Source organism: Coturnix japonica, chromosome 10 (assembly GCF_001577835.2).
Source record: "Coturnix japonica isolate 7356 chromosome 10, Coturnix japonica 2.1, whole genome shotgun sequence".
Taxonomy (NCBI): Eukaryota; Metazoa; Chordata; class Aves; order Galliformes; family Phasianidae; genus Coturnix; species Coturnix japonica.
Genome location: NC_029525.1, coordinates 4,369,758 through 4,508,715, shown reverse-complemented (window position 1 = coordinate 4,508,715; position 138,958 = coordinate 4,369,758). Strand labels below are relative to the sequence as shown.

The 138,958-nt window shown below is 39.3% G+C and overlaps 3 protein-coding genes and 2 long non-coding RNA genes across 12 annotated transcripts; 1 reads left to right on the top strand and 4 right to left on the bottom strand.

The window, feature by feature from the left end:
- Nucleotides 1-19,639: 19,639 nt before the first annotated feature.
- GCNT3 (glucosaminyl (N-acetyl) transferase 3, mucin type) lies at nucleotides 19,640-21,155 on the top strand. Its single transcript, XM_015872353.2, has one exon. It carries the CDS (start codon nucleotides 19,866-19,868, stop codon nucleotides 21,153-21,155), a length of 1,290 nt encoding a protein of 429 aa, XP_015727839.1. The 5' UTR covers nucleotides 19,640-19,865.
- A 5,114-nt stretch (nucleotides 21,156-26,269) lies between these two features.
- Nucleotides 26,270-31,053, bottom strand: GTF2A2 (general transcription factor IIA subunit 2). Of its 2 annotated transcripts, none has more exons than XM_015872655.2 (5): nucleotides 30,970-31,053; nucleotides 30,600-30,764; nucleotides 29,559-29,663; nucleotides 28,204-28,330; nucleotides 26,270-26,597 (listed from the first exon to the last, which is right to left on the bottom strand). In XM_015872655.2, exons 2-5 carry the CDS (start codon nucleotides 30,669-30,671, stop codon nucleotides 26,572-26,574), a joined length of 330 nt encoding a protein of 109 aa, XP_015728141.1. In that variant the 5' UTR covers nucleotides 30,672-30,764; nucleotides 30,970-31,053; the 3' UTR covers nucleotides 26,270-26,571. The 2 variants fall into 2 exon arrangements, with proteins under 2 accessions (XP_015728141.1, XP_015728142.1); XM_015872656.2 differs by having other exon boundaries at nucleotides 30,939-30,989.
- A 3,841-nt stretch (nucleotides 31,054-34,894) lies between these two features.
- Nucleotides 34,895-50,224, bottom strand: BNIP2 (BCL2 interacting protein 2). 5 transcript variants are annotated; one of them, XM_015872650.2, is made up of 12 exons: nucleotides 50,101-50,224; nucleotides 46,328-46,465; nucleotides 45,721-45,851; nucleotides 44,985-45,052; nucleotides 43,966-44,130; nucleotides 41,995-42,171; nucleotides 41,156-41,258; nucleotides 40,768-40,899; nucleotides 40,147-40,233; nucleotides 39,934-40,032; nucleotides 38,314-38,349; nucleotides 34,895-35,946 (listed from the first exon to the last, which is right to left on the bottom strand). In XM_015872650.2, the coding sequence occupies exons 3-12, from the start codon at nucleotides 45,768-45,770 to the stop codon at nucleotides 35,898-35,900; spliced, it is 966 nt and encodes a 321-aa protein (XP_015728136.1). In that variant the 5' UTR covers nucleotides 45,771-45,851; nucleotides 46,328-46,465; nucleotides 50,101-50,224; the 3' UTR covers nucleotides 34,895-35,897. The 5 variants fall into 5 exon arrangements, with proteins under 5 accessions (XP_015728136.1, XP_015728135.1, XP_015728138.1 ...); XM_015872649.2 differs by having other exon boundaries at nucleotides 50,087-50,218; XM_015872652.2 differs by lacking the exon at nucleotides 38,314-38,349 and having other exon boundaries at nucleotides 50,087-50,218.
- An 833-nt stretch (nucleotides 50,225-51,057) lies between these two features.
- On the bottom strand, nucleotides 51,058-56,305 carry LOC116653894. Its single transcript, XR_004308491.1, has 3 exons — nucleotides 55,552-56,305; nucleotides 51,748-51,909; nucleotides 51,058-51,623 (listed from the first exon to the last, which is right to left on the bottom strand). It is a non-coding gene; the product is annotated as an uncharacterized LOC116653894 (long non-coding RNA).
- A 4,266-nt stretch (nucleotides 56,306-60,571) lies between these two features.
- On the bottom strand, nucleotides 60,572-97,646 carry LOC107318450. 3 transcript variants are annotated; one of them, XR_001557362.2, is made up of 7 exons: nucleotides 97,442-97,646; nucleotides 77,102-77,365; nucleotides 75,987-76,043; nucleotides 68,786-68,920; nucleotides 65,704-65,776; nucleotides 62,612-62,698; nucleotides 60,572-60,729 (listed from the first exon to the last, which is right to left on the bottom strand). It is a non-coding gene; the product is annotated as an uncharacterized LOC107318450 (long non-coding RNA). The 3 variants fall into 3 exon arrangements; XR_004308589.1 differs by lacking the exon at nucleotides 60,572-60,729 and adding an exon at nucleotides 61,035-61,128; XR_001557361.2 differs by lacking the exon at nucleotides 77,102-77,365.
- Nucleotides 97,647-138,958: the final 41,312 nt, after the last annotated feature.

Below are 138,958 nucleotides of genomic sequence, written 5' to 3'. Positions count from 1 at the left end.
TATTAAGTGAAAGGCACAGAAACATGCCACAAAATGTAAAGCAGTATTAGAAGGCGGCTGGTGAGCAGCTGCTTTGCTCTACAGTTTGTAAGTTCAAAATGGGAATCCAAGCAGAGAAGGACTGATTCCTACAATAGCTGCTAATGAATATACAAACAGGTTGCAGTTAATTAAATAGACACGTTGCTTTTTTAATCTTCCCTTCTATATTGCAGTCTTCCTTTTTATTGCATTTTACTCAGCACAATTTTTCTGGCAGACGCTGGACAGCAGTAGCTAAAAACACCACAGGTTTGCCTGCAGAAAACCATCCCAATACTGCAAACCAGTCTCATCACTTATGCCTCACAATTCATTTTATTTTCCTTGCTTCCCTGACAGCCCACTCCTTCATCTCTCTCACACAACTAAGGCTACACAGGACAAGTGGGAGAAGCCCCCACCACCTGCAGAACTGGTGCTGCTGTGGTAGCACACATTCAAAATCGGCCATTCCCCTACAGCTGAAGAAAAGGATCACAGAGACCGGAGCAACTCTCTATAGCACCATTCTACTTGCAACACAGTGGTAAAGTCTAAAGGGGATATAATTTCTTTCCTATCCCATCTTTCTCTAAATTGTTGAAGCCTGTACACAACGAAGAGAACAGCCACATTCTCCATTTTGAGCTGTACATAAAACAGAAATGAATATTGAAACATAAGACCTGAGTAGCAGACAGTGAGGTTTTTGAGTTTCCCGCTCAAACAAAATGTTTTTTTATTACTGTGTTTAAATCAAGTTATTTCATGTTCAGATCTGTTTATCTTGCTATGTATTATGGGAGAAAATAAATGGAACTTAATGTGGACAGAGAAAAGACTTTTTTATAAACATCTGCCTCTGATTTAAGACTGGTTTGGGGTACTGGACCAGTAACATGAACTCTGTTCTCATTCATTCAAATAAATATGAGAGGGGAAATCTGAGTATAAGGTAAACCAGTGTTTTTCAAAAGCAAAGGAGAGCTTGTTGCTGCAGGCACTTTGACATTTATGAGTGTAGTACCCTTCCTGCTGTAAGTCCCTAACTCAATGCTCTGTGTCATAAAGCCATCTACAGTAACCAGGTCATTGGTGAACGAAGGTAAGAGCAGCACTTCACAGACTTGTTTTGTTTTGTAAAAGACTGTGTACAATATGGTTAGCTTCTGACAGTGAAATTAATTCCAGCCCTATTTTTTACTACGTTGTAATGAAAACAACTTAAATATGGAAAATGTCAGGTAACTGTCAAGCTCCATTTAACCACCACATTTCACCTGTGAGGTAACATCATTTGGATAAGCAGATGGTATTGCCTGCCACAAGGTTGCCATCATTAATAGAAGCAGACATTTGACTCTGAAAATGGCAGCTATAAGAATACTAGATTTAATATTTAACATTTCTGGAAGCAACACCATCCTCAAGCTAAATCTTAGTTTGCTTAATTCCTCCATTCAATAACACAGTTTTGCTGTTAGGGTTGCCTATATTAAGCAATAACTTAATCCTGCTACCCAATTCTTCGTAATTTTCACAAGTATTTGTACTCCTACTTCCTTTGCCTAGACAGTCTACTAAAATAAACTGCCATGCTGTTTCAGGCACAGGAATACCACTAGCCGGCTAAATTAAATAGTCAATGTTATTGTAAAAGCCAGAATGGAGTAAAAAACAGAGTTTTTTACCTGAGAATTTGTTATTGCACCCATTGTATCTGTTGTAATTTGCTTATAAATAAATACGATGCATTAGTTTCAGAGCAGCCTACACATACTAGAATGAAGTAAATATGCTTTCTTTTAACAAGAAACGTATACTTAAAGGAATCACAGAATCACAGAGTCACAGAATTATCAAGGTTGGAAAAGACCTAGAAGATCATCTAGTCCAACCATTACCGATACTTCTCAGCTAAATCATATTCATCAACACCACATCCAAACGTTTCTTGAACACTCCCATGGTCGGTGACTCCACCACCTCCCCGGGCAGTGCATTCCAGTGCCTGACTACCCTTTCCGAGAAGTAATACTTCCTAATGTCCAGCCTGAATCTCCCCTGACGCAGCTTGAAACCATTCCCTCTAGTTCTGTCACTGTATAGTATACATACGTAGTATGTATACCATACTATGTATGTATGTACTATGTATGTATACTATACAGTGACATTATACATAAGTATCCTGGAAGTATACTTACAGGAAGTACTTCCTTCACTGAAGTCATCACACAAACCACTCTTCAAAGAGTTAAATTCTGATACAAATAGAAAGAAATAAAGGTATATACGTACATAATATGCATGCCCTCCTTCCCTTAGAGGGACATTTTATTTGCATTACACCTGGCAGTGATCATTAAGTTGTTATATTTCAATAAGACACGTGGAAGTACACATAGCTGCATTTACATAGAACCTCCTTGCAAGATACCAAGCCAATCTTCTGTGCTCACAAGTTCTTACTATTACAGCAGAGACAAAGCAGCACAATCCATAGTTGCAATCATACCAATGAGCCTTGCAAGCAGGTATCTTTCCAGCTTGCTTCAGATTATCACTCCGGACAGACTAGTATTTGTAGCACTTTGTGCAGCAAATAGAGATAGATAAATCAAGGAAACAGCTTCAGACTACTAACACAAAGTCACCCTGAAAAATTTAATAATCTTAATTACATATTAAATCTGCAACAAGAAACTGTAAATAGAAAATAATGTTACACTTCCAAACCACCTCGCAGCATTCCTCCAGGAGATGGTTTGTGAATAGTTCATATAATTCTGCCAGCAATAAAAGAAGAAGCACCCTAAAAGAAGAAGCCAAACTACAAAAGCCAAGTTAATGAATGCATACACATTGAGATTCCTCTCCACTCCTCTCAGAAGCAACATTTCCTGCTCTCACAATTTTATCATGAGTCTCACTACTTCTAGTGCTTTCCTTAGAGCCCTGCTGCTGGAATCATGCCTAAGAGTCCTAGCATTAATATTAAAAGATTTCCACCCCTTTGCATCCTCAGAACAGCTAGAAAGTGTGAAACAAGCACACCCTACAGGCTGAAAACCTACAAGGACTGCAATAAATTCAGGGCAGACTGTCCTTGTGTTTAACTCAAAAACAAAAACAAAATAAAATAGGAACTGCTGATCCCTTGAGTGGCAGGAGCCAAACAGCACAGCTACTGCTCGTAACTGGCTGCCCTCCGGCACCTTGCCTGAGCAGATGGAGGCACATCAGCAGTTTCACGTGGAAAAATATGCACTGTCACTTTCACTGCTCCATCGATGCAGTAACTATTCTTGTATTTCAAAATGTTAATCCAGCTTCTCTTAAAAGTCATACTTGAAAGTGAATGCTTCACCTTCTGACCTATGGAAGAACATAATTTCATGGGCAAACTGTTTTTCAGGAACAAAAAATCATTATTTTTTTTCCCTGAAAAGCTAGATCCTCTACAACTGGAAGCACCCTGAGTAAGAGGATGTAACCAAGAATTATGTTACCTACAAGAGAGGTGTACATGCACATTAAGGAGAAGCATAACATCAGTCTTCCTTAGGAGGAAGATGACGCTTTTACATTTGTATCCCTTAGAGCAGCTCCTTACTGTTAAATACACGTGCAGTTGGAATTTGAAAGAGAAAATTTAAGACTCTGCGTCTGTACAGTCAGAGGTTTGGGCCGCTTTCTTAAACGCTACCACTAGATGGTCCCACAACTTCAGAAACCGCAAATCTGCAGCCTCCCCTTCGCGCTTCTCCTGCCTGTAGGAACGGGCTCTCATAGGGAGGCAACACCAACCTAGGAAACAAGCTTATCTTCAGTAATTCGGGTTTGCTGAAAGCTAGCGCTGTCAAAGCAAGCTGTCTTTTAGAAATAAAAATCTCATCTTTTTTTTTTTTTTTTTTTTTTTCTTTTTTTGGCACCTTTTTCAAAAAGAAGGGAATGATATTTGCTCAACCGTGGGAAAATCGTAAATGAAATTGCTGTGACTTGTTATAGTTCTCTATGACTGAGACCTATGGGAGAAAGAAAGTGACTGAGCACCACAGATAAGGGTGTCTAGAACACTCTTCTTGGACTTCAGAAACTCAAATTCAGCTCCCTCTACTGTTAGACCAACTCAGCAATCCCAAATGCAAGTCTCAACCTCACTGCACATCATTTCTCATCTGGAAGTAAAATCAGGGAGTTGATAGCGCTCATAACCTCATATGAATGCCAGAAAGGCAAGTACATTTAAAAGTTATGTCATATTCCAGAACTGAAAAGTATTTTAGTATACTGCATATTGCTCTAAGAGGCAATTACCAGCTTCAGCATTCACCTTCCCTTGGCCTATTGTACCTTAAACAAACACACACTGGTTAGTTCTAAAACAAAGCCATGATGACTTTCAGAAGTCTCTTACCTACTGCTGCAGGAGATTATACTCATGAGATGCTTCTACTGTGCACCTGCCTCTTCTTTTAGGGTCCTGTTAGGATCATCTCCTGATTTTGATGAAAGCCTGGTAAGTCAGACGTATAACTGTTCTAGTTTTGGCTGAGATAATCTTCTTCGGAGGCTGGTATGGTGCTTTACTTTGCATCTAGGAGGAAAATAATGTTGATAATGCACAGATAATTTTTATTGTTTGTTTGTTCTGGTTGGATTTTTGTTGGTTTGGGGTTTTGGTTTTTTGTTTTGTTTTTTTTTTTTTTGCACTGATCAGAGCCAAGGACATTTCAGCTCCTCACACTGCCCTGCCACCAAGAGCCTGGAGGAAAAAAAAAGGCTGTGAGGGTGAACAGCCAGCACAGCTGACCCAAACTGGCCAAAGGAATATCTCATACCATAGGAGTTGGCCGAGGGGCTGCTCTGCTTGAGGACTAGCTGAGTATCACTTGGCTGGTGACAAGAAATTCCACAGTGCATCACTTGCTCTGCATATTCTTTTTCTTTTTCTTTTTTTTTTTTTTCTTTCCCTTCTCCCCTTTCTTTCCTACTAAACTGCCTTTATCTCAACCAGTAAGTCTTACTTTCTTTTTGCCCCAGTTCTCTCCTCCATCCCACAGGGAGCAGGGAGTGAACCAATAGCTGTGTGATACTTTGCTGCCCTCAGGGTTAAACCACAGCTGCTACTCTGCTGCTACAATGTTTAGCCATTAGCTGTGCCCAGGCTGATGGTCAAGTGTGGCAGGATTTTTATTTTAGCAGTTTTGTTCAAATATTTATCAAGAGTTCCAGGAACAATTTCTTACAAATTAACTTTAAGTGAACTGATAATAAAACAAAGTGTCTTCCTCATTTCTAAATGGACTGCTGAGGAAGTTCTGGGCTCACCTTGTTCAAAACCAGCAGAGCTGGAAACCTGAAGTGTATCTTATTGCAAAAGAATTTTATTTTATTTTTTTCAGTAATCACCAGTAAACAGTTTGTAACCAAAGTTCATGAGTAATATGGATTTAAGCCCGTAAGAAAAAGGGAAGTGTTGGGTAGGTTGTACTGGAACTAAGTCATGTAGACAGGGTAAATTTTCTATCAGCCAGTAAGACGTCAAGTGAACTATTTAATTAATCAAGTATGTGAGATAACACACAGAAAGCACACACCTTCATTTCACAAGAAAGAAACCTCCGCCCAGCCATAGCTACCTGCCACATGAACATTAGAAGAAAGCTTTAGAGTAATATGCAACTATGAAACATACCAGGAACTGCTACAGAAACTGTGAGGTATCCCATACTGTACCTTCGAGTGGAAGGAAGAATTACAGGTTAGAAAACAAGTTGCAAAGCAAAGGAGACCATGCTTATTGCATAGACCCAAGCCCAGAAAAACAAGGTAACTGAGAAGGATCTTCCCATGCATCACAGGATCAAATACCTCCAGGAGGTGACAGAGCCTCCCCTAAGCTAAGCTAAAACTCTTCTGGAAGCATCATCAAGGTGCTCCCTGGGATGCAAGAGGCTCAGGCTTGTGACAGAAAACAATGTGTTTTGGATATACAAAGTATAAGCTTTCTTCTCTGAACACATTTACTCTGTAAAAATATATAACTGTATATATTACTCTGCCCCAAAGGAGTAGGAAGTGTGCCCTTTGCCCTTGCTAAACATGTATGTAATAAAAATGTCAACAGCAGACATGAGTACAACTGCAAAGATACAGAATGAAAGATCAACAGTAATCCAGTAGCTTTATTATTCATTGAGAAAAGTGTACCCCAGAGACTTAAGGCTGAATTTCTGCATTCCAAACTAACACCATAATGGTATTACCATTAAAATCTTGGTTTCAATATAGCCTGACAAAAAGAATATTTAACACAAACAGTGTTAACAAACCGGTTATCACTCCCTCACAAAATCTAGGGTGGCTCCTTTGGAACTGGTTTGAACTAGCTGTTAATCTGCTTATTTCTCAGCTAAAGGGAAATTCATCTTTATCATCTTGTAAGGAATAATTCAGTTGCAGCCAATTCCCTTCTCACATACAACATAAATTCTTTATACAATGGAGTAATGCAGCTATATGGTCACTAAATAATTTGACCGTATAAAGCTGAGAAATAGCAGCAGCCTCTTTTAATTGCTACTGCTCATTGGAAGCAGAAAATAATCTAATTTTTAGTTAAGAATGATCAGAAAATAACACAAATATTAATTGATGGCACATCTACACTGCAAGGCCTTTTTCTAGCATAGTGAGTGATCTTATGCTACTGCTATTATATAGAGAATGGCCTAAATTACTAAATCCAATAGCTACTGGCCAACCCCTGTACCAAGTAGCAGTTTATCCTGAAAGAAACAATTATGCCACCGTCTGTAAGTAGCATAAACCAGGGCTGATCTAATCACACACATTTTATACCGGCAAAACAATGTTTACATTGGAGGGTTTGCTAAAAGGCAAACCTCGTCAGACCAAGCCTAAGCTTAAGCTGACTTAAACACAGCCATTCTGCTTATGTTGTTGACTCTCAACAACCAAACAACATTAGTTTATGAAGTGCCTCCTTGAATATCGTTATCCCAAAGTACGGGTAGGGGACCTCCCTCATTCAGCACACTTCATTTACTCTGAGATGGAGGTGAAGCCATTTCAGTAAGATCAGTCCTTGTAAGATGTTAAGATACTATGAACCAGACAAGAATCCTTTACTACTTTGTCTTTTTTTTCTAACAAAGCTATTGCCCCTTGGTTGCAACACTGCCCTTCATTCTTTCTCCATTCAAATACTGCTGGAAAAAAAACCAATAGATTCTTAATGCAGACAGGGTCACCAAAGTGTAGAGGACTTAAGAAAAAAAGAAAAAAAAAAGAACAGAGGACTCCAGACCACAGTGAAACCTAGACTCTGCTGACCCTTGCACTTGCCATAGGAAGATATACCATGAGTATGATCAAAGGCAGTTCTCTTCTGATGCTTGGCTCTTTCAGTCAAGGTGAGCCTCCAGATGGAACATTCTTAGCTAAAAGCACCCCACAGGCAGGACAACACTTGTGGCCATCCTGAGCAGCAGTGTGGATCCAGCTGTGACCCAATCTGATCTAACCTAGCAGAAGCTGTATCAGAAGAAATTTAATTATTTCCCACTATGGGTCAACCTACAAACTACTACATGCAGCACATCAGATCAAGTGGCAGTCACAAACCGTAGCACTCGTGTTTCTGCCTAACCCACTCATCCCCACAGAACACACAGGTCAACAGGAAACTTCATTTCTTTTATAATACTCCTGATATGTTTGCTTGTTGACAAGAAGCTGTCAAAAAAAGTAAAGAAGGAAACCCTAGAAGGACTTTCTATGGAGGTTTGTGCATTCAGGAAAACTGCAAAGAATGAAGAGAGGTGATAACAGAGACCACAAGTGATTGTGAGGAGGCTAGATAATTTGAAAGCCTACATACCTACTGTTCTGATTAAGACCATAGGCCCCAGTCAGAGAATATACGACTGCAGATTTTTCAGCATATTTCTTAACACTTATAAACTTGATCTCTCCAGATGCCCAAGACTATTAACAAGCCAAAATGTTGATCTCAATGAGGATCAATAAAAAAAAACCCAAAAAACCAAAACAAAACAAACAAAAAAAAACCCTGCAAGACAAGGAAGATCAGTTCCACAAAAGGAATATAAAAATGAAGTATCAAAAAATAAGGAGTAACTCCTTTTTGTCATGGCAAAGTCCATTACGAAACATGAAAATGAATGTCCTGGTCTTCTCTGAGTCTGAAATAGTCTATTTTCTCTTTGCGTCCATTATTTCTTTGTTATTATCGAGTAATAGTACTGGAAGAATACTGGAATGTATGTGCACATCATACCCAAGTTGCACCTGTTTTTGAGAGAAAAGCAGCTCTATTTTCCCCCAAAAGTTAGCTTTCAAATTAGTATTCCATGAGATTTCTACCATCAAAGGTTTGCATGATCAAAACTTATGTCACTATATTTATACTAACTGCTAGAAGATTCAAGCTTAACCCGGTTTATCTGCATACTTGTGTTTTACTGGCCATAAATGTGTTATTGTAAATGTTATTTAAACAGACTTCAAAGGAGGCAAGTGAAAAATTTACCCTATCTGCCCTTCCCATCAACACCCAGGCCTGGGGCCCTCAGCATAGGAAGTACATGGAGCTCTTAGAGCAGTTACAGAGAAGGGCCACTAAGATGATCAGAGGGCTGGAGCACCTCTCCAATGAGCAGAGGTTGAGGGAACTGCGCTTGTTAAGCTTGAACAAGAGAAGGCTCCATGGAGACCTCATTGTGGACTTCCACTACTTGAAGGGAACATACAAACAGGAGCGGAAATGGCTGTTTACAAAGGTGGATAGTGTTAGGACAAGGGGGAATGGTTTTAAACTGAGACAGGGGAGCTTTAGGTTGGCTATTAGGAGGAAGTTTTTCACCCAGAGGGTGGTGACGCACTGGAACAGGTTGCACAAGGAAGCTGTGGATGCCCCATTCCTGGAAGCATTCAAGGCCAGGCTGGATGTGGCTCTGGGCAGCCTGGTCTGCTGGTTGGCAACCCTGCACATAGCAGGGGGGTTGAAACAAGATGATCATTGTGATCCTTTTCAACCCAGGCCATTCTATGACTCTGTGATTCATTTTTATTTTTTTCATTTAAAAAAAAAAAAAAAAAAGATGGAAAGAATTAAAGGGAAGTGTGGTCTTAAGGATAACATCATTTTAGTTATTCTAATAACCTGAAGAAAGCATATCCAGATTATTCCTTTCTAAAGTTCATTTAAGTACTTACGTGGGAAAGTTGAGAAAAACAGTCCATCAAACCCATTAAAAAAAAAAAAAAGAAAAAGAGGCGCATGCAGGTCTTTAACTTCTAGGTCACTGAAGTAATCTGTTACAGATCAGTGAACATTTGAAATATATATGTTTCATAGCTGCTGATTGACTTACTCATCAAACAGAAGTCTTGACTCTTTTTCTGGTGTATCATCACAGTTGTCTTTCCACTGCTTACATAAAAAAATCAAAAAACAAGTGAGTCTACCCACTTACCTGACAAACAAAAAGGTGAGTGGGCCTACTTCATCCAGGTAAGTGTTATGCTAAAAGCCATGCTGTTCTTAAGGACAAAAAAAAAAGGATAGTTTTAAGTTATTATAGCATTTGCCAAGCAGGCATTTGCCCAAGAACATTGTATTCACATACTTAAAGAGAAAAAAAACACAAAACTTGTTCAGCAGCAATTTCTGAGTTGACAAAAGGTGACAAAAACTAGCAGAGCCTACTCAGCCATTTCACAGAGCAAATTAGAAATGCACCCAGTTCTACCCGAACCCGATACATACGGCCACCGGCACCTTTTAACTTAAAAAAAATAAGAATAAAAAACTGAAGTCAGATTAATTTGTAATCTGTCCAAAAATAGTGCTTCACAAAGCAAATGAATCAACCCCGAACATGCAGCATTTCAGAAGAGCTTGGATGCAAAGTTCTTCCTCTCTAGCCAACAGCACTGGTCTCAGTGATTATTTTAGTTAGGGATGAATCTTCATTTTTTTCCCCTTGAAGAGAAGAACTTCCTTTTCGTTTTGTTTCCAGTAGAAGCAACTCCTAAGCTCAGAAATTACTTAATAGTAACAGCTACCTGGGGTCCTGTCTCTCAGCAAGACAGAGATTTGGACAGATGGGAGTGCATTTATAGAGGAAAAGCAATAGTTAGGTGCAGGAAAAAAATCAAGGATGCGCACTGAGAATGCCAAAAGATGGCAGACAATATGCCATACTTGTCTTCAGAAGTAGAGGTGGTGTCTAAGTTCATATAATCCTTGAGAGACAGGATATAATTTGCTGATTATAGTTGAAAGTTCTGTCGCATCACACTTTTGTTCTCCTGCTACTCAACAACACACTGGAAAACCTTTACAGGTTTCACAGCAGTGTAGAGTGTAAGCTGTTCAGACATACAGCTTTTTCACCATGACAGAGTGTAATATTATTGACTATTACATCTGACACTGCTCCGAATAGACCTATTATCTTTATGTTAAGTATATTTATATGTACACAATATAAATTATTTAACTGAAGTTCAGAATTAGCAATTGGCAAAACGTCCCACACTCATTTGTTTGAATCATCTACTGGAAACAATAGAAGAATTTCAGCTACAATTGAACTCTTCACCTACAGCTGAAGAACAGGGCTAGTTAAGGGAAGGCAGCCAGTTCCCTCAGTTACAAATCACCTTCAGTTTCACTAGAAATACCAGTTGACAGTGGAAATGTATCAGTACATCCTGCAAAGCACAGATCTTGCAAAACATAAATCTATTAGCAATAGATCCTTTAAAGGGCTCCTTGTATAAGTTGCAGTATTTAGCCCAGCCATTTGGTGTTGAGGGTTGCGGAGGAATTCACCCACACTGCCAATGTTTTGGATCTTGATGTTGAAAAGAAAATCAAGCAATGCTGCAAAGACTCAAAGATATATAAAAACTGTTTCCTAACAAGCATGATATACTTCAGGAATATCATCTTGGGAGATCTGAAAACAAGAAAACTTTTTCAAGGGGTGAGGAGATTTGTACCCTTCCATCAGCTTTATTTCTTGAACTAAAGAGTGGGACAAACACACCTGGCAGGTATTCTTTGCAAATCTATTTGTAACTTGGCACTCTACCTACAAGTCTTGCGACCACATCTGCCATTTTAAAACAGGAACAAACAGTTCGCTGATGATGTACCAACAATCCCAAATTAACAGAAGAACAACTCAAAATTCTCAAAAACAGAATTGCTAATGTATGTCTGTGCAATTCTTTCTCACTGCGGAACACATTTGCTACTTATCTCCTGAAAAAGGTGCTTCATAGCTAAGAAAGCTTTATGGACCAGAAGAACTGCAGGAAGGGGATTGTCTACACTGATCAATCAGTAGACGTTATTCTTGATTGGTGAATTCATATGATGTAAATGCTTGAGCATAATTCCATCTTCCCACTTTTCTGGGACAGCAGAACACTGTAATTGAACAAAAGCCATAGAAGAACAGCCTCTTCTGTTTCCAAGATCTGCTGCATCCTAAGGCTTCATTTACTCATAAATATGATATACTGACATGTAAGAAAATAATAATGCTTGACTGCGTCACATCAGTGGCCCTTTAAGACAGCATTCCAACTAGGGCATTATCAGGAAGAAATGCTATTTTGGGACAGCAAAGAAACCTTGTCACTTTCTTTGGTCCCTTACCCTCATACAACCCACATCTACAACTCTTAAAAGGCGTAAATATGGCAATCACATCTCCAGTATTTACAAAAGGATAATGGATAATGTGCATCACTGTCATCTGTGGCCACACTGCTAGTTTGAGGGAAGAACAAATTTGACAAAACATATTTATTTAACTCTATACTCTAGCTAAAATGCTGTCACTCAGGCACACAAAACCTTCCCCAACCCCTGTGGTTTCACTGCACATAGCTCAGACATTGACAAGCATTTTCTTTAACATTACTCTTCGTCACTTTAAGTGCTTCAAAACAAAACGAGCCCACATTGGCACCAGTCTCTGATAAAAGTTGTGTCATTATTGTTCCAGTTATATACAATTATTTTCAGTAAGCTCCAGGCAAAAAAAAAAAATGAAATAAAGGGAAAACTACCAGATACATGGACTGTAGTTCACACCCTCCTACGAAGGACAATTCTTTCCTCTTCTTGGGGGAGAGAGTTTAGACTGTAAAGTGTTTTGTGTCGTTGGTGGGTTTTTTTACCTTTAATTCAAAGAACAAAACCACAAACACAACATCCACCAATTACCTTTCCTGTTATATTATAAATATTCATACTAATAATTAGAAATATGCCTGTCAAGCCTCAGTAGTAAAACCATAAGATTTCTGCTAGTCAACATGATTTCAATTACACTAGCATGTAATGAAAGAAATGAAACAAATGTGTATTAAAAAAATCTGAAAGTACTAGCAAAAAGCCCCATCTTCTCTCTTCAGTAGCTTTTTGCAACGGCTAATATTGTGCATATGCAGCAGATGGGCAAGCTATCAAAATTTTACCAATTCTGTTCTGCTGCGCCATTCACATGGCAAAGGCCATGAAGCCACAGTATCAGCCTGTATTTATCCACCAGTGCTGGGGTCTCACCATTTAAAATGCACACTATTACTCTTACAGAACGTGTTGTTTCTGGATGTATCTATTCTTTGCAAAAATATACCCTTGCAACTGGTGAGGTTCCCTATGTTGTCCTTTTCATAATGGTAACCATAAAAAAAATAGAGATCAGTTCAAAGCAGCTCTTTTCTGAAACAACTTGCTGAATTTCATCTTAGTTGTGACTGAAGCATTAATCAGCTGGTTGAATTAACTTGTGTATCAATTTTTAACCTAAAACTCATTTTCTACTATTTTTCTTACTTTCCAGTAAGCTGCTTGGTAACCAGAAGGGCAAATATTTATCAGAACATACATTTTCACTTCATTATCTTAAAGACTTTGGTTCTATGATAGGATTTTCAGCTGCCAGGAAACAGTCCAGGGTGAAAGTGATTAACTGTTACTCACAATTGTTCAGAACAGATGAGTGAAATGACCCGGGAAATAGCATTCATTACTTGTACTAAACAATATTAAAGTGATCTAAAAATGAGCAGAAACAGCTCATCACTGAAGCCCTCTCTCATTCATGTATATGAACTATATCAAAAAAGCGGAGTCGAGATACCATATGCTTTTTTATGTTCATTAATGATTGAGGAAGCTAGAACTATGAGATCAGGCATAAGCAACTGAATTTATCCCTGTTTAAAGTAAAACACAAACCAGCATCTCTGTTTCTCCTTTGCCTTCCACCACCTCTCTTCATTTAAAAGGAATTCTTAGGTTCACAGACCTTAGTTCAGATTATCGGTAGTGCTTTGTGTATTGATCTCTAGCACCATCCCTGCTGAGCACAAAAGCAGCAGAAAAAAGCACATAGAATTTAAATTTGAAAACAATGCAAAGATTGGGACATGCTAGTGTCCTGTCTTTGAAAGAATGAACTACTACTCTGCTACTCACATTTGCATTTGCAGTTAAGTTTGCTGCCCATAGGCCTACAGTTTGGTACTCCTACAGTATCGGCAATTGACATAAACAAGTGGCAAAATCTCTTGCCATAAAGAAAGGCCTTTTCTTGTAAGAAAAGAAACGTAAGAAGAAGAAAAAAAGAAAAAAGAAAAAAGAAAAAACTAACTAACTCAATAAAAACACTTATTTCACTAATTTTTTTCTCTATTGTGGTAAGTGTACAAAACGAATTCTGTTGTTTTTGTTTCTTTATTCCTACAGCTCTGAATGCCTCTGTGGTCTACATAAGAGAGTTTTGTTTGCTGTTTTGTTTATATTTCCCACACTGTATGAAGCAATCGTTTTCCAGAAACAATGGGGCATGAGCTAATGTATTTATTATCCCCAGTATCACTGTGTTTTCCCTGTGCTATATCCTTCATAAAAACTCAAGTTATTCTTTTCCAGCAGGATCAGCTTCCAGTATTGGACACCACAGACAGAAAGCTGTCAGTTTTAAAAGTGGTTTAAAGGACTTATTTTTCAAACACCTTTACCAACATCTTTCCTCTATTTGAACGCCTCTACACTGATCTACATAAGGTGAGTAAACCCTTACCCCCATAGTTTGATAGTGATTTTGCATTATACCTTATCAGAACAGTTCCATTTCAGCCACTAAAAAACATTCTGCTGATCCAATGTTGATTACGACTACCTGCTAAATCTTTCTTCAAAGCATACTCACTGTCACTCCATATAGTCCAGATATTTTGTCGATGAAAGCTGAAACTCCTCCATTTCAGTAATATTTCTACAGAGGTCCAAAAACAGGAGCATTGATCCTGTAATTATAAGGTGATTAACATTAGTCACAAAATAGGAACTGCTAATTATGATACAATAAATTCTGCATTATGACTTTCATTTATGAGCTTTTCATGTTCAGATGTATCCATGTGGTGGCTGTCTCAGGTATTGCACTTGCTCTTACACCGTTTGTGACAAACCGCAGGGAAGCAAAACTCTAAAGAACCAATACCTATCAGTTTCTTCAAATATTTACTTAAGCTCTAATTAGTCATAAGAACAGCTAAAAAGATACATGTAGGCCTGTTGGAATATAGGACTGAGCCATCTAACTTTCAAAATTAAACAGTGAGAAAACCCAAGCTAAGGTATGAAACAACAGGCTGGAATTTCAAGAAGCAAAACCTGGGTGAGACCACCCAGAGCTCATCACACTGACATTTCCTATGAGGTGTACACCTGCAAATCTATTTACATAAGCTTCACTAAATTTGTTTTTATACCAGAATGTTTCCTTGTTCCCTTTTATCCCCCTTGCAGAAGAATAAGACTTGTCAGAATCCATATAGAAAGAACAATAAATCTTTGCTGTCTAAGGACAAACACTGTAAAGATTATAATAAAGTTCTCCAAAAACTTGTCAGTAATTCAAATCTTAAAACTATAATCCAAGTATGATTCTATGATTTTATAAATAAAAATACCACAAGAGCACAGCAAGTAAAAGAAGGAAGTCTGAGCAGACAAGAAAACATAAATCTGATTACTTAACAACACAGTTCAAAGGAAGAATTGATAAATAATAATATCAATTTCTAGTAGACATAAATAAGAAAATTCACTTAGGCCAAAACACAAAGAAAGTGGAATGCAGCACTTCACAACACAATGACTACTATATTTTAACACAAAGCATGTACTTAACAGCAAATCATGCATAGAGTACATTTAGGAACAATTCTACTTAAGAAACAGTCAGTGGGAATATCACTAATTTTGTCTAACTTCCCTTTACTGCTCAACCAAAGCTACTACAATATCAGAACCAGCCTTGAGTATTTTTAGGTGGGTCAGCAAAATCATCTTTTAGGCTTTGGGCAGGCAAGCAGACACTTGTCGGGTGACCAATCCATATAACCTTGGGGAGAACCAGCAGGCTGATTCTCTATACTTTAAGGGTATGTTATCTGTAAATCAGGATGATCATACACATGTCTTTGACAAGTTGGCTATATCATACATCATCTTGAGCTGTAAATACACTGAGTGGACACCAGGACAAATAGATGTATCAGCCTCCTTATGCAAATAGGAAGTTGAGTATGGGAGAAGTAACAGAGGAAGACAAGAGCAAGAAAAGTTAAATACAACCTTTTCCTTACATAAGTCATACCCTTATCACATATCCGTCCTCTCCCTAGCTCCCTCCCAGCCAGTAGCAAAAGAGGATCCATTTACAAACAGTCGTTAATCTATTGGGTTTACGTGGCACTGTTTTGGAAGGGAGGCAGAGGGGACCTAGGAGATTACTGTGCAGGGGCTGCCCCAAGCCAGGCACAAAGAGCTGAGCCAGACAGTGAAGCTGGTGGTGCCTCTGTAAAGAAAAGGGGGAAAAGGGGGAAAAAGTGAAAAGAAAGAAGTAGCCTGGTAGAGAGAGAAAGAGAGAAGGGGGGCATGAAGGAAAGTGTGAGAAACCATCCTACAGACACCAAGGATAGCGAGGGAGGGTGGGAGCTGCTGCAGGCAGCAGAGCAGTTATTTCCCTTGCCAAGCAGATGGGCATGCCCCGAGCAAAGCCACAGCCCATAGAGCTGCCCATAGGGAGCAGGCTTCGCGGCATAAATCACAGCCAGTGAAGGACTCACACTGGAGCAGGTTTACCCTGAATAACTGAAGGCTGTGCAGAAAACCCACGCTAGAGCAGTTCAGGAAGGACTGCAGCCCATTCCCAGAACGCTGTGGAAACAATCCAGACACTCTATTCAGGCTAGAAGCTTGGCCCTGCAAAGAAAGGGCACCTGGGATGAAGGATCACTCTGCAGACAGCCTCCGTCCTTGCTTGACAAATTCAGGGGAAAAAAACCAAACAAACTGTAAGAGACACATATCCCCCACTTCTTTGTCAGAAGAACAGAACACACACAGTTACTCAATACTGCTTTGGAATGACATTTTACACACTTTAAACTCTCACCTTGTAAAGCATGCTCCCTTCTGCTTACCATATTTGTACCTCATTCAGGTACTTCCTTGTATCCTTTACTAGCTAGCTGACATACAAAAACATGAACAACTATCAGACACAATGAGTAAAGGCGAGTCATGGTGCTGTGAGCATCAAAACTCTTCTACTGACACAAAAATGCAAAAGGCATATTACCACAGTCTTAGACATATTATGTAAGTTCTTGCAGACAATAGCATTTCACAGCAAAACCAAATGCAATGCAATCATCTCTATCCCACATTGTTATCTACTCTCCTACCTCCAGCTTATTGCTCTGTGCAAATATTCGTGTGGCTATGGATTACCTTGTAGACATTGCTTGTACTGTAGGATGGTTCCTTATTACCTATAGTACCATACCACCCTTGTGTGTATCGTTATCATCAGGACAGAATAGAACAAATGTTCCCCTGTGCTGACGACATGCATGACTACTTGCTTTTCAGAGAACACAAAAGGAAATAATACCAAGAAAAATTGATGCTAAATAACAAAGAAGTCATTCACAGAGAGTTGGTCAGTACACGCAGAGTGACACATTGACAAACCACCCTAGGACTTGTTCAGATTTTCAGCTAAGCGTGTAGCTCATAATTCCCACATAGGACAGTACAAAAACCCACCCTGAATTTAGGCAAGGAGGACATTTCTGAGTCTCTTGTAGAGATGTAACTCCTTCGGGTTATTGCAATCTGCTGTTAAAAAAAAAACAACAGAAAACCTTGGGGAGAATCTATGTATGAACAGCTACATACCACAGGAAGCCCCAGAGTTCAATTCATCAGCCTGAGGTTAAACTTATAGAATGATGGCAACTGAAATCAAATCTTGTTCTTTACTTGGTATTGAACTTTCCTAATAAAATATACATTTTACTATCTGATAGAGATACCAGCAAATATAATCTGTCCAGAGGCTTATATCCACGTGACTACTATTATCAGCGTATATAGCAGCAATTTCCAGAAGTACATTATTTCACAATTTATTACCTATGGATCTGTTCACGCCATTCCCATAATTCACCGACATGCAAAGAAACAGCACCAATCTGCTCTCACCTCACACTGGGTTGGGGTCATTTATTTACTTGTTTATTAATCTTTCAGCACTAATGGCCTGAAGGTCACAGCTCAGAACACTGAAAAGACATTTTGCAGGTCCCAGGTCAGCCTCACCACTCAGCAGTTTTTAACTAAGAACTGTGGCTGTTTATTCATTTAATTGCATGACAGGACAGTTAGTTTCTTTTCAAGCTCCTGAAAAACACTCTCATGAAAAACACCACTGCAATTCTGAATCACGAGACCGTAAGTTTCAAAAAGTTATACCAGAATGGATGTTCCTGGCATTAACTATGAAAACCCACTACAGAGCTCTCAAGTGGAGTCATTGCTTTTTCAGCATTGCCTGTGGGACTAAGAATTGGAAGATTTCATGCAGACACCACGACATGAGAAGGTGTAACACACAGAGATCAGCTCGAACCTTACAGCAGGAAAAACTGTTTGCAGTGCTATTCAGTATCTACTGTATCTACAACATGTATTTCTGGCCCTCAAGATGTATCAAACAAAGTTTGCACAATGAAATCAGAATACAGATTGAATGTAAAGACATCACCTTAGATAAACCAAGTCCACAATGATTATCTTTTCCCCATTGGGACGTACTTTGCCCAGGTGAACCAACTCTCTGCTGCAAGCTGAAGAAAACTCAGCAACTTGCTGAAGTAAGTTACACATATAAACACCCAACCAGCAACCTCACTATTGAAATTCTAGAAGTAATAAGTACTGTTTTCAAAAACCAATGTACAACTTCTCCTGGTTCTCAGCTCTGCTGCATGTTCTGTGTGCTTGACATATCTAGAGCCAGATAAATAGTGAAACACACCTTTGTTTGCATTGCAGAAAACCAATGTCTTCCTCCTAGCAGTTACGAATATCAAAATCTTACCACTTTCTCCCTTTTTAAGGCAGCCTTACACAAATGAATCAATTCTTCTGCAATTTCTTTTTTTTTTCTTTTATCAGAAACCTTGGTTTGTTTTAACCAACACTTCTTCACAAACATGCTATCAAAGTCCTTGCTCGGTTCAAACCACCAGCTCAGGCAGGTGCACATGAAGATGCACCAGTATTCATTCTTTCACTCTTTTATTTAAGTAGACGCTCTAGCTATTCATCTATAACCCATGGCCTCTTTTCACCTCTGCTCCTCCTGTAAAAACAACTACTTTAAGCAGTAACCAAACACCGCCTGCAATGATTCCCCCTCGGTGACCTCCCCCTGCTCTGCCATCATAAGACCACATCAGAAGTACCGTGTCCAGGCCTGGGCAGCCCCAGTACGAGAGGGATGGAGAGCTGTTGGAGCAGGTCCAAAGGAGGGTCACAAAGATGCTCAGAGGGCTGGAGCACCGCCCCTGTGAAGAAAGGTTGAAGAATTTGGGCTTGTTTAGCTTGGAGAATAAAGAAAACTCAGGTGACCTCATTGGAGCCTTCAAGTACTAGAAGGAAGCTTTTTGCATGTTCTGATGCTGATGGGATAAGAGGGAAATGGTTTTAAACTAAACAAGGGGGGTTTTAAGTTAGATATTAGGAAGAATTTTTTTTTTTTTTTTTACTCAGAGGGTGGTGAGGTCCCAGCACAGGATGCCCAGAGAAATGGTGAATGAGGTCCTGGGCAGCCTGATGTGGGGGCTGGCAACCCAACCCATGGCAGGGAGGTAGGAACTGACAGGGCTTTAAGGTCTCCTCTAACACAAGAAGTTCTATGATTCTATGTCCCTTCACTAAAGCTCCAAATGTTCCTGGCTCGCAGACACACTGCAGCAGAGGGGCTTCCCCCTGTAACACTGCTGCTCTCGCTCCCTGACACGATGTGGACACTGGAAGCAGCACAGATCCCGCAGTCATCCAATCACACTTTTCTTTAAATTACAAGGTTGCATTCTAGAAGAACTCCGCTTGACCTGCAGACTGGAAAGCGGTAAGATAAACGAAACGTTTTCTTTCACACAGACACACGGGATATCAAAGTACTAATAAAACGAAGCAGTCACGCAGCAAGAAGGGAGGGGACTTCCTTTAATTCACCTGCCCCGCCGCTGTGCCACCCAGGAACGCGGCACCGTCACCTTATTCATCGCGTGGCAACGACAGCTTCACCGCTCCCTCAAAGCAAAGCGGGGCGCCCCGAGGTGAGGCGGCCACGGGGCCGGGCGAGCAGCGCTTCGCTCCCGGTGCCGAGCCGGGTATGAGGCTGTGCGATAGGAAACCCCCGGCGGTTCGGCGGCGCTGCGCGGCTGTGCTGGGCTCGCTGCTGCTGGCGGCCGCCGTGCTGCTGAGCGGCAACAGCCGGACCTGCCGCGACGGCCACCCGCGCTGCAGGAGCCGCCTGTACGGGGCGCTGCGGCTGGAGCCCCGCTGGAAGATCGACTGCGCGGGGGTGGTGCGAGGGGACGAGGAGGCGGTGAGGGCCGCCCTGCTGAGCAACCTGGAGGTGAGGAACAAGAGGGAACCCCTGACCCCCGAGGAGTACCTGAACATGACGAAGGACTGCGGCAGCTTCAAGGAGAGCCGGCGCTACATCGAGTTCCCGCTGAGCGAGGAGGAGGCCGACTTCCCCATCGCTTACTCCATGGTCATCCACCACAAGATCGAGATGTTCGAGCGGCTCCTGCGCTCTCTCTACGCCCCGCAGAACGTCTACTGCGTCCACGTGGACGGCAAGGCTCCCGCCGCCTTCCAGCGAGCCGTGCGGGCCATCGCCGCCTGCTTCCCCAACGTCTTCGTGGCCAGCCGCCTGGAGAGCGTGGTGTACGCCTCGTGGTCCCGGCTGCAGGCCGACCTCAACTGCATGCGGGACCTGCTGCAGAGCCCCGTGCCCTGGCGCTACGTCCTCAACACCTGCGGCACCGACTTCCCCATCAAGACCAACGCGGAGACGGTCCGCGCGCTGCGGGTGCTGCAGGGGCAGAACAGCATGGAGTCGGAGAAGCCCACGGCTTACAAGCAGGAGCGCTGGAAGTACCGGCACCGAGTGGAGCGGTTCATCTACCGCACGGCCACGGAGAAGCCGCCGCCGCCGCTGCGCTCGCCCATGTTCACGGGCAGCGCGTACATCGCGGCCACGCGGGGCTTCGTGCGGCACGTGCTGGAGGACCCCGAGGCGCAGCGGTTCCTCGAGTGGGCCAAGGACACGTACAGCCCCGACGAGCACGTGTGGGCCACCCTGAACCGCGCGCCCGGCGTGCCCGGCGCCGTGCCCCACAACGACAAGTTCCACATGTCCGACATGAACGCGCTGCCCCGCCTGGTCAAGTGGCAGTACCTGAGCGGCGACACGAGCCGCGGAGCGCCCTACCCGCCCTGCACCGGCCGCTTCCAGCGCGGCGTCTGCATCTACGGGGCCGGGGACGTGGCGTGGATGCTGGAGCAGCACCATCTCTTGGCCAACAAGTTCGACTCCGAAGTGGACGATGCCGCCATCCAGTGTCTCGAGAGCCACCTGCGCCACAAGGCGCTGCTCGGCCGGGGGCTCTGAGGGGACGGGCGGGGGGCGGGAGCCGTCGGGCCCCGCGGGCGGGGGATCCCTCGGCGGCTGTGAGGCGAAGGGTGGGGGCGCGGAGCGAGGGGCCGGGTCTCCTACCGCTGCTGCCGGCCCCGCTCAGAGGCGGCTCGGGAGCAACGCAGCGCCGTCGTAAGCGCGTGGGTACGGCGTGCTGCCGCTCCGTTCTGCCGCTCCGTGCGGTCTGCTGGCAGAAGTGCCGCCGAAGGTTCGCTGTTAGACGGGCTGGAGCCGGACCTCCAAGTCCCGGGACAAGCTGAGGTGAGGAGATACAATTATTCAGCCTGTCAGGCGGCCGCCCCGCTGAACATTGGCTGCTGCTCCCGTTTCAGGCACTCGGGAGTCCTCTAACTGCTACCCACAGCCGCACAAAAAACCTTTCAATGAAAGCAAACGTACCAAAAGAGGCTCCTCGGTGCTCTGTGTCCTGTAGTCACCCGAGGGAAGCTGGCCGTGCCCTCCTGCACCTGCAGCACTGTACGGGATGTCTATGCAGAGAGCAGTGCACGGACCCACCTTGTCTGACTCCTTCCTCTGCTTCTTTCCCTCCACATAGAGATGACTTATAAAGAGTGCCCTCCGTGGTGTAACTGCCACATCCCGGGCTGTGCTGGGCCTTAAGGAGAACAAAACATCCAATGTGTTCTTTCTTTTTACCTAAAGTTACTATGAGCTGTAGGAAAAGTTTGTCAACGTTTGTATCCCCCCATACGTACTTCACCCAGCTCACCTTCAGGCCAGCTCCTTCCGCACACCCAGCAGTTCCTCCAGGAGATGCTGAGGGTTTAATTCGATCGTCTCTGTGCTGTTAAAGTTTTCCTAATAATTTTCTAATCAGTAAACACTGTCACCTTTGTAAATTCCAAGTCTCACGTGGGGAACGACCATCATCCGAAGAACATCTGAAATCAGTAGCTCACTACATTTAGATGCAGTGAAATTATGACTGAAGCCACACAGTTCTTCGAAACACTGATTTTCAACAAGCAGTGATTAAATGATTGCCTTCTTCCCCAGGTGCACCGCTGTCATTTTGTCGGACATTTTAAAATAAAATGATAAATGCTGATTTTTAAAGTGGCACAGTAATTGCTGTAGGCAAAAAAAAGGTAAGAAGCTGTCCAATAAACACAGCCTATCAATGGACATTTATTTACACCCCACTTTCCCACACCCCCACCATAAAAAAGCGAGTACAGCAATAGGATTGATGAATCCATTAGGAAACAGTTTCCAAGTACTGTAAATAGAAATTTGCTGCTATGGAGATTAAAGCTTCTGTTAGTAACATGTAAAACTTAAAATGGTTTCAGCAGCCAGTTCATTAAGTGACAAATATCTCCGTGTAGTTTGTTCACTTAGAACATCTGGGAGCTCGTGTCCCAGGTCATCACATTTCCCAGCATAGAAAACTGCATCCAAACTGTAGCTGCCTACTCTGATTTTGCGTGTTGCAGCTCATCCATTCACTGTAGGTTAATAAACATTAGCCCAAAGTGGTGAACTGCTGTTAGCGGTTCACTGGCAGGACTGGGATACATTCAATTTGGTTGACGTTTGAGCACCCACAAAGAGCAAAAATGTGGTGGTGGGGAAACCTCAGCCTAAAACAGTGACAGATTCCCAAAGGAGAGACCTCTCTGTTTAGTAAGTGCATCTCTAAAGAAAGATTTGTGCTTACAGGTTACTTACAGATTTATCACAGTAGTTTCTGTCTCTGTCATGCTGTATGTACAACTTCTGAAGTTGTTTCTTCTCTCAGAAATACGGAGTGTTGCTTATGCAGAATAAATATCAGCAAATGTTTTATCTGTGACTGACAGAGACTGCCCCGAACAAACAAACAAACACAATCAAATGGAGCCAGAGCAACAAGAACATAGATCTGAAAACTGTTTAAAACACTTAAATCAGTTTCATGTAAGTCTCTTAGCAGTCAAACTAACTTCTTTTAATATTAGATGTTGCACTCTATGCTCTTCTTGTTTAAAATACAACAAACATATGCCTGTTATATCACAAAAGCAATATCTTACAGAGTGACAAATATGAACATAATGTAATTACATCAAGATTTTTAAAGTATGTTTAGTCCTTAAACAGAGTCCATCTGCCCAATTCACCAAATGTTATTTTAAGCCTGTCTACCATGAACAGTTGGTTCATGACCATTTCTAACTCTTTATTATTCTGGCTGAGAATCTCTGCTCCCAAATCTCTGCTGTAGGATTATGCCGTAATATTTTGAGGCAGTTGAGTATCTTCAGCGTGTTTTGGACACAGCCTTTGACCAGTGCATGGTCAGAGAGAAACAAGGGTGGAAACAGTCAACGAGTAGTCAGACTCATTGCCTGACACCTCATGGGTTGTATGCACTCTATTACAAAATATTTACTTTTTCCAACAAGATTATACTATTTTTACCATCACCAACAGCATTCGACAGTTTTGATTACTCACAATTTATCTCGGATAATTTGGTTCTTAAAACAAAGGTATATCTTGTACAAATTTATTTTAAACTCACCCTCTAATTTATTCTGGAGGAACACGAGGCTACTCCCGAATCCAGAAAGTGAACTAAGACAAAAAGACTCTGGCACAGGAATATTCAAAACACTTCCTCTTCCACAGACATTAGAAATCAGACATTAGAAAGCAGTGATACAAATTAAAAAGTGATGTATATTACTATCATTTGTAATAAGAGCTGCATAAGGAAGAAGCATGTTGCCATTGAAGAAATGCACAGAAAGAAAGTGAAACCATAGTTGTGAAAATCTAACAACAGACTCTTTTTAAACTCACCTGTTTTTAATCCAAATGTTTTGCACTTTTGCAAGAACAACACAGTATGAGCTGAAGCCATTGTAATGTACTTCAATAGAGTTTGTGAACAGCTCTTCTGAACTCTAGTCAAGAGCATCTATTTCGTTCTTGCTTTGCATTTCTTTCATATTTCATATGATCTCCGAGATGTCTTATAATAAGGAAATAGGTCAATGGAAATAAATTTGAAGGAAACATTTATAGGTAATAAATTTACAGGTAAACAGGTATAAATTGTGAACAAACTGTAAGGAAGTACAACATTCAGAAACAAAATACCAGTAAAATATTTGCCATTGTAACACAATTGATTTGGTCATTGGTTACATCACCATAATCCAACTAACTTTTACAATAACATTTATGTTTGGCTAAAACTGATTTCCTAATGAAGTTCACCCTCTAATGACAAGTGAAAATTAAGTCTAGATCTCCCGCTACAGACTCACTAGAGTTCAAATGCTCTTTACTATGCTCCTCCTTTACATTGCTTATTATTCAATTTTCTCCCCATTTTCACCTAGGAACTGTTAGAGCACCGAGAAGCAAAATAAAGTCACTAGTACTTTAACTGCAATACTACTTCCTATGTTGCTAGAGATACAGCAAAGCAAACATCCATGTTGCCATTAAATCTTACCTACCTCATTGTACCACATTACAAAATGACACTTAACAAAACCAGTCTTCTGGAAATTGATAATTATTTCTGCACCACACTTACTGTTCGTTTATTCTGTCTCTCTGATAACATCTGAAGAGATATTCACATCCCTGGCTGAGCAAACAGCTTGCTTTATTTAAGACCTAGTCTTGTGCAATATAGCAATTCACAAAATCCTTTCCTCTCCTGGAATCGAATCCATGTTTACACAGGCAGTCACCACAGCCATTTTTGTATTGGGATTTGGTCTTTCACTATTTTTTCTCCCCTCCCCCAGATTATTTTTATTTATTGCAAAGTTTCTTTCAAAATATAAACATCCATTGCAGCTCAAGGTCAAAATGCAAAAGTATCTTTTGCTTTTTCTCCACTACAAACAGCTGGAAACCACTGAGACTTCTCTGAAATAAACTGGAAAAAACAAACCCCAACAAACAAGTGAACCAATCCACTGCAGCTGGAAGAACCAACAGGTAGCAGAGAGGATGCTGATGCTCTGCCCACTGAGACAGTTTTGCATTAGATATGAAAAAATCTTAGTAAAACACGCACTGCACTCTTCATCTATTCTACTCTTCTTTGTACTTAGTTAACTTGGGCCAATCAAAAGGCTAACCAAGATCTTTGGTGGTACTTAAGCACTTGCACATGTTTCCACAACGGAAATGACTGAGAGCTTTAAGTTTCACTCAATTAAATTCATTTCAGAATGTCCATCTCCTATTCAAATACTTCCATATAAAGCAAGGCAACGTGAATCACCAAATAAATTACAAACTGCCATTTGTGATCGCACTCACGTGGATGGGAATTTTACCACTGAATAAGCAGCAGACATCTTCAGCATCAAAATTATTTGTCCTGCATTTGGAAATTTTCTTTGCACATATATTTATTACACATTCAAAGAAGCAAATCAGTGCTTCTTAAGTTACATATTTTCTTTCAATTAACAACTGAAGTAACTCTAAGGATGCAAGTGCTAATGTAGCAACATACAAATGCTGAAAGACAAGATAAGTCTGATAGAGGAGAATGAAGGAAATGCTAACAAAGTCATTCCACACAAAAACCTTACATCACTGTAACGCTGCTGCGTTGTTGTTTTTCTTAATGGAAAAATCCTGTAGTAAATATGCTAATGCACACTTAATTGGAACTGAAACTAGTATATACTTACTTGTTTTAGAAAGGAGTCCAAGGGTTACAAAGAGCTGGAGATTGAGATGCTTCAGTCCAGAGACAGAAAGACTGCAGAGCTGGAGGTAGGAACAACCAACAGATTTCTTAGGGCTTCAATTTAGTATGGCCCACAATTAGCAGAGAACATTCCAGCCTAGAAGGTTGAGTCAGACAGAAAGAAGAAAAAACCACAGGACAGATACACATTTACATCCTTCAAGGTAATGACCTCAGTATTACCACGCTGTTCAGATAAGAGCAATAATCTTGTTCTTTTGGTTTCAGAATTATTTCTTATCAAATTGCAGCACATGGAAGACATTTTAACAGAGATACAGGACAAAAAAAATATTTGTAATAATCACAATATTAACGTCTGCCTTTAAAGCAAAGCTTTCCAATGATCACTCATTCATTCAGAAGTTTTTAAATAAAAGTTTATTAGAGAAATTATTTTGAACAAAAAAGGCAACAGTATCATTGCAACTTTTTAAAAAAGAAGTAACGTTGTGTTCTTCATGCCCCATATGGTGAACCGAAGAAATGCTACAGGTATTTCTTCCACTGTTTCCCTGTGATGCTTTCTTAGTACGGATTAACTTACATCTGCATCACAAGATGCAAGTAATGCAAGTACAAACACAGTCCCTTTCCATGCTTCTCTCCAGAAAGTGCTGCGTATTAACAGAAAATATTGCAGGAAAACCACAGTTCTATTCATTCTGCAGCATTGGAACCAGTGTCTAGGAAAGAAAAAAGGCAACATAATACATATCACCCCACAGACTTCAGTTAAAGAGAACAAGTACCATTCTTTAATACCTTCCTCAAACTCAAAAACACACCTCCCAAGCATTTTAATACAGCACATGCTCTGTACCTACCCAGTTCCCTTCACTGTTATCAATGTGAGGCATGAACTGCTTGTGCTGTTTCACTTCACTTAGTGATACTGAGAAAAACTGCTGCAAAACTTCAAAGTTGTGCATACATATCCTTTTCTAATAAAGTACCAAAAATAGAAGAGGCTCAGCGTTATGCACTTGACTGCACTCAGGCACAAGCATGTCTTGCTAAATCACATGATCTGCCAAAGAGAAAAGTTAGCACAACCCATAGCCAAAGCTCCTGTGGAATCTGTGCTACTGTAGTACATGTATCATGCATTTTTAAACACCTGCAAGAACAAGCATGACCTTCATAAAATAACTGAGAGCAATACTCTGTTATGATCTTTTGTCAGAAGTACCAGTGCAATTTCTGCTATTATTGTTGTCACTGCTGTTTTGTTCTTAATGCTGTGGAAAAAACACTTCACTCTGGATAAAATAGAAGAGCTGAAATTTTACTAACAACTTTAAAATCACCCAGTTCTTTAAATCTTATTTGCATACATGTGAGTGAACATGTTTAACAAGCTGAAAGTAAGGTTTCCTCTCTTGGCTCTAAAGAGCAAACAAAAATAAACAGAGTAAGGTTATATGCTTAGCTAACAGCAGAGGCTGAACAAACAATAAATTCTGACAGCTACTTAGAACTACAAGTTGACATGACCCTTATAATCATGCCAGAATCCAAGAAGCCATGAAGAACTTGTTTCATGTGTCAAGGTTATATATAACTAAAGCCTTCTGCATTCTCAGTTCTTCCTTTTAGCATCACCTCTAAGAATAAAACAACCGGCAACTTTTCACACATCAGTGACATTCTGTCACATCAGTGGTTTGAAAAGTTGTAAAGCAGCTTGTCACAATAGTCACTAGATGGTTTTTTTTCTAGCAAAGAACTTCAAGCAACACTGACAAAAGTAATCCAGTCAAGCAGATGGGGGAGAAATGCCTATAAGCAGTGTACATACAGTGGGCCCATTGAGCAAGACATTAATTGTATCATACGATCTGCCGTGCCAGCAAAAACTTTTCACATGCACGAGTCCCACGCTATCAAATCTAGCAACCAATCGCTCTGACAGTTATGAGATAATTGCTTGCTCAGACTGATGAAACAGTATTTGATTTCAATAAAATATGGTGCTGTTCTAACAAACCAGTTAATACTGCAAAAACCGCTATGCAGGAACTCAAAGCAGATTCATTCTGATTTTGGAATCACTGCAGTGGTAGCACTTCCACGACAGGTGTCCACAGTCTCTCCCACATTCCTACCTCAGTGCTTATGAGTTCCAGAAGCATTCAGCTGCCTTTTGTTTCATTTCTCATATGTAAAACAGAGTTCAGAGCCCTATTTTCATCTGAAAATACGATCAATCTAGCTTTAGAGGCTCAGTCAAAGCTTTCTCAATGAAAAAGTCTAGTGACTATGCTTATTTTTATCATATTTCATACTTACTTTTTCCATCACAGCCTGCAATTTTCCTTTTATCCACTTTCATAAGGTCACTGACTTCCCTAAATTCAACATCATTCAGTACAAATGTCCATACGTTGTCACAGAACCTGTACGTATTCAGAGATCCCTTAAAAAAAACAAAAACAAAAGATATTTTCTATAGGCAGCATCCCCAAAATACCAGAAAATATGACAATTACTCTTTACAGAACTGTGTACCCTCTAGAACTACATGAGTTTGCCATAAAGCCAACTACAAACCTGAATGCAGGCAAACATAGCAAGCAAGCAACCAGGGAAAACTGTTGTTTAAATGCCCTCCAGTGGCTGAAGTTACCAAGACCTTTCAATGCACCTTTTCAATGCAGGGATGTTACAGTCTACGCAAAGCAAAGTTTCATGGGTGTGCTAAAAGTGTTTGTACCTTTTCTCATGTGCATTAAGGAACTATATAACTTATAGTAGCATCAGAAAAGAGGAATAGGAGCAGTGATCATAAGATGTGAATTGTGCAATTGTTTAAATAAAAAAACCTAAGCAATGTGACATGACAGGGTATTCCTACATTTGGTGTATTCTATTTTGGCCTTTATCTTCCCATATTTTCAACTGATTCTTTTGGAACTTAAGCTCTAAGTAAAATTTTTTTGTTCTCTAACTTCTGGATGGTTTTCTATGCCACACTACACATTAGAAAAAATTATGTGATGGAAAAAAAAACACTCAGCATGTCTTCATGGTTAAAAACAATCTGAAATCCTATAAGCACGCTTCATTTCTGCATTCTGCACAGACTCACAGACAGCAGAGAAATATTTAAGACAACTTTTCTCTCAATACTACAATCAGATTGACATTTAATAATTTGCCGGCTATCTGCCATTAACTGAGGTGAGTGGCTGTGAAAAAAACAAGTTTTCCTTTAAGACCTACAGCAAACTGACACAATACGAAAATAAACCTGCGTCTCTGTAGCTTCTCTTCCTATCAGAGTTGTGGCTTTATCTCACTTCTGCATAATACAGTTCAGAGGAGCAGAAGTCTTCCCATCTGCAGGACACTAACAACAGCAACACATTTAACTAACAACATTTAAGCTTTTTCCCCCTTCCTCTGCTTTCATCCCACCAAACTCCTATTTTTGACTTCTGCATTCCTTCAAAAACTCCCAGACAGAACAGGGAGATGAGAAGCTTCAACAATTAAACACAGAACATACAAGTAGGCAGTCATTATTTCAGAATCATAAAGCACCATTTGAAATCTCTGCTCACAACACACAGTTATTAATGACATTCTGCATCAACACTCAAACACCATCGCTTACCAACAACTTTGACAGGTAGTTCTCTTACCCTGAAATTGACTCTGTTCCTGACTCGTTGTGCCAGTGCTGAATTTATAGCTTTATCAAACTGAAGGAGCACCTGAAGGGCCAGCTGAGGAGTGATCTGCTGTGACTGAAGCGGTGTAAAAACAAGGTTTGAGTTACTTCCACTTTTACTCGAAAAAGAAAAAAAAGAAAAAAAAAAGCACTAAAAGAATATAATGAGAAAGTTTATGTGAAGAGAACAGCCTATAGAAGCACTGTAATAAAACCGTAGAATGGTTTGGACTGGAAAGGACCTTTAAGATCCCCTGGTTCCAACCTCTGCCATAGGCAGGGACACATCCCACTATCCCATGTTGCTCACAGCCCCATCCAGCCTGGCACTGAATGCTTCCAGGGAGGGGACATCCACAACCTCACTAGGCAACCTGTTCCAGCATCTCACCACCCTCACAGTAAAGAATTTCTTCCTGATATCTCACCTAAATCTACCTTCTTCCAGTATACAACTATTCCCCCTCCAGTCACTACCTGCCCTTATAAAAAGTCCCTCCCCAGCTTTCCTATAGACCCTCCTTCAGGTAGTGGAAGGCCACCGTAAATTCTCCTTGGAGCTTTCTCTTCTCCAGGCTGAAGATTCCCAGCTCTCTCAGCCTGTCCTCACAGGGAGATGCTCCAGCCCTGTGATAGACTTTGTGACCCTCCTCTGGGCCTGCTCCAACAGCTCCATGTATTTACCTTTGTTTCCCCACCTTAACCCTGGGAGAAGAAATAAGGTGCTAAAAGTTTTGGGTTTTTTTGTGAGATACCAAGATTTCTGCTGATAAATATCAATTGGAAACCAGCAGAAGAGGAAATTGTCCGCAGCATTCCAGAATATTCTGGCTATAGCTTTACTAGACCATGCAACAAGGGAGAACGCTACATCAGACAACACTGTGGTCTACAACGTTCACCTGAATTATTCCATGTGAGCACAACGCTAATTGCTTTCGATCACAACCGGTGAACGTCGAAAGCTGCGATACATCCCAATAACCGCCCGTGTGTGCAATATGGCACGCACCTGGATGAGCTCGTCCAGGCTCTCCTGCAGGCTGTTGCCCAGCGTGGTGTTCCGGTACAGCTGATAGGCCATGGTTCCTGCGGGGCTCTGGCCGCCTTACTGACCATCCACGGCTCGGGACGCCTGCTGTATCCTTGCTCTCATTAATAAGCTAGAAAAACAAGTCTACACAACACAACACGGCCTTTAGCCGCCCGGTACGTAACAAAGCGCAGAGCCGGCCCGAAAGCGACAAGCGACCCGCAGCCTTTGTCCGCCGCCCGTTCGGCTTTCAGGCCGGCCTCGAGCCCCCGCCGCGGCCCCAGCCCCGCGTTCCCCCATGCCGCCCTCCAGGCCCACCCGGTTCTCCCCCCTCCTGCCGCCGCCTCACCCGCTCCGAGCGGCCGGAAGAAGCTGCGCTGACCCCCAGCACGGAAGAGGAAATGCGAACCAGACCCCGCCCTACAGCAGCCATAGGCCGAGCGATGTGCCAACACAAAGAACAGCCGGTTCGGTTCCACCTGCAGCGCTTCCTCCGCACACTTCACGTTTCGTGCTTACCGGGAGGAGGCAGAACAAGATTCTTAAAGTAAGAATACAGTCCTGAGTAGGAAAAGAAAACATGGCCCGTCTCTTTAAAAAACGTTTATTGCCTTTAGCATTTACTGTTTCCTACTTAGGAAGTTTGCAGTCAGTGCTCACAGCACGTTTAGATGGGTTTATCACATCACGCCGTGACATCCCGGAAAGCAAACAAAAGAACTTCAAAAGGAGGAATAAGGACACAGAGGTAGGTGAAGAGCCTCGAACTTGCACAGCTTTAACAAAAGGACAAAGGAAAACAGCCACACCTGCAGTGATGACTGAGTAATCAGTTATTTGAGCTGGTATATCAGCTCTGTCAGGATTCATAGCCCATGATTCGACATGACTGCTACAGCTCCATTGAGTTCAAAACTGCAGTTTGCCACATTGTACAGACCAATATCGCATCCATACACAACGTTCCAGCCCTTTGAAGGGCCCATTTCATTTCTCCTTACAGACCTTGTTCAGATGCTGAGTAAGAAGCAACGCAGATCTGCAGAGCCACAGGGAAATGGAGCATTTCTCTTCCATGAACAAACATCCACTGTTCACTCTGAACTCCAAGTACAAGCAGTACCAGCCCTGAGTACAGCAGAGGAAGGACCATGGGGAGGTACACATTTCATTTCGTTTTTTATAATTGAAAAAGCCAGGGAAAAAAAAAAAAAAAAAAAAAGTTTGAACAAATAATCTGGGCGATCTGAATCACAAAAAACAAAAGTGATGGGAAATAGTTTAGCAAAATTAAAGCTTTTTAATTCATCTCAGTCATGTTTGAATAGAATGATGAAAACAAACAGAACTGCGCTCTCTTTTACTTCGCAACTGCCCTCATTCCTGTTAGCTCAATGCAGAAAACAAGAGGTGACAGGAGAAAGTGTAGTTCGACTTACAATTCTGATGTTAAGAAAGCTGCAAAACATCTTTCAAAATATATTTAAATATTCCTTATATATCAAAGTGCTACTCGGAATAAAATCAGGTATCCTTGACAAGTATCATTAAAGCACACCTAACAAACAGAATGAAAAAATCCTCTCGAGAATGACCTGCATCCACAAGGATTCACTTATTTCCACCAAAATCCTTCTAAGATTTCTGTGGTTACAGGAAGCACACAAGCCATTATCCCTTCCCTCTCCTTCCTCACATGAAGCTTCTGAGGGAGACTGGAATGACTTGAGACTTAGCGTCACCTTCAGGAGACAACAGCTTGTGTAAGAGATGCACTTAAGCCATCTTTCTACATAATAAATATAATATAAATCTGCAAGATACACAAATAAAGTCTGACAGTGAAATACACCTTTCACCAAGAATCTTACCGCTCATGACAGATTTAATTTAAAACCATCTATCCAATTCAATTATTTTTTTCCCCACAGTTAATTAGACTTTCCAGTATATGACACTGGTGAGGCTGTAGCTCGGCACTGACGCCCTCCTCCTTCTTTTGACACACTGTGAGGTCGTTTCATAAGATCCCATTACCACCAACATTTCACCTAACTTTGAAGTCTGACGCAAATTTACTGTTGAAACATCCTGATCTGCCATTAGAGCATTAAAGTGTTTTGGCAAGTTCATTGCTTCACACACGTTAACCCAGCTATAGACTAATTGTGTGCAATCAGGAATACAACTACTGTATTCAATGCACAGTTCCTAACATGAAGTAAGTATTCTTTGTCACTTGCCCTCTGAAAATGAAGAAGAAATACACTAAGCTACACGAATCTACAAAGAAGGTTACATATGGCTTTAACTAGTTCTAAGCTTTATGGAACTGAACATTCTAAACTGAACTGAGAATGTGTATTTTTAAATTCCTAAACTTCCAAAGATTTTGCTATGAGTCAGCACTCAATTTCTCTGCATCCCTCTCTGTTACCTTCCAGTAGAACACAGCTTTGCCATACTACACAAAACCATCAAGAGTATTTATACAATCCACAGTCCGTCCACATGTTTTTAATGACACTTTCTCCAAAATACCTTTGTCACTTCTGAATGTTTCTCCCACCGTATAACTTGTTTCATAAAACCTCACGTCCACACATACAGAGATCACCATCAAACAACTCCATTTCAGCGTCGCACAGTAGTAACAAGTTACCCATTGGCACATAAATATACGTACACACAAACTCATGAAACCTCCAAACCGAAGGTGGATCAGTGACTCCAACTTCTAGCAACAAAGCTCAACTCATATTCTAGCAACACTAATTTTACCTCTAGGATGAACTGCATAAGGTGAACCCCCTGTAATACTGTTTGTTACTTTTCACAAAGCAATTCAGAAAGAAAGAACTTTATTAAAATATGAAATTCTAACTCTAGCATTTTTTAAATATTAAAATATATTAAATTATTCTATATATTTAAAAAAAATATATGGTCAACAAGTTTATTCGAATTTAATATAACTTTGGGACCTCTGCTTTTTGTAAACATACCCCTCACCATTAAATGATGAGCTGGAAAATGTCAGAGGAGAATCGTTCTTCAGTACACAAGATTCTCACGCTGTGTATGTTTTCAGGACAGAACAACTGTTTTAGAGTGTACTCATTCACAGAAACTAATAGTAAAGAAATAAACTTTTAGGTAAGTATTTCCAAAAGAAACAGTACTACTGCAACATGAAACCACTCAGCCACCAGAAAAAAAACCCAAACCAATCATCTCATTTGAGAACTCACCCTACACAGAGGAATGTCTATTCTAAAGGACATTATATACATAGGAAGGAACAGGACAGATACTCACAGAAATCCAATCGTTCCATTATAAATGGAGTTTACTGAGAAGACTTTTTTGAACTAGGAAGAATTTGCAACAAGATGATTGGATTGGAATGCTTGGCATCTACCCCAGGACTCACACAGAATCAGTAAAGATCGGGACGGTTTCCAGGTCTACATGTTTATATGCGTTGCACTGTGGAAGCATTAAACATGTTGTAAAAATATCTACTTCACTAACTTTTACCCAGCTCAACATCAAAACTGAAATAGGAAAAAAGCCTTAAAATGAAGTATTCACATTTGCGTTCTGCTTTCAAAACAAGATCCAAACATGATCTAATAGATTCAAGGCAATCTGAAATCAATATTACCTCCTGAAAGAAAACATCCTGCATATTAATCAATTTGAAACCGGGATACTGAAGGTAACGTAAGTACCTAGGTACCTAGTACCAAATGTAAGTACCTAGGCCTTGAGATGAAAGTCTATGAATTGCAGACAAACTCCCAGAGCCATGGGCAGATCATCCTTATCTGACATGAATATCTGTTCCCAGACTGTTATGAGCATCATCAGAGATTCTGCATGAAGCGGCCATTAATAAATGCTGGCCATGGAACTAGCTAGACTGCTACTAATCCATGCCAGGTATTAATCTAGTTGAATGCATTCTGTAAGTACAAGAGAACTGTGTAACACTAAATGAAATTGACATTTTAAAGATAAAACTGTGAGCATATAAAAAAAACCGATCAAATCAAAACATGATCAAATATTTACTAAAACATTAAATTGCTCAGCTCCTGAATGGCTTCATTTGTGTGCATCTGTCCTTACAGGGAAATAGCAATGCTTGACACTTCACAAAGTTTTACAGGCTATCAATCAATCAGTGCCTAATTGTTACCCTGGAATCCAAGAACACCTTTTATATAGGCAAATTCACTACTGTTATGGGGTGAGGAGGAAATCTCTTCTTTTTTTGGTTAACACTACTATCAGGTGCCAAGCCAAGAGCTTTAGAAATGGATGCTGCATCTACAAGGATGACACAGTCATAGTAAGATTATCCTGATCTCTGCAAACAATGCTAAGATATCTATGCCGCTCCAAAGCTCTACTGAAAATAAGCAGAACTTCTATTGGTGATAACTGATATTTATCCACAAAAACAAACAAACAAACCAGAACAAACTCACTTCATCCTGGTAGCTGAAGTCGCCTCCATTTACTGAAGCAGAATCTGAAATTTGCAGCTTAACTTTATGCAGGTCTGATATCAGTCACTTACACAGTTTAGTTTCCACTGTAGCTTAGGCTTATACCCTTTGGCCAACAGACAGAAATTCAGAGAACTCCAGATCAGCGTTCTGAGAAGTGGACTAAAAGACAAAGCTCAAGCTCACTCTAGTGAGGTAAATGAGTACTGCTTGTATTAGATGTGAACAGAAATCAGCATCTCCACACAAATAGTAGACTACAGTATGTGATTGTTAATATCCAAACAAATTAAGGTTTCTATGACAACCAAGAAATGCACTTGACCATTTACAGCAAAAACAGATCATGCACTTTATACAATAACGAGTAGTTTATGGCCTTGCCTACCTGCAAATGAATTCCTTCAGTAGGTACACAATGTATTGCTCGAAGTCATAAAAATATATATTATCTTTCCTTTAGCATTATAGATATATAAATATTTTACTGAAGAACATGCATCATTTGGATAAACAAATGTAAGAACATCCTCTAAACATGGGGTTCTTTGACATTTGGCTGTATAAAAAGATTACACGAAGGCAGCTACTCAAATCAGGACAAACCAATACAGGAGTGAAGAGTCCATTGTGTGCCAGTCTAAAGTTAAGCACCTCTTGCAACAGGTTATGTAATATATACACGCATGAATGCATCATAAGTGGAGAAAATAGCATAAATCCATCTGTACATTCTTCAGTCTTGTATTGGACTCCCAACTTACTGTTCACTCTTCTGCTCTTGTTTTCCATTCAGTTCTTGGTCAACTCTGCTTAGTAAAGAAAACAATAATGTTAAAACTATATTAAAAGCAAATTTAGTTTCTAAGCTTATATATTAAGCAAAACTATTAATCTTAACAGGAAAAAGGTGAAAGCACTTGCATGGAACAATTATTTAGCATGTAAATATTGAATAGTTAAGATTTTTATTAAATGCAGTCACAATAAGATGTTTTAAAAGTCTGTTTTATTACTTTTCCCCCAGAAACTGATTTAAATTGTTAAGAAGCCATTAAAGTAAGTATAGCATCTGAAAAGCAAAGTGCATTTTGACTGCACAGCAAGAAAAAACAGCAGGTTCTGCACTCTTACTAATAAATACAAGCGGGAATACAGGTTCTCAGTTAACAGTATTATCAGGTGCTACTACTTGATGAATTAATACACTGCAATATTAGCACAAAATTATCTTCAATTTTACAGTAATTAAGCCAAGAAGGTAACAGCATAAACTTAATTAACAAGAGTTCGGTGGCTCCTTAACTGCAGGACTTTCTATTAAGTTATAATATAGTCTCCTTTGACTACCCAGGAACAATTCATTTCTGAAGGGTTTCTGTATCTACCTTGGGACCACTGAATGAAGTGTTGCTTTGCAGAAACTAGGGGATGGTTCACAGTCCTGCGTATGTACTTTTCATCTTTACAGTAAGATTAAACCAGTCTTAACTATATCTTCTGGATAATAAGGGAGATCGCTTACTTTTAGAACCAATCTTAGTTCCAAAGCAACAGAGGCTCAGGGTGAGTTTGTCTTCTAACAACTGAACTGACAAACCCATCTGTTCAGTCTCTCCAATGATAGCCAGCCAGTTAAAAACAGGAAAAAAACACAAAAACAAGAGGCAGATGTTCTTTTTTACAGTTCTATGAACTGCACCTAATACAAATGGATTCGTAAATCTGAAGCAGTGGTATTTAGAAACAACATTCCTGATTAAGGGATGGTTTACCTGCACAGCATGCTGCTGCAACTCATCCCTGTCCACACTGCTGTAACTTAAAGCGTACTTTGACATGACTTGTAGAACTAATTATAGGAAGCACAAGAAGGTAAGGTAAGCTAACACAAGTTGGCTATGCGCTGACCTATAGCTGGCAATATAAACCCACAGAAATGTATCAAAGTCCAGCTTCTAAAATGACTCAAATATACAGAGCCAAAGAATTCCTATTGCCATCTTCAACACTCTTCGTAAACAAACATCAACACGTCTCCTTTCCCATATGACAACAATGCCTACAGCTGCTTTCAACATGATTAATATCTCACAACCATTTAGTGCCTGCGATCTTACTTGTCTAATTCAGTAGTATGTTTTGAAGTAAAACTTCTGTGAAAAGTAATGGTAGTAAGTGTTGACATTGACAGGTACACTAAGGAGTGCTACTTTTCCTCCAGATTACCAAGTTTATATGTTACTGCTTGAATGCCTCAGGTTCATAGTCTGAATACAATGGGCCTTGCAATGCAAATCACGCGTGCTGGACAAAAGCAGGTAATACTGCTGTTCAATGTATACTGAATGGGGTTCTTAAGTTTGGCTTTCTCAGAACTTAAGGCTATAACACCGCAAGATCCTCTTAATTGGAGTAATTCCTAGTGGAGTGGCTTCACATGCAAGCTTTCAGAAAGAATTTTTTTTTAGCTTTCATTTCACTGTTTCTTTGTTCATTACCCAAGTTAGACAAGAAGCTTCCCTCAACAGTTACACACACAGAATGGTAGCCAAATCAGGTGAAGCTAATAGCAGAACATTCTAGTACATCTGTTAGATATACAGGAAAAAGTAAAAGCAAAAAGAGAAAAAAAATTATCACAGCTACTAAGAGAGCCTGAATGGTTAGCAAGAGACTGAAAGCTTGCAAAGTGAAAATCCAGTGACTGTTACTAAGGAATATATGCACTGCAAATACAAACAGCACTAAAAACATTAAATTGCATCTAAGCAAGTTAAAAAAGGTAGTTAATATGAAACTAAATACAGGATTAGAACTTGTTCCACAGTTGTGCCTCTGCTGCGTACTACAGCTTAGCACCTAAAAACAACTCTTCAGACATCACTTGTTAGAACAGTGAAACAATTCAATCAGTTCATACAGAAGCATGCTTTTGCCTCTTGAAGATGTGAAGAATCCACACACACCCCTTAAAGCTCAGAATCACATTTAAAAGTAGAGACTATTTACAAATACGTGGGTTTTCTGATGTTACTCCATGCATAAGAACAAGGTCACTAGTGCTCGTTTATATTTACAAATGCTTATTCCTTTACACAAGCCAATCATCTGGGAGTTAGTTGCAGTGCAAATAGTCTTATCTAGATGCAACCTTCATCAAAACATGAATATACCTTGTTTGTTTCTTTCTAAACTTTTCTTCTTCATACCTTAGTGGGGAAAAGTTTGATTTCAGTAAATATACAAAGGCCAAATTCAATAGAAGCTACAAACTGGTATCAGTGTAAATATAATTTGTGGAAACATACCAAGTTTTAAAATGGAAAAAGAAAAAAAAAAAAAAAAAAAAAAAAAAAAAAAAAAAAAAAAAAAAAAAAAAAAGTTTTGCACCTTCAACATCATCAATTGTTATCACAATTTAATTACTGCAGCATATTGACCCAGAACAACTTCCTGTATGTTATTTAGCCATCACTAAAGTTTAAAATTTGTATTTTTAAATAGTTTAAAACCAGATATCAAACACAGAAGTCTGAGAATTAACTACTATAAAGAATAAGCTTGGCTGACCTCTGATGACTGAATCAGGTTGCCCAGAAAAGCTGCGGACACTCCATCCCTGGAGACAAGGCTGAATGGGGCCCTAGGCAACCCAATGCAGTGTGTGGCAACCAGCCCACAGCAGGGTGTTGTAGCTCGATGGGCTTTAATGTCCCTTCCAACCCAAGCAATTCTTTAGTACAGAAAGTAGCTGTGTAAGTCTAGGAATGACAGCCTGGACTTCCCTAACATACCCTTCAAAAAGTCCCATGAAAATATTCCCAAAATAGCACAAAGCTGCTCCAACTGTCACATCTTTCGCCCTCAACAAAAAAACTGCATTTGCTCTATGCTATATAGAGCAATAAATAAATAAATAAATAAATAAATTTCACAACTAACACCAGCTCAATGTATATTGCAGCACCCAGCAGTCAGTTCATCCAACTGCCCAAAGCAATACTACACCATCTTCCTTCATAGAGTTCTCCATTAGCCATCACATCTGTGATCACCTACTGCGGCACATACCCCATGGACTCTGCATGTTACACCTTCCAATTAATTTACTAACAGAATTATTAATATTATTAATATTCCCATCTAGCTTTTCAAAACAGAAGTTTATGATTTCTCTTTATCACTGCATCCACAGATTCAAGTGTCATTACCACATCTGACAGCAGAGTTGTGCTGACATTAGATGGATATTATATGGCAAGGACCTGAAAGGAAGGAAGAGCAGAAGGAAAAAAGAAAATCAAGGACACTGGATACTGCCTTCCCCACTCTGCCAAAGCAGTTTCAGAAGTACTGTGGGTACAGATTCAAGCACTTTTATCCACAGCTTTTTTCAAATGAAATTCCTACCCAAGTGGTATTTCACTTCTTAATTTGTAGTGCAGTTTAGCATCAACGGTGAAGATATCACAAATAAGCCCAACAGAAATGCACAGAATTTCTTACTCAAGCCCATTTAGCATACAGCGAGTAGAAGAACTGCAGCAAGGCCTAATCTGCAGAAGAGTAGATACATCATAAACTGCTGATTATGTGAGACACTATACACGAAAGTCCTTGTGCATTAGCATTCCTTCTGTTCGATTAGATATTAAAACTGTAGTTCAGCAATTCCTCCTAGAAATGGCAGTTACTTAACATATCAAGTATTACATTCAAACCAATCACTAAATATATTAAACAGCGCTTCCTAAACATGTCAACATAGAACACATTTGAATGTTAAGACGTACTGTTTTATGCATTCTGGGATGCCAACGTATTCCATGGGGATGAGTTCAGCTAGTTCTGCCAGGGTAAAGACATACCTAATTTTCTGACTGAATTTTGAGCTGTGAAGAAGAAATGCAGGGTACGGTTACAACTTAAAAGGTATTCATTAGGTCAATATTTAAACAGTTAAAGACTTAAACTTTTATAAAGAAAAACAGCATCCATATCATTACCTAATAAAAGGTTTTGTGATGGCCAGAAGCGTTCTGATGAACCAAGAAGGATGAACTATGATTAATGACTTCAGATTCTTCCTTAACCTGAAAGACTCAAACATTGAACATAGTTCTTAGAACAAAAAGGTAACGTGCCAGAAGGCTTTTTAAAATATACATATACAAAACATATGTTTTACAATCACAGCTTTGTTATTTAGATCTAGCACTCTGATATTCCCTTGCTTGAAATCCCTGTCTGCCAGAAGAAAGCACTAGAAAAATACACAGTCAGAATTAAAAGTCCAGCATCATTTTAGCAGCAGAAGTTTGTCTTTTTTTACACATTTGAAATGAAGTTGTCAGTGGACCCACCCTATGATATTAGTATGTGAATGTTTAACAAAATACTACACTGTAACAGTACTCACTATTCTAACACTACAATTTCACTTATAAAAATGGGTATTAAAAAAATTCAAATATATCCATACCATTATTCTACAATGACAAGATGTCAGAAAAGATTTTCAATACAACAAACTATCTGCTTAACAATTACATCTTCATGATTAAGAAACACCTAATTGAACAGCACTGAACACAAACATTGGGAGAAAAAACTACAGAACTTCTTACCTTCTGTCAATTTGCTGGTAACACTTCCTAAGCCAGCCTATGCTTGGCATTTTTCGCCGTGTTGTTGCACCATTCAGGTACACTATCATATAATTCTCTGCTACTAGTAGCTCTAAAGTGCCAATTACATACCTGCAAACAGAGGGAAAGAAAACGCTCAAGTGAAGATTTGTGGATGTTGAAGTAGTTCTTAATACTGCCCAAACACCAAAAAAAGAGAGGCTGACAACAGTGTTAAGCCACATCCAATCACTTTTTCCCCCCTGGAATTAGACATAGTTCTTTATTAGATTTACCCTTCCCTCACCTAAAAGAAAAAGCTTCACAAGAATTACTAAGTTTTACAACATGAAACCAAGGTAGTGTTCAGAGGCAGGTGATGACTTACTTAAATAGATTGTCCATTAGGTATCTGTAGTTAGGCTGGCTGCTTTCAGGCATAAAGCAAACAGCAAACACAACGATGGCATTTAGCCCATCACCATAATAACCTACAAAGAAAAAGGCAGCAGTAGTGACTACAGTGATTGTATCTTTTACTCAAAGAAAAGTCACAAATATACAGCAAGTTTTTCCATTATTTCCCTTAAAGAACTTTACACACACCAAGGTATATGAGTGGATATGAACACACATGCACTGTAAATCACCTATCACCAGACTGATCCTCTGGAACCACTTGGATGGATGGCAGAGGTACGAACAGGTGTCAGTCTGTTTCCAACAAGATTTTGCTTATAACTATTAAAAAAAAAACACTTTTTTTTTTTTTTTTAAAGTTCATCTACTTTTAAAGAAATAACAGAAACAGATGCAATCAAAGTGCTGTACCTGTACTGTACATCTCAGCATATTAAATGTTTTTGATGGCCAACTTCTTTTCCTACCTAAGCTTCACAGACTGTTCAGCTGGAGTCAGTAAATGGATTTCTGCCTGAGCAAACCTAGAGCTACTTCCTTCAACACTCTTAAAACCAAATAAACCCTTTGATTGTAACATTAAGACTGCAGAACACCTGAGCGCATTATGAATACTCATGTTAGGAGCTGAACACAAATACATTGTGGAACTTCAGTTTAATATACAAAAAGATTCAAACTAAGCATATGGCTCAGCACTACAACAAAGCGCGCAATCACCAAGTCTTTCCACTTTTTCTGTACCACTGCAACTCAGCTTCTAGTAGCAGTTTCAACAGTCCCCCTCAGCGTATCACTAATTCTTACCACCATGACTGATAACTTTTTTATACGGTTCGATTGCCTTCATGTCCACCCTATGGTCCTGTTCGCCAATCCTATACATACGCCAGCGTCGACCATCCTCTTTCTCCTCTGCTGCTGTATATTCAGTAAGTGATCCTTTTCTAATTACATCAGTAGTTTTTGGCTTTGGAAGATCATCTGCCAAAGTTAAAACATGTTCAATATCCATTATGAATACTGCATACAGCGACTGCCAATTACAACACAGGTTAACCATTTTGCTCTCCAATTTAAGTCAGTCGATACGGTTTGGCTAAAGAATATCAGTTCCTCCAGTCATTACAAAACACCATCTCATCAACATCAAGCATTTATCAAAATACTGTTAGCTTTGTTTTCCATGAACTGCAGTTTTATATTTGAAAGCGCATGCAAGGTTCCAATTATGTAAGAAGCCTACTTAACTAGAAGCATTCAGTACACTGACCTGAATGAATGTCACCAATGTAGACAAAGTGGTTAACTCTGTGATAATCGTAAAGGTTACTTGATCACAGATTTACAAGGAAGCATAATTTAAAACATTACCACTATCTTGCAAGCAGACATGCAGGCATTCTATTAGAAAATAAATCTAATTTGTGTGTGCGCACAATCACTATATGAAATTTACGCTGACAGCAATCTGTCAAAAATTTGCTCCAATTAAACAATGATTCTTGACTTTGTTGCACAGACCTTACCCAAAACGAGAAAAACCTACTGCAAGTTAGTTGTCTGTTCCCAAGACAAAGCTGTTAACTGAAACTATCCTTCCAGGAAAATGAAGGCAGCAGCATTAAAGGAAGAAAAGACAGAAACCCTTTTCAGCCACTTCTGAAAAATAAGGCACAATTATCTGGAACATTTCCTTAGCAGCACTGCAAAGCTAACCCTAATCACCAACTCTCTGTCTCTGAAGTTTCTTTTCTACAGACAAGCCCACAGCCTCTGTTACAAAAACCTGACCTGCAACATGTTGGTATTAAAAATGCTTGCTTTAAAGAATGCTTTTCTTCCATTTATAAGCAATCCGGGAATGAATGACAGATTTCTTTTCATACGTAACAATAAGAACTTCCTGTTTTCTCAGGATTTTTTATTTGCAGCATAAAACAAGTAATAGTCAAGGTCACACGTTTATCTGTAACTCTAGAGACATTCTTAATTAGCACGCTTATAGAAGTTCAAGTGTCTCAACAAAGTAAAAGTTCACAGCTTACATTAAAGGAGCCCTATTCAGAATTAAACTGCCAGTTTGAAACTTGTGCTTCAACTTCTACACAGAACTTGGTTACTTCAAACAAAATGTATTAAGTTCAACAGATTTTGCCCGTAAAAATATAATTAACAATTGACTCATTTCTTAAGGATCATCTATGTAGCGCTTCTTGCGTCGCTTCTGGGAAGTTAACTTGAAAGAGGTTTCGAATGGACAGAAAATAGAGGTTTTTCTGCTATTCCAAGCCAATACAGAAAGTTTGCAAAGTCTGAAGGGTTCTGACCTTTTCTCAGTTTCATTACAGTAATAAATGAGCTCAGGTATTACTCATTTTTAAGAACATCATTCAGGCCTCTTTAATTACAAAGGCTTACAATTCACAAAATCTTGATGAGCTCATCTACAACCTATAGGCCTACACAATGCTTACCTCTATATAGAATGCAACTGTAACACATGTAGAGCAACGTTTGTACCAAGGATTTGCCATAACTGAGTCTAAGTAGCATTCACTCACATTCATTTAGGTTTATTTGGAGTTATAGCTATTATGTTTGTATTTTATTAGTCAGTCAACATATGATTTGCTTTTTTAAAATTGTCTCCATTTCTATCTGATCACTCCCATTAAAAAGAAATTACAAGTCACAGTTCTTTCCCACCTGAAGAACTGCTCACTTACATGTAGGACAACACCCTATGGCATCAGACAAGAGCTACAAAACACTTACCTTCCCATTCAAACTCATTGCTATTCTCTGAAGGAGTATCTAAGTCATCCAAATCAATGTCTCCACTCTCATCCAAGTCAGACAAAACAGACTCCTCGCTGCGATCTAAATTTAAGCTGATATCAGGAGCTGGAAGTTTCTTCCTCACTTTGGTTCCATTAACTGCTGCATTTGAAAAAAGCAAATTTGTTTTCAAAGCTCAAGTGAGTTTAGCCGAGCACAGTAACTAGACAGAACAGCACAGCACTTCCTCAGAGTACACAGTAAGTTAACGCCCACAACTGCAACAATGCATCCTTAGATCAGGAATTAAAATACACGGGTAAAAAGAACAGAACCTGGGAGACTAAAAGCTCAAGTCCTTAAAACGTATGTACCATGGTCAGAGGGGGACCACCACACCATTAACAAAAGTGCAATGCATCTGTATTCCAGCACTAGTTTTTTCAGGAATCTGTAACACCACAGCTGTCATTCAAAGAAGTAATATATTGAGGCACAGAAACAAACAAACAAAGCTAAAGGACAACACTTCAGGCAGAAGATTAAGGAAAACGTTAGGCAAATACACAATGTGCTTTTACACAAGGCAAACATTTGTGCGATGTAAACAGTAACTGAAAGCAGCAAGGAAAAGAAACATACTGATCCAGCACTGGAATTGCCCATGATAAAGCAGACAGACAAGATCCAAAATGTTTTTTTTTTGATCTTTTGGGCTGCCACAAATCTTAAAAGACCACACAGGCCTGGAACTTGAAGCTAGACTAAGGCCCTAACTGATGGCACTGAAGGCAAATAATGAACCAAGATTTTAAGACCAGTTATGAAATGAGTGTAATCATTCATTTATTTTCATTATTACCCAGATACCTCTGTTGACATATGAGCATGTCATTCAGAATGCTGATCCCTCAAGCCTCATCAAAAACAACAACCACCACCCAACACAAAACAGAGCTTTAAAACAGCCATTTATGTAGGGAACCATCAGCCTGACTGCACTGAAATGTTCTTACCAGTTTCACCTTCTGTTCCAGCTGCAGCCAATACATCTGAGTCAACAGGATCATCCTCTGGCAGGGGCCTGATACACAAAATAGTTTTTAATAGTAGTTTCTGCTAAAAACCACATTGTGAGTTGTATTGATCCAAATACACATGCAATCTAAATTCAAGCTGGCAGTAAAGCAACAACGCAGCACAATTTCCCTTATAGCATTCAAATTATGAAATATCAAAGTACTGGTTGCTACTGGTATGACCTTTAGGAAAACTTACTGTATTCTTGCTTAATAAAGTATAACATGAAATACATCACAGAAGCAGTATTCATTTTGTTATAGAACACCTCTCAAGTCAGCTTTTTTTAATTTCTTTGTAGGTCTGAGCATCACAGAACTCTTAAATGCTAAAACTTGTCAGAAACATTGCTTATTGAAGTATTCAGGCCCTCAGTCATTGGTGATAATAAGCAAACAGTCTCAAAAAGTTCCTTTAACACCTGAAGAAAACAAGGCTGAACTTACACTTTCATTTTGGTAACATCAGTAATTTCAGTACGGGCAATCTTCTATTACAAATCAACATAAAGCTATCGCCTTCCAGGACACAAAGAAACAAGGCACAAAAGCCTCTCAAGGTCACTATGTCAGTGGAAATCACTGCAAGATCAAGTACTAGCTTATCAGGAAAATAGGGACAGCTTATTTTGGATGTTCTGTATTTGATTTTTATTTACAAAAAGTTTAAAACCTTGGAAAATCTTCATCTTGCCATTCTTCCTTAAACTCAACACCTTCCATTCTCCAGCCAACTTGAACTGTTAATAGTTACTCCTGATCAGCCAGAACCTCTCGTCTTCTGGACAGCAGGCTAATGAGCAGCTAGAGGAACATAAAAAGATACAGTTCAGTATTACAACACTGCATCCCATCACTTACCACCAAGCTGAGATATTGTGTGGAAAAAACAGGGAACAGTTGCCAATTCATCCCCTCCAACCCCACCCCATCCCCACTTTTTTTTTTTTTTTCCAAATGCAAAACTATTTATAATAAGCTGCTTATAATAACAAAACTGGCATAATAATTTAGGTTCAAAGGGGTTTCTTCAAATCATCTAATCCAACACTCTGCTCAATCTTTAGGTTATAACCAAAGCTCAGAGTAACCTGACCTTTCATTTGGGATTACACCAGTTCACTCCACGGTGTATGAAAAAACAAAACCTTTAAATTATATGAGAGATACTGAATAAAGGTATATTCTGGGGAAAACACCAAACCAGATGGTCAGGTCTAAAATACAACTCAGTTCTTAAACAAACAATAAAGACTCCAATAAAAAGAAAGAAAACTTACCCTGAGATGTGCAAGCAGAGCTGCGTTTTTTCAGGCTCACCCATCACCAGCAACAGGGAATTGCCAACAACAGAACATAATAAACCATTCTGCTAACATCCAAATCCAATCCAGTTGAAAATCCTGGCTGTGTTGGCTCTTAAGATTGACAGAAACAGGTAAACTTATCAACGATAGGAAAAGCAGTACTAATCAAAACAGGAAATTGAATCGTATTTTTAAATGCAAAGAAGCAATTAAGGTAAAACCCAGTAAGTACAATGTTGGAATACAATCACACTACTAATTAAGCTAGAGAGATAGTTTACTCTTACATGGATAAAAAGAAACAAGCCATGCTTACTGTTCAGTAGAAGCAACTACTGTGGAAAATGTCACTTTCTCTTCTCCAGATCCAATAATAACCACAGACAGATTCTCAAAAGACCTGCAGTGCTAAGGCTATGCTAAACAAGCTGCATAATGTAAAAATTTAAAAGTTTTTCATTGTTAAAACTGCATTACCAGAAACAATTAGGCTTGAATTTGTCATTACTGCTTTATTTTACTGACCTTTCCTTCCTCCCACACCCAGGAAACAAAACTAAAACTTCCAGAAGGTAGCAATCTGATCCCCCTTAGCAGAAGCCTTTCCTTCTTTGAGTTGTTCAGCCCCCACCAGCTCAGCCGTGGGCAATACGTGCCCATACAACCTCCAAGAAGGTGTCCCCAGTCAGGGTCCTCCCAATGCTCCCTCTTCCTATCTGTCCATTTTGACTAATGCGTTGTCTGGAATGTTTTCTTGCTGCTTGAATCATACCACCTTCCTCACAAAACACGCCCTCTCTCATTACGATGTTGACACCCTTGGTATGAAGCTCTTCCTGCGTTCTGACCTGCTGAGTGTTTGCAATAATGAATTGAAAGAATTTGCTTGGGGATGAAGTCCTATTTTGATCAGCAGGAACAATTAATTTGTACATAGCACTCTGTTACATTTGTTTTGGGACACTGAGATGAAGCACAAGATATCCCACGTGGTCAAATGAAGAAAACATGGCATTTACAGTCAGTATGGAATGAACCATCTGATGCAAAGACACAGCTCCCTAAAAACAGAATAAACCTAAAAGGAAATCTCAACTGGTTATTCCACTCTTAAGGGCAGATTATAAAAGGAAGAAAGATGACAGCAGAAGGAAAGACAAAAACCAACACAGTCATGGCATGGCTGGCTTTAAGGCACCACTTTTATGTATGCCCGCACTGTGTTCACATTCCTGTTCCCCCAAGACTCCGAGGCTGAATTCTGCCCTAACAGCTTTATCACCACACACGATGAATGCTGAGCAAAGTAATCTTCAATTTCAGGGAAGTCAGAGAAGTGCAGAGTTCCTGGATAGTTAACGAATGACCCTGTATCATAATACCTGTGCTTACAAAGTACGAATGAAGTTCATCTGTTCATACAAGCTAAAGCAGAGTTTAGAACTGTTTTCCTATGGCTGCTGTGGCAGCAGTGGCTTTTCTTTTTTACTTCACCCAAGTCTTTTAAAATCAACTGTAAATGAAACATGTAAATGTTAAACTTGAAAGTATAACACTAATAATGCAAGTCTTTACTAGTCACATAGAAGAGAAGCAATTAATTTCTGACTGGCACTCGCACTCCTCGCAGACAACTCACAGCTTCTCAGAACAGCAGATCTGCTTGCTGTTTCTCTCCATGTAATGTACAGAAATGGAATGAGAAGACTGGGAGATACATCAGGTCACACGGAGAACACCCAGCTGCAGGACTGCCACGTGGTTCTGCTCTCTTCATGCAAACCCTGGGCTTCACTGCTGTTACACTCCTAAGGAAGTCAGAGCACTACAAACAGCACAGAACTAACACAAGGCACCACATCACTGCAATCACTTCGCTGCTACAGCTAATGAAAGGACCTCAGTGCAGACCCGCAGGTTAAACCCATGTAAATACTTAGCTGAGGTGTGTTACTGCTTGCACCACAAGCTTAACATGGGTGTTCTCATCCTTTTCCTGGAAAGAGCAGGTGCTCAGTTCTCACCAACACAGAGCGGGCTTGGTCTGGGTACATGTATGGTACACATACAGCATGGTTGAGAAGACCATGAACTGCCATTGTTTGGTGTGGTTTACAGTTATGTGTGTACTCTAAAGTGTTCTGACACTTAAAGAAAAAAAGACAACAGAATGCATAAAATTTACCTTTGAAAAAGGCCTGTTGCACATTTGAGTGGCCTTATTATTATTATTTTTTACACGTTTCCTTTCACCTTTGAATTCTCCACAGAACACCAACAGGAGATAAGAATTTGCCTGACCACATCTATATATCCATTACAAAGGCCCGTCATATTGGGTCCCCGATAAGGACATGAGGGTTACAGCATTTGTAGTAGAACGAATAGAGTTTATGCTGCAAGACACCTGTAGTGAGGAGCACAGTGCTGAGCTGCGCCCCGACACACACAGCAGCACACACAATGCTGCAGTCCCAGAGAGCTAAAAAATGTTATGCTGCTGTTTTCCTATGTTTCCCCTTCACCATTTCATGAGAAAGATCAAATGGAATCCCACATGCCGGGCATTAAAGAGGTGCCTCCAAGAGCAGTTTTTAATTTCAAAGCACGCCAGAAGAATACATATATATAATTTCCTTGCACACGGATTCATATTGCAAAGCTCCCTGTAATTTCTAACTATTTCCATAACCCCACTGGCTTTGAGAACAAAGCCACGCTCACTGCAAGCCTGAAAAACATTTCCCAAGATACACAAGGACAGACATCCCAGTCACGTCACCTGCAAGTCAGCACAAGGAGGCAGGCACAGGGCTCTGCTAATAGCACGGCTCGTCTGCCTTTCCGCAGCAAGCACACAGAAATCACTCGGTAAAGCAGGAGAGCTGCAGGCTCATGCCCCGAGCACTCAGAGCAGTGTAGGAACGCAGGATTCTGGCCTCGCAGGGCAATGAGCTGAACTGTCAGACACACCAACAGCACTTACACCCGATCGAACAGCAAGCAGCATTACTTGCTGAGAACCGACTTCACAGAATCACAGAATGACCCGGGTTGGAAGGGACCTCAAGGATCATGTAGTTCCAACCCCCCTGCCTGGCAGGGCCACCAAACATACACCTTTACTAGATCAGGTTACCCAGGGCCCCGTCCAACCTGGCCTTGAACACCTCCAAGGACGGGGCATCCACAACCTCCCTGGGCAGCCTGTTCCAGGGCCTAACCACTCTCCTAGTGAAGAACTTCCCCCTAACATCCAACCTAAATCTTCCCTCTTTTAACTTAAAACCATTTCCCCTAGTCCTGCTATTGTCAGCCCTTACGAAGAGTTTACTCCCCTCCTGGGTGTAACTTCCCTTCAGGTATTGAAAGGCTGCAAACTTAACCAAACCGATCGGACACTGCGCAGTACGGCGCACTGACAGCCGAATGTAAGGAACAAGCCAACTCAGAGGCCCGACTCCAACAGCTCCGCACCGTGTCACTGTTACAATGCTCAGCACAGCCCTATTCCTGCCCAGGCACCACAGCAGCCGCCCCCCAATACAGGAAACACGCGCCCATCACCATCCCGCTCCTCAGCTGGAGGAGCCGCGCCCCACAACGCAGCGCTCCCGGCGAGGCCCACGGTGCTGACCTGACCCCGCCTGTGCTCAGCCGCGGCCCCACGCCGCCTCCCACAGCTCAACATCCCGACTCGCCACCCCCTCCCCGACCCCCCCCGTGCGGTACCTGGCCGCACTCACACTGCGGGTCAGTTCGGAGCTGACGGCGGCCGAACCGCTGCGCTGTGCCGCCCTGCCCGACCCGCCACTCCGCGCAGTCCCGGAAGCGCGCACACCGCCCACCTCATGTGACCGCCGCGCCCCGCAAGGATTGGAGCGCTCGTGCGCATGCGTCAAAGCAGCTCCGCGCAACTCCCTCCTGTGGCTGCGCATGCGCACTTGATGCTCGCGCGTGAAAGAGCGTTGGAGGTGCGAAGCTCTCCACAGAGTGACGGAATGAGGCGGGTCGGAACGGACCAAGAGGGGCACGAAGCTCCGGCAAATGCCTGGCAGCGCCACCGAACTTACATGTACAGGTGGAGTGCACACAAAGCCGAGTTCACCATCCTTTGGCAGCGGTAAAGACAGCAGTTGAGGAGATGGAGATGTCACCAGAAGGAGATGGAGATGTCACCATGAGGAGATGGAGATGCCTGAGGTGCAGAGTGCCGCCTGAGAACAGCCCTGTGATCCACCCCGCTGGGACACAGTGCTTTGGAACAGCAGGAACACAGTGTTTGAATGCACAAAATTCATGAAGCTAAGGGGCAAACTTCATATTTTCATCACAAGCTGATCTCTGCAACAGTGGTTCTGCTGGAACATGAACACACATATCTGTGTGTGTGCCAGCAAACTCCACTGCACACAACTGCTGCCACTCACATGACTGCAGTCAGGCAGAGACCAACCTGAATTGCTGCTCCTCACAGCACAAAGGTTGTCCACAAGGCAACGATGCACCAATGTTTGAGCCCAGGTACAGCTGGAACGTGAGACACGTGCAGAAGAAGGGTGGGAAGAATAAATAAGTGATTTAATGAATGGAGAAAAATACTGTATGAGAATATATTGCTAAAGAAGAATAGATGGTAGAGACATTCACCCCCTACCTTCCCCCCCCCCCCCCCCCCAACAAAGATGATATCTAAGGATAACGGGAAATAAAGCAATTAAGGTAAATTTATTAGAATATTTATAAGGAATTAGTATAATTCACAGCAAACAGCCTGTAGGCGTTACTGCAAAATCGGCTTATCAGGTAATAAACACAAAGCAGGAGCCAGCTTAAATATAAAGAAGTATGAGGCTGCTGGCATGAGAAACACAATAAAACAGGAAGTGGGAACAGCAAAAGGAAAACAGTATTTTATTCTCCCACCTCCATTGTCACCATTTATTTGTTTGTGGAGGTAACAGCCACAGAAGGTGATGAAACAGCACTATTCAGTGCTTCAGGACATGGCATTTTCCTGGCTGCACACCAAACTTACCATTACTGCTGTACGCACCTTGGAACAGACACCTCATGCCCGTAGGATCCCGGTTTTTAATAGTGCAGATCTGATTACAGGAGTTCTGTACAATCTGTGTACAGGTATTTGATATGCTGAGCTATTTAGGATTGAGTGGATAGGGATCTCCGTCTGCTGGTGCAGTGTTTGTGAACAGCTGGACTTATGATGGAGGGGGTGTGTGGCAACCTTCCTTATCCTCCATCAGACCTGCAAGATAAAAAGGGCTACTATTACGTGTTACATCAAAAGGTTTAAAGTTCACATTTTAAGAAATATATATATTTATATATATATGTTTCATTAAAAATAGTGTTTTAGCTTTTCTAAATACCATTTGGTTGCTGATAAACTCAGAACTGCCTTCACGTTGCACCCATTGCCATCTGCAGGACCACTACCCAGGTCACCATGGTGAGCAGAGCTGTGCAATTTCCCATTTCTTACACGGGGTGGCACAAGGTGGCTGGAAATCTTTCTGGTGCTCCTGGGTAACCTAGAAAACAAGCAAACAAGGGGTCAGAGAGAACTACTTGGAGGTGTTGAATAATTCTGTTTCCAAACATCAGACAACTGCAAATATAAGCAGATTCTCACATGAAAGCTTTACCAAAGAGAGCAGGCTTCTAAGAATAACACTCTGTCATGTTAATTTTGTCCTGTATGTGGGAAAAATCAACTGCTGCATAACTTCAGGTCTGAAATAATTCACAATTAACCCATCAAAAGAAAATAATAATAATCTAAAACTACACAATGCAGAAACATTCACATTTTCATGGTTCTTTCCTATTTTGCTTATTAAGCAAAACATCATCTATTAATTCCAAAATAAACAACAACCCCTAGGTGACAAATACCATCTTTCAACGGGTTCAAGCAATCAGGAATGTTGGGATTTGAAACTATTTGTTTGAAATTCTGTGTCTGTGAGTTTGGACACAGCACCTGCATCTGCTCGTCGCTCCTCCCAGCCATTTCCCTGTAAAGCATACAAGCATTTTTTCTCCAGCCTTTTTCACTTTTGTCTTAGGCTCCTGTGCTACACAATTACAAGAGCAACATATTATTTAGTGATGATTCCCAAGTTTGTGGACAGGAACAAAATAGCATACAGTATTCTGATATTCTTTTGGTATTCCTGTAGGGTGCATCATCATCGTGTTTAAAGCCACGTATACAACTGTAATCTGTTATCACAGCCAGCTAGTTGTGGTAGTTTAATCCTCTCGGTATATCATGGGGTAAAATACTGAGCAGAAAGTGATCCTGTCCTCTTCATGGTCCTTCTATACCCCAATACAGTGTATCCCAAACCTCTTTCAGCTACTTCAGGTAGAACCCACTGTGCTGTACAGGACTCATTCTTCATAGTCAGAATTGCACCTCCCACGTCGGCTGATTTGCCCTTTCCTATATCTGAGCAAGTTCCTTGTTGATTAGCAGCCAGGACAGAAACTGGGTCTAGGTGAACATTCTGTGTTTGTAATTTAGCAAGGGAAGCACAGCAATATAAAGAATGTGCAACTTTCATAACAGCCAAGACAAACCCCAGACCATTTTGAAGATGCAACTATTATCTTTACTTAAATTGAGTCTGTCCATTTGTTTGTGATTCAGGTTTTTGTAACGTATTATTCATATCGAAGAGCATCTCAGTTTGTAGGATACAAACATTAATACCACAGTGGGAGGGGATAATGGTTATGCTATTCACAGAAGGTTCTGATATTCTTCGTTAGTATTTAAATGAGCTTTCTGTATCTGCAGGTGGCCCATACCACGTACATTGCTATCCACATGGTGTTTGCTAACTACTGCATCCTCAGACAACAGTAATTCCAGGCTTCACTTCAGTTGAAAATGGAAGGACTTACAAATAATGTGGAAGAATAAAAGCAGCGCATCTCTGGCACCTGTCTTTTTCATAAAAATACTGTTAAGCAGTTCTAGTGCCCCCTACAGCTTATACTTCAATATACACTTCAGTGTAAGCAGAGGAAAACGTGGCCATCTCCTGTTAACTTACATCTCACTGTCTGTCCTAGAACATCCCCCTGTCTTAGGGGAAAAAAAGAAAGAAAGAGCTACAAAAGATCCAGATAACTTCTGTTTTCTGAGCTTATTTTATTTTCTGCACGTGTATTTTTGGCTTGGTACCCGTTTTTATCTTATTGTGCCTTATTAAAATGTACTCTGCCATATGCAGTTCCAGCCTAATGTCTACCATCATACTGTGTTAACAACACATCTTCTGTCATGCTGTCATACCCAGCATCAAATGTGGATGAGCCATACTAGGAAAACATTTCTGTATAAGCAGAAATGTGCAGCTCCCTTCATTTAAAACTGTTGAGTTTTTCCTTTGCTTTTCTGATGGTCAGGCTGCAGTTCACACTTGCGTGCAGTGTGAATTCAGTGACATTTGGTTAAGATTGCTTTCTGTTTCTGAAAGAAATGTGAGGTACCCAGTTACATGGACAGAAGATATCTTTGCTGGTTGAGCTTGAGGGGAAAACTGGGTACAATTATATATTCTTTCAATTATTCATGACTTGGGTCTGAAGTGAATGTGTATACATTTTTCACTTATTCACTTTATAAAATTCAAAACTAAGCCCAGAAGCAGTTTTATTCTTGGCAGCATGACAAGTTTCCTTTCCTCAGCAAACCAGTCAAAGGAATTGTTCCTCAGAGAGTTTGTCATCCCCACATATCCCAGAGAGTCGAGAGGGTAGCTGGCATTCATTACACCCCCATCACACACAGGCTTGTGCGCTCTCTCTCCCTCATCCCCCCGCCTCCCTCTCTGACTTGTGACAACAAGCGCATCTCAGAGGACTGGGTTTATATCTAGCATGTGGTTTCATTTGTGTATCTGATTTGCAGTTCATTAATCTAGAAAGCACTGCACAATTTTGGTAAGGACAGCGTATCCGTGCATGTTCTGCTTCCTATCCCCAGTGCAACACACAGCTTTAAGAGAGGGAATTGGCTCTGTTTTGGAGACCAACTAGAACAAGAGCGGCTCAGGAGCCAAAACTGATGTAAACATACATTAGGAAATTGTTTTGATCTGGCCTATCAGGCTGCTGGCAATGCACCGTGCTTCCTTGGGAGATATGCAAATCTGTGGGACACAACTTGACATGATTAAGGCAATGCATACAGAGGAGGTTATTGCCCTTCAGCAAAAGAATGATGTCAAGAAGCAATGATTCTTTCTGTTCTTGGCAGCACAAGTAGGATCGTGAAATCAGGGTCCTCTTGCAGATTCATTATAATGTAGGTGTGGTGGGTTTTAGTTTTTTTAGTTTTCTGTCTTGCTTTTTTATTTTTTTTTCTCCCCTTCAGATTGTTTTTTGCAGCTTTTATGATTGTAGTACTACCTGCTGTTTGTCTTGCAGGGGCACCAAAGGACACCAGTTACTTTGTAGTTTTAAAGTCAGTCTGTATCTGGTGATACTATATTAGTGTGCTGAGTCTCAAGACAAAAAAAAAAAAAAAAGAAAGAAAAGGAAGGTAATTGTGCAGGAAGGCATCAATTTCTGTTTACTCACAGCGCTGGAGTTCTTCACTTTGAAATTTAGTTGACAGAGGTGGTGATACTCCTTGTTGACAGACATGCTCCAAAGTCATCTGCATGTCTGAGTGGAGTCAGATTCATTTTGTTCCAGGGTTAATGAGGAATTACTGATCACTGCCTGGGAATTTGTGGGTAAGAACTGCTGAACTTAAGGTGAAAGACTCCATATCCTATTACTACTCCCCTGAGCCAGCCTAGCAAATAGCTAACTGTAATATCTTAATTAACCATGTGTTAGCATCGCCCTTATTCTCCCTTGCAAGCTGTACATATTGCTAATTGCATTAAGTTGGTACACAAGAGCACAGACATTAGTGCTGCAGTGGGGCAGTTAGGAGTCAAGTTAGGATCCCAGATAGCACCCTTTAATTTAATACAAATGTAACAGGGAAAACGGTAGTGTCATCTGATGGAGTACAGAGCCCTTCTAACCTCTTGGACAAAACAGACGTAACAGACAAAGGAAACCATTTTCTTTTTGTCTGTTGTGTAAAGACTAGAAGGAAGAGCACAGTGTGCGGCTCTGGAAGCTGTCATCTTTCATATACCTACTATGGACAACTACATAGAGAGCCTCCGACACATGTTCTGTGGCTCTGAGTGCTGTGCTGGCTGCACAGTGAAAGAGGCCGCGTAGTTGGAGCGTGTTGCATTCTGGCTGCAGCTGGCATATGATTCATCAGGGACTTGTACCATCTGGTGCAGATGAAAGTCTATTACATTACAACGCCTTTACCAGAAACAGACCTGGAAGAATATCACAAAGCTATGATTAGTTTGCTAGTGCAAAGGGTGGCAGGTTCCAGTCAAAATATCTAACTTCTTAGGTTGTTTTTGGTTTTTTGGTTTTTTTTTGTGCTCTGTTGTTGTGCTGTTTTATTTGCTTTTGTGCTGTTGGTCATTTTTAGAGCCAAAGGACTCCAAATGTGTTTTCTGTCCACTCATCTTCATCAGTAATTTCTCTGAAATTTACTCCACAAGCACCAGTCATGTTTTCTTTACATTCCCTTTTGGTTCTCTGTTGTTTTCTGTATTAGATGCAATTTTTGATATAATCCACATCCAAGCTTTCTGTGTCAGCCCATGGCCCATTCTCTCTAAGCTTTTATTCAGTGAGAATACTTAAGATTTTATCCTATCCATTAATTTTAACGCTCATATAGTTTTTGAAGATTATATCATTTTTGCAATTAGTGTCAACCTATAATGGAAGATAGATAATGGCAGAGATGGAGGACCTTAGATTTTGACAGATATCCTCACTGCATTTAATGTGTTGTATAATATCTCCTTAAATGAGCAAAACCTTTGCTTGTGAACAGCTTCCTTCTCCTTCCCGAACTCAGGTTTCTGCTCATGTAGAAATAATATACCTGATCACAGGAAAAACTCTGAGAAGAAATTCAGAGAGAAAATGTGTTGTTAGCCCTGATCACATTATAAACCCTTATTGCCAATTTCAGGCCTTAGCTCTGAGAGTTGCCGGAATGTTGTTGGTGAGGCTCTTTGGTTCATAACACAGAAAGTCTACCACAAATACATACATATATGCATACATATATTTATAAATCTTTGGTTTTATAGAGAGAAGAAAAAGCAGCCAAGTTAGGTTAGGCAGTATGAATGAAGGAACAATAATATCCAGCAGGCAGGCTAGTGGAAAGGAGGCTGAGAGGGGGAAAGAGCAGGATCTCAGGATCACTTCCAGATCAACAACATCTGGGTTTAAGCATACCTCATTATCTTAGGACTTTGTCATTTAGACTGACGAAACGCAAAAGAGACAGAGACAATGCGACTTACATTATTCTCATATTATATTATGTTTGGCTATAAATACATCTGTGTCCCAAATACTTCAAGGTACAAAATGCATACATGTATGTATGTATTCTTTTTTAAGTAAGGATGGGCAGGGCTGTAATCAATCCTGTATTCTGGCATTACATGGCATCACTAACATTAAGTGATTGGTCATACAACACTTCTTAGTGTGCATGATCTGGCCCTCCTGACTTCAGTGACAATTTTAAGTATCAGTTCTAATGTTTTTTGCCGAGATAAAGTTATTTGCATATATACATAGGTAAAATGAAAGAATAGAAGGCATTACAGTGGGATTAACACAGGTTAAGAGGATTTTGCCTTTTTGCATGTATAAGGTTTTATTTATGGTGCATTGTGGCTGTTGCTCCACTGACTGCTGAAGCTCTCATGCCTAGCTGCACTTTGGTACAGCATGCCATGCTCTGATGCAGGCTACAGAACAAGCTGCCTGTTTGTTTTCTACTGCAATTTACAGCCTGTTTTACCTGCACAGTTTGAAAGCTGTAGCAATTCAAATTAAATGATTACACTATAAGTTAATGAGTAAAAGCTCCTTTTGTTGGCTCCGCTATGGAAGCCCTAACAGAACAAGTGGGCCTGATGACCTCTCCTGAATAGGAGACAATGAATCAACTCCTTCTGCTTGTTTTTAAAATTAAGGTTGAAATACAGAAAATGTGTGCAAGTTCTAGTTCTGCTCTTTGCATGACCTTGGCCAAGGAAAATCACCGTGGAAGATGTGATTTCTTATTATCCCTATTCATTTAGTAAGCCTCTAAGTTCTTATGTGTAAGGATGGTGTTAAGCTGTTGTTCTGTAGAGTGAGACTTTGGCTTTACCTGGAGCTGCTTAATTTTACTCTACCTGAAATTAACGATACCAAATGACTGATTCAGGGCTCATGTAAATTCAGTGTTCATACGTGGTCAGCTGTAGTCTGCATATAAACCTCACAAAAGAGAAATACTCTCAAGTCACTGAAACTTCTAAGAATTTGCTCTATAACATTTTAAGCCTTGACTTTTTATTTAGTGAGTGGAATGCATGAGCTCTTCAGAGATTAGCAAGATCTTTGAGAATGGAGGTGTCTCCCTCAAACAGTACTCTCTTTTAATATTTACACCTAGATGCTACCAGAAACTTGACATATGTGGTTATCAGCCTCATTCTCTGTCACACTGTGGATCTCAAGTTCAATAGAATTAGGAGATTAAAGAAATGGAAATGCATGACCAGCCTTTTGCAGCTAAGTGGTCACATATGAAATTAAATCAGTTCCATTTATTGGCTAGAACGTGGGGAAATAGATCCACCTGGAAACTGAAAATTAAAATCACTTCCATCGCTGTTATATACCCGAGGTAAGCAAAAATCAGCACAGCTTGGGCTGGAGTTGGCATTTGTTAGATACACACTCAAATAAAATGCAAAATGCACTTCAAGCATGACAAAGTTGGGGTAAACCAAAGGCAATGAGATATTTCTTTTGTGTCCCACAGTTAAATAACACCCCGCACATACAAGAGAATTGATTAAATGAGAGTCTTCTGCAATGAAGCAATCTACCACACTGCCCTCTATTTCCAGATTAACAAATCGTTGAACTATTACTAAAAATGACTCATCAAGATTAAAAAAAGATAATTTATACAAAGCTGTTGTCAAGTCCCTATTTAATGTTACTTTTTGTATTTGCTGTGATAAGCATTAAAATTTGCACACTCCTTGATAAATGGTTGCTCTGCAGTTCTCTGAGGGTCCAGTAAATGGTCTGAAATTGCCACGGTGTAATAAATGGTTATTTGATAATGAATGAAATTGTTTGAAAATACTGTTAAAATGTCGAGTTTTAACACACAGAACATTACTCAAAAGGAGTGCAAACATGGAAACCACAGTGACACTATAAATATACTGCAACAAATGCATTTATTTGTATAGGGCAAATAGTAGGTGCTGTATGCAAAGCAGTGTAAATTGATATATGAAGTTAATTTCAGTCTGTAAAAGTAATTGCATTGGTTTAACTTATTTAACTCTCCTTACAATACTATTTATAGCAGAGCAAGAAAGTAAAGAAATAAATGATGATAAATAGATAAAATACATAGGAAATGGGAATTGTTTTCCTGTTTAATTATGCTGTCACATAAAATTATCACAGAAATGCACTATGCCGACAGGAAGAATACATTAAAACTCCATTATGCGGTGCTAGAGTTGGCTAGCTTTTATTGCTATTTATTCCATGAATAGCTTTTCATCTTTTCAACTATCAGGAAAAGTTAAACTGTGTTAAAAAAATGTAGTGGTGCAAAAAGGACAGCGTGTGCTGTGCCTGTGATGGTTCGCCTGTAGCACAGAGCCAGGAAGCAAGAGGATGGTACCTTGCTTTTCAAGCACAAATCTGACTAGAAATGGAAGGGAGGGAAAAAAATAGCCACTCAGAATACATCATTTACATTCCTATTTTTTTTTCTCAAACATCTCTAATTGGAGATTTTTTGCATGGAATTAGTTTCTATATAACACTTAAATATTGTGGTGTTGGGACACTATTACAATGGCAGAACATAATAAGAGAATGTGTTGTTGTTTTTTCAAGCTAGACTGTTTGTTTCAATCTGAAGTTCACCTGATTACTGATTTTCATGATGAACAGCATTAATGTGTGTGGCATTTTTTATCCTGCTTCCTATGTCTTGAGCTGAATGACAACTTCATCTGAAGCAGAAAGGTGCAGGTATTTATCTGAGGGGGGACCTGATTTTTATCTATTTTTTTTAAAGACAGTTTTTCTTGCTTCAGAACGGGTATCTGCTCAGATCACAGGTAAAGCACATTATAATGCTAAAATTAGTGCTCATAATGTGGCTGCATTATGTTGGTCTCTCAGCTATATCACAGATCTTGTTATCTTTTTAAATTTGCAATTTCCAGAGCTGTGTGGCTAAGTAGGAGTTGGTGCTTTCATTAATGTAAAAATCTTTAAATACTACTCTTGAGGGTTCCAATAAAATCTGGAAAATACAATTCTTCAGAGACTCCTAAATCAGAGGCATCTGGACTTCATTCATTTTTCAAATATTATTTTTAAACATACTTAAATCTTTCTCATTGGGTTGATGGGATTTGATAAGTGAGGACAAGCAATAGCCTGAGTAGAAAGGAAATACCTTGAATGCTGGCTACCTGCAAACAGAAACCCCAAAAGATAAGGCAAGCTTTCTGTGTAAGATGAGAGGTTGTAAATACTTTCCTTGTCTTGGCCATACAGAATAAATGAACTGACTCACTCCATAACTGTATTTCTCCTATTATGCATATAAGAATGATTATTTTTAAGCCATCTGTTGCTAGAAGAAGTGCTATGACTAAACTAAACTATCGTTAGACTTTGCTAGAGATCATTTATTTTACTCCAAGCTTGTCTGTTCTTTACAGTTCTTAGTTTAAAAAATTGAACATTGAAGTTTCATCAAAGTTTTAATACTGTTAAGGTGCTTTCTAACAGTGAAAGCAGATGATATTTTGGCTTCCAAGAATTGATTTATAACCTGTATACGACATGAACATTTCAAAAGGACAAAAACTGAACGCATTACCTGAATGTCCATGCAAATCAGAAACAAGCACCTTAGTTATTCTTGGTATTTGCTGATCGTAAGCCATATTACCTTCGGTGACATATCTACAGATGTGTGATTAAAACTAAGCTCTAATTTTACACATGTACTGTGCCTAAATAATACTGAAAGTTAGCTCTCTTACCCGCCAGTCCCAGAAATGCATTTCAAAGTATCTGGAGAACAAAGGAGAACTGGAGACAAAACACAGCAGGCAGATCTCCTTAAAGTTACTGGTAATCAGCTGCTACGACGTATAATTATTGGAGTTCAGACACTGTCATTAAGAAGATAAAAAAACATATGTAATGCAGATATAGATACTCCTAATGAACATTTATTTTAATTCTCACACTTTATAAACTCTATTGTTATAATTTTTGCCTGGAGAGTTATCAGTGGCTTCAAACAAATCCCAAATGAAGCTTTAGAAGAATCAAATCTCATCTATTTTCAGCCAGAACAATGAATGCGGAACTTGGTTCTTTTAGCTTTAAATTGGAAGTTCTCTCTTGAATATTTCCATTGTAAGCACCTTAGGCTACAGTAAGGGTAGTGACAAAAATATAAAATAAAGCAGTGTTGAGTGATGAAAGGACAATCACAACCCAGAACTGAGCAGCATGTCTTCATGCTATCTGCTGAAGTCATTTAAGACCTTTGAAGTTGTATTTTCCTGTGAAAGATGGGAGAAAATCCAGAATATTTGCATCAGTGTTTTCAGACTTCAGACCATGTACACCCTTCCATTGCTTTTCAGAGTTAATTACTTTTCAAGCTAGTAATTACTTTTCTTTTTTTCTCATTTTCTATAAAATTAAAACATATATGAACAGACTCAAATATTCCTTAAAAGTAAGAATAGACGCTATGAGGTTTGGTTTGTTGCAGTGGGGTTCATGGGGGCGTGTGGGTGGGTTAAATTGGGGCATTTTAAAGGACAAGCAGCACCGTAACAAGAGAAAAGGGTTATCTTCAGAACTTAGATAAGGAAGCATCTAAAACTGAGAAATGTTGGTGTTCCCAAAACAATCCCCCCACACTCTCATTGAGGCAGAACACAGAATTCCTCTACAATTCTTGAAACACATACAAGGAATTGGCCTCAGATCTCCAGGATTGTCTCTTCTGGACTTCAGATTTTTACCAAACCTGATAGAGAGCAAAAACACATCCACATGCTGCTGCAAAGCCTGTACAGGTTACATCAGTTGTGCTGTGCTTGAGCATTGCCTCTGAAGGCTGTGGCTTCCCTCTGCCAAAGGCTGGCAAGGCATACAATGCCTATAATATTGTCCTCTGCCTTGTCAGTTGTGCATTGATGAAGATACAGATGAGACACACACTAGAGAACTAAGCTGTGAAATGGGATTTTGGGCAAGTTCATCTGCAAACAATTTTACAAACTCCAGCTCAGATTTCCCTTTGAACTGCATTGGCCATAAATATGGATTATTTCTGTAGGTCCTGTATATGGAGAATTCAATCTGCTCTAAAGTTTCAGCAGCAAAATATAAACATAATTACTTCCCAGCCAGATAAGTCACTTTAGAGACATCCTGATCACATGACTTGTGAAAGAAGAGAAAAAAATATTTCCATCCTTGTCTGCATTAAACTTTTACCATTATATAAATATGTACATAGACATACATTTACATAATATACACCTACAAAACCTTGCCAATTTTGACAGCAGCAGATTCCTAAATGAAACAATAATCCAGTTTTATCACTAAAATCAAGTGTGAATTTACTGTTTCCTGCTATTTGTCAGTACTTGCTATCTGAAAAGTCATTAATTTATGACTTTCATCGAGCAGGTGAACTCAGTGCTTAGTAGAAACTAGCAACTGGAACTAGCAATTAGTGTATGTAAATCAACCAAGATGGAAGTATCTCAATTGCTCTTCTGTACAGAGGAATAGTTTGTTTGTAGGAATATATGTTTCCAGCCCATCCGATTTGAGAAAGTCACGTTTTCCACTACTGGAAATCCCACACCTCCAATATTTGTTGTGAATTATATTATTATTCTTAACTTCACTGTAGACACATCTAATAAAATGCTAACAAATCAGCCATTACTTAATTATGTTTGTCTGGACAGATAAAGTTGGGGCGGGGAGAGCACGTGGTAATAAAATATCATTTCTTACCTGGCAAACAAAGATGAAATTTACAGCTTAATTATTCCTTGTAGCGCTGCAGACAGATTTTCCTGTTAGTCACACTCAGGTCCAGAGCTGATTTATAAAAAAAATAATAAAAAAGAATTGCGGATTATTATTTTCTTTTTAACTGAGGCTTAATATTGTCTTGACTCCCAATTAAATCAACTTCCCCTACAGTAGGGGAGCTACTAATGGGATTTAAATGTTTGTGAGGCTTCATTGGGAAGTACATAGGGAGCTTTTCTGACAGTGATGAAACACCTTCTATACAGCAAGACAAATACCTCACAAAATAATGTTTCAGTTGCCTTCAGAAACTGTCTGTGGAAAATAACAGAATAATTCATCTTAATTAATAAAAGTACCTCTGTGTTTCATCAGGAAAGTGCAAGAAAAACACAGATCAGTTCCAGAAACATTTATTCATGAGAATATCCCACTGAACTCCAACAAATCAGCTACACACACAGTGATGCCCGTTTGATTAAACACTGTAGTTTATTCCTTGATGCGTTTTTCAATACTCCATGAGATCTTCTTAGTTTGAAAGGTTTAAATAGTGTTTTTGCAGAGCCAAATGTGCCAATAGCCACAGGATCCCCTAAAATAAGGGCACTGGACATCACGAGGAAAATCATACATTGCATTGTGAAACACAATTCACTTGCAGTCTCGTGTTGCAAGGATAGCCTAGGAAGCGCACACTGAGAATCATCAGTTATCAGATGGTATTCTTCAGCAGCAACTGAGCAAGAGGATTCACTGCAATTAATATTTGGTCTACCTGATACATTCCACTTGCATAGCAACGTACCTCCTTTTAATGCCAGAGCTTACCATCTCCTCAGTCATAGGATAGCTCTGTACATCAATTAGTTGCATTTGGAATGGACAGATGTAAAAAAAAAAAAGTTCAGCACATCTGTCCTCCCTTCAGCCCGTTCTGATTTGCTTAACTTCTGTGATAATTAGCTGATAAATTGGTTTCTGCTATGTACAAATAGATACTGTGAAGAGTTACAAAGTTCAATTTCTCATGGTTTGCCTTCTAAGCCTTTCATGTCTGAATTCTAGGCATGCATTCATGGACATTTTTTTTCCTGACTTTTTTTCCTGGTATTTTCACTTCTTTTTCCTGATATGGGAATAAGTTATAAAGAGCAGGTTTTCAAGTGGCAGTAAGAAAAACTAGAAGTAGATACTTTGATTTACCAGAGTTGAAAATTTGTTCAGTGAAGATACGATGCGAATATAAAACACTTAATCCAGAAAACCCACACACAGATATTGCTAGGACCTTGTTTTGCATCGACTTGAACCTGTGCTCTCAGATCACTTAGTTCTACTCAATTACTTGCCTTGCATTTTGTGAACACCAGTGTAGTTTTCCTACAGCCTATAGCAACACAGAACAACCAATACCGAACAGTCACACCACTGTAATTACTGAATTACACTGACTAGCTCCAGAAAAGAAAAGGTATTGTGCCTGGCACACATGAAGGTACAGCACTTTAAAAGGTGCTTATGAATTCTTTAAACACTTGGAGTTTAGTTAAGGGAATAAGCTTTATCAGTAAAAAAGAAATCATCAGATCCAGAGCCACAGTATGGGTTTTGCTTTTGTTTGGTTTTTGCTTTAAATTAACACGTTTTATTAAATCATTATAGAGTAGCAAAAACTGGTTGCTTTTTTTTTATTTGTTCTTTAAGCTACAGACGTAGCCTAAATGAGGACTTTTTTTTAAAGCAATGCCATTATTTTAATCAGATTTAATTTCACTTTTTTTTTTTAATTATTATTTTCAAAGTGAGTTTTGACAGGAAGGTTTATAATACTGGATGATAACATACAGGTAACTATGAACTGGTAATAAAATAGGTAATAAAATAAAGATAAGGAAATACTGACTTAACACTTTTAAGAGACAGCACAACATACACTAGTATGAAATGGAAGCAGTTTTGTAGCTTTAAGAGCAATGCAAGATGACGACCAAATTTCAGCAAGACAAAAAGAAAATCAAAGTCATTACAGTTCAGATGCTATGTCCAAACTAAAGCCTTTCCACACACTGATCAAATATTAAACAGGAGAGCAGTCCGAACTGGCAAGCTGTATAATCTGTATGCTTGAAAGAGAAAATACAGACATCTACAACCTAATAGATTTTGAACCTGACCAGGATGGAAAGAGGAGGAAAGGGCCAGCAGACCCTGATGAACTTCAGCAATAGTTTAAAATGTTTCTCACTCTCTGATGGAAGGAATTTAATATATTACATGAGGAAAATACAAACCTTTAATAAGTTTATTTTAAAACTGAATCTTTGCTCCCCAAATTGAGTAGGTGTGCAGGCACAGCCGAGCTTATTTAAATCATAAGAATGATAATCAGGGCACTCTTCTCAAAAGCCCTTAATCAAATACTTACACAAGTCCATAGCTTGAAGTACCTGGCATACCATACATTTGCTCCCCATACTGATCTGATAACTACAGATTACGGTAACACCATAAGGAAAATCCATCGTGAGAGTTCACAAGGAAGAAGTGATTATGCATTTATAAACTAATGTTTTATAAAATTATTGTAATCACTGGTAAATGAAAAACTAAAGCAAACAAAGGATTTTCCTTTCATAGAAATCACAGCCTATAGTTACAGAATTATTTTTGAGGTTTGCAAACTGCCCAGCGATACCTTGACTTCTGTTCTACTGAAGTCAATATGATCCAACAATTCAGTTCATTCTTAATGGAGATTTAAAAGAAGGACATCAAACAGAAGTAATAAATCCATTAAGATCTCCAACGCTTTCTGCAGCCACCTGATTATCTCTGTTCTGACCCATAGGTCAAGACTGGGATCAAGCTTCTGTTCAGATCAGCACACTCATCAGAATCCAAGCTGCTAAACGAGGTAAACGTTTGATCTTTTAGATCTGATAGTAGGGTGCTTTTTATTTTATTTTAGGGTCTAGGATAAAGGCATCCACATCAACCCTGAGGTTCATCAAGTCTTCTATGTATCATTAGGTTTATCAGGTGTTTGGAAATTCACAGAATCACAGTACCTTAGGGGTTGTCATCAAGTACTCCAACAGGGTGATCCTGCTGTACCCCAGGATTGCATTCCTCTAAGAAACTCTGGGGAAAATATAAACAAACTACATCAACAAAAGCCTAAATCACACACACAATGCCATTGTGGTGTTAGGAATGGTGACTTATTAACACAGCAGCATAGACTGCTGCTTATACTTTCTCCCACCAGCATACAAGTCAAACTCAACATGTATTTAATGTATTTTATGTTAGAGAAACAGCAACAAATCCAACTCCAACTACCACAAGAAACAAAATCAAAAGAACATTATTTTTACTGACCACTATTGCTATGGGAATTCCTCTGAGAAAAGGGCGCATTAAAGTCCTCCCTGAGCCGAGAACCATGGGGCCAAAAAACCAACGATTCCTGGAAGCAATTAATAAACGCCCTTCCATCTCAAGACCACAAATAGATAACACAGATTTAGAACGAGGAAGCAGAAAGCAAATTGAGCACTGGATGTAAGAGCTTCCAGATTTTGTCCTTAGTGAGATGAAATTAGGAATGAATGGATGATACACAGGTATCAAAGATTAGGAACTACAGTGTGTGTTTCATGGAGTAGCAGGAGTCAGACTAACTGGAATTATTTAGCCTGTTCTATTTGTATGCTAATTCCAATTAGGACTAATTTGTAAATAACAAACATGAAATCCAAATATTATACACCAACTTGAAACATGTTTTTAATAAAAATTCCATTAGGGCAGAAATATATCTTGTCGTGCTGTTCTGAATTAGTTCTCTCCTATCTCCCCCCCTCACCCCAAAGGTCAGAACTTCCAATGGAAAAAAAAAGTGCAAAGCTGTTAAGTGGCACTAATATGAAAGCTTTGGTCATCTCTCCTTTACCAGCTGTGTGAACAATGACAGGGTATATCAAAGCCCAATCTATCTTTTTTCTATCAAAAAAGAAAATTAAGCAAAAAAAATTATGTTTGGATTGTTATTGTTGTAACTGTTTATTAAAAATAATACATTTGAAACATAATGAATAAAATGGGAAACCTGTTTCTCAAAGATATAGGGAATGAATGACCTTTTCTCATTTTTCAGTTGTGCTGCATGTGATGGAATACAAGAATGTTTCATGGGTCACTGGAAAACTATTTCTGCCTAAAATCTAGATATATTTCTTTTAAAATGACACAAAAATAATTAATGTGGTCCAGAATCTTTTGTAAATAGTATTATTTGTCATTTGAACCTGGTTATTAGGTGTATAAGAAAAACTTGTTCTTATAACTGACCATATGCATTTTAAAACGTTAGCTGGATAGTTCTGACTTCTAATTAATGGCTATTATCAAAAGAGTGATAAAGTAGTAAGATGTAATTTGAGTAGCAGCAAATACACCAAATATTCATAAGCAGCAGATGTTCATTGATACATGAGTTGTTCAATGTCTACTACTAAACCAGTGATAATTCCCTTTAAATTTTTGGTTCACTTTTTTTTTCCTCAATAGAAATCAAGTGGACATGGGTCTTCACAACACACAATCTTCCTCCTTATGCTGCATATTTTATAATGAAAGAATAGCATATTTTCATTTAATTTAAATTATGAGAAAATAGTGGACATTGGGGATCAGGTACTGGCATTCATTTCAAGTGTAATGGCATTTCCTTATAGCAATGCAGCTGATTTATCATGTAGCTAGATTTCTTAGTCCATTTAATGCAGGCCGAAGCTATTACAACTAAACACTTCTATTAGAATAAAACACTTCTATTTCAACTTATATGACATAAAAGGAAAACAACAAAGAAAAGGCAAGGTTATTACTCTTCATGAAATCCTCTAGCCTGCTCTCATTTTACATAACCATTTTAGTGGAATTATAGCTATGCTTGAAGACACACTTAACCATGTACATATAAACTGATGCATCTTTCTACCAGGTCAGGAGCACTATCAGTCACTGGAGAACTTCACAGTTATTGTCATCATTATTTCATCCTTTGCCAGCTGCAAAAAATTATTAAGATCTGAGGTATTTACGGTAGGAAATATGGATAGATTATTAGCAGAGTTGTTTGATGCAACTATAAGGAATTCTGATTGTGTTTATTAGGTAAATAATCTTAGAGATTTTTGTTCATGAAAAATCTGAAGGTCTTAGTTAATGGAGTTTTAGGTCAAATTCCAGTGTTCTTAATGGAATTTTAGGCTAAATTCAAATAGACTCCACTGGAAATCCCCACTGAAGAAGAGGAGGCTCAGGGGAGACATTATTGCTGTATGCAGCTACCTGGAGGGATGCTGTAGTGAACTGGAGGTCGGCCTCTTCTCCCATGTAAGTAGCAATAGGACTGGAGGGAATGGCCTCAAGTTGCAGTAGGAGAGATTCAGGTTGGATGTCAGGAAAAAATTCTTTTCTGAAAGAGTGGTCAAGTGCTGGAATGAGCTGCCCAGGGAGGAGGGTAGTCACTGTCCCTGGGGGTGTTCAAGAAATGTTGAAATGTTGTACTGAGGGATGTGGTTTAGTGGAAACTATTCCTGATAGATGGACAGTTGGACTGGATGATCATAGAGGTCTTTCCCAGTCTTGGTGATTCTGTGACTACGAAATGCCTGTAAAAGGACATGATAAAACTCAGAGTGCAATACCCTCTGTAGCACCTGTACATCTGCCTGGGGGCTTAGCAGGCAGCTTTAAGGTCTTAGAACACAAGTGACAGAATGCATGTTGAAGAGCAACGCTATTAAAGCTAAACAGCTTTAATCTTCGTTTGGAAGATAATATCAGATTAACTTTTCATCCCTTACTGTATTAAGTCCTCCAGTGAAATCAGCTGGACCACAGACTGCAAGACAGAGCTCTCAAAGAAGTAATCAAAATTTTAGGTCAGAAAAACAAATTTTTTTTGCTTATTTAATTAAACATTGTGACCAGTATATGTATGCTTATCATCAGACAAGCAGAAGAATTACAGTCTTAATTACAAGCCAGCTTTATAAACTGAATTCACATCCACTTCCTAAAATTAAGTCACTCTTAAATATAAAAAGAACATTTCAGTGGCAGTGAAGCTGGGCTTACCTGGATCTGTGGTGTAGTTTTGGTTTTTCATTGTTAGAGGACGGTTCATCTGGGACACTCATACAACTCTATGCACGGCAGATTGAGAAGATGGAGACAGCTGTTTCCAGGGCCTCTGCTCAGCCACCTGTATCCCTTTGTCAGCAATAAAAGCAGTAACATCAAGTATTAGGTGATGCCTGGCACTAGGCTTCACAAACAACGTGAGGAAGTGTGTTATGGTAGATCAGTTTTTAGCAGCTGAAGTAATAGTTTCACTTGTAGAATAAGACAAGATAGCCCTCCAGTTCAAGTAGGTCTACACAGGAAGCAATTTATTAAAATACAAACAAATCTTGCTCTTTGCCGCAGTCACCATTTCTTTTCCTCAGAGCTGTACACTAAGTCTTAGCTGAGCAGGCAGCTCCTTCATCCTTAGTCCCAATGCCTCCCTCCCTTTCTGTATCAGCTCTGTGTTTTCTAGTATAGATAGTCTATTAACTAGCCTTACTTGTTTAAAGGATAAACTTTGTGCTTTCAGTAGAGTTCAGCTGAGGATGGACTTTGTAATTATTTTTGTACTTCAGTTTATTTTTGATCAAGTAAGTAGAAAAATATTTTGTTATAATAGGAATTCTTTGTTTGTTTGTTTTTCAAATTAGTACAAATCCTGAGGACTTTGAGTGACGTTACTGAGCTATTGTGCTGTTTTTCCTTTTTTCTTTAAAGCTTAACATTTGAAGCATCATATATAATCAGCTCCTCCTGGCGTAATGGGATCTTCTGCTTTTTATAACAATGAAATGTACACTGTTAAACTAAAGTTGCGTCACAGCTCAACCCTCAATGTGAGACAGTGGAATTTAGTAGCTAATGTAAATCTACAGCAATAGAAGGCATAATCCTGTACTTGCAAGTAGACATGAATTCTTTAGCAGTGATCTTAAGCGGAATGTCTAGAAGCTTGCACTGGTATTGTCTTGTCTCAATCATTAACTCTTGGAAAAGAGTTCAGATGATCACTCTACATGTGAAAGAGATGACATTTTTGTGTTTTCCAGTACTTGGACAACACTGAAATTCTCTGGTCTCGTTACCTTTGAATGTGACTCATAGATTCCTGTAAAGAGGATAAGTGAGCAGAATAGAGCTCATCAGTGCTGTTATAAGCTGGAATTGGGAATTCTGAACTTGTCAAGGCCCTACATTAAAAACTGAATGTAACTGGTTACTTCGAGTAGTGATAAATTTAGAATCAAGGCAGGGGAAAAAGATCATCTTAACTTAGTTTAGCATAAAGGAGAAAAAATGCCCCATCACTGTTGATGGAATGCATATTCTATCAAAACTGCAGTCACATTCTGTTCTATTGAGATTAACTTTACCTGCTGAATGTTGTGAAATTTATGTCAGTGGCCTATGACCATCATATATCAGCATCCGACCCCCATCTATATAAAACAATAAGCATGAGCTTAAGGCTGTCTTAAAGGCTGTCTGAGAGATGTATATTTACTGACATATAACCTGACTAAAGCCAAACATCATTACCCCTGTGACTGATTGGAGGGCAGCCATAACTTAACAGTTTTATTTCCCTTCTACAGCTGAGCTCCTTGACCATGCTAGCTGAGCTGACACGGCATTTCAAGTCTTGTTACCAGCTCAATGGTTCTCTTATTAAAAAAAAAAAAAAGAGAGAGAGCAGAGAAGAAGAAAAGGCACCTCTTCATTTAGACTCTCCATCTTGATCACTGCTGATGGGCTATCAATAATTTCAACTTGATTAGGCAGCTGGCTGAAGGTTAAATAAATTCTGCCTGGCTATTTGCATGATCATACCTGGATTTAATAATTTTAATTGGAAAGAGATTTCTTTTTGGTTACTCCCTGGGAAGTACTTATAGAGTCACGAAACAAGATTAAAGTTGATGGAGTAAAGCGATTGCACTTCAAAAATAGTGAAACTGAATCTAAAAGATACTGAACTCCTCATTCTTCTATTTAGAACATAATATACACACACACATATATATATGTGTGTGTATATACATGCATACACCAATTTCAATGAGAAACAGAAATCATCAGTCCTGCAGCTAAGAAGGATTTTACCCAATTGCTTTAACAGATTGTTTTAATCCAAGAAAAGCTCTCCTGCTGATTCATGAACACATCATGAATGAAAAAGAAAATAAAATGGGCCATGCCCATTGACACCGAATTATTTACCTGATACAAACTGACCTAAGCATCTGAACCAGTGTTGATGCTAACCTGTTAATAATGCATTCTGTGAACGCAGCACTCCTCAAACTCACACCAGTTTTATGCTGAACTATTTACTTCTAGGGAATATTCCTGTTGTGTTTTTTGTTTTTTTTTTTCCCCTGCACAAGAAACTCCAAGTTCAATACGAATCAAATACAAATGTTTTCTCATTCACCTGTATTAAGGTAGTTTTGGAACAAACTCACACTTGGCTACTCAAATTCAAGGAAGAAAAAGCATTGAAATTAGTCTTAATAATTAGAATATATTTTGACTTAAATTGCAAGTGGTGCCCTCTTTTAAAAAAAAAGAGAAAATCATGGTTATATTTTGCAAGCTTAAACGTAGATGCTCTACTCCATTCACTTTAAGCATGTAGTCTATTTCTACATGGTAGTTGATTTTTCATAATCAGATTCCTGCACTTTCAATAGTTTGCTACTAAAAGGTAATGAGCTAAGTTAGAAAGAAGTAGTCAGATTCAGGTCACAAATCTCAGTTGCTACAGCACGCACATGTATAGTTACCCCACTCAGCAAGTGTCCTGACAGGTTTCATTCACCTTGCTTGATACGCAGCATCCTCAGTACTTACAGATAAAACATCCAAGGTTTCAAAAGAACTTGAGAAATAGCACAAGCACAACATGCACATGTACAGGAAAGGGTGTGAAAAGCAGACCTGGGAAAGTCTTTATGTATTTTCAAGACACAACTGGAAAAAGCTCTGAGTAACATGGTCTGACCTCACAAATGAACCTACTTTGATCAGATGACTACACCACAGAGGTCCAGAGGGTCATTCCAACAGCAGCCTGAACTATCCTATGGTTGTACAGTTCTCAATGGGATCTTGCTATTCCATCCTACATTATGTGCATCTGTCAGACTGATGACAGAATTTGGATCCTAAGGCAACAAATTCCAGGACTAGAATTTAGCCACTGGCAGGTCTGAAGGATAAATTAAGGTTGGTTTTAACATCTTTTTTTTTTTTTTTTTTGATCCAAAAAATTAAATATATTGAAAGAATCTGAAAGTCAATTTCTTTTAAGAGAAGACCATTATATGAACAGCAGCAGATCTCATGCAGAATGTCACATAAATACCGCACTATCAAACAAGAAATGTAAATTATCATACACACTCTATAATTGAAAAGTGTATTATGCATTAGTGAAGTCACCCATTTATCTAATCATAATCAGTTCCAATAAAATCTCATTTAGTAAAGTTGAGAGTAGTTCAGGCTGGATGGTTATAAGGATATCAGTCATGTGAGTATGTACTGAAACAGTTTGGAAAGCCAGTTCTCATATGCAGAAATGCAGTTATTGCATACCTCATATGAAAGAAACTTCACATTCAGAACTAGGAAAAGAAAAATGAAGCAAGTGAACCAAATAGCTATTTTAATAATGTCTTCAGGAAACTTGTATTCAAGATTCTACATTTACAACAAGTCATTAGAAGAACAGCAGTGTTTAACGCTTATTGGAGGTGGTTCAAGATGGGGAAAAATGCCACAAAAAAAATAATTAGAAGATTCTGATGAAGCAGAACTTGGATCCAAACCTCCCATACTTGGTTTTATAAATCTGATCTCTCAGAAGGAAAACTCTGACAGATCACACACATACGGGTCTGTTACATAATGGAGGTAAAGAGCAACCATTTTCTATCACTGCAGCCCCTCTACCGTAGAGAGTCTCTAAATAAAATTGCCTCCAGATATGAATTTCTAAGCATGTCTGATTTTGCTTGTTGATGTAAAAAGACACAAAACAGCCTAATTGTGCTCACTTTCCACACAGTGCATCATCCCACCTGAACCGCAGGAAGATTTGCTCTCCTGGTTTCAACAAAAATATCAGTGACGTAACCTGACAGTGAGATAATAGGGATAGAACATGCATCATGACTACAGACGCATTTCTGATGAATACTAAATATTGTGCCATTAGCCTTGTTTGAAATTAACATTAATATTTTCTTTTATGTTTATCTACTTATTGTACACAGATGCTTCCCTAATCACTCACACAAACTTATCTTAACCTATGGATTATTTATTATACATCCATTGCTCTTCACGCAATTGTAATGTAAAGCTATGTTCTCTCTTCCCCTCATTTTCCAAAATTTAAACTTCTTATATGGCTACTCCCCATTCCATTGTGAATACTCACATACATGCATTATCTAAAATGAGGTAAAATAAGAAAACACAAGCTTGATACACCCTCGTCACATTTTCTGGTATTTATGTACTAAGCTCCCTCAAATACTGCATTTACCTCAGATTTCTTATATTGGGGTATACTTTCCTACACAAAATCCAATGGATTCTGAATACGGGGATTTATTGAAAAAGTCTCGTGAAAAAAAACCAAACATTTGGACTATCCTGTTCTCACAGGTGTATCTATCCCTAATTTGCTCTGCTTTGGTTGGGTACGTACATTGCCATACAGTACATCCAATTCATTCAACTTTAATAACATGTGAGTAGGCTGGGTCACTCAGAGACCTGAAATATTCAATCTGACAAAGGGTGTGAAAGACCTCACATAAATCTGTGAGCACTGCTCACAATGAGAACTTCAGCACCTTCACAGTCCCTAGAGAACATTTATTCGTGATTTCAGCAGCAGGTAAACTTGATCTCATTCAAGAAAAATAATTCTATAGTAGAAAAACTTTCAGTGAAATTACACTGGAAACTAAAACCTGCTTACTGTCCTCCCTCCCCAGTTCAATGCCATCTGCTTTAAACCAGCAGTGAAAAATTGTGAAACACACTGGACTTTTGCCAGCTTTTTAAATGAGTGAATGTGATTTAGTTCATATTTTCAGACCTCCTTATTAAATACCTCCCAGTTCCATCTTGCCTAATATTTGATCCAGCAAGTTTAATGACCATTCCTTCATTAAACATTACAAGATTTTTAAGACCTTGGCAGTGCTGCATTTCATTCAATAACCTAGTGCAGCTACAAAGTCAACACTGAGTGCCAGCTTAATCCCTCGTGTCCACTAATTATGTCCAGTGCTGCAGCTTCTTGGGTGAGCTGGAATCACTGGGGAAGTGCAGGATTTCCAGGCCAATGGATTCTGCACTCCAGCTATATCTCACGCCTTGACACTAGATGTCAGCGAAGGGTAATTGTTATCTCAATTTAGAGGCCAGCCAGGTAACTACTAGCAACCTCTGTTAATGTTTTATAGCAAAGGTGAAGTATAGCTTAATACAAGCATCTGACATATATTACAATAAAAAAGAATATAGTTGTCTAGTGTTTTTAAAGTCAGCCATAAAAGATGAATAATGACACAGTTTAAAGCTAAAAGACAGCTGCCAAGCTGAATGGCCATGATGGATGTCTAAACACCCAGTGTGGAGAAAACCTGTTCCCTAGAGACCACCATCCAAAAAATTAATTACTGCGATTCAGCATCTTTAAATGTGCCACTTAATATACTGCCACCATAATTAAATTTCCAGCCCTGTGACCTTGAGACCATTTCCTGAGATAATAAATGAGATCAAGGTTTAATCGATGCAGATGCAAGTAGAAGCTGTCCAAGGAAGCACAAAACCATCACGATATAGTCAAGGTCAGGAAAGAAAAACCAAGCAAAGCTGCGAATCAACACTAATTGCTTTCTTATGATAAAAGATGTTTATTTTAATTTGCTTTATTTGCAAACAATAGTTCCATCGTGCTACTCTGACAGCAGCTTTTTAAATTCTAGCCACAGATGAAGTCAGCAGAGGGCACATTTTCTTTCTTGTAGATAGCACTTTCTGTGGCTAATGAAGCCATATTCAGTAAAGTAACACAATGAGATCAGATAGCCAAGCTCATCACGCATCAAACAATATGAAAAGAAGAAAAAACTGACTGTTTCAGGTACATTCCTTCCCTTCTAATGCAAGAAACCAAAAGGTAGGAGAGATTTTAGTAGGGAGGTGGAGATGTAAAACCTATTTCATGTTCTTTTGAAGTGAGAGTGGCACAAAGGATGTGGTCTGAGTTCTGCTGTTGAACTTTACTGACTACGAAATCAGACACTAAAGGTGAACAGAAAGTAACAAAGCAAATGAGTCCCTGACTAAAGAACACAGAGTTTTTAGAAAGGCTGTATGCTGGCCAGTGTTTTTCATGGTATCATTTAACCTCGTCTAAGACAGTTTCTGAAGTTCAACCTTAAATAACGAAAGGATATCTACAGAAGTAACATTTCTGTTGTGCTGCAATGATTACACAGTTAAGTTAAATACAAGTCCGAGCATGAATTCTCTTTACAGAGCAGCAGCTCAGTAGGGCTGCCAGCCAGTTCACTATCACAGTTGCATTTTTAAGCGTTATTTACATTTAAAACCACTGGAAAAACAGCAATTTGGACCCACCTACACTGCCTTCTACTTCTCCAACACAGAACAAGTTCAATGATGTCACTGCTGCATTTAAACAGGAGATCCCTGAATAAAATTGAATTTGCATGTGTCTTTTTATTTTTCTTTATAGAAAACTCCAGGCCACATAAGCTGCATTTGTTAAATTTACAAGACTTTCATTTGTTCTTTCTTCATTCATCTATTATTTTTAGTAGTGGAATATAGAGAAGGAAGTGGGAGTCATCAAACCCAAACTGAGTATTTACAGATCAAATTACAAAAGTCTGACACCAAGTACATGCCTGTAGGACTGTTTATGCAGTTCTGACCATTGCAAGGACAGAACACGTCTCCTTTCAAGTCCACTCGTAGATATGACCTGTACCTGCAACGTCTCAGTTTTCATTTAAAACAGAAACACATTTTTGCAGTGAAACAGTGCAGTGCCACCATTTTGAATTTTCAGTCAAATCAGTACTCTGATCTGATACAAGAAAATCACTTTAAGAGAGAAGCAATAAATTTCACTTTAAGATGCATCAGTGCTCACCTGCATCATTTTCCAGGTCACATCCGAAAAGCCAGGTTCCACACTGTTCAGTGACAACTGCAACAAATAGCATATCTAGTCAACAATCAACAATCACAACTTCACAATGCTGAAAAACAAGGGAAGTAAACCATACTTATTATTTAACATCACTAATACAAGGAAAAAATATCTGATTTCAATTGCATGAATTTTTTCAGCGTATGTCAAAACTTCAGCGTATCACAGAATTACACCATTGACTGATTAACATATTCAGCTATCATGAGATGAGTGTTTCCCTGACAAATCATCTGCTTTTTTAAACAAAATATATATATATAAATACAGCATCTAGAAAAGAACTTGTTATTTTAACTGAAATAAGCATTGCTGCAATTGTCATACACTTAAGGAATTGAAGTTGAAGGAAAAGGCTCGTTGCAGCTGGATCAAGTTAAAAAAAAAATCAATTAAATCATTTCAAAAATTAGAACTAGGCGATAGCAGAATGAACATACTTCATAAAATAAGATTTTTTACCTTTCCGAAATCAACCTCATACAGAGGCAAGGCTACCTTTCAAGACATAGGACAAAATAACACATGTGGAAGAGATTTATATTCTTGCACATAGTACCTCAGAGCTGCAAAATGCATAGAAGCAATATAAGAGAAGAGAGAGATGGAAATGGGAAACAAAGTAGATAGTGCATCTTTAAGTAAGGGTACTTGGACATAATTTGTTGTTGCATAATTACCTATTTTACAGTCCCCATCAATCCAGTCAACATAGGATACGTTCAATTACGAAGCACTGTAAATTCCAAGGTTAAAACACAACTGATAGACTTCTGAAAATAACATCCCAAGCAAATCAGTGGGGTTGGGATCATAGACCAAAGTGGTGACCAAGACTGTAGAGATCTCAAAAATCACTCCTCAAAAGCAAGACTAACGTAAAAAGAGAATTAAAAAAAGAGCAGTCAATGGACTGCCAGAGACTCAAGTCTTCAAGGCTGAAAAGAGCTCACAGGACATAATAAAAACAATCTAAGAATACTCTCTGCTCCCCCATCCCACCTCACTAAAAAAAACAACAACAACAAAAAAAAAACTAAAAACAGACAACCCACCAGGTGCTGGGTGCTGCTGTGATGTAACATGAACTTCACTGAGAGGCTCCTAAGATAGCTGGATGATCAGGACATGTTTTCAGAACACATCACAGGATTGTGCCATATGGAGACTCGGCATTCACATAAATCCCGTGCATGTGGATACACGATTGTGAAACATGAAGAGGAGACTTCGGGTATGATTAAGACAATTATTTGCTGGTCCAAAACTATCAGCTTTCCCTTGGGAATAGGAAAGTGTCACTAGAGCAGTAATCACATCTGCAAAAGAACGCAAACAAAATCACCTTGAGGGCAAAATGTTGAAGTCATAGCTCTGAAAGATAGGTAATAGTATTCTGGTGAGACAAACAAGAACACAGCAAAAAAGAAGATACATGGTCTCAAACTCTTCCTGGACATGGAGATAAACAGTAGTTTGTTTGATTTAGGCTGAAACAACAACACGCTGAAAGTTAAAAACATTTGTTGAAACTCGTAGTCGATCTGCCTTGCTTGATCTGCAATTAAAGATGAAATAAAAAGAATTTTAAAAGCCTACTTAAAGCTTCTAAAATCTACATGGACTTTTGGCTATATTCTTCTGTCTGCAGGTTAGATGGGAAATCCACCCTACCCAACATGGAATGTTTCCCTCTTATCATTCTGTACTTAACAATAAGACATTTAGAGAATGAAAGTAGAGGAAACTAATGTCTTTACTCTTATCTGACAGGCTTGTGTTTGTAAACAATGCACTGTTCTAACATTATTCTCACTACGAGGTCACTGCAAGCCAGATTCACTTGCATAACAACTGCCACAGAGGGCCACTACCAGCAGTTCTCAACTTTTGTCATTAAAAGACCCATTCAAATGCATCAAGACAACATGAGGGCTGATGCTGCTAAGAACAACGGGCGGTTTCAAAGAAGAACAGACAACACTTCAATTACAAATTTTTATTTTACGTTTTCTTACTTAATTTGGTCTCTTTGTGATAAACAAGATGTTTTACATGTGCCTAGTAGGAATAATTGATAGTTCATGCTTCTATGTGTTATACTTGTTAAAATATTTGCATTTAAAAGCAAAGTTGGACTTGTAGCTCTAGGCAGTGTATATATTTTTCCTAAGGAGTCTCAACTAGAAAAAGCATTCTGAATTATAATCGTCTTCCAAATCTTAAATTAAGAGAGACAGAGCACTGTTAACCCTTCACTTAAATCACTTACCCATGTGAAAACAAACTGTGATTTAGAAAAGTGAGTACAGAAGCCGCTACTCAACTCCCCCTGTATATGCAATCCGTAAGATTAGGCAGATAAGTAAAGATTACTTATGCCATCAAGGGTTGGGAGATCACACCATACGTAATTATGATATTAGAACACAACATGTACTTTATGGAGAGATCAATTTTATAGTTAAAAGCTTTATAGCTTGAATCAGAAAAGCAAATTACTTGAAGCTTTGCACAAAATTGTAATAGATCATGAAAGCCGTAGTCCTATGCTCAGAACACTTGCTGAACTTCTCACACATCTATTTCTTACCTTAAAAAAAGACTGGATATATAACATACCCAATACAGTGATACGCAGATGCTTTGTTTTACAGTTTGTAAGACCATAACATTTGATGGCCAAGATTTTTGACTTTGACAAGACTTGTTAGCGTTCCATGTCTCCCTTCTGCAACATGCATGTTGAAGCTTCAGGAACGCAGCTTTTCAAGAGGCTGAAGTGACAAAATCTATCAGTTTTCCATCTTGCAGACTCTTCTAAACTACCTGAAGCTTAACGCCACAAAACTGCAGGGTAAAATCATTAGTTGCTTATCAACACACAGCTGATTTTATATTTATTTTTTTTCACTTTAATACACTGATAGCAATGAATAAATGCACAAAGTATCAGAGTAAACCCACAGCTTAACTCATACTTGATTAAAATCTGAGCATCATAATGGCTATTCTCATTTTACGTAAGGTCACAGCTTTCTGTAACAGCCTTCAATCGAAGCACGCGTGTGTGTATGTAGGCAGGCAATGACTTCCTTCATGCACAGCACAAAACTGTTGAGACAGTTGTACACAACATTCTGTGCCCAGTTCTGTGGCAGCCAGCTGCATCCCAGTGCAGCAGCATTTACTAATCCTTACAGAAATTTTCAGCAGCAGGACAATTTTCCTGTTCCTTGCCACATTTGCATGTTCTTGCAGCAGGTTTTGCACCAAATCCCAGCTCTTTTCATCTTTCTTTATTATCGCCTCTTGCTCTAGTAAGAAATAACACTGGGGAAAAGCAGAGAAACTGGCTGGGCTTTTTTCTTCTTCCTAAGGGAGCCACTTTCTGGAGCAGAGGTAAGCAGTCGTCACATCCATGACAGTTCTGGACTACTGGATGCCTCTATTTGTGCTTCACTATCATCTGCATTACAAGCCTTTATGTCAGTCTTGGCAGAGTCTACCTTCAGTGTTACAAAATAGTTCAACCAAAGTCTAGGTAGGACAGATTGTGTTAATGCACTGATGCCATCCTATCCTATCATTTATTCTGCAAAGCAGTGAGATATGCCATACAAGTACCAGAAATTGGTGATATTAAACATTTTGGATAGCAAATGAAGCCTGTAGTATTAAAAATAACGTAAACTGCATACAGTTAGCAAACATCAGCTAGGAAAAAAAAAGAGAGATAGCATGAAGTACAGCTTGACAGTTGCAAGGTGTCAGTTCCTTACTTCTGCAGCCACAGTGAGATATTATTTTGTAAGATTATTTAGGAAAAAAAATAAGGAGTCAAAGATACAGCTTGTAATATCATTCCTTTGTCAACTAAAGACATGGAAATGCATCCATCAGGTACTACCTCCAGCTGAGGGACTTAGCAGCAGCATCCCAATTTAAAAAAAAAAGGAAGAAGCTTTCGTTAGCTTTAAAACACTTCACTGTCCTTGACAAAGATGGGCACCGACACGTTTCGCTGGAATTACAGACTTCTTATTAATAGGTTCCTGCTCCACACACAGCACCGAAGATGAGAGAACTAAGTGCTTATACTGAAACAGTAGGGAAGCTTATTAAATCAATACACATCTGTTAGATAATGGGCTCTAAGTCAAGAATGTTATTCCGAAAAACCTCTCAGCAAATCTTTGCTTGTTTGGCAGTGTTTTCCTTGAGCTATTCCCTCACTGAAGGATTCCCTCCAGAGCTGACCATCTATTTAGTACTTTTCAGTTCCAAACAAGCATATCCAAACACCTCTGCCAAACAGGAAGGATTCTCCAAAAATCTCAGACAAGTTTATCAAGTGTATGCCAGCAAATGATAACAAGATGCTATAAAGTTTAAATCTGTTAATCATGGTTAAGGCATTAGGAACACAACGTGAGATAACAGGAACCAATCAATAAAAGCCCAATAACAGTTGCAACATAGTACTAACAATTTATAATGACGTCTTGAAACATCTATGCAGTTATACACATAAACCTATAAACATATTTAATGTATTAAATATATTTAAAACATATCTCATGGCACATATATATGAGCGTAGATACACGCAGATCATTCTGTTTTGAGATAGTATGATCACAAAACTCAGGCAGCAGACATGCTGCTATTCTGCATTCTAACTCTCATAAGAAGAGGTTCTTTAAAAGTCCCTTTCCAGTCTATGTCTACTCTTATTTTTTGCTGTAAGCTGCATGGGGCAGAAGTTGCCCCTTGTAGCATCTGTGAAATATTCAGCAATTTCATTCACAGCCTCTGGGCAGTACTGTGATAACAATGAGTAATATTTACCTAGTTCAATCCGTGGTATTTTACCTCTAACTCCATAAAGTAAATGCACAGACTAATTCCTATCTAGCGTGTCTTCATCCACTCAGAATGGAACAGTAAAGAAACTTCAAAATGAATGTATATTTCGTAAGTGTAACTGCAGTGAGTAGGAGCCTGTGCAAAAAAGGTAAAATGCTCTGCAAAAATGGTACGGAGTGCAGAAAGATCAGCTTGTACTTATGGCACTTCACTTACCTGTATTATTTCCATGATATGCTTACATTTGGCTACTTCTGTATCATCTGAATTGAGATTTCATACACGTGTAAATATTTCTTCAAGAACAGAAAACATAAAAGAGAAATACCCACATAATGTTATCGTCTGTTGACTCACCATGCTAATTCCTAATACGGTGGTTTCAGAGGCAGCACTGAGCATGTGCAGAAAAATAAAAAGATGGATGATGTTTGCACACTAAACAGTGTGAATAACACGATATCAATATTAATCTATCCCTTATAAAATCTTAAGACCTTTTTATTTAATAAGATTCTGCACAACAATATAATCTGTACTTTTCCAAATTAGCCACAAACCATCTGGTCTCTCTCCAATTACTTGATTTTTTTCTACATCTCTAAATGTTACTGACCTAAAAAGGATTTGATCAAAGGCTGTTGGAATCCTAACCCCTCCAGCAGCTATTAAATTGGTCCACTCTGTCCTGCGCTGACAAATCATTATACTCCAGAGTCTTACAATCCATGGTAGTATCTCAATTAGAGATAAGGACGAAGCAACAGTGTCCCAGATTCATCCATCCATCTAAAAATGACTTTATTCTTAAATAAATAAATAAATAATAGAAAACCAATATGCAAGGGTTGCTCAGAAAGTAATGCCTGCTACTTTGTTATGTTGGCCCATGATACCAGAGGCAGATGTTGGTGGTAACACAGTGCAGGTTGAACCTCCCCACCAATAGTCCATTCAATTTAGTTACCATGCGACTGATGGCAGCAGAGGGGCAGTCAGACACAGTGACCTCTGACATAAAAGTATCGAAGCAAAAATTCTGGAACTAAATTCCTCTACGTGGAACAAATTGAACTCACTGACAAAGCCCAATGCCTGCTGAACATTTCTGGAGGCCACACACTGGATGACAGTGGGCGTTGCATTTCAGCAGGGGTAACAGTGCATCACCTCCACTGGCACATGTTTACAAGCGCAGCACGCGGGCTCTTGTACTTTGCTAGCAAAAATGTGTAGGTAATGGTAGTGGCCATACTGAAAAAGAGAAAGTTCTCAGATACAAAACACTCTACCAAACAGCGTTATCTCGCTCTTTGTGCCTGTTGCAATTCTTGCAGAAATAAATAGAAGACATTACTTTTGAAGCAACCTACATACAGGGATTTCTAGTCAGTCATTGCTACATTTAGTAGAAACGGTATACTGTTTCTGCAGTAAATTTATCAAATGGTTCCACATAACAGTTTAAAGTCAAGTAGTGTCCCACATAAGCTAAATTACATTGAAAATAACACATTCTTCCTCTTTCCCTATGTTTTCTTCCAATTTGCACTAAAACTGGATTTGCACTTAACTTTTAAGTCTGTATTTGTCTTGATGTGTCCTCTGTTTAGTCAGTGAAGACTGTCTTACAAGAGAGAACATGTACTGAGATTCAGAGTTTCCAGGAAAAAATAAACTAACAGACCTGCTGAATCCTATTAATTTCTTCAGTTTTATGAACCAATAATTGTAATACAGATTGCAGCCTTCCCATCTTCAGTGCTAACGCCATTCACAAACATGCCATAAGAACCACAGAACTGATTCCCTTTGGCACCAAGATATAATAAGCCATCACCTACATTAGTTCAAGAGAAGGTTTCAAGTGCACATGGAAGTGAAATGAAATGATTTCTCTTTTAAAAGACAAACTGCCTAAAGCCGAACAGGAATGACCAAACCAGTAGTAACCATTCTCTTTTTGGTCTAACTTAAAAATCCTAAATCTCAGAATGCCTAAAGTAGGCAGTGTTGTCAGAAGAAGTCATACTAAAGGAATGGAGCAGCTCATGCCCTATTACACCACTTTTCTAATTCTCCCATGTTTTAAATCCAGTCTAGTAGAGGCAGCAGTCACTAAGTGTCAAGAATTACATTTGTCTCAAGTAAGAAAAATAAGCACATCCATATATTTTCATAACAGCACTTGAACTGAATGTTTAATTTGTGTGTGTGTGAGGGGGGGGGGAGGGTGCGGAGGGAGGAGGGGAAGAAGCACTTTCTTGCAGTGGGACCCCTGCTATTTGCCCAAGCAATCTCTGAAGTTTTAACGATCTTTAATGATCCCTTATGACCTCCCGGAGATTTTCTGTCATGTTTTGTCACTGGTAGAATAACTTCTTTTCTTGTGGGCCAATCTGCAGCTTGTTAAATAAAGATATATTTCAGTACAAAGTCATCTGGCATCTGCTGGAAGAAACAAGTATTTGTTCATCCTTTTGAATGTTAGCATTTATGCTCTGGGGAGCAAATGTTCTGATTGTGTTCTCCATTTGGGATACTGTGAGCTAATGAATGGAAAGCTGTCTTGCATTGGAAGCCCTTCCACATTGCTTAGGCGTTAACATCCCCCACTTCAATGGTCTGAATCACTGTGATTTTAAACACAACATGGCTCACCAGTTGGATTCTATATGCATCTAAATCCAACTTACTTCCTCTGTTATAGACACCTGAAACTGCTTATTCTCTAAGGTTACTATGAACTTGACATTGTTTTAGTGAGTCATGAAATAACGCTGGAAGCATCGTTAAGATTTTGCATATTCCTGAGATCAGTGCTTGATAAAGTCTTTAATTCATTTAGTTCTTATAAAAGCATCTCTAATACAAATTAAAATTGAAACAGTCCATCCTGAATCATCTCCTAGTGACAATATACTATGTATATTCAGCAGTATCTTCAACTTGGTAATCAGTTTTTTTTGTTTCAAAGTTAGTGGACACAACATTTACCAAGTGACTACCTGATGAAGCACTAATCTAATTAGTAACTAATCTGATCTCATTATTAACTAATGAGCTGTTGATTTAGGAAGGCTACTTAACTATAGTCTTAGTTAATTCCACTGTATTCCTTTTGAAATACCACAGAAGTTGATGGAAATGTTTTTTATCTTCAGATCAGATTCTACACATAACATCAGAATGTAGCTAGTTGCCAAGATAAGCTATCCAGTGGGCCATTTTATGCATCTCAACCCATGATTACTTTTATCTATAGTACATAATGGCATGTCACAGCTAAAAGGGAACCAATTTATCTCCTGTTGTTTGCAAGGAGGGACAATTTCTAACTGCGGCAAACCAGTACTTTAAGAGTCAGAGAAATATTAATTAATTGTTTCAAAGTAAAGCATAAACTATTTATGTACAACAGTGCTGAAAACTTAGCCAGCTTTGGACAAAACTGCTTTAGTGCTACCTCTCTCCTTATACAGATCCTAAGATGAGGTTGCCATCTTTACTGGGATTTTTACCCGTGTAACCTTTTCCAAGACTACTTCATGTCTTATATACTGCTGGGTCAAATTCCACACTGAATTTTAGGTGATTGTTGTTTTGTTTTGTGGGTTTTTTTTTTTGGCTGGTACATACAATGAAATATTCCACTGTTTTGCAGTGCTATACAACAAGAGGTCTCAGAAGACATTGGTTATCTTTTTCTCACTGTAGGACTCTTAAGCTATTATCTTTCCCCCTCTGAAGTTCAGAACTAGCAGTACTAAGAATAATATAATGTTCTGCTGCTATCAGTATGGGAGCAGTGAACATTTACACTGAAGGCACAAAGTTTTACCACTTGTCTGGCAAGACAACTCTCGAGCCTTTGGAACAGGCCTTGATTCTGACTACAAAATTCACTTGAATTACATCACTGTCTGTAAGGAACAGCATGATATCAACTATGAAATGAATAATCCTACAGTATCAATCTTTTTTATATTTAGTATCTTAATATGATCCATGACTTAAGTCACCTTTTGTACTGCTTTCTGTTTGATTATAATTTTATCTATTAATCATGTTAATCCAATAGAATCTGCCTTAATCAAATGCAAGTCAATTACCCAGTTCGTCAAATTATATTTTTAATGAAAGACATTCTTTAAGATTGAATACCAATTAGGGACTTGTCCAAGGAATTGTGGCCAGCTTCAGTGCACAGGAACACTTGCCTCTCCACTGAGAAGGTAGTTTTAATATCAGCTTCCAGACTGAGTAGTTTGAAGAGCACTTCTGAATAGACATGAAACACACAGGAGACAGTTGTTTCCTAGTCAGAGTCACTGTTCCACAAAAAAAAATAAAAAAATAAAAAAATCTGCATGTTATCTAACCTGTTATCTAACTACAGAGAGAGAGCAGACTAGGTAGATTCTAAAGGATGGCTCATGACTTACCAGGCTACAGTTAAAAGGAGAGGAAGATTACACTGGCCAGTGGTAATAAACCCAGAATATAACAAGTAAATGTACCAGCCCCAAAGATAAGTGGATATTCAGAGCCCCGAGCCACAGAAACTTACTCAAAAAGATTTCCCTAATCTAACAGTAAATTTTCTATTTAATTTATTCCCTGTATCTAAAACTCAGAAGTACAGCCTCTGTATTTTGAGTTTATTTCTAGACCTCATTTGACCATTAAATACTTGAAGAAAACTCAACCTATGGAAGATTATGGAAATAATAATAATAATAATTAAGCTTCTATTTGTTTTTTTTTAAATCATATGCTTACACCTGAAGATAAAGTGATTGTTCCGATAGGAAAGAATGCTGACTAGCTGATCAATGTGGTGAATACAACTTTCTAAACTTAACACGCGTAAAGACCTTCACCTCTTCAGCTCTGATTTCCTTGGGAGTCCTGTAGCCTCACCCACCTGGTCCCTGCCTCCCTGACAGCTCCAAGTAACCTTTCTGAGGGCAGCTACTCAATCTGCAGGCAGATCCTCATTCCAGCTCTTTCAGAAACTGGTCATTTATTCCCCTTTTCTCAGTATTTACTGAGTACAAAATTGCCTGTTTAATTTAAAAACAACACCTCTATTTCAAGTTATGTTTAAATCACATAAAGATCCTAATGGTACCATTACACAAAAACTCTCCAGGGAAGAAGGGATAACTGATATTATTAAAAGACAGGCATACATGAATGCAGAGAGCTTATACAAACATGACATTGACAGTAACATCACAGATTTAGAGGTTCACCAAAACAAAGACCAAGTAAGAAAATGTTCTTTGGTTATTTACACTTACATGCAAAGTACATCCTGCAGTTTGGAAATATAACTGTAATTCATCTACACACACTAACAACTTGAAGCTACAACTTGAGGCAGTTCCACTACATGGAAAAACAAAAGGTTCTCATTTCCACCCAGCATGCTGGACGAGCACAGGAGTACTAAGATCTAAGAGCTAACACTTGTGGAGGTTTGCTTGCTTTGGAAACACTAAAGAAGTCTAAGAAGTGGTTTGCAAAGTCAGCAATCCAACATGCAGAATATCAAACGGCACCATAAAGTTTCATAATACCTGTGCAAAGTAAGGCCTCCCTTTAATATCTGTACATGTTTCCAGAGCTACCTCAGGTAGCTATGCTCCCATCTACTATAACTGAGAGCGACATGCAAGTATATAAAAGTAAGCCAGGATACATTATCCCAAAGTTGCTTAAATGAAGGCGTGAGAGGTAAATCACGTTTTTGCAATAGAAATTTCCAGTATTTCTGTATGTACTGTAGGATCTGTTGTTTTTCCACAAAGAAAGCTGCTGAACAGAGTAAAGTTGCAACATTCAGACCCAGTTAGAACTGGCACAGGCACTAGGTATGGTAACTATATAAGGCAGGGGAGAGCCTGGTACAGGACAGAACACGCATGCTAATTTTTGAAAATATTGTCCTCCTATCGCCATAAAAAGTACAGAACATGTCTAAAAAACACAGGTTGTTAACAGACATAGAATGGAAACATATTGTAGCAACAGCACTGGGAAGATTGTGAGCCTGAGACGCTCAACCAATGAGTGCCAGGAGAGGCTTTACCTGCATTGGACCCAGGGTATATAACAGAGTGGATTTCACTGATCAGGTGCACAATTTCTCCCTTGTCAGTAGGGGTTGTGCGCCCATGATGGCAGTAATGAACAAACTGCTGCATCACAAAGATCTTGGCCTGATTAGAAATCTTTGAATTTGAGCGTGTTTCTGACAAAGGCAAGTACTTAGTGTCTATTTACGTAGTAATGTCTTTAAGAACTTCATCAGAAAGCTAACCAGATTTCAGCTTCTCTTAGATTTTTTGTTGTTTCTTGGTTGGTAGATTTGATTTTCTTCCATTTTCCAGGTTTAGGCACTTTATCAGCTTCATTATACCCAATGGCCAGCATCAAACCTTTTAGGTTCTAAGGAACTGATTTGCAGAAGAACCAGGGTCTGTAGAAAGGAAAGATCCCACATCTGCCCTACTCCTGTAAGCTCTGTTGTTTTTTTCTTGCATGGATGTGCAAATCTGATCTGTAACCTTAAAATGCTCTGGTTGTCAGTGCAAACACTTGACATATGATGCGATTGTTGTGTTGTCTAAATGGACATGTCACTTAACTAAGGTCATTCAACATGGTGAACTTCCAAAGGGCACTTTTTAAGTCCTAAGAGAGTACTATATTCTTTCTAGGATGAATATTAAATTTCTTAGCTTAAGTAATTACTCTACTCAGCTGATTAGAAAAGTATTATTGGAGAACAGGGCTGCTTGTTGTGAAATCGCATCATTTAAATTATATGCTTGCATAAAACTATATAAATTATATTACATTATTCCCTTAACTATAGAGACTCCTTGGAAGACAAAACATTTGCCTTTTCAGACTTCAAATTTACATAGCAAAGCAAGCACTGAGGATATAACAGACTTGGACCAGTACTGTGCAATGCTGAGTAAAATCAGACAAAATGCATTGTTTGCAGACACACTGCAAGCACAGGAACACTTCAAACCAAAGCTGTCCTTTATTAATTAAACCTTATCTGTACTGTTAATGCTGACAAACACCTTAAAGCTGTTATCTTAAATTATAAGTTATATAATTTGTAAGTAACTACGAGTTAAACTCAAAAACACATTGGATATGGCTTTCCTGGACTGATTTGTCTATAAAACCATCCTTTAATCAGCATCAACTTAACTACTATAGTTCGAACTAAAACAATGAGATTTAAGGAAAAAAACAAACATTCCAGCATTCCACTAAATGCACTCACGTTAAGAAAATCTAATAGTTTTAATTTGCTGTTAATTTTAACTAAAATATCTAAATATTAAACAAGAGAGACACTTGTGGCTTTTGAGAGGAAGTACATCAGTCAACAAAAGCTTAAATTTAAACTGACTGAAGGCATGTAACATAATAAGCAATCTATTTTCTAATTGCTAATGGCTCCATAATATTATTGGTTTCTTGTAATAACTGAATTCCCCATATAGTACTGACACAGCACCACAAAGCTGGAGCCAAGCTGACCACAAAGCACCAGTTTTTGCAGTTTTCTCTAAGGCAAAGCTCTCAGTTTCTTAGATGAACAGATTTGTGCTGGCTGGATTAATAACAGAAAAGTCACTTAAAATGAGACTTCTAAGACTTGTGTTTTAATATTACATTTTTAAAGTGCTCCAAGAAATATTTTTAAACTATGTATTTTTTCCCCACACACACACTTATGAGGAATTTCTTTGTTCTTATGCAGATCAGGACTGCACAAACTACAAGAGATTCTGCCATGATGCCATCCATTTCATAGATATGATGATTTTGGTAGGAGCCGAGGTAACTTAGCAGTGGTAAGAGATAACAAAAGTAGTGAAAAAGTATCAACACAGCCCTTTTTAACTGCTTTTACACTGGCCACAACTCAGTTTCTAAAAAGCATTTGTTACAATACCTTCAGTATCACTCACCATCCCACCTGCACGTGGCTTACAATGGCTACTAGTGAGCTAAATCCACTGTGCTTACCAGGCCCCCACAAGTGGTCAAAGCATTCAGCATGCTATGAAAAGGTTTTTAAGAGCTAATCTAGGTCAGATAAATAAAAAATGCTATTTGCTAAAAGCTTTTAAGATTTAAAACCCAAACTCATCAGATGTTTTACACTTAACCCGCAAACAACTTTAACTTCAATGGGCGTGCCCTTGAACTGCTTTAATTTTGTCAAAAATACACCAAAAAGGATTTGTCTGAACAGTCACCTATGCAAACTCTTCCTATTGCCTCCCATACATCAGCTGTGATTTGGTGCAGCTGTGTCAGCTTGGCTCAGACTGCTGACAAAAGCATTGCCAGCACCTTCCTGGTTTGCTCTGAGCTGTGTTTTCAGCTTAGATGAGAGTCTGAGCTACTCTGCAGGCACATCAAGGTTCAGCCAGCACCTCAATGACTTGGCTTCCTGGCTGGCCCCTGCACCTGCCTCACCACAGGCTTGTCTGAAGTCCTGCCACATTAAAATGCTCTGGGTTTAGTCCCTTATCAAAACTATTCAGCCTCATCAGACTGTTTAACCAGAATAACATACTTTCTGAAGCATTAACCTCTGATGTAACTGAAGATCAGTGTGCACTTACATGTCTGCATCACAAAAGATATGCAAGAGATTTATACAGAACATAAACAATGTGTGTGTGTGTGTGTGTGTGTGTATATATATATATATATATTCATACACACACGCACATGTAATGCAAAAGCATTATCCAGGCCTACATGTCAAACACAGCACATTTCTGTTTTAATTAGCTGTGTTAATGCTGGTACAATTAGGCACATGCTTTGTGGGATTATCTTATTCCAAACCCACTCTGAATTTCAATTTTCTTGATCAGACTTCAATTTTGACCAACATGCCTCCCACCCACACAATTTCCTCGTAATTATGCTCTTCTTTCTGAAGGCCTTTTTCTCAGGCAGTAAAACTGAGTGAAAATTGGTGGCTTCTGTATGTGCCCTTTTAACTTATTAGCAACTTCACTGTTCACTGATGTGAAACTTCTAGTCAAGCTGTTAATCCTGTGGCTCACCCATCATCCTCAACTTTTCACAGGATACAGTTCTAGTCTGCACAGCCCTGGGATCCATCCCACCTCCTGCCCTTTCTACCACCCCACTATTTTGGGGGCGCTCCCTTCAAACAAACATCTCTCTAAATTTGAATGAACACTCTCAACCTTATCCAAGTCTGATTACCCTGGGCTTGTATTAGTAATCAAAAGTAGTTTGACTTCTCAAGTGACTGCCTCACAACAAAACCTCACCTGTGGCTGCTTCCTTGAGCTGGCTGTTTGCACCATTACAGATGGCATCTGGATGAATTTCTCTGGCACAAGAGGATATTTCCATCCCTCTTTAACCCTGGTTGAAGTTGATTAAACAACACGATTCTCTTGAGCCCGTGGTGACTTAGCAGAAGAATTTTGCATTTCCATGCTGCTCTCCTGGAGAAGCCAAGTGCCTGACTAATTCTGTGCATGTGAGTACATGAGTGTGTTAACGGTTCCATTCACATCAGTCAGACTACTCACATGCTTGGATTAATTATACATTTAAGGCAGATTTGCCAGTGATTATCATTAATTGCAACTGCAGTGATTTAGGTCCTTCTATCCGAGTTAGCATAAGGGCACATGCCTCATTCTTCATTACTTTTTTTTCCTTTTTACTGAAGCCAAATGACCTCCTTGAATACTTAGCTTCAAATAAGAGCTAACAAAGTCCAATGTCTGAAGACACAGCTGTGCTACTGCAGACATCTTACAATTTCCAGAGATGCATTTATACACAGTTCAGTTTTGGCAATGGAGGCGACATTTTCCCACCCCCTTGTCAGCTTGTCACAAAATAAGCAGATTATACATATATACGTCACTTCAGACCAATATCAGTAATGCTCAGCTTCAGCCATCATCCCAACTGCAGTTAACAGAGCAACCGCCGCAGAAAGGTTTTACATGCTATGGTCCTAAATCACAAGCAAACAAATACAGAAATGGGGCATTAGAACAATCCTAAATCCAGGTTTACAGCCTGACACTTTTCTGATGATCCCATTGCTGAAGGTACCACGTATTGTGTGATGGAACGAGGAAAAACACTTAGGTTTAGTTTTATCAAGCCCTAATTGAAAGGTTCTGATATTCCCTGAGTTGTCCTCAACGTCTCATTTCCTGTCACAGCCACTCCTAATGCATACAAGTTTCACTGGCTGAAGATTGATTGCTATTCTGGCAGTTTTTATACTGGCATTTGACAGTGATCAAATAAGTAGCTCCAGGAAGGAAGGAGAAAGTTGTACCTATTCCTCTTAGATTCTTTCCTCCTCCTTTCTTTGCCAGAAATAAAAAACGTACAGCTGCAAATTCTAAACATTTCAGATCTTCACTTCAAATACACTGATGTAGACTTTAGGGCTATTTGTGTGTGACCATCAAGGAGATTATAGTTATTGATTACCAACATACAAATGAACTTTTAGCCACTAACCTGCTACAAAGCCATGTGAAATAGTTCAAGTTAGCAAAGGTTCACTTGGAAAACAAATCCCCCCCCCTCCAGTGACTTATCTAACCCTATCATGGAGGAATAATTGGAAACAGCAGAGAAGATCACCAGCTCTGCACACATAGTACCTGAATGAAGAACAGTGCGTACCTTAAATTTGTATCTTCCAGATGCAATATGTATTGCTATAATTAGCATCTGATAATTCGTGATTATCTAAAACATCCTTCAGACTAGCAATTTCTATGATACATTTCCCTAAATAGCTGTTTTTATTTGCCTCCTTTACATCCAACTTGCCACATACCAGAGTACTTTTAATTTTCTTCTATTTTTACATTTTGTAATTTTACATCATATTTCAAACGACAACGTGAAAACACAAAAGTGCTTACACAGTCATATAGAGACACGTATCCATAATTATATGTTTAAGTGTTTCTGTTTGTACCTAAAAGACGTAACAAATGAGAAACGTATAGTTTATACACATAATAAAGGCAAGATAAATACCAGAGTAGTCATTTCATATTATCCTTTTGATCTATAGACTACCAGTGGAAGACATAATCTTTTATTTATATTATGTGAGGTAAAATTTTGAAACAGGATTTTCTGTGTCTGTCTTCCTGCTCACTTCATAATTAAGCCTGTAGGGCTGCATGGTTTATTTTTTAATGCTGTACTTGCCAATTTCTGTTATCGCTAATTTCAAGTTCGCAGCTCCACATATGATAAGAATATGAGCACAAAACAATTTATACAAAAAACAAAACGAACATTTTGAGTTGAAAGGTTGGCTACATCTTCACGTGTGCTTTTGGAAGATTTCAAGCAGTTGTGATTTACAAAGCCAAAGAAAGCTCTACTGACATGCGCTTTCCTCCACATCTCTGTATCATTTCCCCCTCCATCCTTCTTCCTTTTTATTTTATATTTAATCTCATTTATACATGTATATGAATGAGAACATTTTCACTTCATTATTGTCTTAGCCTTTTTAATTTAGCTCCACACTAGCCAACTCTATCAGTCCTACACTAAGATCAACTATGACACTTCTATGAAGAAAAAGCATCTCTTATTTTACACAAAACATTACAAGGTCAGTACAGCATCTTTCATCTCTTCCCACCTTCACCAGACTGAACAATAGGCAGCAATAATCCTGTGATATCCACAACTAATTTATCCAACAAGAAGACAGGTAGCACTCTGAACCACACTGCTGCCTGAATAGGTGCAGTAAATAAGCAGCTTAATGGTAGCCTTTCAGGCAGGAGGGCAACATATCACAGCATGGCATTTTTATAATCTTCCTGGCATGCCTACAGCCAAGAGCACATAGCTGAGCGTATGTTCCCTCTTCTGTCGGGCTTAGGATGCATGTAATCGTTAGATTGTGACACATTGTGCCTTTAAGCAAGTTTAACTGTTTTATATCCCCTCTGATCTACAGCTTTGTACATCTGTTACGTTGCCTCTCAAACTTCAGTCAGCACATCTGTGGGTCTGATCTTTCTGAAGCTCATTGCACGGCTTAGGTTTTGCACAGTATTTCTTTGTATCTGTGTGGTGTTTATTTGCAAGGAATACCTTTTGTATTAGTGTTCTTGCTGAGCTAGAGCAAAAGAGCAAAGCTAAATCTATATGGGACATCCTCATCTGGAAAAGAATTGAATGAGGCATTAGGAACTTATTTCAATAACTTAATTTATTATAAATTGGTGAACAGGTTCCTTTTATGTCTTTGAGCACAGGGAACGTCTTCTCTCCACCCAAAAGATGTTCTCCTCTAGAGGCACAAAGGAGACTGTTACCGGATTTCTTTTCTGCAGAGCCCCTAGGAACACTGATTAAGCAGCCCCAGTTTCAGATAGAAGCATTAATTTGCAGGTGCACTAACTGTCCTCTCCACCTACCACTTATGTCAGCCAGATTTCAAACACTCAGTGTGGATCAACTAGTCTCTCAGCACGTTGTATTCTGGAAAGAAGCAGCCTTGTGCCAGACAACATTTCCCTTAGCTGTTGCACAGTGCTGCGTAGAAGACTGAGCCAGTACAGACTTCAACACCTAGAAATACTTGCAGAAGCCCTTCACAAAGCAGTATTTATCAGCCATAATTGGTGTCCTGAAGATCCTATCACAGAGCCATCAAAACACAGAGATGCTACAGTAAAACTCAGGCTAAAGGAGCTGTCCTTATCATCTATCTTTCTACTCTGTTTTTGTTTTTTCCTGCTTCCTCCTGGGGGAAGATTTCCCCAAGTGTTAGAGGAAACTTTGAATATGATGGTTTTAAAGGCTTTGGTTTCCTCCCACCCTGTATCAAAAGCTGTGAATTATTCTTTTGCCAGCCAGTGAAAAGTTACTTACTACCTTCTGTAAACTGCTGATGAAACTGAAGCCTGTCTTTAGCCAACACTAACAGCGCCTGTGGGAAAGTTGTTTTTCTTGTCCCACCCTAGGAGTCAGTACCACTGGGTCTACCTGAGCAGCTCATTAAGGGGCACTGAGCACAACTATCACACCAGGGGAGCAGCGCCTCCCCCAGCCAAAATTACTGTGAGCAAAATCTTGCCTACGTTGACATCAACGGCAGAATTCCCTGTTACCTTTTTAATAGGACAAGTAAGAGGATTTCAGACATTAAGTATCTACCTTACTGCAGGATGGTTTCTTTTGGGATACTACTCAGGTATGAATGCAGTTTTCAATTACCTCTTCTGCCCAGGTATCGCTAGAGATCACACAGTTATTCTACTTTAAAAAAAAAAAAAAACCTCCAGAAAATTACATTAAGTTACAGAAAATGCTTTTTGATCATCCGCACAGTTAGAATTTCATCTACTCCTATAAAATACCTCCACTTCTAACCTAGAGGCCCCCAAAACTTAAATAAAAGCCTTCAAATTAGTTGAGATAAAATGAGACTGAAAGCAAGACTGTAAGCAAGCACGGGCTTCTTAGAATTTGCCTGCTGCAGTTCACTTTGTAAAGATGGAGCGTGCTGCTGGACAGAGTGATGAAGGGAGAGAGATGCTGCTGCCTGGGTTTCCTCACAAGGATCCCTTCATACGTTCGCTTTGGGTAACTGGCAGGTGCAGACCTTTGATTTATCAGTGTTGCAGGATTACTAGGAGACGTCGTGACTGCTTTTCCCAATACATACTTTCTGCTGCCAAGATTCTCTTTAAACTTACACAGTTGCAATACGTTGCCTATGTGAGTTTTCTCCCTTTCTTCACCTGTAACACCTTTCACACTCTCTCAAAAACTACACCCTATGTTTATACACGATGAATTTTCCAGAACAGTAAAAACAGACTTCTTAGTTCAGCATCATTACCCCCTCTCTTGGCAGAGAAGTAGCAAAGGAGCCTGTCTGAGCTGGCAACCATCAAGCTTTACAGTCTAACAAGTTCCACTACTATAATGAAAATCCAAAGACCTGGAAACAATATACAGAGCTTCCCTGACTAATTTTATTATGCAGACACACTTAATAGCTCCTGTTACAATCACATTTATAAGCAGGAAAATAGTATTGGATTGTGACTATCACACTAAATCGACATGGATTATCAGTCATTAAAAAGGAACAAAATTAGCATCAAGCAGTAATATTTTACACTTATCAAACCTACAGCTGGTCAAGGTTCATTACAATACTGTGCAATAAAGTCAGGAAGCATTGGCTCATTCTACAGAACATTTAAATCTCTATTGTATTTGTGTAGGATATAATTTCTGATAGCAATAAAGCCTAATAAAAGTTACACCCCGATGAATAAAGTGTTAATAAATTGACCTAAGACATTTAAATGGCTAATTATATTTGAGATAAAGGAGGATTCGCTTGTTTCTATAGATTGTTTGAAGCTGTACTCTAACCAGCTAACTAACCAACTACAAGATGATTTTATAAAAATATCTCTAATATGAAATATTAATTTCTAGCTCCTTTTTCAATGGATTAATAATTAATTAGAATTTCCTAACACATTTCCTATTCATCAAAAGAATCATACCTCTTGTTAAAATATCTAAGCTTTGCACAACTTAACTTTCAACTAATCCCTAGATTTCATTACACTTAAAAATATTTACAACTACTCTATTTAGCTTTTCCATTGGTCCCCTCAAAGATGAAAAACAAAACACTGTTATTTTATAGAAAGTACCATTACAATACAAATAATAGTATTAAAGAATGTATGTAAAATGACAGCCCAAACAGGCACACCAAGTCAGGTCATCCATACAGGATAATTACCACAATGGGCCTCCCAAGATCCTGGGGGCCTCGGGCCTAAGCTATCATCCTTTAAGACCGAATCACTCAGGCTTTACGTACTTCCTAAACCACACAATAGAGTTTGAAAATTCTTTGGTGAATTGCTTCTTTAAACCACATCACTGCTGATACTTAAAATTGTAATGGACCCTGACATGAAGGGAGTCACCCACCAGCATCACTGTGTTTTGAGACACTGAGAAATAGTTCCAGATGCTGGAGAAAGAGCAGCTTGAGAATGAAGAATGACTGGATGACTGAGATGGTACAGAGCGGTGACGAAGTGATAAAGAACCGGTTCTCAAAAAGAAAACTGACCAGAAATTACTTAAATAGGCACATTGGCTGTTTTTGTGGGGAATTTTACATGGAAGAGTGAAAGAGTGAAACAGGACATGTCATTTTCCACAGTGCAAATTGAAAACTGCCAGCCATTACTGATATGTACCCAGGCTTTTCAAACTCTTGCTAATGGCATCTGAGAGAAACAATACCAGATAACATCTTCACTTCACCACCGACTTTTAGAGGTAAATGCAGAGCTACAGTGGAAAAGGTGACATGCATAACACAAAGTGATAAGCCTTAAAATGATACAAGAGTAGGTTATGTTTCCATGAATCTAGCATACATGGAAATAGAAGAAATACAGCACCACACTGACTTCTGTTATTATTCAGCAGTCATCAAGACAAAAAAAGTTAGAAAGCAATTGATCATAATTTCTCCCAGCATCTTTGGTTCTGTTTCACGTCATACTTATCTTCCAGCATAAGCTGAAAAATCATAAGTTGTTCTTTTTTTCTAGAACATCATCAAGGCTAAAGAAGTTTTGTAACTGGTCACAGGTCAATGAGAAGCATTTACAAACAGGCAAATGTTCCATAACTGTAAGGGGACAGCAGGATAACAAAGAAATCTTTGATTTGGCTGTTCCAGTCTTGTTTTTACACTATGTCCAACATTGAGAGTGTTTTTAAAAGGTCATTTAAAATAAGTTACTCTTTCCTACCTGAGTTTTTAGTTTTTGTATGGTTATATCAGATAGCCTGCATATATATGCATGTACTTTTTATAGGCTTGATTTCAGCATACCTGAGATATCACAGTCATGACTATGCTCTGATACACTTTATCAAAGTAGAAGTTCATAACACATCCATTTCCTGAAGCAATTGCCAAGCTTTCCTTCAGTGAGCCCAGCTCTTCCAGCTACTGCACCAGCTACACTAAGCAGGGTTTTTCCTCTTCTTTTTTTTTTCCTGTTGCTCAAGTTCACACTAACAAACAGTCCAGAGGAACAGAGAAGCAACAATACCTAATGTTCTCCAGTTTTTCCCCCTTCTCTTTGATACCCTAGGCCCTAGAACATAACCAACTTAAAAGTCAATAGCAGTTCACAGTATCCTGAAGAACATAAAAATATAAAAATCCTTGATATGTTACTAAAAAAAAAAAACAAAACACCTTGATATGTTATAGTTAAGCCTTTATACTTTTTGAAACACCTTAACTACTTTAACAGTCAGAAAGACCAATGCTATGGAATGGTGCTACAGGACATGTAAGGACAAGGGAGCTAGCACATAGAAAGGTGTTACAAAGAAAAAGGAAAATTACTCACCCACATCTGAAGATCCAGGCTCACAAAAGAAACTCCACCACTGGTTGAAAATCCTTCCCCAGTGGGGGTCAGCCCCTTAATGAGGTCTAAGAGAGATGCAGCTCCACCCCTTCCATTCACACAGCTGAAATGCCTTCACCTGTGTTCACAGGGCTGACCAAGTCCTTTCCACAGGTGCTCCATCAGTGGGTCAGGCCAGGACTCAACAGTTCCCATACAACTACTATGCATCAAATGAAATCAAGTATTTGAGCCTTAAAAAAACCTTATATGGATTTCTTACTGAGCTAGTAAATGTATTGCAATGGTGTGAAACCCCATCTTTACAATTCCATTGTATTAATGTTCTACACATAGTATTAGAATGCTGTGTATTATCTGTGTATTTTTTAATGCAGGGAAAAATCAGCCTATGTCCTTTAATGGAAGCATTCATGCACTGCAGAGCAAGAGACATGAGGTAGATGCACTAGGACCCAAACAGGGCGCTTACCTGGGAAAATGCTTTCTTCAATAAAAACCTGTCAACAACCCCAAAATACGAATACAAATTAGAATACGAAATAGAGACACAAATATGTTACTAGCATTTGTAAAGAAAAATAGCTGATATTATTTGCCATTTAAAAATCTGCCTGTTTTTAAAAGGTAAATACAAAAATGAAAGGTGGCTTAAGTTCTGATATGTTGCAATAGCAGAGGCACGTAGTAAGAATAAAAACTTCACAAAAAGTAAAAAGAACTCCCAGCCTGTCGGTTTATCAACAATTAGTGCATCATCTGGAATTTCTAGCCCATTTGTTTCATGTATGAATGAAACTTTAAGATCACTAAAGGCAAACGCTCCCAAAGTATCATTACTGCCACTGAAATGAGACCAACTTTGCTTTGTTTTCTTCAGTTCAATGCAAAAAGCCTGATTCTACATTCAAGAGCAAATGCTTATCTTGCTAAGGAAATCTCTGTTAAAGATCCAATTGATATTGCTGTTGTTAAATGAAATTTGAAGTGTCAATAGCTGCAAAACCAGTATTTACTTTTTTCCCCTCTTTGATGTTTTTTCAAAATCCTGCACTAAAATCCTGGAAGCCCCAGGGTGTTTGTTCTTGTTCAAAATAACTTCAGTCTCATCGATGCACTACCTTCATTTCTTTGCATGCTGAATTTCCTTCTGAAGAAAATATCTGTATTGTATGTTTTTGAAATGGATTACCAAGCAGGTGTTAGACTTCAAACACAGCACAGAGCCCAGTGAGTTACCTCCCAGGTAACATCCTATCTTCTGGGAGCACTTTGGCAAGCAGAAGTGGGATTCCACAGTGGAACCAGCAGGGATGTCTCAGGTTGGGCTTCTTCAGTGATAAACATAAATTGTAGCTTTTAATATAGTGCCTTTTCTCTGCTGTTGTGTCCTTGCATCTCTGCCCCTGGACCTCAGTACACCCACCTGTACATGGGTATACCTGTATGTATCATAGGTTTACAAATCCCTAAGAAAAATAAATTAGGAAAGTCACTAAAGAAGTCTTAGACTTTCTAATTCACTTTAACTATCTTCTACAATGAGAGCAGAGAAATAATACCACTCTCCCTCAGGGCATGCAGACATGAAAACTGCACTGTGCAGAGTACCATGAAGTATGCAGGTCTCCAGGGAACTCCAGTGGGTTGGACGTTTTCTTTGATGCCTTTCAGGAAGTATCTCTAAATTCTCCAGCAGAATTACACTTTTTATTTACAAAGTGCATCACAGGTATTCAGTAACACCCAGGTTCACCACACCTACATTTTAACATTCTCCATTTTCTTCCAAGACCTGTGAATAAGCAGAATGAAACTTTACCATAGTTCATTTCCTGTGTCTTTCTAAGTCAGTGGTGGAGTTCCACGGGTTACCCCAGTTTCCTTGGTCTACAGGAAGGATATGCCGTCTTGTCGGAGTTCAACTTTTTAATGAATACCTTCTATTTTCTTATGAAGAACAGTGGATACTGAAATTGCACTTAAGACATACCCAGCCCAAATCCAGGAATTCTGCTCAGCCTACTTATCCTTGGCTTTTTTCTTTCTTTTTTAATTGTAGCTAGTTGTTCCTCAGTAAGTGTACTACATATCCATATGGAAAATATTAATTATATGATGAATATTTATCATCTGAATTATATGTTTGATCACAGGGAGAAAAAAAAAAAAAAAAGGATACCAGCAGTACTACATCATCACATGAAATGCAGGGAGAAGCATAATTAGGAATGAGGAAATTGCTTTGCGTGGAATAGAGAACTTTTTTTCAAACAGCCTGCTCATGAATATCTATTATTCACTTGCCATGTTCTTCTGTGGCCACCATAACAGGAGGCTGAATTAGTTGTTCTCAAGGAAAATTGCCCCATTGAAGTCTTCCAGCCAATTCTGCGTCTGTAACTGGGCCTGTATAGCTTTCCCTATTTGCTGCTATGCCATCCCTGTGGATACACAAACAAAAAAGTACTTGAAGACAAAGGTAATTCCAGGTGAATGCCAAAGGGAAGTAGTGAGAATTTATGCAACTCTGCGTGCAGTTTGCTGATGCATTATTCCTGCAGGACATGGTTGTGAAATGGAGAAGAGTTTGAAAATGACTATGATAGTTCCAGAGCACTTGGAATTTCAGAACATCCAGGTGAGAACAAGTTATTCTACATTGGAAAGGTGTGTTTCTGACACTGACTTCCAGTGAAGAGGTAAAAGCTGACACTTTCTAGGGCACAGTCCATACGGATGTTTGCCTCATCGCAGTCTGGCCTCTGAGTATAACCAACAAAACAAAACCGTCTAAAAGCACACATGAGGAAATGGCACAACAAAAGGAAATCCTATTAGGATTTCTTATGACGCTGCTTTGCAAAGTTTGAAACATGCATGATATTTCATCAGCACGCCTCCAAGTAACTGCTAAAATACTTTCTTTTCTAAATAATCTAAACCTCAGTTTAAGGAAGACTTTTGTGCAGTGTCTCTTACTTTCACTTTTCCTTGGGCCTCTGAGCAGGAATCAGCCTGTGAAGACACAGAGAAATTACTGAATTCTCAAGGACAGGCCATTCTCCCAAATTAAACAATATTCACTCTCTGTCAAAAGCTCAGCTTCAAAACTGCCAAAGCATGAGGAGAGTGAGATGCTGCTTAGACCTTTTTGTGCATGATAGGATAAAACGCAAGACTTCTCTGCCTAAAGGAATCCTGATAATGAAATAATCTTTAATCTTTGTCCCTTCAAGGCACTCTCAACACCTGTTATCCTTGATACTGTCACGGGCAAAAAAGTGTGAGAATTCATCTCAAGGCTGGTAATTATTTCAGCTAATTATTCATTTGGATGTGGGGTGATTACCAGTGCTCCTTCAGGTGCAACGCTGGCCACTTTCCTGCTTTGTGAAATATCAGCTAGAATTAGAGTTGCTCTTCTCCCCTTTTCCAGCCTTACAGAAAGATGAGCTCCCATGGTATTTTAAATCTGCACTGCAATGAAACAGCTTGCCCAGTGATTAAAATAAAGTCATTGGCAATTCATTTTAAAGTCGAACGTCACTGACTTCATTCAACCTGATTATCTTTAGCAATATCTCAGTGTTCTGGACCAGTATTATCCCTATGTAACCCATTCCCAAGACACCAGAATAACCTCTATAATATGAACCAGATGTGTAAGTAATGTGCTTTACTTCATCTGTTTTCTTGCTAAATCACTGGTAGTTGCAGAAGAGGTGAAGAAGGAAGAGGTGAAGAGGGAACAGGAATACCCAGGGCCACTGCAGGGTAATTTTTCAATCAGGAGCTATGATCCTATGAGTGGCTCACAGCTGATGTTCAGCAGAAGAGCAGCAGACACAGAGTTCCTGCTGAAACTGCATTTCAGTGCAAACAACAGCACAAGTCCTTCAGCACTGCTTTTTCTCCACAGGAGACCACACTTTTTAGGATTTGTATAGCTTGAAGAGAAATAAATCGTATATTCCTCACTTCTGAGAGGAAATTTCCTTAAAAATTTATTGAAAATAATAATTAAAATGTTCTCGACTGGCAAATAAAAGCTTGGAAATAGCAGAAAACAGATTTTTAATTTTGTCTTTAGCTTTCTAAATGTTAAATTACGTAAAAACACAGTACCATAAAACAATCACTTTAATGCACACTATAGCACAGTGCTTTGATTTTCCTTTTAATAATCACCACTCAGAGACTGCTTCAGGTTCTTAAATAATTGGAAAGACTACCCCTCAGAATCCAGTGGTCATTAGCAGCTAAAGATCCTAAAAAGCTGCACTGCTCCAAGCAGCAGAGTGGTTTTATATTCTTAAAGAGGCAATTAATAATTATGTATTGTTTTTTTTCCTCATCAGTTTGCAGATTTTCTGTGCTGTGGTAGCAGGCATTATCTGTGGTCGAGTCTGCTATCAAGCAGGATAGTTTGCTAGCAAGTAAGTTTCTTCTGATATGTCTCCTACAGAATGGGTGTAGGAAATAGTAAAGTAGCAGAGACTGTAGATTCTAGTTCTGTTCCCTCTAGAGAAGATCCTTTGAGACTCACCAATTGGTTGCACATCCCTTGGTCTCAAGTGTCAGTGCTACATTCTCTAAAACACTTAGTTTTAGTTGGAAGGCAAGTCTACAAGGGTGGGATCCTTTACGGTGTATTTAGGCAATTAATCATATGTATATCACACATGCATCCTCTCAAGACAGAATCTTAAATGTTATCTCTGTTCTTCCCACCCTTCAGCTTAGGTTCTCAGAACGCCATATGAAATCCACTTCTTTGCCGCTTACTTTCTACCATATAGACTCAGTACCATTTGATCTACCAGCTATTTAATCTATAATACAAACCACACTCATCTCACTTCCCCATCATTCTAATTTTGTTCCTCATCTACTGAGTGGTCAAATTGGAGTGAATGGTGGATACTGCCATCAATATCTGATTCTTCCTAGTGCCCAGAGGACTAAGAATTTGACAACTCTTATTTCTCTTTTCTCCGTAATATCAGCTGTTCTTGTTGCCATAACTGCTTTAGGAAACAAAACAAAATCCAGCAGAAACAAAGCAAACAAACACCCACGCAAACAGCTCCAAAAAGATACTCATCCCAACAGCCCTGTCCTTTCAGGATCACAGTAACACACAGTTACAGACAATTGTAAATCACCAACAGCCACAGCGTACTGGAATATGACAGCTGCAAGGCAGCACCGTAACCTCACAGCTCAACAGTCACAGCTGTACACTCACAGCACCACAGAAATGATTCAGAGAACAGCCATTCTGCTTCTCTGCTTATGCCAGTTCTCACAAAGGCACATTGCAACGGCTTCAAAACTGTCTGAAATAACAGTACAGTAGGACTGACTTAAACATGTATTTTCATCCATTTAATGCAGCTTTTTCATTCCAATTGTCACATTTTCTTCATTCCACTTGTAGCTTGCTGAACTCAGGCAACTTTCTTCTTTTTGTCCATCAATAGTGTTTTTTTTGTTTGTTTGTTTGTTTTGTTTTCCCTGGATAATACCTATTTGTTTTCATCACCCTCTCACACCTAAATCCCTTTCTCTGGCCAGCCAATGAGCAAAAATGTTACAGAGCTTTTCATTAACAGTGAGACAATCTATATGGCTCAGCCACTTTTCACAGAATTCCTGAACAAGCAGACAACCCTTAATTATAAAACAATAATGGCAAGAGGCAGAACCTGACTTGACTGTAATAATTAAGACCGACAAATACTATTATCTAATTTAGTAACATTTTGAAAGCAGTGTTTGCTGTTACTGGCTCCCAAACTCATAATCAAGAAGCAAACTAGTTATTAAAAAAAGATCTAAGTCTTTTACCTTTGTAATGTACACTGAAAACTTAATGCACTACAACTTGATAACATCATACACCAATATTACAGATTGAAAATACTTTGATAGCTCGAATGTCTCCTTTTCCAGCGTAATAGCCTGGTGCATAAAAATGAATGTATTTCTACAGCCTGATCCCTCAGCTCCTCACTGAAGATTTCAGCTCATTTTACAATACATGATGAAGCGTCTTCCCTGCTATAATGTGACAATGGCACTACTGAGCACAACAATTTGAGTCTGAATGTGCCACTGCAAGACAGAAAAAATCTGAAGAGGCAATTCCACCTAGAACTATTCAGCGAATGCATAAGAAAGAGGGAGACAAATGATTAAAGATGCATTAGCACAGCCTGAAAAACAATGCTCTCAACAAAAGAACCCTTAGTACCTCTGGTAAAAGGGGAACAGCACAGAGATTAGCTGAATGAAAGATGGACAACGACTGTGAGAGGTTCTGACAGTCACTTTTACATACTTGAAATGTAAATGTCTCTGTTCAGAGAAAAGTCAATTTTAAAACAATCTCTCTATAAAATAAATCACTTCTGAAGAGATTCTGTACATCTCAAATAAAACTTTTTTCTCATTACCCAGCTCAAGTATTAAATCTGCCATGTGGAATAACCAAAAGCGTATGAATTATAACCCAGATGTTTTTAAGTTCAGGAAAATTAACACACAACATATTGAACCTCCTTCTAACACTACAGCTTTTCTCCCTCGTTGTGCTGTTACTCTCCACGGCTGGAGAGCAGACTATGACCTGTGCTGAAGTTACTCGTTGCCCTATGCCACTTCACAGCATGCTACTTCTCTTGCAGCTTGTACATCTGGTCCCCACTGCTGATGAGGATGTCCACAAAAATCATCAACGAGTGAGATTTTGATTCAACTCAGGCCACATCCCTAATAAATAATGTCTTCAGACAGAAGCTGCTGTTCCAATCCATTTTGTTATGGAGCAATCTTGGCTTACCAGGTACTTTTGTAGGGACTGCCCTGAAGATACACATAGAGCCATATCTATTTTTGAGACAATAAACTTCCAATTCTTTTTTTCTTTCCTCAAATCCATGGTTTTCCAGAAATAAACACATTGATTCCCCATTGCCAAAAAGACTAAACCATTGTCTGCATTGCCAGAATGCAGGGAGAACCTGCCTGTGGTCTTGTTAAAGAACCAATTCCATAATCTTTACTTAGATATTTGACAAGAGCTACCCATAACAATTACTTGTCTACTAGTTCCTAGCAGACCAGGTGGCAGCCTCACTATTAAAGTCTCTGGACAATGAGAAAGGAGTACCTGATGGACCTCAGAACCAAGATACTTGGTTCTTCATAGTCTCGAAAAGACGTGAAGAATTTCTGAAGATTCAAATTGTAAAAGATGGCTGCTGAGTTTCTCTTAAGATCTAAAATAGAAGATTTGGATTAGAAGTGTACATTTAAAATCTGGTTTGAGATCACCCACAGTAACCCAACATTTGCCTTTGCAAGGTATATGAACCCTTTTGAACTTTAATAAGCATCTGTATCACAACATGATGGTGATCTTTTTTAAAGTGAATCTGCTATTCTTCCAGTTTTGTTAACCTGAAGATCTCACTGCCCCTCCAGCTCTGTATGGTACTTTGTCCATAGCCACAAGTACCTGTCTCAGTACAAGGACACAGAACCATGAAGATTCCCAGCTCAGTCATTTAGTAAATTCTGCATCATGTATTTTGTGCTTTCTAAAGAATTAGCTTGTAAAAAGTGTAGGAGATTTCAGAAGCAATGAAAATCACAGCTATCGTGCTTCTGCTGCAGTGTATGAATGCCTGGCACCCTGGTGTTTCTCACAGGGATGCATAGCCCAAAGAAGGCAATCTGAACTGATCAAGATATTCCTGAGGGAACTCTTTATTAAATCCTAGCCATTTATAACTCTAACTCTTTAAAAGAAATAATTACCATAGCAACCACTGCACACCATGCATTCGCTAGTATGTGCAACCGTGTGTCTTCCTGGGGGTGGAAGTGGGAGAGAAACAAGTCAAAACAAAAACTTCTACAGAGGTTCAGCATAGTCAGTGATAATTAGATTATGCTTTCCTGCATTTTCTTTTATTTCCATCAAAAGGACATTTCCTACACTATGTACACTGTTTCAAGCAAGCAGTGAACATTTCAGAATTTAAGTACAACAAAGCATGTCAACATTTCACAAGGCTTTATGCCAAAGCCCTACAGTGCTTTTACTTAAAATAGCACTTCACATAGCCCCATCCAAAGACCTCACTTCTTATTTCACTCAGGATGCAAAAGCAAATGAGGCTGCTAGCAGAAGACTAGAGCCTGACTTTGGTTTTCATGTTGTTTCCTCTCTGTTTTAGAGCTCCTATTGTAACTCTCATTTTAACCTAAAAGCTCAGAAGACATTTAGGTACCTGATTCCCCAGTGCCTTAGAGGACCCAATCAGAGAAAGCATAATACAACTTCTGATCCATAAAAATGGGAATGGCACCACTCTAACGACTTTATTGCAAACACTCTATTGTCAGTGAGGCGCTTAGATGCTCAGGGCAGTAGAACCACAAAACCATGGTAAATAATGATGTAGAAGCATGCTTATTAAGCCAGAAGAGCTATACAAAATGAAGGCCATGGGAGTACAAATTCAGGATTGACACCTACGCTCATGACTGAGAAACAGAAGTAGATAATAGTTTGGTGGCCTTCAGCTACCTCTGCCATCATCACCAAGTCAAAGATGTCTTTTTGCTCCTACGGATCTCACTGCAACTTTTATGAATACCTGTTTTCAGCAGCCAGGATTCCAAGGCTGCAAGACTAAGTACAAAAGTCAAAATGAATACCTTGTGAAACATCCAAAAGTACTGACAGTAACTTCAGCAATTCTACACAGCTAGCGAAGCATCCACTGCTACTTTCAGCGCTTAGTTATCTCAGAACTGGTAGCTGCAAAGAGACTGGACACAAGACCCAAGACTTGTGAGGATGGTGTTTATCACTTGCACAGGAACAAGAACTGCACAACTGAAGGTCACCCAGCCAGTTCAAGTGCATTTTTGTGTTCTACGTTTATGAGGTTTATCCAGGAAGAAATGTCAGCAAAATATTTTCAGAGGCTGTGATCTCTAAAGGCCTGGAAGAGCTTATTTCATCATGAAGTTACATCACGAATTACAGGTTCCAAAGAGAAATGAAACAGAGGGTCTCCCACTTGTCAAGCTTTCTCTTCCTTTCTTCAGGGAGGAAAATAAATAAATAAATAAAAAATAAAAAAATCACTATTCTTTTGCTTCTCAGGAATTAAAAAAAAAAAAAAAGGAAAACCCTGGGGGTGGGGAGACTTAGACTTTAAAGGACTCTGTAATGAACAGTTTCATGGTAGTTAATCACTTTAATCATTCTTCCCTTTCCTCAAAGTTTCCCTTTCTGTAGTCTGGAATCCTTCTCTAATGCAACGCCCAAGGGGTTACAGTGTGCTTCTATGCTGGAACACTGGTCTGGGTAAAGGGCAATGAATCCTCACTCTTTGCTAATTTTCTTCTTAACACATCCCTGGACTGCCACGTTTTAGCTCTAGTACCACGTGGAACATGTGTTAGCTAGCATAGTTCTTTGTTATGATATTGTTTTTCAGTGATACGTGTGTACATGTTTGACTATGGATGAAATTCTGAGCTTTCTTCATAGCTGTAATTCTTTTTAGACAAACAAGCATGGGATAAAAAGGCAAAAAACAGGTTAAAGACCCTTTCCAATGGTTCAGACAAAAGGGGAGGGAAAAAAAGAAGGTCTCATCTTCTGAGTGTTGATCCTTATACCTTATGGAAAAAGTAAGTAAGAATCCCAGTTACCTGCTACATGCACCTATCTGAATTAGATTATCTGTGCTTTTCTCTCACAAAAAAGAGGGATTCCTGACAGTAGCAGAGGCTCTGTGGCCTGGTTTGACATCTTCCTGACCTTTCCTTCTGAAGGGCCTGGTTTGTACAAAGGTTGCTCCGAAACTAATGCCTCCTGTTTTATTCTCCAGACCTACAATATCAGAGGCAGATGGCGGTGGTACAGAAGTACAGGTTGTTTTCTCCAACACCCAGTGTTCTTGTGCTCTTTTTATCTGTTGTAGTTTCCAGGGAAATAAATAGCAGGCATTACTTTTGGAGTGACTGATACATAAAGCACAAGCTACTGTCAAGCATTTACTGGTATTAACGAGTATAAATCAGTATTAATACTGTGTCTATTTATAAATCAGTGATAATCTGAGGGACTGCTATTTTTGAACTGTGTTTCTCTTAAATCATACCTATCTTTTTTTAAGTCCTATTTTTTTTAAGTCCCATTTTAAGCCTTCTTTTATATTAACTCAATGGAATAAGTGCATTACTTCACAATATGGAAAAGAAATAACTGTTTGCATAGAAGAAAGACACTGAAAGTTACAGCGATGACTTAGAGCTCCTCTGCCACCCTCCTCTTCTTTTTGCTTCTTGCCAACTAACAATAAATGTACAAGTAATCCTACTTTCTATCTGAAGCTATCTCAGCTTTAAAAGAACCTTACAGAAATGATTGATGCCACGATTTAAACCCAAAGGTAACCCCTGAAATCTGCTTTGAATAGCAACAAATGCCTAACAATATCTTGAGCGCTTGTAGCAAAGAAATCTAATCTCTGAACTCCTAAAGGTCAAGATTTACTGCCTGGTAACATGGCTCAAGTGTAAATGCTCTGTAATGCTACACTAGGTGATTGCTTTGCTCTCTAGACAATGTCAATTTTGTCCAAGTAGCTGCAGATGTGTCTAGCATTAAGTCAGAATGGTGTCAAGGGCCCTTCTTGAACAGTACAGGCTTCTCAGAGAAACTGGTCCTAAAGCCCTAGTCTATCAAGACCATACCCAAAAGACAGACATTTAAAACTTAAAGGAGGCTGGAGAATCAAGGTGTATCAGAGCTCTAATGTTTCAGGGGCAGGAAGCCCAAGAGAAGAAATTCTCTGGTGGTACAAATGTACATCCTCGAATCACACAAGTCTTCCTAGCTCCCCCACAACCAGAGCAACTAAGCTGACTTATACCAGAAAACTACTTAGTCTGAATATTATTCTCTCCAAACTTTTTACTCTTCAATTTCCTCATGAAGTTGTTGCAGTTCATAGTCTCCTCTGATACTTGCTACCCTTGCGTGCCTTGGCTACTTTACCTAAAATGCTTATGCCCGATACAAATGGCAGCTATGAAATTACACCCCAAAGCTACTTTCCTAAACTGTTCATCATTGCTCTGGACTGTTCAAGCTACAGAGACGCAGCAAAGATTTAATTAAATAAAATACTATGATCTTCATCGTAAGTATCATGACCCAGGGTAATAAGATGACGATGGGGAAAGCACACCTCTTTTGACAGTAAATAGTAATACCCAGCACTCCTTTTATACACCTGATTATAGCTCTTCCCACACTGGTGTCGGGGAGCAAAGCAGCAACCAGCAAGATACCCAACAGGCCTCAGGAAACAAGAAATGGACCTGCTGTACCTTTTACATCTGCAATGTCTAAAGAAGATTCACACTGAAGCTTAGGACAGCTAAACACAACAATAGCATTTCCCCAGCACCAGAATTTCAATGAAGACTCAAGTATCATAGTTGGATTTGAGACCTGATTTTTCAACCAACACTAATTAATGGTATCGGAAGGGTTCAGCCAAGAGTTTCCCTTTTGCAGATGCATTGCTTTTATGAGAGTAGGTGCAAAGTAGAATGTAAATATCAGCATTTTCTGACTGCTTTCCAAAATAATTTTTCTAAGCATTGATCTGGCACCCACCTTATTACTCTGTACCAGGGTTTTTAACGTTCACAAGCTTTCCTAGCAATGCTGCAGTTTCTCAGCACTAGAGGCCCTTCCATCTCCTCCCATAATACATTCTTCTCATTAAGCACCAAGTCTGACAAGAGAACCAAACCAAAACAAAAGATTCTGAGGAGGCAAAGTACAAAATCAAACCATGCATCAGTCAATGAAGTGGCCTGGCATGTAGCCCTGTGTCTCTAAACCAGCATGCTCTGGCTACCAGCTGTTTGGTAAGGATGGTAACTGTCCTGGTCTCAGCTGGGACAGAGTTGATTTTCTCCACAGTGGCTGTGATGATGTTATGGTTTGGCTGTAGAATTGAGATTAATTTTGCAGATTAATTATTTTTTTGCATGTTTCCTCGATGAATATTTAGAGAAGGTTTTTAAAGGATTCCTACAACCAATAAATGTTTTGATAACTGTATAATTACACAGTGTAGTCCAACAAAATGTTTAATCCAAGTTTTATTTCCCTCAGCCAAGAATTCTTTGAACTTCATCATCGTACATAGCTTCCTGGACAGGGCTGCTTTGTGCCATGGTTCCTATCTGTAGTGTTCTGTGCTAACTGCACACACACACACCACACATCTGTGCCTCCTGAGCATAGCTAGTAGGCTCTTACACAACACATATGCTTAAGTTTCCCATATTAAAGTAACTGACATCTCTACAGAAACAGTTTCTGTAACTCTAACGCTTGTTTTCCAGCCTTTCTCAAGAGCAGAAAACATTATTTCTCAAATTAAATTTCTCATGGAAGGTAGCGAGGAACTTTCTGAAAAAATTTCAACAAGATCAGACAGTGATGTGCAGAAGTCATACTGAGGTGAGTGAAAAATAAAACCAATGTAAAATTCTGCTAGAAACAACAGAGTTCAAAACTAATGACACTGGTTGTGTCTCTGGCTTTAAATCATACGAGTAATTTCACCAGTGCTAGTGGTGCAGGCATTCCTGCCAGACCTCACTGTGAGCTTACTCACCTATATCATTTGAAGTAATCCTTTTGAAGTCTTATTTATGGGCGCATGAGAAGCACGATGCCATACAGCTTCATGCTGGGCATGTTGTCATTAAGTTCCGAATGGCAGAAAATTCCATTTAACTTCTCTGAACAGCATCATTTGGAATAGGCCCAGGAAAATATAATGTAAAACTAATTTCCAGCAGCATCAGATATGTAAGTATTTACAGAGCTCTTTGTAAACACACTGCAATTAAAAACATTTAATAGAGAGCAAACTCATTTTACCATATGGCAAATCATCTTCAGTTAAGGCAGGAGAGCCTTCGTGTCTGACAAAGAGGGCAAGGGAGACAGACTGTAAATTCCAAATACCTGACAGAGAAGGGACCCCCAGAATAGCTTATCTATCTCGGAATTACAGCAACAACACAGAAAAAAAGTAGCCCTAGGCATCAAATCTTTGCCATGGGATACAAAGACACCTGTAAAAATCCCTGTATAGGGCCACATATTGTACATGAAAAATAATTGCTTCAAACAGCAGGAAGTATGAGTTTCAGAATTACCCCAGAACTCCACAGCCTGGTAGAGCAGTTATGAACCGCATTGGGAGATTAACGTCCATCTATGCAGTTTTTTCTTGAGTTATAATTTTGCACACCATGTCAGCATGGAAGGGAAAAGGTAATGAATTAATCGCATCGTTCAATGGCTTGGGTTGGAGGGGACCTTAAAGCCCATCCAGTTCCAACCTCCCTGCCATTGGCAGGGTTGCCAACAACTGCATCTGGCTGCCAAGGATCTCCTCCAACCTGGCCCTGAGTGCCTCCAGAGATGGGGGGCATCCACAACTTCTCTGTGCAACCCATGCTAGAAACTCACAACTTTCTCAGTACAAAAAAATTCTGCCCAATATCTATCTTAAATCTCCCCTTGTTTAGTTTAAAGCCATTCCCCACTGTCCTGTCACTATCAGACTCTGCAAAAAGTCGGTCCCCCTTCCACTTGTAAGCTCCCTTCAAGTACTGGAAGGCAGCAATGTGGTCTCCCTGGAGCCTTCTCTTCTCCAAACTAAACAAGCACAGCTCCCTCAACCTTTCTTCATAGAAGAGGGGTTCCTCTGTGCATCTCCATGGCCCTCCGCTGGACCTGCTCCAACAGCTCTGCATCCTTCCTACACTGGGGGCCCCAGCCCTGGATGCAGTACTGCAGATGGGGCCTTACAGGAGTAGAGAAGAGGGAGACAAACTCCTCCCTCTCTCTGCTGCCACCCATCTTTTGACACTGCCCAGGATACTGTTGGCCTTTTGGGCTATAAGAGCACACAACTGACTCATGTCCAGCTTTTTTATCCATCAGGACATCCTTCTCCACAGAGCTGCTCTCAATGAGTTCTTCTCCCAGTCTGTACTCATACCTGGGACTGCCTCAACCCAAGTGCAACACCTTTCACTTGGCCTTGTTAAACCTCATTAGATTCTTGTACGTCCACTTTTTGAGCCTATTCAGAATTTCGCCTTTCTACTGTGTCAGCTGCACCCTGTGTCAACTGCACCACTCAGCATCATCAACACCACTCAGCATCATCAGCAAACTTGCTCAGGGTACACTTGATCCCACTATCTATGCAATTGACAAAGATGCTGAAAAACAGTGGTCTCGAGATGTACCCCTGGGGGTCATCACTCGCAACTGTCCTCCAACCAGACATAAAGCTATTGACAACTATCCTCTGGCTACAACCATCCAATAAATTCTTTAACCACCTAGTAGTAGTCTTCAAATCTAGACCTCAGGGTCCCTGAATTGATCCCTATTCAAAATTCTGATGGTCCTCCTTCAGAATCCATTTGTTATAAGAGGAAGAAAAGGGGCCCCAGCAAATGGCTCAGAAATACAGATTTTTCCAAAAAAAAAAGCATATTGTTGATTTTTTACATTATTACTATTATTTAAGATAGAAATACGATATGGAAGCTTAAATAAATTCCCATTTCTTCCTTTTTTTTGTTATATTTTTTCCTTAATTTCATTTCTGGAGCCCTGCCCACAGAGTTTCTGAGTCACACTAACATTAGGCCTCCTACAAGTTAAATAAAAGAAGTTTGCAAGGAAATAGCTATTTTTCCACGAAAACTGCTGATGATCAGATACATCCAGAATGATAGTAGCCCTGTGTCCTTCATTTCCACAGTACAATACATCTTCTGAAACAGAGAAGCTGTGCATCCAATAGCACAGGGTTGGATATCTATCTCTTTGCATTGGAAAGCAAGCATTTGCTGTGCAGGAAGGTATCACCAAGACTGATGAACAGTACAGTTAAGCCATGGAACTCCTGGTAACAAGAATTTAGATGCTGACCTCAACAAGATGCAAGTGTAGACTGATAATGCAGATCACTTGCCATCAGCAGGTCTTAAGCCAATGGAAGATGTCCCCACTTCATGTAATTGCCGGCTCGCTATAATCAAATGTTTGCAACTGCACAGAAGCACATTTGATCAAGCTGTGAGCAAGGCTTGGCACTGTGAAGAAAAAATCCCCAATGATCCTGGTGATCAAAGGCATCTGATCTGTATAGAGTCCTTTTTTTAACCTAGCTTTTACAGGAAGCCAGGTACTGGAGCTGTCAAGTCACTCAGAAACACTCAAGTAGTCTTCAATGTATTAGATACTTTCATAACAGGACAAAGTTGAGTGACATTTTTAAGCTTGTGTTTGTCCTAAGAGAATCAATATGCAGAATTAATGAGATCACAAATTTTTCCCCCAGGTTAGTGGTAGGTGGAAAATCCGGGGGGAAATAATAGGAAAGGAAGACGAACAGCTGCCCAAAATCATGAACTGAAACTAGTTTAGTCTGCTATAAAGAATAAGACACACAACAGCAGAGAAATCATTCACTGGGATATGACACTTGCACTGAGGATGGCTTCAGTTGTTCTTTCTGCCTAGCATTCAGGGTAGCCTGGTCTTTTCATAGTTCTGGGAAGAAACTAAAACAGAAGTTTAACAAGAAAGCCACAGAGTTTCACAAATTTAGAAATAATAATAATAATAGAAAAAAAGTTGTAACGTGCTCCTGTCATAACCCAAGAACTATATATATACATTTTATATATCACGTTCCTAAAAATCAAAGAGATGCAGAAACAGGTGCAATTGCATGATGTCTGACAAGTTATGCATGTACACACTAACTGAATTGCTACTCCTACAATCTACTACTAATAAGAAATATAGAAAGCACCATACTGTATCACAGCAACAATCCCATACCTTGTCTCTAACAGCAGACACCAGCTATGAACAGAGGAAGACTGAAGAAATAGAAGACAGAAACGGGGGAAAAAAAGGTGTTCACAGAACAATGCTTCAGCTTTCTGCACTAGTTGGTATCACATACAGTGAAGCATGAAAGCACCTCTTCTAAAATTCTTAATCCCTACAAATCTCTTGTTTTCTGCAAGGTGCTCAGTTCTTACTAATAGGAACTAAGCACTTAAGAGACCAAGCTAAGGCAATAAGACCTTCCAGGGGGTAAAGCCAGAATGCATATAGTGCTAGATGATGAATTATATTTGTTAGTTTCCATTCCTTGTCACCCAACACACACAATTTCATATTCCCCACGTTGACCCAAATCTTACCTCAAACATCTTTTCATAACAGTGCCCAAATTCTTACAGTGCACACCTACAAACCATTTATTTGCTTTACGCTGCACACCGCTGGCTATTAAGGATTGAAAGACCAACTTGTATCCTTAGATTTAAATTACAGAAGTGTTGTAACTCCCAGCATGCGATCACAACTGAAATGAGCTAGTCCTTAATTAAACAGAGGTTGAAGCTCATTCTTTAATTAAACAGATGTAAGTGCCTAATCATTCAGCTATTCTGAGCATACACTGCATATCATTTCATCTCACCACCCACACGATGAAGGCACAGTTTCAACGGACTTTACTGTAATCAAACTGTTTCAAATAAGCCAACCCATGCTTTTAATAGAAGAACTTCTCTTAGGACTCTGAGCAAGCAGGTGAAATAAGGGTGAATGTGAATTTATTGAGAGCTGTTTCCAGTGAAGTACGTATGTGAAATGAGAATCTCTGTAAGGAGCAGGGAATTGCCTTGCAGCACACCTACAACTCCTGCTTCTTCTTACCCACAGAGATCATTCAAGAGGCTGCACTATGAAAGGCTTTATGTACGTGTTTCAGACAATGCTATTGCAATGTGTAGGATAACAAGTAGATCCTTGTTTGGGCAAAGAGAGTAATTTTACTCGGAACATTTTAAGAAGAACTTGGTTGTATGTTCATATTTATTTATGAATAGCTGCAAATAAATGTGTGAGGATGCGGTCCTGTTTGTTCCCAGCTTTAGATTATGGGACATGAACATGGGGTGCAGGGAGGCCAGAGAAAATTACTTTCCATCTATCTTTTAATATCTAGCCGGGATACTGCTAGGAACCCTAATTTCCCCAGAGCCAGTAATTCAGAGATCTGTAAGATGAAGCTACCTGCATGCTAGTCAGACTCTTACATTCAGAGCAAGATGCTTGACACAGAGGAGGTAAATACTTTCCTATGTATGTTTCTTGTGTGGCAGCCATGAGACAGTTTTCAGAGTAAAAGTGTTGACTAAGAAGATTTTTCTGATATGTTAAGCAGCTGGCTTTTCTACCCTTACCCAACAGATCCATATGCTTACAAAAAGGTCAGGGGGAAGAGACTGGCACAAAGTAGCCCTTTGTCCCCCTGATGCAGTGGCTTCATTGTTAGATCTGCACAGTCACCTATGATATTCCAGCATAAGTTTGTCAGCTGGGTGAGGGGAAAGTTTGGCCGAAAATGACTCTTCCCCACCCCACCCCCCCCAAAAAAAAAAAAAAAAAAAAAAAAAAAAAAAAGCAGGATTAATCACTTTGGGAAGAAATGGGTTCCTATATGCTTTTATTGCCCCTTATTTAAGTAGATCAGACTTCAGTCCTTACAAGCGTCCACGTATTGTCTAAGCTAATGAGGCTGATGACTGAAAAAGCTTAAGACATTTGCAACAATGAGTCTTCTAAAGCTACAAACCAGGTAGGAAACAAAACAAACTAAATAAGGGCAGAAGCAAAGAGATTTGGAAATGAATTGTCCTAGCTCAAGCTTTCTGCTATTGACAGCAAGGACTTACAACTTGCTGGCTTGAGTCTATCAGCAACAATCTCAACTTGAGCAGGTTTCAAAGTCAATGCTACAAACCGATGGTATTGTTGGAGTTTTTTTTCTCCAACACATATAGCCTTCATAGAAAAGATACACCAGCTAAGGATTCTTCCACAACAGCAGACTAACAGTGTTTTGTTGTTTCAAACTTCACATGAGCCAGAGCTAGCAAATCACCTTGTGCTTGCTGGTACTCTTACAGAGAGACAGGATTACTGTTGTTAAACTTGGAGATCAGCAGCACTGCAAAGGAACACGCGATAAACCAGTGAACTTTCCACAAAGACAGTTTTGTTCCCATAGATCTCCATACATAACCTTTACTGGTCTCAGTAGGATCATTACATCCATTAGACTGTGGACTCAGCACTGCTTCAGCTCTTAATACAACTGAGACTTTGAAAAAAAATAATTCCTATTGGGAAGTAGCATGTGCAATATTAGCCATTTCTTAGATCATTCCATGAGTAAATCAAATATCCTTTCAAGCCCAGTTATCAAAACTGTGTCCTTTGATACTACATCTTCCATCAAACTGCAGTAATCCAGATCAACACATTTTAAAGCTCTGCTATCTCTCCTAATATCATTCTAGCAGATAGAGTAATTAAATTTGTACTTTCTTTTTTTTTTTTTTATACAAGTCGTACTCAATAAATCTGAATAAATTAACAACGCATTACTAAGGCTGCTACATTAAATTTGCATAGTGCATTTAATGAATATGCAACTGCAAGTGAAAAGGTCTGCTACTGTGAACCTTCCACATTAGCATAACTACTTCCAGCATGTTTCTTAAATAATGCACTCATTTGCACATCACTGACTTGGCTAATTCTGACTTCAGTCAGGGTAGCCTTGTAATTAAGACTCTTGCTTTAATTTTTAATGAAGTTTATGTTACATCAATCCTGACAGTAATGAGGGGACATGGAAACAAAAAGGCTGCTAATAATTAAATTCACAAACCAGTTTGAGGGATAATAATTCCTGAGGAGAAATTACATGACTAATTATTAATTAAATATTCATACTATTGCAGGGCCATCTCCCTTAACTGCTCTTCTTGTTGGTAATAACACTGAGATGCGGATGCCTTCCTGCAACCACTCTGATTTTAAGGTCTTTGCTAATTTTAGTGCACCATTAATCAATATGACACAAAAAATAAAATTGTTTTAATTGGTATCATTTTATTGTTTCTAAATATTACTACAGTTGGTTTAGTTGTGTAGAATTAATCTAGTTAGTCAGCGCCCATTTTATGGGAACATAAATCCAGTTTATACCCATAAACTTCTAATGGCAGGACAACTTGACCTTTTTTTGTAACGTTACTGTTTACAGATAATTACACCAACTCTTTAAAAGGTTGTTTAATAGCTTTGCATTCATCATAGTAAAATGAAAAACATGCAACATTATTTAATTCCAGACTATTTTAAGAAGGTCTCCGAGACCCTAATTTACCCCTGCTGAAAAGTAAGCAATATTAATTTGTGTGTTTTTAAGAAATCTATGAGAGCTTTCCTCAAACGCATACAAACAGATTGAAAGTATTTGTGCACGGATCTCTATTCATCTTTTACACAACGTAGATTACATATATAACAAAAATAATAGCGTTGCAACGACAAGTTGCACAGAAAAAGATGTCAGTGTGAGGCTTTCAGTATGATACAGGTCCTCGCAGTGACAGCTTCCTAATTTCTCACCCACAAATACCAGAAATTCACAGAGGAATTAGTCTGACTAATCCTAATTTATGTCAACATTTTTACCAGCTAGGATTCTGCCTACTGAAAGAGTGATAATAAACCTTTAGGATGCGTGTTTATTAAAGGAAGCTCCGTGTTTGTAGGAAAGTTTAGCGAGAGGAGAGAAATTATTTAAATGAAGCCTATTAGTCACTACACCCAGTCGCACCACAAATTTGTTTTAAAATTTATGTTAGTGCTTTAAAGAGATAACATTTTGCACAGCATAACATTGATTCTCAGATTATTAAGAAAGACATAATGCATGTCCTTTTATCCTTAAGGGGCATTTGGAAATTCTGAACCAGGGCAAACATTTCATTTTTCTAATAATTCATACCAGTTGCTTCATCAAAGTGAAACAAGTCCATCACCATACATGGGGCAATGATTCCCTTCAGCTACTGCTTGTCACGTTACTACAATCTGACAGGTTTGTAGGGCATTATTACTAGGTCTGATTTGTACCGCTCTATCCCTTTTACTAAATCTTAAAAATCTTTTTGACTTTTCTTTTTTCTCTACTCTCTTAAACTAACACCTGAAGGCAATTTAAATATACCACTCCATAATGAAATACCACTTTCGCTCTCTCTAGAATTAAGATGTCGTTATCAGCCATCTGTTCCTGGTCCTGCTCTCAATTTCTTCGATCAAAGAAATAATTCCAGACATGAAACACCTCATTGGAGCAACAATCACCTGAAACTGCCACAGTGCTGCAATGCAACAGTAGGCCTGGCTTGCAGGGAGCAACTGAAGGAACTTTTTCAGATGCGCTGGTGTCACCAAATACAGCAGGCAAGACCTTATTTCTTTCTTCCCTATTCCTCATTTCTAGAAGCAGTAGTGCTTCGTGGCTTTATGTTTGCTGCCTACAGTACACTGCGCTGATAGTGTCTGAAGCACTCTCAATTTAAGGGCCAGAGTTATCAGTTTAAGGAACAAAGATTTGGTGCTCATAGTGACACGTCTTGCTGAAGTTCAGTGGAACCATGATCTGATGCCAGCATCCAGTGAGTACAGCCCTAGCTGTGCTGCTCCACTCATCACTGGCATTTACATGCACAGGTGGAGTAGCTACAGGAGCAGAACATGAGCTTTGATTTTTAACCACATTTTTCCATGCAAGAATGCATGAATACTGAAAAAGACGTACGCTATTATCTTCAAATGTAACCATCATTAAAAAGGTACATGCATGTTACTTAAACTTCAGAGTCGTTTTTGTGATGAATTAGGAGGGATGCACACATACAGTTCATTTATGAAAAAGGGCCTGAGTATTACAGACAACTCCACTTTACTGCTTAAGAAATACTTCAACATAAAAGCACCAAAAAAGAAAAGAACATTATCAAGCAAACTCCATGAGGGAAAACTGAAAGAAAATGGGTCAGTTTGTAAAGATACAAAGAGGTTTCTGGCAGGGCAGAAATTTCAGACTAAGGAAATGGTTTTTTCCCAGCATTCAAGATGATAGCAAGAAGAAACTAATTCAGCAATGTCTTCCAAATAGCCAATGGAAGACAGACTAGCTGACCAGCTCTTGGTGTTATTCCAGTCCTGATTCTAGAATGAATCCAGTTTAATGCAGAAGCTGCTCAGAAAGTTTATCTTTTACTGAGTTAAAGAGAAAGGAGTAAGATTCTGAAGGCTTCAGTCTCACGTTGCTGAAGTTTCCATGGCTCAGTGCTCCCTCTGGTAGTGGCCATTATTGAACAGGTCAGGGTGGATCTTTACAAGTAGTTCAACTACTCACTCACTGTAGCTCAGGTTTCCAAGCCTTGGAGACTGGCTTCTTTGCAGAGTTTGCCAGCAGACAATTAAATGGTGCCACTGAGAATTACTACCTTCCTTTTTTCCCTTTTCCTCCACAGTTCATAAGATAACATTTCTGCATCATTTAACTAGAAATCATTTGAGCCACATCAAAAAAGCCCTGAGCCAATTAATCTATACATCACAGTTCCTGACATATTTTGATTCTCAATTTGATCTACCATGGTAAAAATGAGTGAGATGGGATCTAAACTCTACTGCATGGAACTGGCATGCAAAATGCATCAACAAATACTGCTGGGTCCAATGAGACTTTAAACCTATGCTTTGAGTTTTGAGAAGGGGGCAATCCCCTCACTGCCCTGCTGCTGCCCCAATTTTGATGAAGCCCAGGATACTGTTTGCTTTCTGGGCTGTAGCTGGAAGCGCACATTGCTGGCTCACGTCACAAGTATAACTATGTTTATCTCCAAAAAATACTGTAACTGAGATCTTTTCTTAATTACATAAAGAAGCTATAATTAGATGTGAAGCCATGACAAATCCTGCCAGCTCTGGAAGACCATGGTCTCATTCTGTCTGAAAGCAAGAGCAAGAATCAAGACAGCAGATAATGATCCTCTGAAATCCTTTTTGGCACGTAAATAATAATTTTACTGCATTTCTTTTGAACACTGACTCAATAAGAATGATAGGCTAAATATTTTTTTAGCATTCTTAGTATTTTAGTCGCAGATTTGGTTGTTGTTTTTTGTTTTATTTGGAAGGCATTTGTTCATTAGCTGTCGCTATGCACAAATCTCCCTAGCTTTCATAGAAACTAGAGAATGTAGATGCCTGCTAGCACCGGGGTGCACAGAGGTGTTAACAGTAGTCAGAACAGAGTAACAGAATGGGATGATCTCATTATTGTAAACCTGTCAAAAGAAATGGCACACTGTACAGAAATTCAGCATCCAAATGACACCACTCAGCTATAAAAACTTCTTTCAGTCTCTCCAAACACTACCCCCTATCCATGAAATAATTCCAGGTTAAAAGCTTTCTCATACATTCATTTTTTAGCAGCTGCTATGTCAGTTAAGTGATATTAGTGCCCACTCCTGCAAGCTGTCAATATTTCCTAGTAGCAGCAAACAACACTTTGCTAACCACCAGCTGCAGAGCATCTTGGCTAACCTGGAAGCAAAGACTCCACAGTCACTGAGCCTGTGAGTGCCTGGAACAAGAAACTGATTTTAATCAGACGGATCCCCAATACATTTTCCTTCTAAAGCTTCTCGTTTTTGAGAGTGCCATAAAAAGCATGCGAGGACACACGGGAACAGCCATAGTTCAAGACTTACATGGAGCCCTGTTGTTTTTTGTTGTTTTTTGTTTTTTTTAAGGAATATAGAGACTCAAATTTAACATACACACAAAATGTTCCAAAAACCGGAGAAGGCATTTTACACACCCTGTATTTCAATTACGTTGATTAGCTTAAATATCACTGTGACCTACCAATTCGGAATTTCATGCAGTTTCTAAATAATACCTCATTCTGTGTCCCTTTAAAGGCTAAAGGAATACTTGAATGAATACACCTTTTAAGGGGAAGCACCGAATGACAATGAGCACAGATTTATTCACATTATCCCTTATCATTGCTTAAAACTCATCATTTTGGTGAGCATTCCTGCTACTTAATTTATTTTCCAAAAAAGGACTAAACAAAATATCAGGGCCAAGTGCCACAAGAGCTCTACATTCACACAAGGAACGTTTGCTTCCCAGTAGTTTCTGCATCAGCACAGAAATCTGTATGTAGCTTGAAAGATGCAGATGCTGCCGTGCCATTTTATTAATATTGTTTGACTTTGATTTTTTCAATCCAAAAAGCAGAATTATCATATTTTATATCAACTTGATCATCTTTAGCTTTGTTTTACATAATTACGCAAACAGAGCAATAACAGGAATTTCTTTTACTTTTCAACATCACGAGCTATTCAGATGAGAACTTTGTATTGCATAATACATGATGCCCAGCTTTACATGCGATATGCTTTATGAAAATCTTAGTCTAATTGTGAAAGACTACTGTTACAAAACATTCTCATCACTGGCATGTTTAATTGAGCTCCTGAGAGGCAGTATCAGTAAGACTTAGGGATAAATAACCACAGTCCCATTGGTCTCACCAAGAATCCATTGATGTTTCATAAATCCTAGTCAGTACAAATCTAATTGAGTTACCATGCTGAATTAGCTTACATCTAAATGGCATTCATGTCTACAAATGGAATAATTAGAGTCTAGAAAATGGGATATATCAAGTGCTATCCCAAGTGACAACAGCAAGACATTTGTATTCATTCAATCAACTGCTTTAAAAAAGCAGATGTAATACTTGATTTGGGCTTGATGACGAGACAGTGTTATTGAGTCTAGCAATGGTACTAGACAGAGAATGTTAACTATTTCTTCATATCTATCTATTTATATTTATTCTAAGAGACTTTTCACTTTGATTTTCAGATTTTGCTTTAGGACACAAAGTCATTACATGACTACATAATCCTTATCTTATATCTAGGGTAATGAAATCAGCTATACTCATTAGCACTCTTCCATTGCTAGAATTCTAAGATGAATAGCAAATAAATCAGCAAATAACAGGGTTTGCACTGGAGCTTTCAAAGCCACTAATACTTTTAGCCTTTCAGGCAGAATAAAGCTAACAGGACTGCTCATTTTGTCATCTTGCTTAACCACTTTCTTCTATGTGCTAAATTAAACAAGGTACCATTGCACTCCTGCTAGAAGCCAGCATCACCCTGCCTGTGGCATCCTGCCCCACAGACTGACAGCCACCAGGTGCCACTACCTGGCTGGTTGAGGTTTAGTTAAATACCAGCTGCTTTTTTTCCAGAACAAATGTGAAACATCCCCATCTCAAACCGTAAACAAAACCAGTATTAAATTAGAACGAACGTTTTCAATGCTGGATGACAGATTTCTTTAATTCAGAAAGTAGTCTAATTTGCATGCATATTTTATTTATTACACCAATTAAGTTTTGCAAATAGTTTGCAATGAGGTCCCTATGTCCTAATAATTCACAATTACTCCAGGGATATCCTGCCCACTTTAGCAATATTATTCAATACGTGCTGTCTCCTCAAGAAAAATAATACATTTTTACATGATGGATTTATTATGAGCATGCACATCTCTTCCTTAACCAGTTCCACTCTAGATAAGGTGCTACAGGAGCTACTTCATAGGCCTTTGTTGTGTTGGTTAACGAATGCTTTTCCTCAGCTTCCTGTCTTTTCAGATACTTGGTTTCTAAGCTCTAGTGGAAATCCCAGGAACATACAATCTAGATGAGCACTCTGGGTGGTAACACAATATAAATGAATAATGACCATTTAAAACTGCCAAGATGATATGTTTCTGCCATAACAGTAAATAACGGAGCATGGTTGAAAATGGAGATGGTGAAACAAACATTTCAGGCAAACCTACTTTACTCTGCCAAACTCGCTGCTGATTTACTCTACATAATTTAACTTTCATAGAGCCACAACTGAAGAAGTGTGATTTGAGAGTCACTGGGATACATTCAAATAATGAATTGTGTTAATAGATTTCGTAAGAATAAACCACCGCATTGTTTGCTCTGCTTTCTTCAGCTTTATAAAGAATGTTAAATGATCTTAAAGTGTGGAAAAGAGCTTCATTTTGGTACCCTGTTCAAACAAAACTGGCATTCCCTCATATTTCACATTGTAGTTTCCTCGCTCAAAGCACTCAGCTAACAAACTGCATTTTTAAACATCTTACTTCTGCTATGAACAAACTGAATTCCCTGTTTATATGAAAGAAAATTCCTCACTTGCAAAGACAGTTAGGGAGGACATTTGCTACAAATAACAATGAAAATATTGGGGGGGGGAGGGGGGGAGGGAAGAAATAAAAAATAAATTAAAAAAAAAAATCATACATTTTGCATGACTTTCATGCAGACTTTAATTACCTATCATTTTGGAGGTGATTCATGTGGGGAATAGAAACTGGCTCAAGATGAGAGCCCTGCAGAAGCCAGTTTGCTGTTTATGCTACCAACACATGCAGCTACGTGGCATCCCACCATAGAGGTGCTTTGGCAGGCAGCTCCCAGCCCTCTGTGCCCCACTGCCCGGCATAGCCCAGCCCAAGGCAGGAGCTCCCCCTGCCAACCACCAGGCTGCACACTGTGCCCAATGAGGGCTGATGAGCATCCCCCGGGTTTGATGCACTCTGCCATTTCTTCCTCACACCATGAGCACGATCCTCCCTCACTGCTAAGAGCTGCAAATTACTCAGGAACACCTCTCATTTTGCAAGAAGAGCTTAAAGCCAAAAGTGTTCACAATATTCCAAAGTACAGCATGAAACAGTTATAAAGTACATCATATTCCAGCTCTGTTTTAATACTGTGCAATGTATTAACCCCTTTGCGAGGAGCCACACTTCAAGGAAGACTATAGTATGGGTCATCATTAGCAGATGTTTGTACACCACTGTTAACTGGGGATGCCCAGGACCCCGTACTGCAGGGAGCAGCTCACACTAACAGCAAAGTGAGTTGGCCACAGACCACTTTATTCTCTAAAATCAGTTGAAGGCACTAGGCTTCCAAGTAGGAGCATGAAACAACAGATCACCAAATAAAACACACTCTGCTATTGCTGGGAAACCAAACCAGTCCTTCATTTCCACTGCTTGCCAAGCTCATGGTTAAAGGCGGTTAATGCAGACAGAGACATCAGTGTGGAAAATGCTGTAGTAACCATATGAAATTAACTTTTATTATAATGGGGATAAGTCTAATCAGACTACATTTCCCACCATGCAACGTCCAGGAACCCAATTGACAGTTTTAGTAACTACATTTTCCTGACAAGACAGAATTGTGATTTGGGCTACAAGAAAAAAATGCTGTGTGAAATTGCTTGGCGTGATTTAAAAGGACACCGACTAAATGATTGTTTATCAGTATACAAAATACTGAGCGAAATTTTCCCACAGGAGTAGCAGCCTGAATAGTATTAACAGTGCTTTAAACTGTAATGAATTCCCAGTCTAATTCACTATGAGGTTTCAATTTATACCACATTTAGAGTACTCCAGGTTCAAGTAATCACTGCAGTAATTAGCTTACTTCCAGTCCTCCAAAATAAACCCACTAATTTTTGCAATCAGCCTTCATTTGGTTAATCACCAGTTTAATTGATTTAATTAGTTTGATCTGCAAAATTAGTCAAGTGTAAATACTGTTTTGTAAACAGAGTTTAGCTCCAAGCTGTAACATAGGGAATTCTAATTCAAAGCTGGAGTTAATAATAAAACCAACACGCATGATTTTGTTGCAGTATCCAGCAGTTCCAAGTCTGCGAGACACAAATTTACACTTTCAGAGATAATGCTATTTTATATTAGTGACAAAACTAAGGACTTTGCCTCTCAGTTTTATTCTTGACTAATGATTTTTCTACTATGAAAACTAACAAGAACAGCAGTTTTGCTCTCTCTAGGTTAACAGCAGATACATTCCTACATGATTTTGTTTTTGTTTCAAAAGCTAACAGATGTGTATTAATGAGTTATAATGAAGGGGAAAAACAACTTTGGTTTCACCTAAAAACCACGGGTTTATGAAGTACAAGATTAAAAGAAAGCCAAGCAGTAATGGCCTGGGGATGCATGGCAGCGGGGATGTCTAAACAGAATGGATGCCCTGAAATTACAATGTGAAAAAAATTTGGAATAGCGTTAAAATCAAAGGTGATAGACTTACACAGATTGTTCCTGTCTTCATCAGTTATGGATGCTAATCAATACATGCACATGTGATACTCTGAAAGCTGATAGGTATCTTGTGACAAATACTCAAATTCACCACATGTGCATTGAACTCTTTAAAGTAATCCCAGCAGGTTCAGAGCACGTGTTCAGAACAATGAAACGTCTTCCTGACAGGCGGGCAGATAAATACCTTATAATGCCAGAAAACCAGCCAAACTGAAACCAACATTCCAATGAATAGCATTCAGAGAAAGGAAATCACTAGGACTTACCATAAAAAAAACAAGAAAGACAGCAAGAGTTTACACGATAATAAGAAAAAGAGAAAATAAAAAGAGAAAAATAATTGTCCAAAACTGTATGGAAAATATCTTTCCAGGGAAAGCAATTTAATAAAAGGACAAATCTAAGATACAGATGCAGTATCTGTTCTTAGTTCTGCTGGACCACCTTGAATCACATCTGCGTCATTCAGATTTTCTGAACCTCGATTCAAACTGCAAATGCAAACAGTTCTTATTCCTGTCTCATGCAGAGATTGCATTAATTCTTCAACAGGAATGTGAGGATGAACCCATCACCTTTCTACTGAAGAATATGGTTCCACTGACAAAATACCAGAAAGTTCTCAGATTATTTTTCTCCCCGCAGAAATAATAGTTTCTTATTTAAAATGTAATTTGTCTTCTCTTTTAGTCTAAGAGATTTTCCTTTTGTTTTTTTCAGATAGCTTTGATGTCTCCTACCTGTTTCTCCTGTCCCTGTATGCAGAAGTACAACTTCCTACTTCTTTCCCTTCCACTTTTCTTCCTTTTTCTCCTGCTTTTCCCCAACCTTTTTCTGTCCAGCTGCAACCATTTACAACTGTTTCACATTGTAGTTATTTGAGTGCCACACTCAAACGCTCCAACATTTTCTTCACTGTATGAAAATCTATTTCCTGATAACAGTACTGTGACACCACTTGTCACTGATCTCCATCTAGTTAATGAGCAAACAGTTCCTCATCCATCAAACAGTCCACTCATCAAATCCATATATTTCCAATTTGGAGAGAAGGATGTTATGGGGGACTGTGTCAAAGGCCTTCTAGCTCAAGTCCATCAGTGGCTCTTTCCTTGTCCACTGATGCAGTTCCCTCACTGATGCATCACCACCTTCTCTTCCACATGCATAGCTTCCAGGAAGATCTGCTTCATGATACCTCCTGGCACTGAGGTGAGGTTGAAAGACCAGAAGTTCCCTGAGTCATTCTTTCTTTAAAAAAAAAAAAAAAAAAAAAAGTGCTATATTGATTTTCCAGTCACCAGGGACTTCATCTGACTGCCATGACTTTTCAGATATCAAGAGTGGCTTGGCAACTACATCAGACAACTCCCTCAGGACTCCGGATACATTCCATTGGGACTCAGAATTATGGGTGTTCAGGTTCCTCAAGCACTCACAAACCTGATCTTTGCTTACAATGAGAGGGGCATCACTCCGCTAGTTCCCACCTTCCAAACCATCCACTCAAGGGCTGTGTGTAGAGCAGTTGCTAGTGAAGACTGAGGCAAAAAAGTTGTTGAATACCTCAGCCTTCTCCTTGTCCATTGTTATTAGCCTGCCTGTATTGCTCACTAGAGAGGCTATGCCCTCCTGGACTTTCCATTTCCACATATAGAAGCCTTTCTTATCCTTCACACCCCTTGACAAGTTCAGTTCCAGTCAGACCTTGGCCTTCTTGACTCCATTCCTACACAGCCTAGCAGTGTCTCTTACTCCCGCCAGCTTACCTGTTTCTACTTCCACTGCCTGTGCATTTTCTTCTTGCTCACCAGTTTGATCAGTATATCCCAGTTCAGCCACTCTGGTCTCTTGCCTCCTTTTCCTAACATCCTACACCTGCAGATGAAGGGTCCTTGCACCCTAACAGCCCCACATGCTTTTGTCCTGATTTCCATTGATCTGTTCTTTGTCAGTTCAGATTATCAATCAAAATATCCACAGAATATTTATGCCCATGATCAAAACTGTAGCTGTGGTACAAAGTTAAGAGAGGTTCTCTAGTGCTCCATGTTACTCCGTGTCTGGTGTCTACACAGAGGCAGCACAGCCCACCCTGCCCCTCCACCTGAGCTAACAGAGTGCTTGAATCTCTCATTCTCTCTGCAGGACTTGAACATGAATAAATAACATTTGCTGCCTAAAAAGAAAACCTCTAGCCACCAAGCACTAGAATAGCAGAGCACTGTGGAGGACAAGACAGTATTTTGGCACTAGTTTCCACTAGTTCTCTTTTAACAATGCAACAAACTGCACAGGATAGAGCAGGATACCTTGTAAACTGTGGTTAGATTTACCTTCGCTACATGCTGTGTCTGAGCTGAAGCACAAGCACATCTACACCAGAGCAATAGCTGGGGCGTATTCCTGGCGTGCTGCCACTGTCAATGAAATATGTCCGTTTTACAGATGTTCCCTTATGCTACTGGGAACAAATTGCTCATTCACACACACAAAGGCCTACACATATAGGCATAAGGTACTACAAAGCAAAAAATTTATGTTTATTTAGCAAGGCAAAAATGAGCTTAAAATTCAGTTTGGAGAGTACTAAACGTGTACATCTTAATGCAATGATCAGACTCCATTTTCTCTTGAGTCAAAGATTAGAAAAGCACATCACGTCACACAGGCAGCCTCAGAAATACAGAAGATAAGCAAACTAGATGCAAAGCACAACTGAAACTCATTAGCTTTGTTGGTAAACAAGACCAACACATCAACCAGCTTTACTAGTTAATACAATGCAATTTGTGTTTCTGTATTGTACTGCTTCAAAACAGAACTGTGTCATGCAGTGACCTGTAGTGCTGTGTATGCACAATACCTGACCTGAAAGAAGTGTTACTAGAACACAGTATATCATGAATACTGTTAACAAATTCAGACTGGTAGAATGACTTTAGCTTTGGTTAAGCAACAAGTACCACGAAGGAGCAAAGTTTCTGCTTGCAATTAGAAGCCCTAGAGGCATTTACTGCATCACTGCACTGTGGGCCAAGAAAACCGTATACACACCTGATACATTTTAGCTGTTTTCATGCCTTAAACAATTCTTATATTAAATATGAAGACCTGCAAGCTTTGCTCTCATAAGGACAAGAAAGCAAGGGTCTGAAATACGTCCATTATTTTTATTTGTGTGAATCCAATTCATGTTTTGTAAGCGATCAATAGATAATTTCTTTCCTGATTTGTAAGATCTGTTAGGCAAACAAGAATAATGCTGAAACAACAATAAGTAAATACCGACCACACTTGCTATCTTTGATTTAACACTTTTGTCTAGGATTAACCTGTTTGTATTTTTTTTCTTTTAACCATATATAAGGAAAGTTCCATCATAACCAATATTCCTGTAAAGTGTGCTACAGGTTCTTACACAGCATTTAAACCACATCGTTTCCCATTTTGAAGGAGCAAACAAACCTCCAGAGAAGCTTCAAAGCTTATCTAACTCCTACCACATTAGCTTACATGACATCTCTTTTCATGAATGCTGTGAGAACTACTTAAGATCCATTCATAAACACAATAATATTAAGAAAATGCATTTAAACAGGAATAACTGAGCTAAACTTAGTAAAAGTAAGTAATCACTTATAAGTCAGTTACCTCAAATATTCTGACAGTCCTTGGGATTCCTGGCAGCATCATCAGAATTTAAGTCACTTCAGACATAACATGGTCATTTAAAGCTGCAGAATGACAACTAAAAACCATACTACTACTGCAGGCTTACTCTCAGATACATATGTTACTCTCAGTCACATCAAATCCAAAATGAAGTTACGCACTCTCTGCCTCTGACCGGAGCTTCTCACATAAGGAAGCCTCTCCTTAGAGATCAGGACTGCACCAACACAACACCTCCTTGTAGAGGCCAAGATTTCCCCCCAAGCCTCGTTTATTTTGTTCCTAAACCACACGTACCCTGATGGTCAGACAGAGACCTTCCCCAGGGAAAGTAGCAAACGGCCCTTACTGCACATGGACTCCAGAGCACACAGACTCACAGCTGCCACACAAACTGATGTAGCCTCCCATCAGCTGCAGCCTTCAAAGGTGAGTGTGCACACTGCGACAATCTCCTTCTTCCCCCCTTATCACCATCATTAAATAAAAGGGCATTCCAAGACTTCCCATCATCTCAGCAGATGGATCCTAGGTTTAAAAAAAAATAAAAAATGCTAATAAATAAAGGGTGGGAAGAAGAATACTGAAAAGAAAACATTTGGGGTCTGCTGAGCCCCTGAATGTTTTGGAATGACTGCTAATCAAGGCAACCTTCCTCTTGTGAGTGCCTCAGAGGTCACATCTGCACAGTAACTTTACAGGTGCTGACAGATACTTACAGATGCCATCTGCAGTCCTCTCCGTGGGCATCCTCTTGAGCACCCTGACAAGTGACTTAGGCTCTGGAATCCTGAGCTGCATGACCTCGAATGGGGCTGCAGGTATGGACCTGAGAAACAAGCAGACAGCCAATAGTTCATCTTTTTAAGTAAGCACCAAAGTGGAGTTCTAGGAAAGCAGTTGAGATACTAACCACTACGGAAACCAAAGGCACAGGGTTCCCAAGTGCACTAAAAATCTTTCTGGAAGAATATGAACATTTTAAAGCGTTGTTATACCACTAAAAATCTAGGCCAAAACATCAGATGGAGACTATATAAACTTCAGCCCATTTCAGGAGAAATAATCTGGTCTTCCACATAACACAGTGAGCATGTAGTCCCACAGATACATACAAGCACAGTACATTGGTTACACATTAAAGAAGCTGTAAAGAGCTTTCATGGATCCTGTTCCTCCCCATCAATCCTTCCCTGCCCTGCAGCACAGTCCCAGGGTAACCTGGCCAGATGCCGTCACTCACTTCCAGCAGCTGCAGTTTTTGACCACCTATGAGCCCTGCTGTGCAGTGTGTGGTCAGCCCAGAAATGAGAAATACCATTAAACTGATCACAGATCACTGTGATCATGCCCCATTTGCACACACAGCAGTAAAACATTCATCATTCCTTGGCTTAGTGACTACTGCGTTTTTGCTGCTGCTTAACCTGCAGGAGCCTTCCTGACCACTGAAGTCTTCATAGTCTCTGCAACAGCCCGTTTGAGGCTCCATCTCCTTAATCCCCCGAGTGAAGCAGCTATCTCAAATGAGCGTGTTTTACAAAACCTGGTGTTCATTTAGGTACCACAACAGCTCCAAATGCTAAACTCCAGTCAACCTTGATAATGCCTTTTCTTTCTTTCTTCTTCTTTTCCCCCTAGCAACATTATGCAACCTTGTATAGCTACTGTGAATATTCAAATACTGTAATTGGAGATGATTTACTTTGTTTTGAATTAACTAAAATTCCTTTGTTAAGCACAAATACTGCTTCACTAAATCATCAAGCCTTTAATAGGTCCACATGAGCAGGTTACTGAGCGTGTTAGGATTTATAATGCTCCTGGGGAGCTGACCACTGTATTATGCTTCCTGCTGCTAGGTAATATGCATGACACATTTCTGGACACTAATTCATTTATTTAATAGTAACAGTATGCAAAAACAGAGTTCAAAATGAGGCTGACAAAGAAGGTATAAAAGTTTTATTAATCCATAGCTAATCAAAGGCCAGTGGAAGGCATATAATGGTGGCATTTACAGACCATATCGAATGTGAATAAATTAAATTTTTGTTTCCTAAAATCTTACTAATAGGATGCATTCGACTTGAAACATTTATACTTTTAATTACAGTAGCAGCCAATTTACAGCAGGTATATGGTTGTACTGTACTTAAAACTTTGCATCAAGAATCTTTACAAATCCTCTCATCAGCTATTTTTTTATTCTCATTTGTAACTGTGTGCACTGTGTCCATGCTCAGAAATAATCACATTATTTACTTTCTCATTTAATTATACACTGACAGATTACTTGTAGGGGAAAAGGGCGCTGAGGGAAAGTAGTCTTTTTCTCTCAGAGAAATTCCCCCACAAAGGCTTGGCATCACATCCATGCAATATAACTTTATGGCTCCATCTTTCAGCTGCCTGTATACAGGAGTAAATCAGCCGACCTACTCATATGTAAACAATCGTTTCTCCAGCCAAAAGTTCTCACTCGTCCTCTCATTTCTATCAAGTTATCAACCCCTCAATTTACACAGGAAGTTTTGTTTGAACATCATCTAATAGATAGCTACTAATAAACATAAGTAATAGCTGACCAGAATAAAAATATGAAGATGAGGGAAACTGAAATAATTTGACTTGCATACTCCTAAAACGTTGGATTTTACTTCCATCCTGACCATGCAGAAAAGAATCCAGAGGGGTCGTACTCTCATTTCAGAAGGACTAAAAAGTGTATTTTTTCTTCAATCACAATGCTTCCACATAAAATCTTTTACACACCGTGACAAATATCACCACTACTGTCAGCAGTACTTTTCTTCCTGCACCTTGCCACCCCCATCTGGACTTGAGGAAAGACATCATCTGGCTCTAAACACAAAATTATCTGACTTTCTTTACTTGGGAAGCAAATACTCGTGTGATGCTCATAGCTGCATTCCACTGATCAGTTCTTACCCAGCAAAGACCTCACGCATTTCCAAAACAATCAAACAACTCTGCAGAAACCAAGGAAGCTACTTGGTGTTCAAGTGCTCTCCTGAATCATATGCAGTTTTCAGCCCACAGTAACCTTGCTGCAGAGCCAGAATCTGAACTCACAGCCTTTAATCATCATCTCTACACTTGAAATGCTTCTATTTGCTATCAGGTTTTGACTCTTTAAAAGGCCTTTCATTGTGAATAATTTTATCACATTTCAGTAACAAATAAAATGATATAATGGCTATAGACACCAACCAGGTGCAATAAAGAGCTGAAACTGAGATGACACCAAACTCACACGGCTAAATTTCCTGCAAGTTTTGCTCAGCTCCAAACAAGTGAGAGAACAAGTAGATTCACACACAACCATGGTCCAGCTCAAATTCAGCTTACACAAAGCTGCTGTAAGATGGTCATTTTTGTTAGCTAGATTAGCTCTTCTTCAGTATCTGCATCAGCTGAAAAAGACTGACCTATTGGCCATGCACCTTCTTCATCTCTAGATGACAGACACATCCACATATAATCCTCCCCACTCCTGTCTTCCCTCACTAGGAGAGGGAGCTGCTGGACAGGAACACAGCACAGATCCAAGAGGGAAAACACAAGACTGAAAATTGTCAGTGAAGTTTGAAGCAGACTCCAGGCTTGTCTGTTTCTATTCTTAAGCCTATGGTTTATAGACCTCCAAATACAAGATGCTCTACTCCAGATGTAATCTTTGACTGACTTATTTTTTGTAATACATTTCGAGGAAGGAGTGACTGCTCTGTCTGTGCTGATGGCTGACAGTCAGGTACCATAACTTAAAATGAAGCATCTTTGAAAACAGCACAAAAAGATTTCTGACATCATGCTGGGGGGGGGGGGGGGGGGGGGAGAAAATTGCTAAAACAATGGGAAGATTTGTCCTGGATTTGCCTTAAAAAAAAAAAAAACAAAAAAAAAAAACAACAACAGAAAGAACCCTAAAACATTGATAAGAATATCAAGGAGCACTCCACAGTATTAAGAAAACACAGAAGTAAGACAACTCAGTGCTTACACAAGACTTACTTTACTAAAAACAGATGACTTTAACCTGCAGAAGTGTATTTTAGAAGCATATTCTAGATGCTGGGTTAATGTGAAACACGCCAATCACTTGAGCTTTGCTCTCATGCCTTACACTGCTCTAGAAATCTTGAACACAAATAGTCTTACATCAGCATAAAAACTGCACGCAGTGGAAACTCTACACGTCTGTATGGACCATGCGAGCTCTGCATGACCAAGAATGCTGGCTGAGCAGGGCCCTAACATACTCAGAGAATATGCAGATTTGTTTTTATACATGTCCATATAATGTCCTGTACCAAAACCAGAGACATCCCATCCATGTCGCATACACCTACTGTAACTGACTGGCTGCATCACCTTCATTCTCTGCTGTCCGTAAACCGGTAAAGGCTGGGGAGAAACTCCCAAGCAGTTCTGAAAAAACCTGAAGGATTGTAAGGAGAGCCCACTAGAGCAACAGGTCTTAAGGAAAGGCTTCAGCTCTACATCAGTTTAATGCAGTTGAAACAGTAAATGAGGACATAGTGTTCTTAGCCTGTGGTGCCAGTGAGGTAAGCTCTGTCTTTATACAGAAGTATAAATAACAGTTTAAGCAAACATGTTTTTCTGTGCATGAGAAACAGGTGAAAGTGTAAAAAACTAGTTACCACAGCTCAACAGAGAACAGCTGTTTGTGGAACTGAGGTAACACGGCTGGGGGTTTATGTCCCAAAGCAGTAAGCCCACATATGTCATGGAGGAAATGGGAGGAGTGTGGAGGATGCTCACTGTTTGCTGTTGTGTGATAGTGAATGAGAGCTCTTAATTCTCCCACACCTCAGCTCCTGTAGTTTCAAGACACAGTAACAGCAAGGTTAAATTTGTCTGCTGTGCCTCCTCTCCTGAACCAAAATCCAAAATAAAGTCAGCTTTGAAGAATGTTGTTTTAGACTATTGCACTTCATCTTCTGCAGACAAGTATGAAGAACCAACAATTAGAATGTCAAAGACATGCTAAGCTAGGGTATACCCTAAATTTATGCTGCTGATAACTCTGGGATAACTCATTTAGTGATTTTTCCACAGGGACAGGCATAATCTCTCTGGATAAAATCAGATTAAACTTTTTTAGTCCGCTTCAGAGGGACCGTCATCCCTTGAAATGGGACACATTGCTCACCTGCATTCCAACACTGAATAAAAGTCCAGTTTTAGCTTTCGTGAAAGAAATTGCCAATTAAAAGACTTAATTGGACCACAGTGTCTATTAGGGATTGTTTTGTAAAAACCTTTAGTTTTCTCTTGGCTGAGGGGCACGCCTGCTCCTAAATGAAACCATCTTTATTTTTTTCTTGTTCTCTAAACTTAATAATCATTATTTGCAGCGTTAAAAAGAGCAGAATTCTGCTGACCAAGTGATCAGACATATATTAAGGTAAATACATCAGGCTAAAGGCCAAAACATCTGGATTTTAATGTCCATAACAATGGAGATAATGTAAAACTAGAATAAAACAACAATCTTAGTGCTCACATCACAAATGCAGTCAACTCGCATTCCGAGCAGCTCGGCTGTGTATGACAAACAGCAATCGCTGCAGGCTGTGCTGGGAAAACCTAGGCAGTATTCACAATGGATTTGTTCAACGTTTATGTGCAACAGCAGTGCATGTTTGAGAGATCAAGTTATCACTGCCTTAAATCCCCAATCATGTTAACATACACTCCATAAACCAACTGGACAAGCAGACAACATGGAAAGCCTAAAGGTTAAGTACACATTATTGACCTCAAGGAAGCTGTGTTCTACAGATCATTAAATATGTTGTGTGCTTCTGTTTCAGCTGGTCACGCTGAAAAGTGCCCTGGGAACATTAAATAATGCTTAGATGTTCTACCTACATTCATGTGACACAAAATCAATACCTTTCCTCTAACCTTACTTGCTTAGATTATTCTCAGCTATCAGCTGCTTTTTTAAAACCATAATGAGATGAATCATTTGCATGCATGTGTAGGTGTCCACTCATACATTTTCATGACACATCAACATAGGGAACTCATCTTTATGTACACTCTGTCTACACTGGGGTACGGACTATTTAACATATGAAGCAGTACACACAGTGGGACAAGGTGGTTTGGTATTTACTACACTTGAATGTCCAGTGACCAAACACAAAGTATTTCAAAACTAATTCTACTCCTGTAAGAGTAATTGTGCATTCCTTGAGATGTTTTATTTTGATGTCTTTAGAGCCTCTAAATTGGGAGATTTTCATTGATATTTTTAAAAATATGCTGAAGTTGCTTATTCCTCAAATCCCTTCAGTTTCTCACTGTAACAATATCACATGGAAAATTAAGAACACTGATTCAAAAACAAAAACATGGATACACTGAGATTAGGGCGGAAACCACTGTGTCATTTCATTGCTCTGGAGTTTAACGTACAAAATCAAAGGCTCCAGATGCAACTAATGGTGTGAATGGCACCGCTTAAATTCACATTCTTTCAGATACATACAGCTGCTTTAGGTCTTCTTGTGAACTTAGGATACAGAGGAATGAGAAGTCAAAGCGAAGCACACCTGAACAGTATCCAGTGAATGGGATTTCTGACTGCTGAAAACCACTGTGAGCAGATAGGCCCTAATTACCAGTTTCACTTCTCAAATGAAAAGCTCTAAGTGCTATTTATTTATGGATTCCTCTGAATGCCAGCAAAGCTAAGTCTTACTTTGAGTCCTGACTTGTGTTAACTCTCAATTGTTTGTAGATATTCTTCTGTTCACTGCATCACATCAGATCTTTGCACAATAGGTGGACCCTAAAATGTGGTATTTTCAAACATATGAACAGATTTCAAAGTACAGCCCTCATCTTAGATCTGGAGGGAGGATCAAGGCGACCAATAAATATGCACTTAAAGCATCTGTCAGTTCCAATGACCCAAGTTTGAACTGGAGCAAAGCTATTATTGTATCACTCAAGTAAAGGTGTTAAAAGGATCGTTTTCTATGTAACGGTTCCTCTTAGGGAAACTGTATTTAACATAGCAACTTTCAGGCTGATGGGTGACAGTCAAGCACTGTTACTGCAGCACCATACTCTACCAATCAGTATTGACAGCATTATGACAGATCATTCCACATGTCAACACAGAAGGCTGCACTCCAAATGAAATACAAGTGCATTACTTTCTCACACGCTAAGTTACATTGCACAGCTGCAGTGGGACAATTCTAGGTAGCCAAAATAATTTAAATTTCCAAAAGAAGGTGAACATGATTTCTTCTGCCTACTGAGAGATTCTCTATTTGTTTACGGTGTTAGAAGATACAGTGCTACCAGATACACCATTCCAGACCCTGCTTTGTTCCAGAGAACTTGATAAACGCATATATTTTGTAACAAATAAACCAGTGTGTCTGTATCTGTTGCCGTCTAATAAATTCAGAATGTCTATACTTAATGTTTCAATATCAGATGCCAGCAATAATTACTGGAAATGAGTTACCAAATACAACAGTCTCTAAATGATGAATATCATACTTTAAATGGACTTAAATATTTGAAATAGCTCCGATGGAGGGATTCGTAAAACAACGGTATTGGCCAAGGCTCCTCAGATATCCATTAACATAGATACACATACACACCTGTGCACAAACATAAATGCTTATATTAATATCACCAGCAGATCTGGTAAAAAACTTTGCTATCCAGGTTGCCTAATACTTGCAGTATTGAACAATGCTGGTGATCTCGCCTTTGAAAAGTTCTCACACCTCCATTGTGTGCAGGAACCATTTGATATGCAGCCCTCCAGGTGGTGGAGTGCCTTTTGTCTCATGAAATCTCACTCAGATTTGGCAGAGATATAAAGCACAGAATCACAGTTTCCCCCTTCTCACTTGCTTCTGCAAGTGAGTCTGGCAGCCTGCCTGAGCCCCTGCAGCTCCCAGCACAGGCCTCTTTTCACCACCAAAGGAACTGTAGCAGTTGATACTGCAGTAAATATACCTCCAAGCCACAAAAAGCAGAAAGAATTGAGTATGCCCTATTCCCTAAACGCAGCACTGACTTCTAGCAACTACTGCTCCCCTACTTGAGGCAGCACACAGGGCAGTAGAATCAAAGCTCGGGGGAAGAGGAAAGAAGGTAAGCAGAGAAACTGTAGTTTCATCACCTTGCCTCCCTAAATACCCATCACTGCTCTTCTACTGTCACACACTGCTTCTTTCTATCTTTGTGTTCTCCTTTCATCCTTCCTCCTTTCTGCTTTTTAGGCCTGGCTGCACCAGGAGGAGCACTTTGCTGGATCTCAGCTTATTAGCAGAAGCACCAAAAGCAGATGAAGTTCTGTTTAGCCCCATGCCCATCTACACACTCCGGGAAATAACCAAAATTTCCACATTGTTTCCAGATTTATTGTGCAATATTTTCAAGTATAGTTGAGAGGCACTACAGCACGAGAGCCTGACATCTTGGGAGAACAGCATCTGCATGCAGTTCAGAGTCCTCAGCCTCCATGTTCCTTTGTTGCGCACAGTTTTGATGCCTAAGGACAGTAATAAAGAAGCATCTCTGTACAACAGGTTCACTCACATGCAAGATAAAGGACAACTGCTTTACTAGTAGGAGAATTCAAGGTGTGCAAATCTATTCACGACATTTAGGGGAAGTTACCACCCAGATGAGTACCAGCTTAGTTTCACAACATTTTTTAATTCTGACTTATTCTGATTTTTAATTGGGAAATGGCTTCAAAATCTTTAAAACAACTTAATTACAAAGTTAAGCACAGAAAACCTGCCGGGATAACGTAATTCAGCCCCTCATGGCTATGCACTGTGATGTAAAGAAAGATAAGAGAACCACAGAAATCACAACTGCATTTCAATGCTGAAACTTTGATATCAGTAGATGTAACACCAGTGACAAGAAAGCAAAATAAAAATCAAATGAGTTGCCTTTTCCCAGCCGAACTCCAGACATGCTGTCTGCACCCACAAATATCTGATCTACTTTGTCAGGGCTGCTTAAATTAGATCTGCAACTTCAGGAGCATCCCTGCTGGCCTACCTGGGGCCGAGTCAGGGGTGAGGAACAGCACATCCTCAGAACCTTGTGCAGAGGGTGAGGCTGCTGGAGCATTTGTACCCAGAGGTAAGAAGTCTTCATTTTCCTTTATCTTCCTTCTATCACAAGTAACAACATCACTCAAGTGTAAGGTTATTGCATATGCTTTTAAGGACTGATTTCTGTAGTACAGCAAGCTTTAGCTACTGAGGATGAAAGACAAAGCATATTAATATCTTAACATTTTTCATGTTGCAGTGGCACCAAAACAAAACAAAAAGGTAGGTACCATTTCAGCCATAACCCACCCAGATACTTAAATGTTCTTGTTACTTGACTCTGTGGATTTAACTCCAGGCACCTTCCTAAGAGCCTTTTAGTGAAGAGATTTTACATGTTGTTCGAACGGAGACCATGGAGAATGATGATAATATCACCTCTTGAATAAAGGCTACAGTTTAATCACATGAAACATTTCTGGGGAAAAAAAATCATTCATACCGCAGCTGGTACATTTTAGAATCACAAAAGAAAAGGAAACAAATATCTGTCTGCATTGCTTTGCTTCAGAAAGGCTCAGGATCAGTCTGATCCTCAACAGCTTCTGGAAAGACATTAGCTAATTTCTTTACAGCCAGACAGAGTGGTGAGGGATAAGTAGGCAGCTGTAACAGTTGCACATGTACTGCAGAATAAACATGGACAAACACCAAGCACGGGGGTTCCTCATGGATTCCTGTGAAAACCCTTCGTTTTGCTTATCTCCTCAGTTTTTCTCTCCCTTCTCTCAGTGTCTTCCCATGGATATTCCTGGCCTTTCTAAGAGCTGTCTTTTTTTTGTCATCTTACAAATACAACCATCTGTTTCTAATCACCTCATCATCTCCAATCTCTCTGAGCAGTACCTTTGGTACCTTTGGCTGCTGCCTGCAAAACTCCACAGTAAAGTCTACCAAGGACTCCTCATGGTGTCCTTGTGGTTAGTAGGGCAGGCAGTCCTGCACACGTGATGACACACATCACCCAACCACCACTTTGAAAAAGCTGTCAATAAAAATGTACAAGGATGTCCTGGTATCAATTGAGACAGAGTTGCTTTTTAATTCATAGTGCCTGGTATGATGCCAGGGTTTGGCTTTAGGAGAAAACCAGTGCTAATAACACTCTGATGTTTCAGCTGTTGCTGAACAGAGCCACACAGAGCCAAGGATGCTTCAGCTCCTCATACCATACTGTCCTTTTTCTCATTTTCTCTATTAGTGAATAGTTTTTAATCTCAACCCACAAGCTGAACGTGTTTTTTCCATTCAGTTTTTGCCCCCCAACCCACATGGAAGGGGCAGTGAACAACTGCATGATACTGAGCTGCTGCTGGGTGAAACCACAGGGCAGGA

Coding starts and splice junctions, on each gene's coding strand:
- GTF2A2 (XM_015872655.2), bottom strand. CDS start 30,671: ATGGCCTATCAGCTGTACCGGAACACCACGCTGGGCAACAGCCTGCAG. Junction 29,664..30,599: donor GCCTGGACGAGCTCATCCAG/GTGCGTGCCATA, acceptor ACACCGCTTCAG/TCACAGCAGATCACTCCTCA. Junction 28,331..29,558: donor GGAACAGAGTCAATTTCAGG/GTAAGAGAACTA, acceptor GTTTTTTTTAAG/GGATCTCTGAATACGTACAG.
- BNIP2 (XM_015872650.2), bottom strand. CDS start 45,770: ATGGAAGGTGTTGAGTTTAAGGAAGAATGGCAAGATGAAGATTTTCCA. Junction 40,900..41,155: donor CTAATGGACAATCTATTTAA/GTAAGTCATCAC, acceptor CTCTGTTTGCAG/GTATGTAATTGGCACTTTAG. Junction 40,234..40,767: donor TACCAGCAAATTGACAGAAG/GTAAGAAGTTCT, acceptor TGAGTCTTTCAG/GTTAAGGAAGAATCTGAAGT.
- GCNT3 (XM_015872353.2), top strand. CDS start 19,866: ATGAGGCTGTGCGATAGGAAACCCCCGGCGGTTCGGCGGCGCTGCGCG.